The 144,179-nt window shown below is 45.3% G+C and overlaps 3 protein-coding genes, 1 long non-coding RNA gene and 1 other non-coding gene across 26 annotated transcripts in view; 3 read left to right on the plus strand and 2 right to left on the minus strand.

The window, feature by feature from the left end:
* The first annotated feature begins 2,732 nt into the window (after nucleotides 1-2,732).
* Nucleotides 2,733-72,439, plus strand: LOC106575161 (bromodomain adjacent to zinc finger domain protein 2B). Of its 18 annotated transcripts, none has more exons than XM_082963430.1 (36): nucleotides 2,733-2,953; nucleotides 15,887-15,930; nucleotides 42,984-43,163; nucleotides 50,312-50,503; nucleotides 50,724-50,882; nucleotides 51,693-51,892; nucleotides 52,419-52,649; nucleotides 52,749-53,318; nucleotides 54,534-55,278; nucleotides 55,439-55,723; nucleotides 56,833-56,893; nucleotides 56,999-57,107; nucleotides 57,441-57,542; nucleotides 58,054-58,282; nucleotides 58,387-58,479; nucleotides 58,586-58,659; nucleotides 58,789-58,854; nucleotides 59,524-59,589; nucleotides 59,802-59,846; nucleotides 60,132-60,164; nucleotides 61,519-61,584; nucleotides 62,097-62,237; nucleotides 62,760-63,014; nucleotides 63,362-63,585; nucleotides 64,810-64,884; nucleotides 65,004-65,298; nucleotides 65,426-66,412; nucleotides 66,509-66,788; nucleotides 67,138-67,293; nucleotides 68,052-68,212; nucleotides 68,459-68,787; nucleotides 69,346-69,481; nucleotides 69,681-69,827; nucleotides 70,075-70,418; nucleotides 70,628-70,771; nucleotides 70,938-72,439. In XM_082963430.1, exons 3-36 carry the CDS (start codon nucleotides 42,986-42,988, stop codon nucleotides 71,092-71,094), a joined length of 7,335 nt encoding a protein of 2,444 aa, XP_082819556.1. In that variant the 5' UTR covers nucleotides 2,733-2,953; nucleotides 15,887-15,930; nucleotides 42,984-42,985; the 3' UTR covers nucleotides 71,095-72,439. The 18 variants fall into 18 exon arrangements, with proteins under 18 accessions (XP_082819556.1, XP_082819569.1, XP_082819563.1 ...); XM_082963443.1 differs by having other exon boundaries at nucleotides 68,459-68,679; XM_082963437.1 differs by having other exon boundaries at nucleotides 60,132-60,158.
* Nucleotides 72,440-79,182: 6,743 nt separating this feature from the next.
* On the plus strand, nucleotides 79,183-87,297 carry LOC106575159 (WD repeat, SAM and U-box domain-containing protein 1). 3 transcript variants are annotated; one of them, XR_001321699.3, is made up of 9 exons: nucleotides 79,183-79,543; nucleotides 81,373-81,549; nucleotides 81,887-81,980; nucleotides 82,106-82,140; nucleotides 82,264-82,304; nucleotides 82,418-82,495; nucleotides 82,838-82,909; nucleotides 83,722-84,997; nucleotides 85,158-87,297. It is a non-coding gene; the product is annotated as a WD repeat, SAM and U-box domain-containing protein 1 (long non-coding RNA). The 3 variants fall into 3 exon arrangements; XR_006759977.2 differs by having other exon boundaries at nucleotides 79,202-79,543; nucleotides 81,373-81,980; nucleotides 83,722-83,894; nucleotides 84,370-84,997; XR_001321698.3 differs by lacking the exon at nucleotides 79,183-79,543 and having other exon boundaries at nucleotides 79,553-81,549.
* A 129-nt stretch (nucleotides 87,298-87,426) lies between these two features.
* Nucleotides 87,427-141,768, minus strand: LOC106575157 (protein TANC1). 2 transcript variants are annotated; one of them, XM_014151391.3, is made up of 27 exons: nucleotides 141,679-141,768; nucleotides 138,132-138,350; nucleotides 136,954-137,046; nucleotides 133,133-133,266; nucleotides 131,838-132,036; nucleotides 127,684-127,965; nucleotides 110,419-110,532; nucleotides 107,768-108,049; nucleotides 106,468-106,610; nucleotides 104,134-104,365; nucleotides 102,399-102,565; nucleotides 100,407-100,715; nucleotides 99,930-100,130; nucleotides 99,502-99,714; nucleotides 99,203-99,325; nucleotides 98,850-99,086; nucleotides 98,394-98,600; nucleotides 98,184-98,265; nucleotides 94,248-94,381; nucleotides 93,992-94,115; nucleotides 93,144-93,319; nucleotides 92,816-92,948; nucleotides 92,668-92,697; nucleotides 92,490-92,581; nucleotides 92,180-92,326; nucleotides 89,600-89,700; nucleotides 87,427-89,474 (listed from the first exon to the last, which is right to left on the minus strand). In XM_014151391.3, the coding sequence occupies exons 1-27, from the start codon at nucleotides 141,737-141,739 to the stop codon at nucleotides 88,019-88,021; spliced, it is 5,691 nt and encodes a 1,896-aa protein (XP_014006866.3). In that variant the 5' UTR covers nucleotides 141,740-141,768; the 3' UTR covers nucleotides 87,427-88,018. The 2 variants fall into 2 exon arrangements, with proteins under 2 accessions (XP_014006866.3, XP_014006867.3); XM_014151392.3 differs by lacking the exon at nucleotides 92,668-92,697.
* On the plus strand, nucleotides 96,494-96,566 carry trnat-ugu (transfer RNA threonine (anticodon UGU)). Its single transcript has one exon. It is a non-coding gene; the product is annotated as a tRNA-Thr (tRNA).
* Nucleotides 141,769-142,510: 742 nt separating the features above from the next.
* LOC106575158 (plakophilin-4) overlaps nucleotides 142,511-144,179 on the minus strand; it is a 17,720-nt gene continuing 16,051 nt past the window's right edge. For both annotated transcript variants that reach the window (XM_045698870.2, XM_045698869.2), the window contains exon 21: nucleotides 142,511-143,742. In XM_045698870.2, the coding sequence (XP_045554826.2) occupies nucleotides 143,467-143,742 (276 nt within the window). In that variant the 3' untranslated portion in view covers nucleotides 142,511-143,466. The remainder of the gene's footprint in view (nucleotides 143,743-144,179) is intronic.

Genomic DNA, 144,179 nt, shown 5'->3' on the forward strand with positions numbered 1-144,179 from the left:
AGGTGATTTCAATAGTCATTTTCAGAGTTTAGATAATGTTATAGTAATGCTTCCTAGATATCACCTAATTACAACTCCTTTAAATGAATGCTCTTTTCAAACTAACATTGAAAATCATGCACAATATTATTGCTCTCCTGTGATACATAGGCATACATAGATATTGCCTTAAGTGACACAAAGGAAGCACTCTATTCTATTCTCATTTCCTCATTTCATCCTCTGAGTGGTTAGCATCTATATGGTGTGAGGGTGCCCTTACAACAACAAAAACACATGAAAAAAATCACATGGGGGGGGAAAACACATGCGCATTTAATCATTTTCATTGAACCCCCCCTCGACTTCAGAAGTTTTCATTGATATGAATGGCACAAAAGTAACTCAGTCTAGAGGATTGCATCATATAATAACACTATTACTCTATTAAAGGCGCTTAAAGCGGCAATCCTTAATTGAAACATTAACAAAGGGTTCTCCCCGCCACAGTTTCAGTAGAAAGCTGAGTGATGGGGCTGGAGAAATACAACCACTCTCAAATCCGTAGACTATGCTATGGATGCAAGGACAGACCATCGAACTAAGTTGAACTAAGCTGATGAGGCTAAATACGTTACATTGTTCAAGAATCAATGGGTACATATCATTAATTTATAAGTCCAAAAATGGATGTAGCAACTAAGGAATGCCCCTTTAACACAAAGTCGCCATTTAAACGTGACCCATTAACCTGTCCGAAAATGTTTTATTCTGTCCACTGTTCTGCGAATGTCCTGTAAAATCATTCCCTTGTCCCGCATTTGGGCTTTTTAGATGTGGTCATTGTAATTCCACCAGTGAAAACATTGTTACTGCAACATTGCTATTGCAACATCTTTTCACATGTGATGAGAATAACATTATTCAACCCCACATGTGAATTTGCTAAATACTTTCACATGTGGAGTTTTCTTGCATGTGAAACTATTCATTTGATTTTGACTTTCACATGTAGAATTGCAAGCTCACATTTGAAAAGCAATGACATGCAAAAATCGAATTTGCTGTTTTATATGTGAAAAACGTTCACGTGAAAATCTCACTTTCACATGTGGAATTTCAAGTTTAGGTGAAAAACAATCACATGTGGACGTTTTCGCATATGAAACTGCAAATGTGATTTTCACATGTGAATGTTTTCACATGTGAAAATGCAATTCCACATGTGGAAATGCAATTTCACATGTGAAAGTGAGATTTTCACATGGAGTTTTTTTTACGTGTGATCCTGCAAATTAGATCTTTAAACGTGATTGAATTTCACATTTAAACTCGCAATTCCACATGTGGAAGTACATTTTCACGTGAATGTTTTTCACATAGAACTACACAGCAAATTTTCACATGTGCACGTTTTTAACATGTGAAACCGCAAAAAAAAAAATTCTATGCGAATGTCACCTGAAACTGCAATTCACCTGTGAGGTGAAAACATGTCATTCTCCTCAAATGTGAAAAGGTGGTGTTAACATGTGAAGTCTACATTTTATACATGTGAAAATTTGGTTTCACATGTGAAATTTAAGCTCAACATGTGAAAACAGCAAAACAAATTAAGGGTGGGGCCAGGGGCATGTAAACAGAGCAGAGCAGTTGTACCCATTCCATTTTTAACCACTCCTCCCCTTGTTGTTTTCCAGTTCAATGAAATAATCTGGCTGCCTGCACCCCGTCTGACTGATTTAAACCTTGTCTGGGTCACAGGGCCCATGCTCAGCCTGTTGCTTATTATGTGTTCAGAGACAGAGGTATAGAGCGTACAATTAGGCACACAGATGGCTGTTGTGTCTTTGCCATGCAATGGTATTGATCTTCTCCTTAGGAAAAGATCTGTGTATTTCTCCCCTGGATTTTCTGTTTTGCAAGTGCGTTCTGTTTGAAAACCAAAAGGCAACATTTGCACAAGTACCTCCCACTTATTCTAGCTGTAAATCATTGGAAGTGACATAAAGGGGATACTTTGATCACATTCAGGATTATCTTTTGAGGGTTCATCTGTCACTATAAACCTAAACAGATTATGAAAACACACATAACGATTTGGGCAGCAGTACCACTGTTTATCCTGTCCCAAGATTAGGAAAGACACAATGTGAGAGTTAATATTAAATATTAACTACATTTGAGCATCACATGTCACAAATGATGACCAAACACATTTTGAGCATTCATTCTAATTCCACACATGCATGCGTTTTAAAACAGCAATGCACAGTTCAGAAAAATATGTTTTATTATTGCATTTCCATAGACAACATGTTTATGTCCCTGATACTTGGAATCACATTAATGTGACTAGTTGATCTCTAGCCTATGGAACATGCACTGAAAGTAAATATTCTAATTTGAGAAGTTTCAGTCATTCCATACATGATTTGCATTATGCAGGTCATCTATTAATAATATCAATGATGATGAATAATCAATTACAAAACTTTAAAAAAAAATAATTAACAAACAAAACAAGCCAATAAGATTCCTCATCCTTGAATCAATTCAATAGATGCTTTTGTTTGTTCTTGTTTTTTTCCCCCTGTCACATTAGCATATGGTGTAGCCCTAATCATAGTTCAACTGTCTAAACGTAGTGTACTATTGTTTTCCTAATTAAAACAAACATTGATCTCTGTTAATGTCAAATACAAGTTTTCTTTTGTGGCAGCATGTAAGCTGACGTCACATTGGTTCCTTGAAGTGGAGCTGAATAAACCTTGAGAAGAGTCTCCTTCAATCTGCTGTTAGTAACTAACACACACACTCACTCACACCGAGACTCAATTACTGCCCAATTCCTTTCTTTATCATCTGTTACCGGCCTCTTTCAAAACGAAATCGAAAAGAGACTAGAAGGCTACACGAAGTATTACTTGAAACAAAATCCCGTTGGAAATAAGTATTAGTATCGAAACTAAAGGTAAGTGTCCTCTTATTTCAAGGTGGGGGTAAAGAAGACGGTCTGTTATATCATAGAACAAGCGATGTAGCTGGCTTGATTTGTTTCGCGAGGCGAGCTGTAGTTTCTTTGCTTACTGCGTGTGTCCCTCAATCGTCAACTGCAGATTGATAGAAACTTATCAAATAGATACAATGTTATTCTAAGCAATCGGCATGTGCGCCTTTAGTGCATGGTAAAACAATAGGCTACATCAAAGTAGTTTTCTGGATGAAACGGGAGTGTTTTTGTCGTTGCTCAGATCAAGCTAGTTGTGACCTGATAGTCGGGATCGTCTTTGTGTCCTCTCTCGTGCGCTTTAATTGAACTGTTTTATTTTTATTTTTTTTAAATAAAAACGGTTTTATTTTAGTTGAGGAAAACTTTTTTGGAAGATGTTTCTACCCGCTGTTGTACATAAGTTGGCTAGTATTTTTTGTGTGTGCACATTTAAAGGAACGATGTGGGAGTCAATGAAGGTAGGGAGCACAAGCTACCTTTGGTCTATTTAGCTGTCCGTTTACAGACGGGGCAAAATCCGAGCCAGCTAATAGCTCTTCAAGGCGAAAATAAAATAATTAGTAAGCATAAACATAAATACTTCATTTAACTATACAACAGATTGTGTTATGGTTCGCCAGGTAAAATTAGATATCTTATTAGTAAAAATCAGTTTGATGTTTTTTTTTTTTGTCGAGTTTCGGGCTCTTTTTACAACTGGCTGAAGCTATCTTTTGTCGCTTCCTCAAAACAAGAAGCAGCTGCTGCCTGGCCGAGTTGTTGAAATGTATCCCTTTGTGTATATTACAATATCCTCCATTTTTCTTGCCCTTCCAAACAACAAGCTTTTCGCCATCTTGGTTGATTTAAATTCCCCAAGCACCCCACGCGTGAAGGGAACGTGTCCATGTTTTTACACAGAGAAAGTTTAAACTAGAGTCGGGAAAGAAATGTACACGATGACGTCATGTGAAGTTTAAGGAAAATGTAGCCAACGTTAGCCTGTGGTTGGAAAGGCTTGAGTTGTAACAATTTGGTGTTAACGTTTGAAGAAGAGTGGGGTTAAGCTACAATGTTACAGTGACATTATACAGTGTTGCAAAAAAAATAATCGGATACGTGTTTTTGAAATCTCAAAATACACAAACGGTGTGTTTTAATACGGTAGTGACAGGTGGAGATGGCATGCAAACTGCCTTTTTTAACCTCGATTTTTTTTCTCTCTCACTGGACTTGGTTAGGTATTTTCTACATGCACTTTTTCTAGTTTATCAATGACACTTTGATAAAGGTGTTATTTGTCACACCACTTTTATTCAATAACATGAATAGCACACATTATGTGTTTTAAACGTTCAACCGCTGGAATTAGGCAATAGGCTAATCATAATCGATTAGAATAAACATGATATATCATCATACTTTTTGTTATTGCATTTTTTTTTTTATATTGTTGAATGGACTAATAGCCAAGTAGTCTAATACGTTTAGACATTGATCAACAGCTATGGATGTTTATACAAATGACAACTTTTCCCCTTTCCCCTCTTTTCTCGTTTGCTTACTCCCCTTTGCAATGTGGGAGTCGTTGACACTTGTTTACAAATAAAAGGCAAAGATAATGTGCCTTGGCTTATCTACCGGTAATAACACAAAGTTCACCTTAGGTGACTATAGGTCTGGGCCTAATTGTCATGCCATAAGTGGTATGCACTATTGAACAATATGTTGCCTAGTCTTTATCCACCGTCTCGTCATTGTAAAAGCTCATTTCTGAGAAGATGGCAGAGGTGTGACAGAGACAGTAGGTAGTGATGACAGTAGGCTGAATTTGAGTTTTTTTATTACCATGTTATAACATGCCATGGGTTCATTTGTGTGTTTTGTTGATGTTATAGTGGAGGAAAGATTCCAAACGTAGGTTACCCAAAGTAACAAACCATTTAGTTTATCATCAAAGACTCTCCTGTCACACTAGAGATTATACTCTCATCATCAGTTGTTCTGGTGAGCATCCATCCACCACATCCCTGTGGGATAGTCTTTAAAATGGATCTCAGTTGTCGTCTCACAAGCAGTTGTTGTAAAAAAAAACAAAAAAACAACAACAATGATGCTTTGTGATAGGAAATCTAATCATTTCACCTCCCACCCTCTTTGTTTCGATATTTACTGCAAGCTAAAGTGCACAGGAGCAGATGTTTAGCCAAACATCCTTGCTGAGGGAGGCGCAATGCCTTTTTCCTTCTGGGAATGGCTCCTCTCCTCTCCCTGTGCTGATGCATGGACATGACAGCTGCTTGATTTCATGGAGCTGCTAAGAAGCCATTAGTGGTATCAGTGAATTGAAACGGAACAGTCTCTCCCATTTTTCCACCGCTATTACAAACGTCTATTGTTAGCTTCTTTTGTGTGTGTGTGTGTGTGTGTGTGTGTGTGTGTGTGTGTGTGTGTGTGTGTGTGTGTGTGTGTGTGTGTGTGTGTGTGTGTGTGTGTGTGTGTGTGCTGCAGCTGAACACACACACAGCAGAACAGGGCAGAGGAGCACTAATATACTTGTGTTGCTGTGTGTTTCCCCATAATGTGAGTGAGAGAGAACAAATCTGTCAGGGCTTGTTTGTGATGTTGGTTTGAAATGGAAGCAAACTGTGCTACCTCAAGCATACTCAAATCAGGGATGTCTCCATGCCTGGCCAAGAGAAGCAAAACAATGTAACTGTAGTCCCCCACCTCTCTCTCTCTCTCTCTCTCTCTCTCTCTCTCTCTCTCTCTCTCTCTCTCCCCCTCTCTGTCTCTCTCTCTCTCTCTTTCTCTCTTTCTTTCTCTCTCTCTCTCTCTCTCTCTCTCTCTCTCTCTCCCCCCTCTCTGTCTCTCTCTCTTTCTCTCTCTCTCTTTCTCTCTCTCTCTCTCTCTCTCTCTCTCTCTCTCTCTCTCTCTCTCTCTCTCTCTCTCCCCCCTTGCCTTCTTTCTCTCTCTCTCCCCCTTGCCTTCTTTCTCTCTCTCTCCCCCACCTCGCCTCCCCGCTCTCTCTCTTCCCCCCCACAGAATGTTGTTTTCTTTGCCAGGAGATAAAAAGGACTTCCGCTTGACTTGAACATTCAGGAATTAAAGATAGGCATGTTTAAGCCCTATTTGCATGTCTACCCAACGTTGCACCAAATGGTTGCTATTGACTAAGCTGATTAGGAGAAATTAGGTTTAGGAGCCCCTGTGTCTGGGGGTGCTGAAACGGACAAAACTTGGACAGCTTTTCTACAGACAATCCCATATGCACACAAGTCTATTCTGTCTAATCCTGTACTATTGAAATTAGGGCTAATAATGTTAGAGGAACGTGCCTGCTTTGGTGTCCACCATTTTTTTGTCTTTTTGAAAGGAGGTGAGGATGGTTATCCAGTCAACAATCAAACAGTTTGTCGCTATCAACGCTACCACTCTTTGAATTGATCTTAAACGCAATGCCCCCATGGCTCTCTCTGATTGCAGTGTGCACTGAATTTGATTAGCGTGCTATATTCCTATACTGCACCTCCTTGTGCTAGTTTCAATGTTTCCCTTCATTGTTTGTGAGACACTGTAATGAAGCATTTATTACTGTAACCCTAGAAACGAAGGCCTACATTGTTTGTTTCTGGCATTGGTTTCCATGTTTATGTTGTTTTGTATGGCCTACACAGAGATTGATTAGCTTCTGTAAACAGATCTTAGATCTGGGGATAAGGGAACGAACAGTTGGGTACAGTCTGTGAACTGCATTGTATTGGCTGTGAGTTGTTCACACTCATTTGAAGTTTTCATCTCGAAAGAAGAAGTAAGTCTGTTTTGTGTTATGTGAAATGAATCAACCAGAGCCTAATTACCTAAAGCTGGATTGTCACTGAGTCCTCCATCCCTGTGTTTACTTCAAGCTCTCTCACACACGACTTCTCCGAAGTCAAGTACTAACTAGACAGAGGCTTTTATAAAGATGCGTGGTGAAATTGATGGCCCTGTAGCGATGCAGGAATTGGCTTAAAATGCGAAATGTTTAATTAGGCTAACGCTGATTATTATTGTTGGCTATTGAACCTTTGTTACTGTGCATGGTAACTGTCATGTCTGAAAATGTTACTTGCAGCATGTGTAGTCTATACTCATTAGCACAACTGTTGACCGAGGCCTATAAGTTAGCGGCAGCAGTTGTAGGGCAGGTTTGTTAGTGCTCCTATGACCTACTTCACCTTCACTTTGCTATTCTAGTCACGCTGTACATTAAGTTGAGATATAGTATTGACGTAACGTTTTTACATAGCCTAGCCTACGTTATAGCCCACACATCCACTTTACAAACATGGTGGTAGTATGCAAGATGAATGTCGGCAGTATGCAAGAACATACCATGGGCATCTACGGTGGCCTGGTTCAGTTTGTGACATGAACCGAAAGTAACTGTGTCAAGGGGACCATTACTGGTACAAGCAGATGTCAGTTTTACAGCAGTCTGGCTTGTTTAACACGCACAAATAATCCGTGTGTTATTGGTGCTTTCATAGACTCCACAGATAGTAGCATAAATGCCTTTTGTACAACCAGGTCACGCCAAGTTCACTTTGTTTCTGAAATACCGAAGGCCATGTTTGGGAGAAAGGGAGGCGATTAGCTGCTTAGGTCTTTTTGTTTTCCGTCCCCTGGGCTTCTTCCTATTTATCATTCAATGTGAGAATTTCCTTGATGAAACTCAAGGTTATTTTTTCCATGGTCTGTCTGTCAGGATGCTTGTTGTTCCACTGGCAAGGTGAAGAGGTTGATTTCTCCCTCAAGTAACGCCTCATTTTCAAAGTCCTTGAGCTCTGCAGAAAGTCTATAAAGCCTGTCTGTCGATTCATTCTTCCTTCTTTGTACTGTATCATAAATCCAGCCCGTTTTCTCAAAACAGTCACAAAGGGAAAACCAGGATTATTGACTTGATTTGTGAGGGTGTTTGAGGCAGAGACAAAAACCTGTCTTTAATTTCAGCTGTAGGCTATTGCTTACAGTAGCCAAGTATTAGGCCTTACAGTTTCCTGCCTTCTGTCCCGAATGAGCACACTTCAATCTAAGATGCAAACTGATGTAGGAACTGATGTAGGAACTGAGCCAAGTATAGGCTACAGAAGACTATCCTTTTCCCCCAAAACAACATGGTTTCATTCATAGCCTAGTAGTAGCTTAGCTAGGCCTACTGCTTAACGCCAGCCGCTCTGTCTTGTCTGTAGCCATGCTAAACGTGTATGGCATGATACCCTATGACAAAAGAGTCGGATAAACCACAGCTCTGCTTAACACGAGTCCTTCAGAGTGGGTCCAAGGTTGATGCTTTCGAATGACATCATCTGAAGGAGGGTATATCCTAAGCTATGCGTAAGGAGCAATCCACTATTAGTGGTCTTCACCAGCGAGCCGTCCATTTCTTTTTGCCCTACGGGAGATTGTCATATTGCCTGTGTGTGCCGGGGCTGGAATGCTTCAGTGATTGAGTCCCTGCCTACTGTGATAATGGGGACGCTGTTGGAAATACCAATCGTAGTATAGCCTAGCCTAAGCCTGTTTGCTTGGCTTATCACCCTTTTACATTCTCTACTAAAATAGTTTGCAGCCTGCATGCTCTATTCACGTATCTGCAGTATCTCTCACATGCTGGGAATTCTGAAGTGTTGTTGGCATTGCGGATAGAAATATCTTTGGATGTGGGAATGGGAATTGTGTAAGGTTTTGTATTGTTGTGGTGCCGGGAACGGTCAATGTTGTTCATCATACTAGGACAGCTGGTTGCAGGATTGAGGAGCATGGAGTAGCCCCTGGGTGGCTGTTAAAAGGAAACACGCACACACAGGCACACACACACACACTCTGAGGTTGCGCTTCAACAATCAACCTTTTATTTATTGATCGTCCAGCATTTAAAATCTGGTCACTGCTGCCACTAAGGCTTTTCATTTTAGCTGTGCTGGCAGACTGCTGCAACCTAGCCAGAATTTTAAATATTACATTTTAACTGAGCGCCATAAGAACTGACAAGGATGTAGAGGGATGGGGGGAAAAAAAGGAATCTGTTCAGCAATGAAATAGCCTAATTTGTGTTGCTCAGCAGTAACCATACAGTGGAAGGTCTTCTTTGTAAACAGTCCTGCTTGCATTTGGATGAGTAGGGCAGGAGTAAAGAGATCTTAGGCCTAGGCTACAGCCATGCAGCAGACAGATGCATGTGTCAGTTGTATTGTACTAGAGCTGATTCACAGATAATAGGACTAAACTTCAGGGGCGTACTTAGTGATTTGGAGGCCCCAGGCGGGGGCCAGTCTTCACACGTTCATCCAAATTATTCCAGCGTCCGAACAGTGCACTGTGACCCCGCCACCTTTCCTTCGATTCACAAGTGGATGAAACTATTTCACTGGAGAAAGCATCCGAGCGAGTGAAACGGCGCCCCTCTGTCTTACTATATGTAACCCATGTATCAGATGCAGTCTGGCCAAAAAGAGTATGACATGCCATACTCTTTTTGGCCAGACAGCATCAGATACATGGGCTATACGTACATGTCCTCTGCCTTGACGATGATGGCAGTATTATCAGCAGCACCTGTCTTTTTACTAAAGATATACATATTGTATCCCCCTAGAGCCCTCAAACTCAACACTGGACCCCGAAGCCAGTTCCACTGCTTTTTTTCATTGTACCCCTCTAATCAGGGACTGATTTAGCCCTGGGACACCAGGTGTGTGAAATGATTGTCTGGTAGAACAGAAAACCAGCAGGCTCCAGATCTAGTAGGGTAAGAGTTCAATACCCAGGGCGCGGGCCTGGTTTCTTACTACGCTAACATATGGAATTGTTTTAAGATGGTCATACCATTTGATTTGGAATTCTAGGACCCCTGTAGGTATCACAAAATCTATACCAAAATGATTTGATGAAACATTGAATTTGGCCTTACATCTAGTAGTCCATAGAAACACGTTGAATAACAGATTCATACATAACAAAACAGAATCAAAAGGAAGCATGTTTTGAAGTGTCTGTCCTATATACGAGAGATAAAAGGAAGCTCAGGACAGGATTTTGAAAATGTGTTTTTTACTGTGGAATTACCTGTATACCTTTGACGTGGAAATGCCCTATTCACTTCCATTACAAGTCCCGTGACACTTCTGGGGGTCGTAGCGCAAAACAGAGAACACCATCGTGTTCGTGAGAGTCTTTCTATATTAGTGTGTAGCCCAAAACGTTCGAATGCCTCAGATGTTTTCATGAGAATACAGATTTTTGGGATGTTTCATTGTCTGACCAACACCGCTGTAGCTCTGCCACCTTCCACCGCGGATGCGGAAGGCAGACATTGGCGAATGCGGTGGATTGGGACAGAGCCCATGCAAAAAAACAGATATCTCTAGCTTAAAGAGACACAGCGTGAGGGGTGCCTCAAGCGGGGAAATTTGTAAAAATAAAAAAAAAATGTTTATTTTTTATTATACCCAGCTCATGAGGCCCCTTAATGATGATGATGATGATGATGATGTGAAGCCTGAAGCAATTGCCTCTTCTGCCTAATGGCAAGTCCGCCAGTGCTAAACTTTCTATATTGACTTTTACTCATCTAGTAAAATGTAGCCTACAATATAGATTAGGCCTTTGCATGTCATGGTGATTTCAGCTTGACTCAACCTACCTTGTAACAGAGCTGCTGCCTAAACATTCTCCTGATTGGATGAGTCATTACTTTGACCCGAAGCTAACTGGCTGTTTTTAGAACTGGAGGACAGAACAGGAACTTCGCCTCGGGAAGAGGGGGATTCAAGTAATCCACACTAGCGTGACTAGTACAGATGCACCGTGGAGTTATTCCGAGAATGGACGGATTCTATCTGTTCATTTGATGTTCTACAATCTGTTCTCCATCAGGATTCGTCCGTCTTTTCCCATACGCGTGTGCTGTGCAATAACTAAAAGACACTTAGCCTACAAGCAGGAAAAAGCAGGGAACCACATGTAACAAGTCATTCATTAAAGGCCTGTGAGAAGGAAATGGAAAGTTGAAAATGTGCCACCATTTTCTCTCAGACCTCATTCCCTTCCACAGATAGCCTAGACACATGCTGTGGTGATCTCTCCTCTAGCCTCCATTTGGCGGGAGTTGAAACAGAGAAACAGAGAAATCGTCGCTCCTCTCCTCCGTCTGCCCCAGAGTGGCTGTTGTTATTCCTGGCCGCCATGAAAGGCTAGCTGCCTGCCTTGTGGCATTGTCCCTTTCTCTAAACGATGAAACTGAGAGACAGCTGTAACGCGAGACGCCTCTACCCAAGCAGGCGCTCGGAGAGAGGACGGGGAGACGCCTTTATCTCAGGCTGGGGGGCACTGACCTCTACTAGCTCACAGGGCTGCATGGGAGCAGTGTCTGGAGTTAGTATCCACCCTCTACTAACTGAAACTCTTAGACTACATAATAACATCAATGGATTGGGTTGCAGGGTAGTCGGCCTTGTGGGCCTTGGTAGGATTGGTGTTTTGTGGTTGTTGTGTTGTGGTTTGAACTAGTGTGTGCCTGTGTGTGCGGGTATACTTGTGCGGGTGTGCTTGTGTTTGCCTGTGTGTGTGTGTGTGTGTATCTTATGTTTGTTCAAAGATGGAAACATCCACACATCCCCCTGGCCTGCAGGCTAAATCCTCTGTGAGAGCTCCCGCGTGTAATCCAAATATTTAGAGCTAATTTAAGCATGGACCAGAAGCGGAAACAACATCTCTCTGTGTGTGTGTGTGTGTGTGTGTGTGTGTGTGTGTGTGTGTGTGTGTGTGTGTGTGTGTGTGTGTGTGTGTGTGTGTGTAATCTCAACACTGGGGGGAAATGAAAGCACTCAATCACTCACCTGTCAGAGCTCTTCACTCCCTCCAAACATACACGCATGCACACACGCGCGCGCGCACACACACACGCACACATATACATGTATACACACGCACACACACATCTCCCTCAGAGTTTGACAGGATTGGGCTTTTATTGACTCACTGATTGAGACAGGCGATTCATTTAATGGAAACTTTAGCCACCGAAACACAGTAATGCAGGAATCAAGACAGATGGACATCTCTCATCTTTCCCCCTGTGCTTTATAGTAGGTTGAATGTTAGCTTGTAGATGAACTTTGGTGATTATCTTGTATTTTAAACTATCTCTTGTAGTATGGAGTTCCATGTTGAGGCTGAGCTAGACTAATAGGGGGAGTACAGAGAGAGGATTATTGCAGGGTATGAATGGTTGGTCGTTTGTTGGTCGACCCAGAGCCGGCCAGGCGGGAGAGAGAGAGGGCGGTGGGTGGGAAAGGCGTGACAGCTGCGTTGGCGGCTGCTGTGAGTGACCTTCACGCGTCGTCTTGGTAGATTGTCAAGGCTGTTGGGATGACACTGAGCCATGGAGCTCTGCTCTGCTCTGTCGGAGCGGCTGCGTCCTCTCATCCACTCACTCAGACAGACAGTGGTGCGCTCCGGATACAAGTTGCCCATAGGCACTTCTTTCTCTGAATCGTAACTGTAACCAATAAGGAGGGGTGCCAAGCTCACCTCAGATCAGTGTACTACTCTAGAGGCTACTTCATCCTACTTCATCCTACTTCTCATGGTTCATTTGTGTAGCCAAGTATCAATTGTATAGCCTGTATGAATGAAGTCCCACGGTAGTGAACGTTACATCAACGTGTCTTAAAGGCTCAGTGCAGTCAGCGTTTTGATTTCCCTGGGTTTTATATATATTTCTACACGATGCGGTTGGAATAATACTGTGAAATTGTAAAATGTATGATAATGCTATTTAAAAATACATTTCAGCCTGTTTTGGTGGGATGGAGTTTTGGCCTTCCATGGTGACATCACCATATGGTAAATGAGTTAATAGACCAATAAGAAAGAGAGTTCCAAACCTCTCTGAGCTCCCCAGTGGCGCAGTGGTCTAAGACACTGCATCTCAATGCAGGAGGTGTCACTACAGTCCCTGGTTCGGATCCTGGCTTTATCACATCCGGCTGTGATTGGGAGTCCCTAAGGGCGGCGCACAATTGGCCCAGCGTTGCCAGGGTAAGCCGCCATTGTAAATAAGAATTTGTTATTAACTGACTTGCCTAGTTAAATAAAGATAAAAAACATGTATTTTTCTTCAGTTTTCCGCTCCCCACTCAGACCACTCCCAGAGAGTTCTAGCAAAATTCTTGCATGAGAAAATGCTCTTTGCTAAGAACCTATTTTAAATTTATTTTTACCATTTTCATTTAAAACAATCACAGTAAGTTATTTAATTGTTACCCAGAAATGATTTGATGTTGAGATAAAAACGATTGCATTGGACCGTTAAGCTGAGGCCAGAGGCAGGTCCGTCCAATTAGCCGGTGAATGATAGCCCCATAGGCTAAGTGGAGGGAGACGGAGAGAGGCTCCCCTCAGATTCATCATGATGCTACTGTAGGAATTGGCTCCTAGCCACATTGGGAGTAGCAGTAACAGGGCTGAATCATAAATGGCACACACATACAGTACCATCATGCTCACGCTCACCCATACGCTCACACATACGCCCATGCGCTAATGCGTACACACACACACACACACACACACACACACACACACACACACACACACTGTTTGTGTTACATAATGACAGTCCCTCGAGGGTGTGCTCTCTCTTAAATCCCACAAATGGATTGTGTTTATGTTCGTTGCTTTTCAGCCAGTTCTTGTGCTTTACATTGTGTGGGATAACCCACTCCCCAGGAATGGGACTTGCTCCATCAGGTCTAGGAAGAAGGGATTTCATGGAATAGAACACACAGAGAGGCTCTTCTGAATAAGCCGAGAGAGAGGATCTGAATTGCACTTAGGCAAACATTTCTGTGCACAGATTCTTCTCCCTCCCCTCTCCCTCGTCTCTCCACAGAACAGACACTCACGTCTCGCCACAAATTCCATTTTGTCAGCTTTCAGCTCCAGATCATGTAACGATAAAAGATACTGCCCCACAGTTAAACATTGCCAGTAAATCACACGCAAAAGAAAGCTGGGAGAAGCAGTATTTTTAAGCAGAAAGAGAGAAGGGGGGGAGAGAGAGAGAGAGGGGCTCTTTGTGTTCTGTGTACTGACTTTATGCGATGAAGAGATGAATCACTGCTATTTAGGGATCGGTTTCCTGCAACTGATTGTGTGACGACTCAGTGGTGGGTAGATTGTCAAGACTTGCCTGTTTTGTTCCGGAGGTTTCAGAAAAATGTCTGCGGCCAGTTCACAGTCAGTGCCCTCCGCTTTCATCCCTCCCTCCCTCCCTGGCCTGCGACATCACAGATGAGCCGGGAGCAAAAGGAGACAAACACCTTTTTAGCGTGTCTGTCATCGAATGGCACTTTATGAAGGCATTGCTAAGGTTTCTCGTCACTGAAGTTAAGTCTACATTACTAGATTTATCGTGACGGTTCCCTCCGCCAAAGGCACTATTCAATTCCAAGCCTCCTGGGCCACGTCACAGCTGTTGCCCTGGAGGCCTGGAGTTGAAAAGCCTTGTTCTATGTGGACCTGTTGTTTTGTGCCTGCAGGCTTACAGAATGTTTAGGCCTAGTCAGATGCTGCTTGCTATCATTGTATTGCTTATGACTGTGTTTGAGTAGAGCTTACGTAAGGCTCTAAAGTGTTCTAGACCCATTGTCTTAGCAAATAGCTAGCATAGCCGTAGTCAGGTTGGTGTGTATTTCAAATACCAGGGCAGGCGAAAAAGGGGTGAAGTATATAGCTTCAAATCTCACCACTCTCATTACAGCACTCTTTGGCTGGGGGAATCATTTCAGCGTCGCGCCCTCTCCGAGGGAACATCCTTTAATCATGGCTCTAATAGGCCTTTATGAAGACGCACAGATGAATTCCCTCACTCGGCCCGGCGTGGTGTGTTATCACCACAGAGATGTTTAATCAAGGTGACGTGTGTGTGTGTGTGTGTGTGTGTGTGTGTGTGAGATCAGACGACCAGATCAGGCCTGTGGATGACGACGAGGAGTCATTATCGCTAAATCACGTCGTTATTATAGACGGACACCGTCACTCCAGTTAATACCGTTTACTTCCTGTGGAGATTTCAGCCGTAATGGTGCGCGCGTGCATGTGTGTGTGTGTGTGTTTCTGTGCCCGTGTCTGTCTGTGTGCTATAGAGTTTTGCCCAGTGTCAGGGTGAATGTGTGTACCAGAGTGACCATGACACCACTAGCGGTGCTGCAGTGAGAGAGACAGTGCCACGGCCGTGACACACAGGCAAGACGGTCACCATGTCCTTTCATACACACAGGCTGAGAAAGCTCCCTCTCTGCCTCTCCCCTCCTCTGTGCTCCAGGAAGACAGATAGATCTGAGACAGTGTAGCGCTGAGGGGCGTGAGAACACTGGGAAGGGCTGGTTCTCCCTCTTAGCAAGAACTGTCTTGTGTTTTTAGGTAAAATTATCCTCCTCCCTCGCAACAAAAGCCCTAATGTCTGGCTTTCATTCTAACAGGTTGAGCAGGAAAAATGGATGAGTGTGTGTTGTGTGGCGTGTTTGTGTTCGCAGGCCTGTGGTGCCTGCGACAGAGAGAGAGTGTGTGTGTGTGTGTGTTAGATCTGCTCTGCTTATGCTCTGGGCCAGCTCCTAGCTGCGTCTCAAAACGCCATGTCCTTTTGTTTTGTTTGATCTGCCAGTTGACCACAGCAGCGCACAGAGCTTTGATATCGACGTATGTTGGAAACGAATGAGGTATTCACCCATCAGGGCCCAAACTGGTCGTCGTTAGCGTTTAGATTGTATTTTCCATGGAGAACAGATGAAATGAACGGTGTCATACAGAAGAGATATCAACGTATAAATGGATTAACGTGGCTCTTGTCCTCTTTCTCTCTCTCAGGTGTTAGAGCAGTGATGTCACAGAGCTGAAGACATTTCCTGTCAGTGAGTACTGACTCTTTTCGCTGTTACCTTTCTATCATCTCTGAACGACTGTTAACAACATAGCTTTTTGTTGTTGTTGGGCCCTGTCTGACATTCCCTAATACTTATAGTTGTTATGAGAGGAGCTTTTCAATTGTTTTTTTTTTGCTCAACTTGTCATCAACAAAATTTGTTTTGGCGTAGAGGAGAGTTCTTCGATTCCAGGCTTAATTAGATTTCATTCTTTCGAACACAAGAGGATTTTCTCCCCCAATTAAATTTAACAAGGGCTCCTTGAAAAAGCAGTTGTTCTGATTACATTACAAATTCAGAGTTTCATTCAGTGAATCGTGCAATTAATTACATTTCTCTCCATTTTGATCAGAACATTTTTGTGGGCGAGGGAAACATGTGAATTAACCATCATCAGTGTTTGTGATCTGTTGCAGTAACATTATGATCTAAACAGTTATTACAGTATCTGTTGATGTAGTCTAACATTGAATTTAAATTGTTAGGCCTATCAGCTGGAGTCAAACTGAATCATGTTCCTCAACAATAGAGTGGATTAAATTGGTTGGCTGGTTAGCCGTTTCTCACCCTCTCTTCTGTGGCTCATCTGTTTGGCTCTGCTTATCTCTGTTTCCTCTCTCTCTCTCTCTCTCTCTCTCTCTCTCTCTCTCTCTCTCTCTCTCTCTCTATCTATCTATCTATCTATCTATCTATCTATCTATCTATCTATCTATCTATCTATCTATCTATCTATCTATCTATCTATCTATCTATCTATCTATCTATCTATCTATCTATCTATCTATCTATCTATCTATCTATCTATCTATCTATCTATCTATCTATCTATCTATCTATCTATCTATCTATCTATCTATCTATCTATCTATCTATCTATCTATCTATCTATCTATCTATCTATCTATCTATCTATCTATCTATCTATCTATCTCTGTGTGTGTGTGTTACCACTGGCTCTATTCCCTCAAGGTTTCACCAAGCAGACAAAGGTGACGGTTTTATCCCACAGACAATGACTTGCACTTTTCTCCCTTTCTCACTTTATGGCTTTGTGCTGATGAGTGTGTCACCAGATCTAATCTCACACTTTATAAATCAGCTTTATCTCTCATGCAGCTCAGCTGGGTAAGCGTACCGTTGAGAGTTAGCTGTGTTTATGTATTTTGAGGTAGGCCTATTCAGCAGATAAAAATATCAAAGTGGAACGGTTCTCCTAAATGTGCTTTTCAAGGTGATGTTTGCTTGACGTACAATACACCTGATTTGAGAATCCCCTGCACTGCAAATTGTAAGTTACACATTTTGGACCGGTGCTGGACCTTTACCTGTTACGTACCATGTAACCTACTATTGATAGCGGTCTGCTATCAGTCATGATATTGACGGCTCCGTTTGAAATGGATTTCCTGGAAATGTAGGGCTGGAGAACGGGTGAAAGGCAAACCCCTCTGGTGACTGTGCTGATTTGCTCAGTGTTGAACACTGCAGTGAAATGTCCACCTATCAGTCTCTAGTGATCGTACAGTATTTCTGTCTGTTTATTCTACCATTAGTCCATAGAAAACAGGCAGAACTTTGGCAAACATGAACGTCATCCAAACAGCCACAGTACAGAGCAATTATCCAACGTTAGTTCCTTGTAAGAGGAGGGTAGGAAAAGGGAGAGGGGTGCTTAAATACCCAGAGGGAATTACAAATGTTGAATCAAATAGAGGAGAGACAGAGAAGAGAGAGAGAGAGTGTTGTATTGTATTGTTTAGGGAGTTTACAAAAGTCGTAGCGCACAAAGGGATGGCAAAGGTCACAATGTGTGTGTTTGTGTGTTTACAAGCCTGTGAGTGGTGGTCGGTGCCGTTTAAGATGATGGAGGATGCTACATTTTTTTAATGAACATGGCCTTATTTTTATTACAGCATATTGGATGACTCTCATTCATATTCCGTTCACCCAGTTCAATGTAACAGTGATAGGTTTAGGCTACTACATGATACTAAAATGTACCCTATACCCATCATGAGGTTGCTACAACCTAGCCTATGAATGAAAGTTTAGCGTAGGTGCTCAGGTCGAGAGAATTTTGAGTAATCAAGGTGACAGACAGTGACACATTCAACACTGCCTTGCACACTCTTGCCTGCGTCTAGCTGATCTAGAGTGTAGTCATTAGTCCAACAGTTGCAAATGAGAGTTGTAGCGTTAGTAAACCCACTACAATCATGCAGTATAGTGTACAGTCAGCAGCAAGCAGTTTAGCAGTTACATTGGTGGGCCCCGGTGGCAAAACATGAATAAAACCAAAAGCTTACTTTGACTTGGAAGAGTTCCAGTGTTGGATAGCCATAGCCAGCTAGCTGTTTGTGCCTGGTGTTTGAGTAGGCTAAACTAGCTAGCTGTATTCAATGCTAGCTAAGTAAGTGAAAGTGGGATAAAATATACCATGACATATAGCTAGAAATGTATTTATTCAAACCTGTTTAACTATTGTCTTTCTCTCTCTTTGAGTCAACTAGTCACCACATGTTATGCACTGCAGTACTAGCTAGCTGTAGCTTATGCTTTCAGTACTAGATTCATTCTCTGATCCTTTGATTGGGTGGACAACATATCAGTTCATGCTGCCAGAGCTCTGATAGGTTGGAGGACGTCCTCTGTAAGTTGTCATAATTACTATGTAGGTCTATGGAAGTGGGTGAGAACCATGAGCCTCCTAGGTTTTGTATTGAAGTCAATGTACCCAGAGGAGGACGGAAGCTAGCTGTCCTCCAGCTACACCATGGGGCTGCCCTACAGAGGGCTGTTGAGGCTAATGCAAAAAAGTGTGTTTTAGTCAATTATTTGGTGATCTGAATATATTTACTATAGTTTTATCTAAAAAGGATAACTTGTTTAATGTTTCACTATTTTTATTTTTATGAAATTCACTGAGGAGGATGGTCCTCCCCTTCCTCCTCTGAGGAGCCTCCTCTGAAGCCTGTGTATGTGCACACATGTATGCGAGGGTGTGAAAAGGACAGATTTTAAGAATAGATCATTTTTCTTTGTTATGTGTTTGGCATTCTGTCTTTGTTTTGCCACCAGCAGAGGCTAACCCATGATCGTGAGAGAGAGGTCCTGAGAAGTGTGTTTGTGTTTGTTTTTATGTGTGTGTGCGTGCGCGCTGTGTGTGTGTGCGGTGTTTGTGCAGTGTGTGTGTATGCGGTGTGTGCGTGTTTGTGCAGTGTGTTTGTGCGGTGTTTGTGCAGTGTGTGTGTGTGTGTGTGTGTGTGTGTGTGCGTGTGCGTGCATGCGTGTTTGTGCAGTGTGCGTGTTTGTGCAGTGTGTGTGTGTGTGTGTGTGCAGTGTGTGTGTGTGTGTGTGTGTGTGTGCGTGTGCGTGCGTGCGTGTTTGTGCAGTGTGTGCAGTGTGCGTGTGCGTGTTTGTGCAGTGTGTGTGGTGTGTGTGTGTGTGTGTGTGGTGTGTGCAGTGTGTGTGTGTAGTGTGTGTGTGCAGTGTGTTCAGTGTGTGGTGTGTGCAGTGTGTGTGTGTGTGGAGAGAGAGAGAGAGAGAAAGGTGAGAAGTCAGCCTTAATAACTTGCTGATGTTCCAGAACACACTTCCCTCCTTTCCTTCCCTTAGATGTACAGTGTGTTCTCAGTCAGTATAGCCAGTGGCCTGACAGATTACTGGGACTATGGTAGAAGATGGAAGCACTAAATACTAGAGCTCAATAGTACTGGGCTGAAAGGAAGGAGGGAGAGAGAGAGAGAGGAGGGAGAGAGAGAGAGAGAGGTGGGAGAGAGAAGACTGAACATGAGGGATGGGATGAGTTTGGACTGAGTCGCAATGATTTATGCTATGAAAAATGTCCGATGATTTTAGTCAATTTCTGTGGTTGTATTTTGTCTTTTAAGTTAGTTGGGTTTGGTTATACTTGATGCATTATTATACTGTCTACAATAACTAATAAGAGCTCTGGCAGTCATCTTGCCTTCAGCCTGTATGTTTAGTGATTACATCAACAACATGTAAAGCAGCACTATAGACCGTGGCAGCAATTCAGCTGTATTTCTGCTTTCCCAGGAAGACACCCTGTTGTTAGAGCTGCCGTTTCACTCTTTAGGCTGTGTAGTGTGTGTGTGTGTGTGTTGTGTGTAGTGTGTGTAGTGTGTGTGTGTGTGTGTGTGTGTGTGTGTGTGTGTGTGTGTGTGTGTGTGTGTGTGTGTGTGTGTGTGTGTGTGTGTGTGTGTGTGAGTGAGAGAGAGAGAGACTGCATGCAGTCTATTTGTACTTAGGCCAAGGTGCTGCGTCGAGGAGCAGTAATGCCTACACAGCCCCATCTGCTTTATCCAGCTTGAAATGCAATGCCTTTTAATGACAAATACGAATCACAGGGAGGTGTCGAGAGAGGGAGGAGTGAGAGGGAGAGGGGGAAGGAGAGAGAAAAACATCCCGAAGGTCAGGAGCAGCGGGCGGCCGTAGGCGAGAGACACGTGAGGCAGAGATTGTCTTGCGTCAGCCCCACAGTTCTCTGTGTGTGTGTGTGTGTCAGTGTGTTTGTAATGTGTGTGTGTATATGTCTCATCATTTCCATTCCACTCCCACTGTGTACAGCAGGACAGCTAGGCAGCATTTCCCTGCTATAGCAGGATTGTGTGGACCGAGTGTTACTACACTGTACTGTAGGGATCATCAGCTAGATTCAGCCGCAAGCCGGCGGTCGGAACATAATTACAAATCATTGGTAGACTGCAAATTGAATCCCAACCGTATATAATATTTGACTAAAACATAACCATTTCAAACCTTGCTTAAGTTTGTATACGATCACGTGTCTCTTTATTATGCGTGGAAATACTTGGGAACAGATTTCCAAAATTAAAATCACTTGGACCTGATTTTCTGGTGTCTTTTATTTCCAACAATGAAAATCGAAATTAGAATAAAAAAAAATGTTTTTCTCAGAAAGCTTGGGGGGCCAAATAAAACCACCTGCAGGCCAAATTGGGCCCGCGGCCGCCTGTTAGGGAACCCTGCTGTACTGTGTTATCCATGCTTGTGGTCAACAAGCAAGAGACAGTTAAACCAGGGAAATACCAAGGCTGTGCCACTACTTTACTTCCTCTTCTTAAACCATAAGGGCAGAGTTGGCATGTGCATGAGTGTTTCTGTGTGTGTGTGTGTGTGTGTGTGTGTGTGTGTGTGTGTGTGTGTGTGCGTGCGTCGTGTGTGTGTGTGTGTGTGTGTGTGTGTGTGTGTGTGTGTGTGTGTGTGTGTGTGTGTGTGTGTGTGTGTGTGTCGTGTTGATAGAGGGTTAGGGATAGCAGGGCTGCTAACAATGAGCGCATTAGTGAGTTGAATTGAAACCATGTTGTAGGAGAAGCACTCACACTGTGAGGCCTATATATTTTGTTACGAGTCTTTTGTCACAGCAAAGGGGAAAAGGAGTGCATTTACTTCAGCCTGATGGAGAGTGGATCTAAAACAGTTCGACTAGCAGCCTAAAGCATTCTGACACAGCGAGGGGGTTCACAGATCCACTGAAGTGCTACGATTTACAAGAACCGCCAGCTCTGAGTTTTTCTTAGGAGTTTTCATATCTGTTACAGGAGCTTTTAGAAGTGTACTAAGTTAAATACAGTAATTACACCATACACACCCCATCCAAACATACACCCCCCATCCAAAACACACACACACACACACACACACACACACACACACACACACACACACACACACACACACACACACACACACACACACCATACACCCCCTCCCATCTAACACACACTCAACACCATACACCCCCCATCCAACACACACTCAACGCTATACACCCCCATCCAACACACACTCTCACCATACACCCCCCATCCAACACACACTCTCACCATACACCCCCCATCCAACACACACTCACACCATACACCCCCATCCAACACACACTCACACCATACACCCCCCACCCAACACACACACACACACACACACACACACACACACACCACACACACACACACACACACACCATACACCCCCTCCCATCTAACACACACTCAACACCATACACCCCCCATCCAACACACACTCAACGCTATACACCCCCATCCAACACACACTCTCACCATACACCCCCCATCCAACACACACTCACACCATACACCCCCATCCAACACACACTCACACCATACACCCCCCACCCAACACACACTCACACCATACACCCCCATCCAACACACACTCACACCATACACCCCCATCCAACACACACTCTCACCATACACCCCCCATCCAACACACACTCTCACCATACACCCCCATCCAACACACACTCTCACCATACACCCCCATCCAACACACACTCTCACCATACACCCCCCATCCAACACACACTCTCACCATACACCCCCATCCAACACACACTCTCACCATACACCCCCATCCAACACACACTCACACCATACACCCCCATCCAACACACACTCACACCATACACCCCCCACCCAACACACACCCTCACCATACACCCCCATCCAACACACATTGAATATACACATTGAGTATACACCGTTCTGTATACTTCTGGCCCTTCTTTGGACACTGTGTTAACTACCCTCCAGATGAGCTTCAATGCCATACAACTCTCCTTCCGTGGCCTCCAACTGCTCTTAAATACAAGTAAAACTAAATGCATGCTCTTCAACTGATCGCTGCCTGCACCTGCCCGCCCGTCCAGCATCACTACTCTGGACGGTTCTGACTTAGAATATGTGAACAACTACAAATACCTGGGTGTCTGGTTAGACTGTAAACTCTCCTTCCAGACTCACATCAAACATCTCCAATCCAAAGTTAAATCTAGAATTGGCTTCCTATTTCGCAACAATGCATCTTTCACTCATGCTGCCAAACATACCCTCGTAAAACTGACCATCCTACCGATCCTCGACTTCGGCGATGTCATTTACAAAATAGCCTCCAATACCCTACTCAATAAACTGGATGCAGTCTATCACAGTGCCATCCGTTTTGTCACCAAAGCCCCATATACTACCCACCACTGCGACCTGTACGCTCTCGTTGGCTGGCCCTCGCTTCATACTCGTCGCCAAACCCACTGGCTCCAGGTCATCTACAAGTCTCTGCTAGGTAAAGTCCCCCCTTATCTCAGCTCACTGGTCACCATAGCAGCACCCACCTGTAGCACGTGTTCCAGCAGGTATATCTCTCTGGTCACCCCCAAAGCCAATTCCTCCTTCGGCCGCCTCTCCTTTCAGTTCTCTGCTGCCAATGACTGGAACGAACTACAAAAATCTCTAAAACTGGAAACACTTATCTCCCTCACTTGCTTTAAGCACCAGCTGTCAGAGCAGCTCACAGATCACTGCACCTGTACATAGCCCATCTATAATTTAGCCCAAACAACTACCTCTTCCCCTACTGTATTTATTTATTTTGCTCCTTTGCACCCCATTATTTCTATTTCTACTTTGTAGTTTCTTCCACTACAAATCTACCATTCCAGTGTTTTACTTGCTATATTGTATTTACTTCGCCACCATGGCCTTTTTTGCCATTATTTTGCCTTATCTCACCTCATTTGCTCACTTTGTATTTAGACTTATTTTTCTACTATATTATTGACTGTATGTTTGTTTTACTCCATGTGTAACTCTGTGTTGTTGTATGTGTCGAACTGCTTTGCTTTATCTTGGCCAGGTCACAGTTGTAAATGAGAACTTGTTCTCAACTTGCCTACCTGGTTAAATAAAGGTGAAATAAATCAATAAATCAAATTCACACACACTAGTAGCAGTAATAGGTACTGCCACATCCTCTCTATATCTCTCCAACGTTGTGTCTCACTAAATAAGACTTAAGCCCTGGTACTAATTCCCCTTCCCAAACAGCCCCCATCAGTCACGCCCCAGTGAAGGGCAAGTACACAGGACAATGCTGTTCTTTTAAAGGCCCTGGTCCCCAACGCCATGAATCAGGGCTTTCACACCGGGACAGCGACCGGGAGGGAGCTCCAATCTGCTGAGTGACTGGCTGCCGGTCGAGCCACTCAGCCCATCCAGATTGAGATGGACTATTTTGAATGGAGGGCCTAGACAAACAAGGCTAGAAGCTGAAGGCTTTAGGGTTTTGGGATTTTTACTGTCGCACTCGGGTGCAGCGGGGGTCGCTAGGGGTGTGTGTACGTGTGCATTTGTGTGGCGATGGCGAGGTTGGGTTTACCAGGCTGCGAGTGTGTGAGGATGTCAGGCAGGCCCCTCCCTGGAGGATTAACCCAGAAGGGGATCAGCTAGGGGCTAGAGGGGTAAAGAGATGTCCTTCAGAAACACCACTAAATGGATCCTACTGTATACCGTTAACCCCATGCAGGCCTCTGGCAGCACATTACAGGAGAGGTGCTGCTGTCTAATACCACTCTGGTTTATTAGTCTCTGCTGGTTACACATGGCTGAAGGAATGGCCTACCCAGATTCTACCTGCTACCCTTTCTCTCTTTCTTTCTTTCTTTCTCTCTTTCTTTCTTTCTTTCTTTCTTTCTCTCTTTCTCTCTTTCTTTCTTTCTTTCTTTCTTTCTTTCTTTCTTTCTTCTTTCTTTCTTTCTTTCTTTCTTTCTTTCTTTCTTTCTTTCTTTCTTTGAGAGCTTATGCAGGTGTTATTACGTTGTGTAGGGGGGTGTTGATCCTGTTGGGGGGTCCATGCTGAGGGAATTGGAGTTGTATGGAGACCCTGCAGGGGCCAGAAAAGCCCACTTGCGGCGCCAGGAGCCCCGAAGCCAATGTCTCCCAGGGAGAGATCATTACAGTATTTGTGTAGTCACTCTCTTCACTGAGAGAGATCGAGTCACACAGAGAAAGCTGGTGAAACTGTGAGGAGCCTGAGCCTCAGGGAAGTCATTACGGCTCCATCTCAGCTGGGAGAGGGAGAGGAGGCTCCCCCCAGCTGCTCTGGGGCATTGCACATAAATAAGGAAGTAAAGAAAGGAATGGAATCGATAATGAGACTGAATCAGGCTGTTTTGCCTAGTGAGTGAAAGGTTAGGCAGGGCTCGGGGGGGGGGGTGTGTGTGTGTGTGTGTGTGTGTGTGTGTGTGTGTGTGTGTGTGGAGAGGCCCAGAGGTTTGCTGCTCAGATGTCTGGTCTGGTGTGCAGATGGCCAGGCAGGGACCCACTGAATGGGCCTCGCGTTTCATTTGGTAGTTAGAGCCCCAGCTGCCTTTCTCTCTTTCATCCCTGAGAGAGAGAGAGAAGGTGGAATATTTTTCTATTCTATTTTCTCGTCCCTCCATTTTTTTTCGCCTCTCAGGGCGAGCGATGCACGCACGCACACACACACGACAGTCTCTCACTCTCAGCGGCGTGGGGGGATGAAATGTCTCTTAACCAAGCCGCGTGCCCCTGAGCTACGGTAATTGCAGGTGAAATTCAGCTTCCTCTTTAAAATGCCATCTCTCTCTCTCTCCCTCTCTCCCTCCATGCCACTGGGTCTCTCTCAGAAGTGTGTGAATCCCTCAGTCCCTGACGCGTCGCCAACCCCCGAGACACTCCCACAATGCACAGCGGAGAAGGTTGCCCAGTGATATCAGTAGTGCTGAGGGGGAGGGGGGCTGCTGCTGCTTAGGAGAGGAACGACACAGAGACAGTGTGTGTGCGTGCGCGTGCGTGTGTGTGTGCGTGTGTGTGTGTGTGTGTGTGTGCGCGCGCGCGCGTGTGTACACCGTCAGCAGAGCTCGACGTAGAGGTGACACCAAGGTGAACGCGGCGTGTGGAATGCGCTCTCGACTCGGTAGGCAGCAAATGGCTCGGTGGCAGATGGAGTCTTTGTCAGGGAAGAGAAATGGCAGCTCCGGAACGTCAGAGAACCATCCCCCTCCTGACCCCCTCCCTCCTCCCTGCCTTTCCACACACACGCAGGCAGGCACACGCACACACCTCATCATATCTCCCTCTCCCTCAGTGTTTCTCTCTCGGCTGGCGGGCGGTGACCTTCCTCCTCCAGGGTTCCCTCGCTGTTTGATCAATTATCCCTCTCCCATTGTTTACCAGGAGGCAAGAGAGGCCTTAAAATGGCCACTGTCAGGTGGAAGGATAGATTTCCCAGACAGGGAGGGAGAGAGACACCAGCGCTGTGAAGAAGCACGGCTGGAGGCTGGGCAGGAGGAGAGAGGAGGGAGGAGCAGTTAGCCTGTTGTAGCCCTCTATACAGCAGCCATGATTACATGATTACATGACATTAGCTATGAGTGATGCCTACGGTCTGATACTGCTGGGTTTGATGTATGTTTATGAGTAAATGTCAGGTGATTGTTAGTGAGGGGTTAGGAGACTGACAAAATGTCTTGGATTATCTGTTATACTTGTCATCACAATTATATTTTCTGCATTTGTTTATCAAACAATTCCTGGTAAAATCTGTTTCTAGCAGTATCTTTGAGTCGGAAACGAGTATTGACACTACCCAGCAGTCCCTTTACGACGGATGTAAAACCATGAAAAAAACAAAGTTCCATCCACCATTTACCCTCTGACCCTCTGACGCTAACGGACACGTCCAGAATGCCATAACACCTCCGTATTTTCAGCAATCATTATTTTCAGCATCGAAGGAGAAACGGAGAGTGAGGAAAAAGAGGAGGGATTCTGGGAAAGGTCAGGAGGCAAAGAGAAAAAAACGGGGTGAACAAATGATGCACTAAGCGAATGACACGCAGAGGTCCCGGGAGTTTAATATGTATGTGTTGCAGGTTTGATGGCTGCTTTCATTAGGCCCGCTCATTGTTATGCATAGATTGTTCTCCTGCAGCAAAATGAATATTGCATTCACACGGCCTCCCATCACGGCGGCTTCCAGGGAAACATTTTTGGATTGCAAGAAGCTTGGGAAGAATTATTATTATTATTATTATTTTTTAATATAGGATGGAAAAGTCAGTGGTGTCTGATGCAGACTACTAGGTCCTAATTAAAACGATTTATAGCGTTGTCAGTCACTGTTGCTCATTTGTTTGTTTTAAGCGGACAATGCGGGTTGGATACTCAAGTTAATTTAGGCAAGTGGGTGTACTTGTGTGTGAAACAAGAAAAGAGAGAGATGGAAAGATGATTCTTTTTTTTTTTGCATCACTTTTTCTATTCCTCAGACTTGACTATGTTTCAACGGGAATTCCTAGCCTTAGTGGGACATGGGGGAAGGGCTCTGTGAGAAATATTAATAGCTATGGTGGGCGGAAAGGGGATAAAAGGCTCTGTATTTTTCCATATGTTTTGTAAGAAAACAGTCCATATGGATGATGCCCTGGTCCGGAGATTTTCAGTCCCAAACAGACTATTCCTACTCTATCCCACTAGTCTGAGCCATTCTGTCCAGGCAACAGACACACTACACTCTGCCTATGGTGATACGATATAATGATCAAGTATGAATGACTTTCCGAGGTGTTGAAATATAGAACGGTTCAAAATATTAGAAAGAAGAACCCAACTAGACGGAAGACATTTACTGTTGAAACAGTCAATTCAATCTCAGAAGGAAAACGATATTATTATTGATGAATGTATAGATTAGGCTATAGTAACAAATGATGCCCAACGTGTATAGAGTTTAGCCTATAGATTGCATGGTTCGGTAGCTCAACGGAGCTATGAATACACAGTGAGTGAAATGCAGCTCCCACTGTGTTCATCTGAAGGACACAGGAGGAACCAGCGAGGACTGGAGAGGTCTAGAATGACCGTGTGAAGGAGGATTTTAAGAATTGCCACCCTCTGCCCTTGATGCTACAGTTATAAGTACCTGTACCAAGGCTGCAAAAGGCACACACACCCACCCACCACACAGCAGTAAGTGTGGTACAGTACGGAGGCTACACTTTTATTTACAGTGCATCAAGGAAATCATTTGTTTTCTTCTGGAATATCACACTTACTGAGTAATCTGTAGATGCTGTCAGTACTCTTTATTATACTTGTATTATGCTGTGTGTGTGTTTGTCCCAAGGTGTAGAGGAGAGGCTGTCCTAAGAGTGTTAACCACAGCTGCTTTGTCATCCCTTTAGAGAGGGTTTAGAGAGGGTTAATGTATCTCGCTGTGTTGGAGGTGAGATTGTCCTGTGATGGTTGACATCCGTCTCCCCCTGTCTCAGGCCCTGCTGCACACGCGCACACAGCACAGACAGACAGACAGACAGACAGACAGACAGACAGACAGACAGACAGACACTTCAGAGGACTTTCTGGTAACAGGAGCTGTGTGTGTGTGTGTGCAGCAGGGCCTGAGACAGGGGAGACAGATGTGGAGCCCCTCCCTGTCCCAGTGTGGAGTGGCCTGTCTTTCACACCCGCAATAAAAAACACTGTCACCAGTAACCACCACTGCTGCTGTTAGGAGGAGACAGACACTAAACAAGGCCTTTATTGTAATGCCTGAGAGACACTGTACCCACTTCTCAACAACAGTATAGCCTTAAGAAAGGAATGTGTAACTAAATAACCTAGAAGTTATGACAATGAAAATGATGACGTTTATTATGACTCATGATGGTGACAGTGATTATGCTGATTTGAGTGATGGTACGTTATGCTGATTTTAGTGATGGTATATTATGCTGATTTGAGTGATGGTATATTATGCTGATTTGAGTGATGGTACGTTATGCTGATTTTAGTGAATGTATATTATGCTGATTTTAGTGATGGTATATTATGCTGATTTGAGTGATGGTATATTATGCTGATTTGAGTGAATGTATATTATGCTGATTTTAGTGATGGTATATTATGCTGATTTTAGTGATGGTATATTATGCTGATTTTAGTGATGGTATATTATGCTGATTTTAGTGATGGTATATTATGCTGATTTGAGTGAATGGTATATTATGCTGATTTTAGTGATGGTATATTATGCTGATTTGAGTGAATGTATATTATGCTGATTTTAGTGATGGTATATTATGCTGATTTGAGTGATGGTATATTATGCTGATTTTAGTGACGGTATATTATGCTGATTTTAGTGATGGTACATTATGCTGATTTTAGTGATGGTACGTTATGCTGATTTTAGTGATGGTATATTATGCTGATTTGAGTGATGGTATATTATGCTGATTTTTAGTGATGGTATATTTTTCTGATTTTAGTGACGGTATATTATGTTGATTTTAGTGGTGGTATATTATGCTGATTTTAGTCATGGCGTATCATGATTCTTTTGGTGGGTTTCTTACTAGTATAATTATCTTGTTTTCTGGGAAATCAGGGTGCAGATTTCAGCTAGCCACAGAGTGGTTATTTAGATATAGTTAGCTACTGTCTGTCTGTGGCTGTGTGTGTGTCTGGTATTCTGTGGTAGCAGATTTACAGACTTTGTGTGTGTGTGTGTGTGTGTGTGTGTGTGTGTATTTATTAGGATCCCCATTAGCTAGTGCTAAATCAGCAGCTATTCTTCCTGGGATCCACACAAAACATAAAACATGACATAATACAGAACATGAATAGACAAGACCAGCACCAGGACAGACCTACATACAATATAAAATAAGTATACACCTTTCATTCATTAACGCCTTCATAATCAGTCATAGACACTACTGGATGCAAGTGCAACACACGAAAAGAGGTGCGTCGCAAACTGACATGAATATAGCAAACTTGTTTCGCTAAATTCCCCTGTGAAGGTGTGTGTGTTCTGTGAGGGGAAGTGAGTAGGCGGGTGTGTGTGTGTGTGTGTGCGTGCGTGTGTGTAATGTAAACGGCTTCACCAAAACTGCGGTTACTGTGGTCACAAGTGACAATGAGGATGTCTCACAATCAGTCAGTCAGTCACCTCAGCTGTATTCTGTTTCCATCACACATATAGCCCACAAACACTAGTGCATTCAGCCATACCGCACACACCCCCTCCGCCTACACACATAAACACACACACAAATATGTGATTTAAAGTACAGTACAGTGTGTTTGAGTCACTGTGCCTAATAGTGTGTGGATGTGTGTGTGTGTGTTTTATATGCATAAGAACAGTAGGATGCATGTGTTTGTTCTGGATAATATTAGCGTCGTCAAGCCATTCTGTTTATGGAAATCATCTGAGTGTTACTAATATGTCTGAATATAGCTTTAGGGGGGAAATGGCACCGTGTTGTCACATACATCTAAACAAACTGTGAGCATATTCAGTGTGTATCCACTCCAAAACATTAATATATTCAGGACATCTGATCCATCTCCCTCTCTCATTCTCTCTCTCTCTCTCTTTCTCTTTCTCCTTCCCCCCCTTTGATCTGAATAACAATAGTATCCACTCATGAAGACATATGTAAAATAGAACCGTCAAAATGTTCAGCCCTGGTGGCTCAAGAAGCCCTTGTGTACTGAACAGGGCAAAAACCATTAGGCAACACACACACAAACACACACACACACACCCTCTGGCAGGCAGATATGACACAACGGCTCCTGCTGTGATTGTCTGTTAGGCAGCCAGCGGCGCATTTGCGACCCAAGATGGACGCTCCCAGAGTGACGTCTGTTGTTCGCAGGAGGAGAATGGAATTTCAGGATAGCAGAGAGAGAGAGAGAGAGAGACAGAGAGAGAGAGCTCAGATAATGTCGGGCTGCTGTTTCACTCACAGCCTCTTCCTGTTTCTGGGGCACGAGGCGTGAAGGGTGTCTGTTTATCTCCAGACCACCAACCCCTCCCTACAACTCACAGACCAGGAAGTGCACAGCATTGGTTGACAGGAAATCTTAACATGTTATTTTGATGTGTAAATCCTGCTCTCTGCTGTGTCACTGAGTTCATTGTATATTGTGTTTGTTATAGGAAATCAGAATCTGCCATAATAATCAAAGTAGTGTAGCTTACAGCTCAGATACAATAGACTAGGCTACAGTATCTCGCATGTTGTCTCTCCAATTGAAATGCCTGCCTGCCTGCCTAGATCTTTGCTTTGTTATGACTTGTTTGTCTTTGAAGGGATGTCTGGTTCTCCCATAACAATTGTGCAATTGAAAAAAACCTCTCAGCTCAAGAAAAAGGAGATGGTTACACACCATTAGAATGGAGAAAGGACACAAGTTGAGTCAATGTGAATGACAGAGAGAATCTCTCCTTTGTCTGCGTGTGCGTGTGTGTGTGTGTGTGTGCGTGTGGCTGTTGCGACCATCGGCAGTGCTGTTGTCGGATGCAGGTGTTTGCACTTCAGCCAGCCTGCGTAGCTATGGAGCTATTCTTCACTCACAGGTTTGATGTGATTTACTCTGAACATCTGTCTCTGGCAGGTGTGTGGAACCATGAGATCTTGACTCTGATCGCATGATATAGATATTACAGGGGCGGGGGGTGTGTGTGTGTGTGTGTGTGTGTGTGTGTGTGTGTGTGTGTGTGTGTGTGTGTGTGTGTGTTAATGCCTGTGTGAGACGTATAGCTGAGCAGCAGAGAGAACATTCCCCCCCCCCCCCCCCACCAGGGATCAAACATGAATCCCACTGCTCTGTAATCCAAACCTGTATTTTGTCTGGGTGACCAGGCAGACCCTCCAACAATGGTCTCTGGCTTGATTTCCTGTGGGTGAGTGGTATCAACAGATGAGGTGGACTCCGGTGTCCGCCTTGCCAAATGAGGAGTCTACTCCAGAGGCATAAATCCAAGCTACATCTGCTCGGTTGAATCGTGTCTCAGTGGAAACAGAAGAAATATAAGAAAATAGCCTACAGAGCTTGAACTATTTTCAAGCTATTTCTCTCTCTCCCTGTCCACTGCTACTCCTACCAAAGTTCAGATATCTGGTGACAGGGGGCAGCAGGAAACGCTGTGATTGGCTCCTCGCTATGAGGAAGTGCTGGGCTCCCGAGGAGGAGCCAGATGGGTTCCAGTTTCACATCAAACACTGCCATAGCACTGTAGCACCGCTCCTGTTGCTGTGGGGCAACGAGAGAGGGAAAAACAGTCATTGTGCTGATAGCATTTGTGAAACCAGTCTGTTATTGTTGGAGTCACTGCTGCTGTAACTATGAAGTTGAACACAGTCAAGAAGTGGAGGTTTCTGTTCTGGTTCATCAGTGAAAATCATACAGGGAGGGAGCTAATGTGCGAAGTTAGACTGCTACACCATCCATTCAGAACCTCAGCTGGTTAGTTTTAAAGGGTGTTTTACGTTTAGCCTGGGGGGAAGGACAGTGTGCTGGACAGAATTGGATTGAGTGAATTTGAGCCAAACATGTGACAAGAATCTTCAACTCATCACCAGAGACATGAGTTTTCCCTTGCCATGTTACTTGACCCGGGAAAAACTCTGGGTGCCTCCTCATCACGTTTCAACACCCGGTCACCACTGCATAACATGTGGCGACGTGTTCTGCGTCATTGAAATAGAGTACGTTTGTGAATTGAAGAAACAGAAGGAGAAAACGTATGTTGGCTCAGCTAACCGGACATGTTAAGTGTTCAACGCCATTTGCTGCACAAATCATATTACCTGACAATGATGGAAGTAAAGGCATGTGCAACTAGACACGTTCAATTTAGTGCAGCTGACAGCGGAAGCAAGTGACTTGTACAAAAGAGATGCTTGGTCTGTTTCGGCGCTCTTAAAGGTACAGCAATTTCATCCAAATTAGCATGAGTCAATGGAGCCCAAAGTGAAGCTGATTATCTTCAGTTTGAAATTCCAGCCTAATTGGCTAGCATGGGAGTGAAGGCGAAGCTATGCCTGTCTGTCGTTTCTCGCTTGGGTTGTCATTAAAGGTTGTGCGAAACGAGTGTCAAGAGTTTATTTGCCTGGGGTGTTTTATTATTTTATTTTATTTATTAAAACCCCTCGCGAATACAGAATACATCTTTTGACTCTGCTGCGCTTTCAAACTTGTAATGTAATATAATTGTAAATGAGTGTTAGACGTTCAAATGTATTTCCTTGTTTTTTTTTCTTCATCTAAAATATGTCTCTCGGGTCCCCCCCCCCCAATCCTCATCACAAATGCAAATGTCTCACATTAATGAAAGAGGCTTTAGTTGAAGGTTGTGGTGTAGGATGGATGATACACACAGGGATTGGGCCGCACCGTGTCCTCCCACACGCTGTGGAATCGTATTATCACGCCGGCAGTACTTTTTACAGTGGCCTGTCGTGGCTGTAATGTGTGTAACTAAGCCAGGTGACCGTAGCTGTTAGCATAGCATAGCCCGTAGCATTGGCCTCTATGGGAGCTGGGCTAATGTCAACAGTGTGTTAGCGCTGCTGGGTTGAGTGGAGTCACTGACTGTTAATCATTGTTCAACAGAGAGGCTGTCAGGCCACAACAACACGGCACAGGATGAATCACTGCTATAGATCCCCATTTTACGGAGGGACCGTTTTAATGCCGTCGTTTTTAGTCATTAGGCTCTACTTGTTACATATAGGAGCAGCCTTGGGTCTGAAGAAGTAGTCAGCTGTAGCGAAATACTGTTAAGGATTTTTACACCTCGAGGTGTATTTTCACTTTCCCTTGAAGATGAAGACATATTTAAGGCTACTACCTGTTAATCAATAATGTATAACATTAATGATGCTATTAATAAGACATATTGACACAACAATTATGGCATCTTAAATTGTATGTTGTTTCCGGAAAGGTGATAAAATCGTGTGCATGTCTCCAGTTATTTCTAAGTCTAATCCCTACTTCATTTCCAGCTCTAGTTTGGTTTCTATAGAGAGATATTCGAAGACAGGGGTTCATCTAAGAGTGAGAGTGAGAGGAGCGTGTTCTCGGTAATTAAAAGGCAATTTTCTGAAATTGATTAGATTATGCTAATGAAGGTAGATGATATCAGGCAAACGTGTGAGAGAATGCCAGTCCAGCCGCCATTACACGCACACGGGTCCTCCCTGCTTTTCTTTCTGCCGAGTGCTTCATAAAATGTCAGAGCGCTTCTCTCTCTTCTCCCCGAGCAAGACGCTGTGAGATGGCAGCTATCTCACCTGCTGCACTCTGTGTGTGTGTGTGTGTGAACACTGGCCTCTCTCATGTAGCATTGGAGCAGAACGGAGTGGCCTTCTGCCTGCTGCGTTCTCTTCCGCTCTGTCAATAAAGGACCACAGACTCTTTTCCAGCCGTCTTTTCCCCGTGTTGAACAGACAGTAGAGCGTCAATCCAGTTCCCAGCACTAATAATCGAAATGTCACCAAAAGCCTATTGTTCAGCGGCGTCCCTGACAACCGAGCTGCTATAGCTGTCGCAGGATTGTTGTAGTTGTTGCTGTCGATTTCGAGGACTAGCTAGCCTCCTCGGTCTTCCATCGGTTTTATTAGTGGAAGGTGTTCTGAACGGGCCTGGTCGTGAAACGACACACGTGAGCACTAACACCTGCCTGTTGATACAGACAGATGCTGCAGCACACCCCCTGCAACCTCCGTTAGTCTTCTACACATGTAGAAGAGTAGGTATCTGCTCTGCATATGCTGTGTTGCCTATTTGCACAGCTCAGTCAGAGGAAATCAAACAGAGGCTATCTCTTTAACTGAAATCATAATTACACAATTATGCTAACTCTAGAATGCGTCCGGGCGCTGTAAAAACCAGCCAAGCTCCAGCAGGGGGGGAGCTGGGGAGTGTTTGGGGGGAGGGTGGTAGGATATAGGAAACAGGCTTTGAGAGGGAGCCTGGAGGCTTCATTTAGCCACGACAACAGTACATGAGCTCATTACACACACAGAGAGCTCTCAGGCCCAGCCCAACACACTGCAACACGTACACATTCAGACAGCAGCGGGAAACATCAACATTTAATGGGATATCTCTATCCTGCTAGTCCTCGCCTTCCTGTGCTAAAGGAACATTAGGCTGAGCCACCAGGGCCAGGAGTTAAGGGGTTTGCAACTTGGCTGAGGGTTTTTAGTAAACCAGGGCTCCCGGTGAAGCCTACAGCCACTGAATATCAAATATGGCCGTCAGTACACCCACCAAGGGAACATTCAGTCAAATGTATTTGTAAAGCTATTTTTACATCAGCTGATGTCACTAAGTGCTTATACAGAAACGCAGCCTAAAACCCCAACTTTCATTTGAATGTGAAGGGAATTTCCATTTTATAAATTCCAATTGTACGAGCATATCTCTCTGCCGTCAGTTGATGCAGTCAAAGTGGAGTCATATAGAATGAGCTTTGTGACCACACATTTCTGTCTGCACTAAGGAATGCTTGATCATGGCATTGGCCATCTCTTCTTAGTCACTGGTATATCTCCCTCAGCTTAGAAGTGGCTAGACATTCATTATAATCCTGTAATAGTGTATAAATGTACATATCATTGACACATTTTGTCGTTTAAATCTCTAAGCATGAGATGTGTAAAATGTATTGAATTGCACTGAAGTTGGCCCATTTGAATTGCCTAAAAGTGTAGGCCTATTTAATCCCAGGAAAATACTTGATGGGAGACATGGTTGCTTCTGTCATTGCGGTGTGTATTTATAACAGCTAGCTCCGTTGCTGGCTAAACCGGGCTGTGCCGATGCTCGCAGGACACTCCATGATTCTGTCACTTTCGTTTTGTCTTGCGTTTGACATGCATGTCATCTGCATTATGCATATCTGGAGTGTAGCAGTCGATCTCTCCCTCTCTCTCTCCCCGCATCCTTCACTCTCTCTCCCCTTCTTCCCTGTGTTGCTAAGCCTCCTCCTCTTCCATTTCTCCCCTATGCCCACACACATGGCTGTTGTGGCTGATAAAAACGGTACTAGACTGTTTATTGTACCCTGATGGAAAATGTTATGATTGTTCTAATATTGGACTGGACCTGGTAGCGAAAGCTGTGGCCTTTTGGTGAATTGACCCAGCTCTGTGTGAACTGTGTCAATCTAATCCTGTATGAATAAATCTTTTTACTTTGTTTCAAATTGCTTTTTTGGTGAACCATCTCTTAGGGGACCAATTGACACTTGAAATGAACATTACAATGATGCTTACAGTGAATGTGTGTGTGTGTGTGTGTGTTAAAGTAGAATTTGCTGAAGTGGTATGAAGTGTATAATTCTCCACTGATCAAAATGACATGTTATAAATGTCAGGTATGGAGTATTACAGCCGTTTACAGCCCAGCCGTGTGGCTGGATATCTAGTTTGCTATGACATTTTCGTAGTCTTCTTGTCTACCTGAAAGTATCAGATTTGTCTCATTAACGGTCCTTCTCACACCAATTGAATGTCATTTAATAATCATCAGCAATAGATCATCACAGTTGATGGAGCCTGGAGGAAGAAGCAGTGCAGAGGAGATGATTTAAAACTGAACAAGGGTAGGAACCAGGAAGAATATATGTCATGTATAGTAACAGCCAAGTGTTATTATCCCTAACAAGCGTTGGCTTGCCTCGCTCTGCGTCCATGTCTCTATGGTGTTTGTTCATTGTAGCCCCCCACACACACACACACACACACATTCCTTTTCTCTCTCTGCGTAATGGAGTCCTCTAAATATATCCGGTTTGGGGCAGATCTGAATGTGCTGCGACGGGCGGTAATGAGGGCGAGATTGGCTTGTGGAGAGAGAGCAGAGGGTGGAAGAATAGCAAATTCATCAGGACTGAATCACTCACTGAGAGAGCTGCCTGTCTGCCTGCATTAGGCTTTGGTGTGGCTAATGATCTTAAGACCCCACAAGGTTTCCATGGGGACATATTTGATGATGGCTCTATATGCAAATTGAGCAGCATTTCGCCTACTATTGCTTAGGTGGGTAGAGATGTTTGCTACATAGGCCTCGGAACCTACCTACACCTCCTTTCTCTTTCAAAAAGCAACATGAGTGAAAAAGGATTTCTGCTTCCCAAAACTACAGAGGAAACACATTTCCCATCGTATTCCTGGTGTTGTTGACCTGTCGGGAGATATAGTCCTACTGTAGGTTAGCTGAGAAATGCCAGTCTATCTGTGTGGAGTGTAGAATGTAACGTTCTTCCCTTGCAGACTGCTGCATTCCAGGAGGAACCGGACCTGGCCTAGTGGCCTGAAGGGCCTGCTTCTCCTCACTGAGATACATAGCCATTTTTACATGAACATTTCAGTCATTTAGCAGACTCTTTATCCAGAGCGACGTACAGTCAGTGCATTCATCTTAAGATAGCTAGGTGGGACACCCACATATCACAGTCATAGTAAGTACATTTTTCCTCAATAAAGTAGCTATCAGCAAAGACAGAGCTAATAAGGGGGAGGGGAAAAGTTGTGTTAGTTCACAAAAGGCTTTTTTATTTTATTGTATAAATGTTTTGGGAGGGGGGGGGGGGTGCAGAGGGATTATTTAAGACACTCTTTTAAAGGAATAGACTGTTCCAAAATGTAGGCCTCCGTTAGATTCTCTCCAGTCAGTTGAAGTTATACTGAGTTGAGTTTAGTTGTAGGCGAGCAGAGCAAGTTCTAGCTGTGACAGTTCTGTCACAGGCAGACATTTGACATTTAACACAAGTGACAAGCTCAGCTACCCCTCTTCAGTGGTTTCCATCCCAGGCCCAAAATCACATTATTGTCGCTGAAAACCACAACACAGATCGCAGTGTGAGTGTAGAATCAGGCAGCCCGTCTGCGTTCTTATGACTGTGAATCAAGTCCTTCGGTGCAGGAGGACTGAGCGGTTTCCCCTGGCGGTGTGTTATTGTCCTGACAGTCACCACTAGTGGCCTTGCAGTGGAGCTGGGCTGTCCGTGGATTGGCTGCAACAGTACGGGAAGGATACCGCTGCCAAGGCGGTGTAATGGGGTGAGAGATGTTGCCCTTCCCAACATGCCCTGCTCTGCCATCTGTCGCTGGGCGGGTGTGCAGAAAAGGGGCGGGGTTTAAAGAGCAGACTGTGGCCACTTAACAGTCAACACACACAGGGGCATTGTGCGGTGTGCCCATTGGCCCAACTGTGCTAGGCTATGTCACTGTTGTTACCCATCATCATCGTGTCTGTCTGATGCTGTCAGTGCTGTGACTCAGTAGTCTGGTAATAGTCTGAGGTTTAACCCGGGACAAAGGCCATGGCTTCCTGTTGGCATTATGTCACTTCCTGCCTAGTGGTAGTGTTTGTGTGTGTGTAGGCGGGGTAGGGAGGGGATCTGAGTAGAACGATCTGGATTCATCTGTGTCACTTAGTGTTTAGTGCAAACAAGACAGCCATGAGTAAACACACACACACACCGTGAAAAGGTAAACAGTGGGGACTGAAATGTGCAAGGTCGGGTGTAGTGAGGGATATACTGGTAATTTCTCAGTCTGGGTCCATGACCCCTCTCTCTCTCTCTCTATATATATATATATATATATAAAACGCCAGCAAGGAAATGTCTAGATGGAGTTTAAGCCTATTTACAATGACATAACTTCTAGATCCACGATAAATAAAGGAGTTGAAAGAAGGACATAATACGAGCACTCTGGTAAACAGCGGTGAGCATACGTGCTCTGTCCCCAATCTCTCACACTTTACTCTCCTATTTCTGCCGCCCACGTAGTGTAGTGAAGCGGGGGATACTAAACGACCCAAATGGCACCCTATTCCCTATACAGTGCACTGCTTGTGACCAGAGCCCCACTATATAGGGAATAGGGTCCCATTGGTGACACAGTACAGAGTGCTGCAGGTTGCTCTGCTCTTTGTCGCATTAAGGCCTCTAATTGTGTTGAACAAGGCCGCGGGACATGACGGGTGCCGGAGTGCCGGAGACGACACAGGAGCCGCCAGTATCACCAGGCAACCGTCGCACAGCGGAGCCCCAAAGGAGCCCAGGGCCGGCTCCACGCTTCAGGAGGCCGCCTCCAGTTTCACATCGCACACATCCAGCCAATCAGTTTAACCAGTGTGTACAAGACAGGAAGATGCAACTACAGTGGCATCCATATCGTGGCTAATTTTCACCTCATTCACTGTATGGATTTACAAGTGGGTTTTAGGCCCTTTATGATTTAGATGTTCTTTCTGGTGTGATGGGGAAATGACAGAGCCAAGAATAAAGGTGTTTGTTGAATGCGGAGATGTGAGATGAAGAGGCGAAGATAGACACAACACTGAGGGGCTGTAGGCGGAGAGGATAGAAAGAGAGAGACGGAGGATTCGGGCTGAGAGGCAGGCAGGCAGTGTGTGACTTTGAATAGGGTTAAGACATGGGGAATAATGTGTTTTCCCCTCTCTCGCTCCCTCCATTAGGGCGAGAGGAGACATTGTGTCCGCACTCTGACTAGCGCTGATCCATGCTGATGACTGTTGCCGGATTATCTCTGTTAGCATCGGCCATCTGTTACTGTGGGGGGGGGGGGGGGGGGGAAGCAAGCTACCAGCAAGGGCCCAGCTCTGTCCTCCTCGAAGCATGCAGCCATTTGACACACACACACACACACACATAGTGTCAACACACACACACACACACACACACACACACACAGAAGGCCTAGTGTTAGCTTACAGATACACGCACGTGCACCCATTATCATAACTAAAGCAGCTAGCTAGTGCATACTTAAGAAGGTAGAGTATTTGTGGCACATGCAAACACACATACAGGCCTCCACACACACACACACACACACACACACACACACACACACACCTCCCCTCTCACACACAGCAGAGAAGAGGAGGAGGGTCTTCTTCCACAATAGCAGGGACATGTGAAGGCTGCTATCGAGGCCACATCCACTCATAAAAACCCAGCTAGCGAGCTGTTTATATTCCCAGCAGATTTCCTGAAGGGCCATTCTTACCACCATTTGCAGCTTGTTTTGGCAGCTGAATGGTGTGTTGTATATGTGGACGTGACTGTGATTCTGCCGAGGTAACACATCTTATAAATCATTTGGGGGCTATTAGCATAAATCTCTCCTCTCGTACCATCCGCGGCCTGCTGTTTGGTCACAACGCAGCTCGCTGATTGGCTCAACGTTACCTAAGTCAAATTAATTTAGCCGTTCACGGAGATTATACCGCCCGCCTTATACCGCCACTGTGCCGCGCCGTTAATTACCTATAAAATCAAGCTAATTCTGATGCTAAATCCATTTTAATTTATCATAATTAAGTCAGGATTGGATCCTTAAATACCTCGGCGGTCCATTATTGTTGCAATCATTGTTTGCTGCGTCAGGTGGTATCCTCTTACCCGCTCCAATCGTATGATTCTTAATAGATTTAATAGTACTAAGTGATCAGTTTGTTGTTGTGGACGTCGGAATTAGAAGACGAGGGACAGTCGTTTTGTCTCATGTGGTGGAGAAGAAGAATCCCTTGTCAGAGATGCTGTGTAAGATGAGATAAGGAGGAGGGCTGTTTTTTTTTTTACCCCAGAAGGAATCGCTTTTTTAGAGGAAATGAATTCTCTTCACGTCTTTGGGTTTTGACAGGCCGAGGCATAAGTGCAGATATTGAGAAATGACAGGAATGGTTTACACGCCGTCATTCATCCCTGGTGGGGTTTGTTTCTGCGTCTCCTTCAGACAAAATGCCTTCTCTTTCTCTTTCCCCCTCTCTCTGTCTCTCTCGTCTCTGAATTGCCATTTGAAATCACACCGAATGATCCGCTCCGTTGATTACCTGACACAAAATAAGCCCCCGTCTCATTTTGTCGGAGAGATGAGCCGTTGTTTTTGCCGTTTTTATCTGCGTTGTAAAACCTGATCTCCATCCAGCCGCTATTGATTGTCACCTGTTTATCTGAGACAATGGTGACAGCAGTGCAATGGTGAACCTAGTATTACATTTGAGCAGAGAGCAAAATATGTTTTATACTGAATTAGAAAAATATTGATACAGCTTTTCGCAAAACACGGTCATTAAAAACGGAGGTTTATTGCTAAAACATGCGTTTAAAAAAGAATCCACAAACGACCTAATGATTTGGCTAAATGAACCTGTCATGTCCGTGCATGAGGAACGGGTCCCTCCCGCTGACCCTTGACCTCTCTGGTAAGTACACATGATCATGCATGTGTCCCAAATGACACCCTAGTCCCTACATAATCCACTACCTTTGACCAGGGCCCATAGCACTCTGGTCAAAAGTAGTGCACTACATAGGGAATAGGGTGCCGATGGGGGACACAGCCACGGCCCATATTTGCCACAGCAACAACTGAACCGCAATGGCCGCCCTGCAACAGTCCTCCTCCAGCACCACGCGCAGTAGCCAGGCAGCAGCCAGATCCCCGAGGATTGCAGCAGGTTTTCTTGTCATTTGCGTCCCGTCCTCCCCCCTCCCCCCCTCCCGTCAGCCTAGCTCCTGGCTGATACTTGATATTCAGAGGATAGCAGCTTTTGTCTCTGAGATCTAATCAGTGTCCCTGTGCCTGCTGCAGAGGAGGGAGAGAGAGAGGAGGGGGACTAAGGGAGACTGTTTATGTGTAATGACACAATATGAAAGGCAGCCTGTAAAACACAATCTGCAAACTGTGCTTTTCAAGGGGATTTTCCTACCTGGATTAGTGTCAGGTAAAGGGATGGAAACGGGAGGAGAGAGGAGAGAGAGGAGAGAGTCAGGGGCCGTGTGATATGGGAGAGATTTTGTGTGTGTGCGTGGCACATGTGTGCATGTGTGAGAAAGTGTGTGTACGTGCGAGAGAGAGTGTGTGTGTACGCGTGTGTACATGAGAGAGAGAGAGAGAGTGTGTGTGTGTGTGTGTGTGTACGCATGTGTATGTGAGAGAGTGTGTGTGTGTTCTGCCTGCCTGAATGTTTGTGTAAGAGAAGGTGGGTAGGAGGAAATAATGGAGTAGAAATAAGCGACAGTGGAATCATCTAACCCTGCCGTTGTCTCCCGAGGTTTATTTGAACCAGTGTTGTCAGTAATGCCAGTTCTCTATGAGGCTGTTAATGGACGGGAGCACAATAGTTCCACAGCGGAGAGAAGTCTATTGGGTCTTAGAGGAGTCTTTGAAAGCCCTCTGTGTGTTTTGTACAAGGCTGAAAGAAAGTGGAACTGTGAAGGCTTTAGTTTGCCTGTTAACTACATCCACTGTGAGAGGGGGGACTGTTTCACACTGTGAGAGGGGGGACTGTTTCACACTGTGAGAGGGGGGACTGTTTCACACTGTGAGAGGGGGGACTGTTTCACACTGTGAGAGGGGGGACTGTTTCACACTGTGAGAGGGGGGACTGTTTCACACTGTGAGAGGGGGGACTGTTTCACACTGTGAGAGGGGGGACTGTTTCACACTGTGAGAGGGGGGACTGTTTCACACTGTGAGAGGGGGACTGTTTCACACTGTGAGAGGGGGACTGTTTCACACTGTGAGAGGGAGGACTGTTTCACACTGTGAGAGGGGGGACTGTTTCACACTGTGAGAGGGGGGACTGTTTCACACTGTGAGAGGGGGACTGTTTCACACTGTGAGAGGGGGACTGTTTTACACTGTGAGAGGGGGACTGTTTTACACTGTGAGAGGGGGACTGTTTTACACTGTGAGAGGGGGACTGTTTTACACTGTGAGAGGGGGGACTGTTTTACACTGTGAGAGGGGGGACTGTTTTACACTGTGAGAGGGGGGACTGTTTTACACTGTGAGAGGGGGGACTATTTCATACTGTGAGAGGGAGACTGTTTTATGTAAAAAGAGCTGGGAACACTCTTGTAAATCAAATAGATCACGCTATGTGCGAGGGTGCATGTGTGAACTGCGTGTGTGAGAAAGACAGAACGTGAGTTTGTGTGTGTGTGAGCGAGAGAGAGAAAGTCTATGTGTGTGTGTGAGAGAGAGAAAGTCTATGTGTGTGTTTTGTCCGTCCAAAATGTCAGACAGCCTCTTCTCTCCGCTCTCAGCTGAACACTTGTCATTTACTGTCATGTTAAAGTGATAATGGTCACTAATTCCACACCAACCCCCCTCCTTAAGAACTAGTGACATTCCCCCCCCAAAAAGATGCCATCCTCCCGGCCCATGAGCTCTGAATGGGAGGTGGGGTGTGTAGAAATATTGTTCTGGGGAAGTGAGATGTGAAAGGGAGAGTGGCGGGCAGCAGTGTCTGTTTCTCTCTTTCTATTCTCTCTCTCCTCTGCTTTTGTAACGGTGCTGATTGGATTGTGTTTGACAGATATGGAGTCTGGAGAGCGGCTGGCCTCCCCCGCGCCCCCCACCCTGCCCACCGCTCGCACCTCCTCCCCTGCTGCCTCCTCCTCCTCTTCCTCCTCCTCGTCCTCCCCGGCTCCCCACTCCAAGAGCAGTCTGGCCCCCAGCCCTGCAGCCTCACTGGGATTTACCCTCAGCACCTCTGGTAAGACTGCTTCATCAATCCACGCCGTGCATCACACACACACACACACACACACACACACACACACACACACACACACACACACACACACTGTCAACACCCTGTTAAACTGCACATGACTAAATACACAAAATGCACTTTACACTTTCTACAGAGAGACTGGTTTACAGAGACACTGGTTTACAAGGAAATGGTTTACAGAGAGGCCGGTTTACAGAGAGGCCGGTTTACAGAGAGGCCGGTTTACAGAGAGGCCGGTTTACAGAGAGGCCGGTTTACAGAGAGGCCGGTTTACAGAGAGACTGGTTTACATATATGTTAGATTTCTACTTCCCCATTAATAACTACTGTCTGTATATATAGAATAGAACAACCCTCATAACTACTGTCTGTATATATAGAATAGAACAACCCCTCATAACTACTGTCTGTATATATAGAATAGAACAACCCCTCATAACTACTGTCTGTATATATAGAATAGAACAACCCTCATAACTACTGTCTGTATATATAGAATAGAACAACCCTCATAACTACTGTCTGTATATATAGAATAGAACAACCCTCATAACTACTGTCTGTATATATAGAATAGAACAACCCTCATAACTACTGTCTGTATATATAGAATAGAACAACCCTCATAACTACTGTCTGTATATATAGAATAGAACAACCCTCATAACTACTGTCTGTATATATAGAATAGAACAACCCTCCATAACTACTGTCTGTATATATAGAATAGAACAACCCCTCATAACTACTGTCTGTATATATAGAATAGAACAACCCTCATAACTACTGTCTGTATATATAGAATAGAACAACCCCTCATAACTACTGTCTGTATATATAGAATAGAACAACCCTCATAACTACTGTCTGTATATATAGAATAGAACAACCCTCCATAACTACTGTCTGTATATATAGAATATAACAACCCCTCATAACTACTGTCTGTATATATAGAATAGAACAACCCTCATAACTACTGTCTGTATATATAGAATAGAACAACCCCTCATAACTACTGTCTGTATATATAGAATAGAACAACCCTCATAACTACTGTCTGTATATATAGAATAGAACAACCCCTCATAACTACTGTCTGTATATATAGAATAGAACAACCCTCCATAACTACTGTCTGTATATATAGAATAGAACAACCCTCCATAACTACTGTCTGTATATATAGAATAGAACAACCCTCATAACTACTGTCTGTATATATAGAATAGAACAACCCCTCATAACTACTGTCTGTATATATAGAATAGAACAACCCTCATAACTACTGTCTGTATATATAGAATAGAACAACCCTCATAACTACTGTCTGTATATATAGAATAGAACAACCCTCATAACTACTGTCTGTATATATAGAATAGAACAACCCTCCATAACTACTGTCTGTATATATAGAATAGAACAACCCTCCATAACTACTGTCTGTATATATAGAATAGAACAACCCCTCATAACTACTGTCTGTATATATAGAATAGAACAACCCTCCATAACTACTGTCTGTATATATAGAATAGAACAACCCTCCATAACTACTGTCTGTATATATAGAATATAACAACCCCCCATAACTACTGTCTGTATATATAGAATAGAACAACCCCCCATAACTACTGTCTGTATATATAGAATAGAACAACCCCTCATAACTACTGTCTGTATATATAGAATAGAACAACCCTCCATAACTACTGTCTGTATATATAGAATAGAACAACCCTTCATAACTACTGTCTGTATATATAGAATAGAACAACCCTCATAACTACTGTCTGTATATATAGAATAGAACAACCCTCCATAACTACTGTCTGTATATATAGAATAGAACAACCCTCATAACTACTGTCTGTATATATAGAATAGAACAACCCCTCATAACTACTGTCTGTATATATAGAATAGAACAACCCTCATAACTACTGTCTGTATATATAGAATAGAACAACCCCTCATAACTACTGTCTGTATATATAGAATGAGAACAACCCCCTCATAACTACTGTCTGTATATATAGAATAGAACAACCCCTCATAACTACTGTCTGTATATATAGAATAGAACAACCCTCCATAACTACTGTCTGTATATATAGAATAGAACAACCCTCCATAACTACTGTCTGTATATATAGAATAGAACAACCCTCATAACTACTGTCTGTATATATAGAATAGAACAACCCTCATAACTACTGTCAGTATATATAGAATAGAACAACCCTCCATAACTACTGTCAAGCATATTGGCTGTGCACTGTGTAATGAGTGGCGTAGAAACTAAAAAACCCTTAAGATTCACCTTTAACTCAAAGTTCTCCTTTTTTTCAGCACAGGGAAGGATGAGTTTAATGCGTTGCTGACTTCCCCCCAGCATTAATGATGTAGTTATTGTTAGGCCTGTGAAAACACCTTTTCTCCCCGACTCAGCCTTCCTATGACAGCTTGGGTTGCTGCTGAAAAGCTGCTGCATTAATGAAGCCCAAACAATTAGAAAGCCTCTTTTGTTTAATACGGAACACACACACACACACACACACACACACACACAGATATGCTCGCCCATGTCTCCTGACAACCTCTTGCTATGTGGCTGCATCACTGATTTGTGTGTGTTGTGTGTGTCTCAGGCTGTGCCTGCGTGATTTAACATGTCTGTCAGCCACTCAGTGTCTTCGTGCCAGCTCCAAACACCCAGACCCTTTCTCTGCATTCTAATTGTGTTCTCAGAGCCATTATGCAGCATGAGGAACACACACACACACACACACACACACACACACACACACACACACACAGGAGTCGACAGATCACACTGACCAGCAAATAGCATGCAAATTTCACACTGCACTAGTTGTTGTCTTTCTCTTTCATGATAAGAAAAGCGACAAAATAAAGCCCCCAGTATTTCTCTCTCTCTCTTCTCTCCCCTGTGCTGCTCCAATGAAGCAGCCATTAGACCATCTTCTCATGCATTATACATTGCCCGTATCCCTCTGCGCCATAACCTGTTCTCAGATTGTCTAGATAAGTGATTTTGGGCCGAGCGTCAAATGAAATGCTGAGAGGCAGGCTTCTAGCTCTGAAGTTGTGCCGAGTTTGATCAAGCCAAGCAAGAGTTCTTTCATATGAGACGTCTTGTTCCCGCGCGGAGCGGAATCTAACGATGAGGATTCATATTAATTATGAATTATATATACTATACCTATTATATACCCACTGATGTGGGTGGCAGGTAGCCTAGTGGTTAGAGGAGGCAGGTAGCCTAGTGGTTAGAGGAGGCAGGTAGCCTAGTGGTTAGAGGAGGCAGGTAGCCTAGTGGTTAGAGGAGGCAGGTAGCCTAGTGGTTAGAGGAGGCAGGTAGCCTAGTGGTTAGAGGAGGCAGGTAGCCTAGTGGTTAGAGGAGGCAGGTAGCCTAGTGGTTAGAGGAGGCAGGTAGCCTAGTGGTTAGAGGAGGCAGGTAGCCTAGTGGTTAGAGGAGGCAGGTAGCCTAGTGGTTAGAGCGTTGGTCCAGGAAACGAAAGGTTGCTGGATAGAATCCCCGAGCTGACAAGGTAAAAAATCTGTCGTTAAGCCGCTGAACAAGGCGGTTAACCCACTGTTCTTCGGTAGGCCGTCATTGTAAATAAGAATTTGTTCTTAATTGACTTGCCTAGTTAAATAAAGGTTCAATATTTATTTAATTTTTATGTTGAAATGCTTAAATTGAGTGCAGAGCCCCCCACCACCAGCAAATCCCCAATTGTTAGTCTACATTGCAATTACATTGTTTTATGTCTACTGGTTGAATTGTTTTCACATGTAGTTCATTCCACAGCTTTGTTGTGGTTTCACATTGAGATGCATTTCTGTAGTTTTTCATTTCTCATAGCCTGACGTACAGTACTCATTCAACACGCTTTTAAAGCTGTTGGAACATGATGGAGAAGGTCAATTTGCCTTCCTGCCACCTACACTAGTCACAATTAAAGGAATAGCCACTCTGTGCTAATGGAACATGTGCCTGTGACTTCAGATTGGGTAACTAGGAGCCATTTTAACAGTAATAACACTCCTCTATTGTCATATGATAGCCGTTGGAACTATTTGTTGTCGTGGCGGATTCTTGTCACAGAGGTATCAGCAGAGCAGAGAGAGGAATTAATTCAAGGTCTTTTGCCAACCTGCCAATACTACTTGAGAAAAACATTGAAGAAATCTCAGATGAGCAAGAACAGTGGTGGAAGGAGATGGGGGAGGAGAGGGGGGGGCATGCAGTGTGTCATTGATGAGGATATCACTTTGAAAAAGCCCGGGCGCATGTAGAACTCTTTCCTACTGGGATCAGCTCACGGATGCAATTAACTTTAAATCTGTCCATGGAAATTTGATTGACTGCAGCAAACAACAAATTAATCCCCCTTCGGCTAGCATCCTCCGAACATGAAAAAAAAAAGGCCCAGCGCTTTTTGAGAATGCAGTGAGTTTGTCAGAGAGAGTGGAGGAGAGTGAGAGAGAGAGAGAGGATATCAGGTAATCCTGTATTTCTGCTCTGCTGCTCGCTTCTCTCCAAATTTCTGATTAAATTATTCTCCAGCTGGAAGCGCATTAATATTGAAAAGGCATTTGCAGATGTCACTCTGTTGCTCGGGGAAGGTCGGTCGAGGCGAGAGTGACGGGCGGGGTTTTGGCGGGAGGGAGACGCGACGGAAGTGGCAGCTTGCTGCTGGCCTTTCGGGGGTTGTGTTTTGTATTTTCAGTCATTTGTCTCCGTATCCACTAGCTGACTTTGGCAAGGCAAGGCACTCCATATTCAGCATATTGTAATGAAGTAGACAAGGTATTTCTCTCCTCTGTCGTGGTGCAGTACTGCGAAGACTGGGGCCTTGAAGCCAGCTCAAAGGGCATTTTCTCATGTGTCGCCACACCACTCTGCCTCTGGCACGCTGACTGGCAGTCTTTGTTTCCCTCCCCACCTCCCACTGAGCATTTAAACTCCGCTTCCCACATGCAAATAAACCTTTTTATTAGCCTATTGTGATTTCCACGATGTCTTCCTCGGTCTCCTTCGACTTCCATATTACTGGTTTACAATATGGTGATAACATTTAGGCCATTTTAGGAATCTGTCTCTAGGGAAATCACACTTTTACATTTCGTTAGTCCTAAATTGCTGTTGAAAAGATGCTCCCAGCATTAGGTCTACGGTGCCCTTTGTGCACATTTTTATGATTTTGTAGGTGCACAGTCCGGCCTAATGTCGAAGAGTTGGAACATGAATACTTCCCTCTCTTCTGTAAGTGAGATAATGTAATTCAAACTCCGGATTAACCAACCAGACAGTAACATGATGCTGTATGGACATTTTAATTCGATTCCCTTGATCATCTCAGCAATTTACCCTCAACATTGTATTTTCACTTCATGCTCCCATCACTATATTGTTGATTATATGTAGCTGTTTTAGGGCATGCAAAATGAAAGTGCTTTAGCTTAGGCCTAATTATGTTTAGATGTTGTTTTTTCTCAGTCATGACAGCCAGACAGGCAATCTCAAATGTTCTGCTTCTGTTCTGTGCGTCTCAACTCCATCATCTGATTCTGTAGGACTTGGGGGCATCACACTCACACAGCACTCACTGGGCGTGTTGTAGGTTGACATTTTCACAAGCTCAGTGAATAACACTTTATATCTCCTGTCATCACTTTTTATGCATACGTATTACCTGGCTCAAAGAGAGCTAGGCTTCGCCCCGCCGCAGCCTCCCTCCCTCCCTCTACCAGCCTCTCTCTCTTTCTCTCTTTCTCACCCTTCTGTAATGGAAATTGAATTTGCATGAAATATGCTCAGACCAAATTGCATCTGACTGTGCGAGGAGACAATGCGCTCTGGTTGCCCTGCCAGAAATGATTGTACTCAGGTTTAGGGGAAAGCTTGATGACGATCGTGTTGAAGTATTGCTCTTTTTTTTGGGCAGTGTGCTGCTGAAATTTAAATCAGAGAAGGTTTGGAGGAAAGTATTAGGAGCAGACTCTACCACAGGTATACCTTTCAAACACCACACACTGACGTATTGAAGGACCGCGACTCGCTTGTTATTCGCTCTACCACTGATTTAGCCTATTTGAGCTCGTTTAATTTGCATGGTGATAGACATAATGGAGTAGCATGGAAGGATCAGTCCTATACAGTACCTGCAGAAACACTTCAATTACACTCCCAGCGGTCCAAATGTCCCGCTGCTCAGCCCGCATCAGTTTCAAGTTTCTTGGTAAATACAAACTCGAATACTTATGGTAATTTCTCGCGGCGTAGTTTTTTTACTCTACCCTACGAACGTTCTCTTTGTTGCCTAATTAAACGAATCAGCTCCCCGTCAGAAAATATCATATGAATTGTCGACTGATTGCTCTTTTTGTCTTCTTCTCTCTCTCTCTCTCTCTCTCTCTCTCTCTCTCTCTCTCTCTCCCCCCTAATGAAGTACAGCCTAGAGCTCCGTCGATCTAGAACATGCAGGATGCGCGTCTCCCCTCTGAGTAGTGTCTCTGTCTCAGTCACTCCGATCTGAGCCGCTCTGTTCTGTGTTTGAAACGAGCATGTGTAATCCTGTCAAGCTCCAATCCAGGGCAATCTTTGTCCTTTACGCTGCCTAATGTCTTGTTGAATATACATAAAACATCACATTACCCAGCAGAAAACCTGTAGGGGGAGAAGAGAAAACGTCGTTGAACTTGAACACACAGAAGGGATGAATACCTAAGAAGCCAGCGAGTCAGGGTATTTCGAGGGCACGACGAACCCTCGCGTCATCTCTGAATTCAATTCAGTTTATTTATACCCCAAACAGAAGCACACCGCTGATCAAATCAAATGTTATTCGTCACATGGTTGGTGAACAACAGGTGTGGACTAACAGTGATATGCTGACTCACGGGCCCTTCCCAACAATGCAGAGAGAAAGAAAATACAGAAATAATAGAAAAGTGAAACACGTAATTATAACAGTAATAATAGATACACAACGAGTAATGTGACAACTGCTGATGTGACTACTGAAGTGAAAAGGACTTAATAAGTACATTTGATTGATGTATAGTTTTTTGTTGTACTGTTTGTCCATCAGGTCGTTTGTATGGGGCGATGAGCAACCAGCAGCCCTACACGTTGTCAAGCCACCCAGCCTTCGGCCTGTACACCACCAGCTCAGGACGCCCAGAGTTTGGAGGCCTGGGGTCGTTGGGGTCCCTGGGTTCTCTGGGGTCCTTGGGGATGTCTGCTGCCCTGGCCGCACACCCCCAGCTGGGAGCTCTGACAGGTAAGAGGAGGGGCCCGGGTGTGGCGCTTGGACAGATGTAACATGACTGGGTCCAGGAGATTTACTTGACCTGAACAGCAGATGAATGAAACAGCATGACTAATCAGTATTTAAGGGTGTGCTAACTTCTAATACTCTTTAGGTGATTGTAATTGATATACAGTACTGAAGTTTTAACTGACAGGACGTTGTCCTCCTCCTTGTCCTCTCTCTTCATCAGAATGGTGGCGAGCAGCAGAGGCCCACAGTAGGGGGGCAGCAGCCTTCCTCCCCCCGTTCCTGGGCCTCCCCACAATGTTCACTCCCCATATCCAGCAGAACCACAGCCCCCTGCAACCCCCCTCCAGGACCCCCAGCAAAAACGGACAGATCCCCAAAGGTACAGCTACGCCCATCCTTCTTACATTGAACCGTTCCAGATGCTTCATTCTGACCTATACAGATAATAACAACTTAGAACAAAGGTGATAATTGCGACACTTCCCGTGCTCATCAGGGGGAAAATATGTATTGTATTGCATTGTACCTGTATATTGGCACAGAGTGTGAAGGAGCTTCTCACACCTGTTCAAAAGCAGCAAATGATTTTACCGCCAGGAAATAAAAGGTACCCTTAAGAGGGTGAGGTATTTAAAGTGCAACCTTTTTTTTTTTACCCCTCTGGCAATTGCGAGAGATGTGAATGAATTAATCATTCCTGTAAGCAGGTGGTGGAAACTGTTCACAGGGATTAAGTGAGAGGCTCCCTAGTCTCGGCAGTCTCCGGCTCCGTGATGAGATTTCTCCCGTCGAGAACCTTATAATGACTTCCAGTCTCAGTTAATGGCGTATGTGTAGGCTTATTTTCTTCTACTCTCTGTCTTTTTTTCTCCCTCACTCTGTCTTTCTCACACACTCTCTCTCTTGCTCTCTGTCTCTCTCTGTCTCTCTCAATCTACTTTTTTCATTTGATGCTATCTTTTAATTTATCTTTTATTATGTAAACCACTCATGTTGTGCTCACGCCGTGTTCAGCATGCCTAAATGAGATACGCATAAATCTATATTTTCATAAGGTTTTTTATTCTCTTTCCGCATTCAGAAAACCCCCTGATATTTCATTAGCGTTTTTACTCGCGATGTCTCGTTGCTCAGATGAGATTGAGATGTTACGTAACGGTGTGCTGTGCCTCTTTCTGTGCGATTTCAGGGGTGAACGGGGCAGTGAACGGAAGTGGGGTCTCCTCCCCAACCATGCAGGGGTCTTACTCCATGAACGCGTCCCCATCTCTGGGTGCCTCCCAGTCTGTTAAGGGCCCCAAGGCCAGGGGCCCCAGGAGCAGCCCTCAAAGCCAGAGCCACACAGCAGAGCTACAGCAGGAGAAAGTAGCCCGCAAACCTAAAGACAAGGTCAGCTCAATGATGTAGTGGCTCTAGATTACTGATGACAACGTCGCGAAAGTGATGCGCGCACATCGATGTGGCCGGAAGCCGCGTTGTTATGATTCTGAACGCTCAGATAGCTAGCAACAATGACAAGAAGCTGCCATGTCGTAGGTGGCTCGTTTCAGCTCGTTGTATCTTGTTATTGATACCATGTCTTGTTTTGAGGTGTTTTGCCGGATTTCATGTCAATGCTAATATGGCAAAGAAATTCAATAGTGGTCATTATACAATTGTATTTGTGTTTTCAATAAACATTTGGAGATGAAATATAGTTTACATGTTGTCAACAGTCTAAGCCAACAGTTTTGCACACGTCGGTTGTGTTGGTAAAAGCCAACCTGTCTATAGCTATAGTAAAGCCTGAAGTATTTGACTTGGGGTCTATTTTGAAAGTTTTAAGTTTTCCATTTCCAGTTTAGAAACAAAAATCAAGTGGTCGAAATGTACACTGGGTGCTTTATTGATTGACAGCCTCTCTGCCTTAATGCAGAAGCCCAGTAAAAAGCCAGCAGAGGTCGCTGGGGTCAGTGACAGCGAATCAGGCTCTTCCTCGGACAGCTCCAGCAACGGAGCCATCAGCAGCGACCTGGAGGACCTTGGAGGGGAAGAGGACGACGACGATGATGATGACGACGATGATGAAGACGAGGAAGAGGACGGAAAGTGTGAGGCGTGGAACTCTGAGAAGGAGAAGGCGAGGCGGGCGAAGAAAAAAATGAAGGTACAGTGATCGTGAATAGTACTGGTAGTGTGTAGCTACTTATGTCTGTGATGTGCTCTGGGGTGAGCTAACAGCGGGCTTCCTCTCCTCCCTCCCCAGATCGGGACACTAAGCTCGGGCATGAAGGAGGCCCAAGACAAGAGGAACAGCCTGCCCCACAGTCTACCCTCCAACCCCCCCACCCTGGTCCCCTCACAGCACTGCCCCTCTCCTCCTACCCTGTCCCAGAGCTCCCCCCTGTCCCTCCAGACCTCCCGGCCCAGGGAGGAGGGTCTCCAGCAGCACCTCAGTGTCATCCAGTCCACGGGCCTAGCAGCCAGCTCCAAGCCCCTGGCCCTCCTCACCCAACCCCGCAGGGAAACCTCCCCATCACCCCTCTCTGCCTCTCCAATCCCCCTCATCACCTCGCCCAAAGGACGCACCACATCCTCCCCCAAGCCGCCCAAGCTACTGCCTTCCTCGCTGCAGCACCTGCCCCTGTCCCTCTGCACTTCCCTGTCCCGCGCCATACCCCTGTCCTCCTCGCCTCAAACCTTCCCTCTCCTCACGTCGCCCATGGCCAACTCCCAGCAGCCGAAGCCTCTGAAGACAGCTGGCAGTGGGAAGGCCAGTAAGAGGAAGCTGCTGGAGGAATCAATCTCTCAAATCAACGAATTCAGGCTCAAACAGGTTGGTGCAGTGTCCTCTTTGCCCAGCCACTAGCAAGGAATATGGTATCAAGTATGACTTGCCTAGTTAAATAACGGTTAAATCAAATAAATACAAATAAAAAATCCCATTATTCACACAGTAGCTCTTTTTCCCCATGGTCAAATAATACCACAGATTGGTTACTGGCTAGCTTAGCTTTTCACCTCATTTGGATCATCTAAAAGCGGTCGAACATGAAACCGTTTCTCCTTTCACAGTTAGGTTGTCGGTATTCATGGTAACACTGTAGATGAGCTGCAGTAAGAGGGCTGCTTCTAGCCAGAGGGAGTCAGAGAGGGAAGTGGCAGTCCTGTCTGAGTCATTTGATTGGGTCTCCTGCTGTGCTGCTCAGCCTGTAAACCAAAAGGTCAACCAAAAGGTCAATGCTTTTGGCCTCATTACCTCAGCAAAGCAGACGGCACATATAGTTACTGTATGTATTTATTACGGTTTTACGCTCCATTTAATACATTCACAACTAGATAGAACATATACATATGTATCACCTTCTACATTGTGGACCTCTCGTATATAGTCGAAATGGTCATTGAAATAGTAGTTAATTGATGAAGCTAATTCCTATTGCTCCAGCCCGCTAGGAGTGGAAATCTGGTCTTTTCCTCTGTTCTATTTTACCGGTGGAGAGGTTATGTTTTAACCAGAGGCCTCTGCAGTCCCCCAGTGGTTCAGGAACTGCTACTGTATTACATGGTCTGTGAAATGGATTTGTTTCACTTGATATCACATCTAGTTGAATGTACATGTCAAAGTCCTTACCTGTGTTTGCTGAAACACGGTGCAACGCCAAACGTGACTGTCGTTCTATAAAATCTGCCGTTATGCTGTTTAAAGTAAAACACGGATGCATGACGCTAACACTTTTCACAGGCTCATAACTGTAGTCATTTAAGTGAGATATGGGAACTGGAAGCCGCTTCTCAGCGGTTTTACTCTTTACTTAGTACAATGGCTGTGGTTATTGCCTTGTTATATGCAATTGTCTCCAGGCTTCTGTCCTAGGCACAGTGAGACAGTGAGCCAGGCATTGTGCTTCATCACCAGCTTGAATAATCGACGTAGATGCAAATTGACAGCTGGCACAATTATGCTATTTTCTCTTTTCTTTTCCCTTGTTTTATCACCCTCCCTCCTTCCCACCCTCCCTCCTTCCCTCCCGCCCTCCCTCCGTTCCAGTCTTTACTCTCGCAAGGCCAGACGTTCCCGGCGGCGCAGCCCAAGAAGCAGCAGGGTCACAAAACCTCTCGGAAGGCTGCTGGGGTGACGTCATCCTCCTTGCCGCCCCCCAAGCTGTCCTCCTCGGAGAGTCCGGGTGGCGGTGGCAGAAGCACCAAGTTGCCCCCTGCTCCCCTCCCCCCTCCCCCCCAGAACAACCACTCCAACCTCTTCCTGTCCAGCGCTCTCCTGGGCCTGGCTGCCCACCCCAACGGAGTCATCCAAAGCACCACCGCTCAGGACGCGCCGCTGGCCCTTATCACCAAGCCCCGCAAGGATTCCAACAAGGACCTCTCTGGGGCAGGGCTGTCCCTCTCGCTGCCCGTCAACCTCAGCACCGGCGGAAGGGCCCACTTGGCCTCCTCTCAGGGCCCCCCGGCGCGGCCCGCTACCTCACCCTCACCGGCCGCGGCACGGGGCCCCAGGAAGATCAAGGCCCCCAAGGCCCCTAAGCTCCAGGCCCCTAACCTCCAGGTTCAGGCCCATGCTCTGGCCCCCATGGCAGCCTGGAAGGGCCTCTCTCAGAGTCACCTGGTGCAGTCTCTGGTGGACCTGTTCAGAGGGGCCGAGGCCGGCCTCCCAGGTCTCCCCGGTCTCCCTAGCAGCAAGGACTCGGATGACTCTGTTGAGGATGACGACGACGATGATGATGATGATCTGGATGATTTGGAGGATGATGAGGAGGACTCGGATGACAGCTTGTCAGGTTAGATACCTACCGTTCTGACCGTCCTAATGGAAGGCACATGCAATATTTGTAGTGTACAGTATTTTTGGGGCTACGGTGATGTGCAATAGTGAACACTATTCAACCATTGCTGAGTCTCCCAGTGATAACCCATCTCTTTCTGGTACCCTCCTCTCAGATTCTGACAGTAACTCGGACAGCGACACGGACGTCTCGGGTGGCAAACTGAAGGACCCGAAGCTGAAGCTGCCATCTTCAGGCTCCGCCTCCAAGCGGGAGAAGACCCCACTCAAGCTAACCAAAGGCCACGCCTCCTTACTGAGCAACTCAACCAACCACACAGCCACCAGCTGCTCCCCACTCAACCTGCAGGTCATCAAGACGCCCAACATCGTCACCAGCTCCAGTGCCTTGGCCTATCACAGCTCTCCTTCCTCCTCCTACTCCCTGGCCATGCCCCCAGGTAACCGCAGGCAACACACCTTAAACGCCTGGTACATTGTCAAAGCCGCTCAAGTTTTAAATTGCCCCATAGCTGCAAATCTAGCATCAGATTACCCTAACCCCTATCCTAACCTTAACCATTAGGGGGATGACAAAGTATCTGACCCTGTAGCAGTTGTTATGGCCAACTTCTTTACCTACTCTCACAAAGCTACTCATACAGCTCAAACACAAAACCAGTCTGCAAAACCACCTAGCTGTACCTTTAACTGTTGAGGACACGTAACCACACTGGAATAGCTGAGCTCACACATGGCATTATATGCTATCATCTTCAGATGGCTGTGGGGGGAAAACAGGGAGAGGAAAAGGGGGGTCTATTTTTAGTTAGCCGGGTGGTTGGCTGGCTTAACAGGCCTGGGTTCCTGTAGGTGCATGTCCTTGGGCTTAACAGGCCTGGGTTCCTGTAGGTGCATCGCCTTGGGCTTAACAGGCCTGACAACTTGTTTGGCACTTCTGCCGTGCCCAAGCCTTTCTTTCTTTCCCCTCTCCTCTCCTCCCTCTCTCTCTCAGCACTGGGAGATTACCCAGTTTAGGAAGGGAAAGAACACACACAGAGATACCGATCTTCCTAAGAACGTTTCAATTCAACATGCTTCGCTGCCCATCAAATTCACATAGGAATGTCAGTGATTTTGCAGGACATATTTTGAGTAATTTCCTTAAGTTGCTTTCAGAGCACGGAGTTTCTCAATACTCTACCTGGTTGAATAAAGGGAACGCATAAACAATAAGGCACACCTCATGGCAACAGGTGTTGGGTTGGAGACACAGTGGACACACTCGGGGCAGCGCTCCAGTCAATAGGAGAAGGCACACCTTTGATCTGAAAGGCCTGCATAGTGGAGTGAGCCCCAGCAGCCCCGTTTGTCTCACACAACCAAACACTGCTCATATTCAGTACTGTGTTGCTGTGGCTATGGGTGGGTGTTTAGGGCTATGGAGAGAATGCTGTGACTGTGTATTGTTCAGTCTGACTAATGGGCCCCTCTCTCTCTCTCTCTCTCTCTCTCTCTCTCTCTCTCTCTCTCTCTCTCTCTCTCTCTCTCTCTCTCTCTCGCTCTCCAGGCGCAGGGAAAAGAAAGAGGGTGATGGATGAGCAGGAGTTGAGGATACCTCTGGAGTTGGGGTAGGTCGAGTGGAGACTTGAATTGATAAGCTCTCTCTAGCAATGGCAAAGCCTCGGGCATTCGGTCACTCACCCACAGTTTCCTTCCGTCCACGTGTTTTCCAGCTGGCAGAGAGAAACGCGGATCAAGAGCGTGTCTGGGAAGATGCAAGGCGACGTGGCGTATTACGCGCCATGCGGGAAGAAGTTGAAGCAGTACCCAGATGTGATGAAGGTAACAGTAACGCTACCCCTTAGACGAGTCTTACGCTAGCAACTAGCCTCACCCTCACGCTAGTGCTCACTTAGCATCCACGCCAACCTGTAACCTTAACATGAGAAGAGCTGAAATCCTTTTAGTTCATTTCCCCAATCCCTTCCGTTAGAGCGTTCTGATTCTCACTGTGCGTTTGCTCAATTTCCCCCTCATTCCTTTAATGCTATGTAGTAGAATCATCCGTTTTTAGCTTCCTCCTCTGTAGCTAGATCGCTTTCAATGTCACACTTTTACATACTTTCACATTGGATATCCCTGTCTCACCAAACGTCATTATTTTCTCTTCTGTAGTATCTATCCAGAAATGGAATAAGTGGCATCACACGCGATAATTTTAGCTTCAGTGCAAAGATAATGGTTGGTGACTTCTATGAAGCCAGAGAAGGACCCCAGGTGATGTCTTTTCATCTATCTATTGCCCGTCTCATTTTTTAATTTCCTCTTTTCATGTACAGTAGAAAGTGTATAGTGACTTAAGCAGTTCAGGGACATTGATAGAAATCAGCTATAGACTCCAGTAGTCCTACCCCCTAGCCCCCTTTGTCTAGGGAGTCATGTAATAATCAGTTGACATGACTTCTACAGGTGACCAGTCATATACTGTACAGTAGGATAGTTTAACTAGCTGAATGCTGAATGGAATGGGTTGTAGTGGTGTTCTTATCACAGGTAGAAATTGGACCATTATCCGGTTCTTAGCTCTGTAGTCCAGTAATAACACCATGCTTTGCATATTTTGATCTTTAATCTGCCCTCTTTTCTGTCATGAGTGATCGATCTAAAGAGTAAACCCTAGAGTAACAGTAGAGTAATAAAAGCAGCTGAAGTATGTTGAAGCCGTTTATTACCCACACTACACTAACAGCCCTTCTACCCTGTTGTTTCGCCCCCGTCCTACCCCCAGGGTCTGCAGTGGAGCCTGCTGAAGGACGAGGACGTCATCCCTCATATCCTGGCCATGGAGGGCCGGCGGGGACGGCCCCCCAACTCAGAGCGCCAGCGCGGGGCCGAGGGGGGAAAGGGCTCCCGGAGGAGGAAGGGCCGGCCGCCCAACGTGGGAGAGGGTCTGGGGTTGGGGGCAGAGGTGCCTAGCCCCAGCGAGGCCAAACTCTTACGCAAACTGGAGGCCCAAGGTGAGGAGACAAAAAAATAAACAGATCTCCATTTTGAAGTCTATGAATGCTACCCACCAAACATGTTTGGTCCCACAGTAACGTTCCATCACCTCTCTCTGCAGAGATAGCCAGGCAGGCGGCCCAGATGAAGATGATGAGGAAGCTGGAGAAGCAGGCCATGGCCAGGGCAGCCAAAGAGGCCAGGAAGCAACAAGGTACACTACACTACATCTGAGTGCATACACCATTCCTCACTGTCCTCTTGTAGAGATGTACAGTACCACTGCTGCAAATCATTTCTTAACACCTAAGTCCCTAAAGTCTCTCTTTCAGCCATCATGGCGGCCGAGGAAAGGAGGAAGCAGAAGGAGCAAATGAAGATCATCAAGCAGCAGGTAGGGCATTCTTCATGTGGCACCACTTCCTGTCAAACCGTCTCCCGTCTTGACTATGGAGGGTATCCTTGTTTCACCACCGTTTGGTTTGCATAGTGTATTGATCCACCTACCTCTGTGTTTCTCCAGGAGAAGATCAAGCGGATTCAGCAGATCAGGTTGGAGAAGGAGATGAGGGCACAGCAGATCCTGGAGGTACTACAATCAACTGACCCAATACCGAACATATCCTCTGAATTAACAGAACATCACTCCTCAAATGCATCCCAGAGCCTCAGTCTACCCTGTCCATAGTATTTTAATCTTACCCAAGCCTATTACTGAATAATACCGCAGTGTTGGAAGGAGTAATGTCTCAGGCATAATTCCACATGGAACTAATGCTAAATTGGTCTTGGTTGACAGCTGTTGAATATTAAAATCTCTGTCTCTGCTAGCTGTCTCAGAGTCAGACCATATTTAAATTAGACAGAAATCATTTTTTTTTCTATTTTATCAGACAACAGCAACAGTTTAGCATAAGTGGGTAGGAAAAAAAAATATCTTTCCCTTGAACACACAATTACACTGTAGGAGCACAAGTATTTTAGCAGGACTAAATCGAATTTGAGTTGACATGGTTGGTAAGCCACTCTTAACAGGATTTTTTAGCTGTTTGCAATTACATATTTAAATGATACATGATTCACTCTCTGTGTTCTACACATTTGACTGGCACGTGAGGCATGCGTTTCATTTTCTGTTACAGGGAAAATATCATGTTTTGAGTGCTCGGTGCGAAACTGCGGAGTGGCATGTGTCCGTCAGTCTGTCTGTTCAGATGTCTGGCAGTGAAATGACGTTTGACCTGATTTGCATTCGCAGGCTAAACGGAGAAAGAAAGAAGAGGTTGCGAATGCCAAAATTATGGAGGCAGAGAAACGAATAAAGGTGAGAGTTTGGGTTACACACAGCATCTCAATGTAAACCAAAATGTCCAAGCTTTTTTCCAGATGAGATGTGTCTGACAATGAGATTAGGCATGAGCTGTAGCTCCTCTGTAAAATGGTCTGAAATCCCATCAGCCCTAGTGATTTTCATGATGGTGACTGTATGAATGTGTATTGATTTTCTCCCCTCATCTTTTCTGTCTTCCCCTGAAGGAGAAAGAAATGCGAAGGCAGCATGCAGTCATTTTGAAGCACCAGGTACGCGGAGCATTTTAGCAGCACGCCTATTCTCTTCTGACATTGAAATGATACTAAATACACTTCAGCTAGATCAGTGTTTACAGGGTGTGTGTGTGTTCGTGTGTGTGTGTGTTTCAAGGTTGTGTGTAACTAGGTATTTTATTAAACCCTTTACTGTTTCTCTTTGGTCAGTTTCCATTCTATTGGGTTATTTCTGAACTTTGGGTATTTTTCTGCTAAACAATCTGTTTTTTTTTTGCTGTCATTTCTGTTCCATAATACTTTGCTAACTCTCTCTGCCAGGAGTTGGAGAGGCATAGACTAGATATGGTATGGGTATGTTTATTTTTGTACATCTAACACCGCATCGTGTTTCCTGGTTGTGATATGGTTGTCATAGCAATGCATTAAGTGTAGCATTGGCTGCAGTCATACTACATTATTCTGCATGGCTTTTCAGCAAAACAAACAAACACACAAACACAACAGTGTGTCGCCTCCATCTGCTCTGAGACACCTGACCTCGCTCCGCCTGCGGTGGTTCGGTAGCTCCCCCCGCACTCCCCAGAATGCATTGCAAAAGGCGGCCATGCCCTGCCATGCTCACTCTTACTGTCTGAAAGTACGCTCCTCTCGATGAGTCATCCATCACATCCATCGTCTAGCTGTTGTTTTTGAGTGGCTGTGAGTGCTTGAGTTTTCCAGTGCCAGACATTGAGCTTGTGTCCGTCTCCGTCCACAAAGAGCTGCCCTTTAACCTGTTACGTCCCATTGAGTCTCTGAGGCTGCGTCTGAAATGGCATAGTGCACTACCTCATAGTGCACTACTTTGGTCAAAGGTAGTGCACTACATAGGGAAGAGGGTGCCATTTGGAATGCAAGCATGAGTCGTTCTGCTGCTCTGTTCTGTATCTGTACCTGCCTGTCTTCTGACTGGCTTGCTGTCTATTACTGTACCTGCCTGTCTTCTCCAGCAGCTTGACTGGCTGGCTGGCTGGCTATTGCTTGTTGAGCGTGTCTGTTGCACATGATTAGAGCCAGGAGTTTTTCCTAACAATATAAACTTGAGCAGGAGAAACTCCTGGCCCTACATGCTGTATGCAGCTGACTCCAGAGGATTTGTTTCATTGACTTCTGTTTATCACATCACTGAGTTCCCCACCCCTTTCAGACAGACAGTCACTGTCCTCGCTTCGCCTTGATCAAATCCTATTTGTTTACAATAAAACATTTTGAGACAATCTATCCTCAACCAGGGAAGTCTCCTTGTAAGACCTTCACTCGATATCCCCCATAGGTTTAGGCTATTTTCAATCTGGAACGGCTATCAGCTAAACAGATGGATGATACACAGAGCAATGTTTGTTTTCATCCCACTGGCTTGTGGCTATGATGACTCAGTCATTTTGCTTTGTGTTCCGTCAGCTTTTTACCTAGAGGCATCATAGCTTGACCCTAACCTCTCTTTTTGACCCCGTCATCACCATCTACCGCATTCTCCCTCTGATGCTTTCTGGTTGTCGTCATTCGTACCGTTGTCTTCTTAACCTCAGCTTGTGAAAACCTCGCCACGATGGAGGCGAATGGGGGTTTTCCTCCTTCTGTCCACCTCTCTGACTTCACCTGTGGAGGTTACACCTTCTCCGGTGTGTAACGTGTGTGTGTGTGTGTGTTTTCTCTGCTCTGCTAGGAGAGGGAGAGGAGACGGCAACATGGGATGCTCATGAAGGCGGTGGAGGCTCGCAAGAAAGCAGAGGTACGTGACACACACGCACAACACATAACACACACGCACACGCACACGCACGCACAACACATAACATGCACGCACAACACATAACATACGCACAACACATAACACACACACACACACGCACAACACATAACACACACACACACACACACCACGCACAACACATAACATACACACACACACACACACACATGCACAACACATAACACACACACACACACACACACACACACACACACACACACACACACAACACATAACATACACGCCAGAAGGTCCCACTCCTCCTGAACCCATCCAATCCCTCTCTCCTCCCTCTACTTTTCATTTCTTCAATGCACTAACTGAGTCTAAAGAATGGCCCTCGAGCGCTTTTTCTTTGAGAGCGCAGGCAGGGGCGCCGGGCTGAATTCTAAAACTACTCAGCAGACTCGGCTTGACATTCTTGTCTGTTTTACCTCCACTGGCGTGAGCCCATTAACTCTCCCCTCCTCTCTCCTTCTCTGGGGCCTCAGGAGCGCGAGCGCTTGCGGCAGGAAAAGAGGGATGAGAAACGCCTCAACAAGGAGCGGAAATTGGAGCTGAGGAGGCTGGAACTGGAGATTGCCAGGGAGCTGAAGAAGCCAAATGAAGACATGTGTCTGGCCGATCATAAGGTAATAAATGACCCATCTTGCCCATGATTCAGTCCTGTGTGATGTCTGAAGGGTGACATCATTTAAGGGACCTAGCTTTCCAAATTGTAGGTGGCCGTTTAATGTTGTTACATCTCTCTTACATTATATATATTTGAACTGACAAGTTAATATTATCTAGGTTTGGGTTATGGGTGGTTATGGGCATTGTATCATCACAATGGTATGTATGTGCAGTATATTTGTTATGTATCATATGTGAAACCTGAGTACTGGACACGGTTTGTGCTGTACACTGCCATCAAGTGGCTAAAGAGAGTAATGCATAAGGAGGGACGAGATAATAGCCCACCACATGTTTACTAATGAAAACCTAAACAAAAAGTTGCCATTCAGAGCCATGTGATTCAGTCATTGGCATTGCAATATGTTAGTCACACTACTCCCCATATACTGCCGTCCACATAGGGCACAGTAGGAGTCCCAGGGTGTCATGTGAGACGAATCCTAAACATCCCTCCCTCTCCTTACCTTTCACTCCAGCCTCTTCCAGAGTTTTCCAGAATCCCTGGCCTGATCTTGCCGGGGGGTGCGGTGTCTGACTGCCTGATGCTGATGCAGTTCCTACGCGGCTTTGGGAAGGTGCTGGGCTTCGATGTGGGGGTGGACGTACCCACCCTGGGCATGCTGCAGGAGGGCCTGCTCAACGTGGGAGACAGCATGGGACACGTCCAGGACCTGCTGGTCAGACTCCTCTCCCTGGCCGTGTGTGACCCTGGACTGCCCCCTGGACACAAGGTGAGATACTGTACATGTACAGGAATGTACCAATCATGTTCTCACATAGGTGGAATAAAAACCTACACGCATTGGTCCGGTTTCCCAGACACAGGTAAAGCCTAGTCTTAGACTAAGAACTAAGAAGCACTTTCTATGGAGAATCTCCACTGAACATGCATTTTAGTCTAGGACTTAATCTGTGTCTGGGAAACCAGTCCATTGTCTATGAGTCAACACTCCCCTGGAAAGTGGAACAACTCTATCACGACCCAACCCTCCTGACACCCCCTTCCAGACCAAGACCATGCTGTCTTTCACTCTATCTTCCATGACTCACCCCTCCTGTCTCTCTCCTCTCCCCCCAGACCAAGACCATGCTGGGGGACCATCTGACCAACGTGGGCATCAACCGGGACAATGTGTCGGAGGTGCTGCAGATGTACATGGGGGCCCATTGCGGGCAGACTGACCTGGCTGAGCTGGCCCTCAGCCTGAAGACCAAGGCCTTCCAGGCCCACACCCCCACCCAGAAGGCCTCCATACTAGGCTTCCTGGCCAATGAGCTGGCCTGCAGCAAGAGTGTCGTCAGGTAGGAGTAAAGAACAGGAGACGCCAAACATTTAAATAGATAATGCTGCAGCGGAGAGTGTCGTCAGAAGGAGGGAAGAAAGAACAATTGAAATGAAACCATTAAAGGTCAGGTTCTATCTGCAGCAAAAGCGTTGACAGGTAGGAGGAGAGGTGCTGACCTGCCAGCGCTGTACATCACACAGGCCTCATACCAGTGGAGCCACAAGGGAATAGATTATTGGACGTTAAAGGAGATCAAATGGTTTTACTGGTTTTACTGATAGGATATGCAGACAACATTTCACAAGCATGAGAGAACATCCTTGTAGATCAGGCATCGTCGTCCCTTCCTGTCTTATTAGGTGGAGCCAGTGTGACAGGTTTAGTGTACAGGAGGCGTCCATACTGGTGTGAGCCTACTGCCTTTTAGCTCCTTACAAATAATGACGTTCAGTTGACTTCACTCAGCTGCTAATGCCCTCGTGTTTTATTAATGCTGTGTAAGACTCTGGATAGATCAGCTAATCTGGAGTGGGATTCAATTTTGATAGAGAGAGAAGCCAATACATAAATTATTCACTAGAATGGAGGGATACTAGCGCTGCAGGCTATTCACTCTACGGAGAGAGAGAGAGAGAGAAAATTGTACTGTTTGTGTTAACTAGAGGTAACTGCCAAAATAAAGGAAACCCCAGCATAAAGTGTCTTAATAGGGCGTTGGGCCACCACGAACCAGAACCGCTTCAATGCACCTTGGCATAGATTCTACAAGTGTCTAGAACTCTATTGGAGGGATCTGAGACCATTCTTCCACCAGAAATTCCATCATTTGGTGTTTTGTTGATGGTGGTGGAAAACACTGTCTCAGGCGCTGCTTCAGAATCTCCCATAAGTGTTCAATTGAGTTGAGATCTGATGATTGAGACGACCATGGCATATGGTTTACATCGTTTTCATGCTCATCAAACCATTCAGTGACCATTTGTGCCCTGTGGATGGGGACATTGTCATCCTATGGGGACATAGCCATAGTAGCCAAAATAATGGCATGCCCAGCATTTTTATACATCATTTTAAACCTGATAGGATGTTAATTGCTGAATTAACTCAGGAACTACACCTATGTGGAAGCACCTGCTTTCAATATACTTTGTATCCCTCATTTACTCACTGTTTCCATAGTTACCTGTACGTGTGAACTGACATATCCTGAATCTTACTGTTTCTACACCTGTTTCTACAGTGAGATCGACAAGAACCTTGATCACATGACCAACATGAGGAAGGACAAGTGGCTGATCGAGGGCAAACTCAAAAAGTAAGTGGTGTGTGTGTGTGTGTGTGTGTGTGTGTGTGTGTGTGTGTGTGTGTGTGTGTGTGTGTGTGTGTGTGTGTGTGTGCATCTGAAAGCTCACCTGTGTGTTTCTCTCTCTCCAGGTTGAGGACCATCCATGCCAAACGGACCGGGAAGAGAGATGCCAGCATGGGAGGGGAGGAGACCCAGCCCCTGGGTACGCCTTCCTCTAGCCTCAAACGCAAGAGAAAGGCCGGGGCAGAAAGCGACGACGACGATGATGAAGACGAAGACAGCGACGACCTGGCCGATGAAGAGGACGAGGAAGAGGAGGAGGAGATGAAGAAGGGGAAGAAAGTGGAAACGTGTGACGAGGACGATGGGGACCAATCAACTAGTGTGGAGGAGCTGGAGAAACAGATAGAGAAGCTAGCCAAGGTAAGTCCTTCCTTCCGGAGATCTGAGAGTTCCATCTCTATGGAAGAACAATACTAAATAGTGAGATATTATTGATTCATTGATTTAGTTATAACTCAGGTCATGGCGGTCTTGCTTGGTTTCACAGCAACAGCACCAGGTGAGGAGGAAGCTGTTTGAGGCGTCCCACTCCCTGCGCTCCATGATGTACGGCCAGGACCGGTACCGCCGGCGCTACTGGGTTCTGCCCCACTGTGGAGGGGTCTTCATCGAGGCCATGGAGAGCGGAGAAGCTGCGGGGGAGCTGGAGAAAGAGAGGGAGAGGAGGAGGACGGCAGCAGGGGAGGTGCACATCAAGGAGGAGCCGCAGGAGGAGGAGGTGCAGAAGGAGAAACCTGGGGGCCTCGGCGGGGAGCAGAGGAGCGTCTACACCCCCGTGGGGTCAGAGGAAGGGAAGGAGGAGAAGAAAGGTTCTCACAGTCTTTTCCTCTTGCAGTCGGCCTCTCTCTCCAAACTGACCACGCTCCTCCACGTCGCTAAGGACGTTGCCAAGGAAACCCGCGAAGCCGAGGCAGACCCCCGTCCCAAATACAACGGCAGCCCCACGCCACCGTCTGTTACCACGACAACAATAACAACACCACCATCCTATCCCGCCCACAACGCCTCCCTGCCCGCCTTACCTACAAGCCCCTGTGCGTCGACGGCGCCCAACCTGCCGTGCGAGGAGGCCAAACCCGGCTACCCCACCTCCAACTCGTCTCCCTCCTCGTTCTCCTCCCTCCTGAGCCCCCCACCCCAGCTTTTCAGCCCTATGAAGACCTCCACCCTAACCCCTACCCCTGCACAGCTCCAGTACCTCCCCAGTGACCAGCTCCTCAGGGTCCTGACAGAGAGGAGCGGTCACTGGTTCACCCTGCTCCCCCGCTCCCCCTGTGACGACACCTCCCTCACCACCTCTCCCTCCCCAGGGCCCGGCCCTCTCCAGTCCTCCCCGCTGCCCTCCTCCAGCCTCACACGGGCCAGGTCTCCCCCGGCCTCCCCCGCCCTGCCTCTCACCCCCTCGGCAGCGTCGGCCTCAGCCAGCCCCCACCACCCAGCTGGCTTCATCAACTACCCTCTGTCAACCCTGCAGGTCAGTAGGCTGCCAGGACAGACCCCTTGTCCTAATGATTTATACTGGTAGTAGAAGCTGATAATGGAAAATCCTGTATGTATCTCCCCCCTCTAGGGTAAGGCTGGCGGGTCGTTGCTGGGTCTCTCAGCGTTCTGCGGTGGCTGGCCCAGTGGAATGATGAGCCCCAGCCAGCTGCCCTTCTGCAGCAGCCCCCTGCCAGGCCAATCAGGCCTCAGCTCCGTGGAGGGCAGTGCCAACGCGGCGCCCAGCGTCTCCAGCAAGAGCGAGTCGCCTGTTCCTCCCGGCGAGAAGCTCTCGTCCACGGTGCCCTCTCCCGCCATGATGGAGGTGCCCAAGCACTCGGACCACCCCGCACCACGGCCCATCCCCGAGGGTGAGCGGGGTGTGTGTGTGTGTGTGTGTGTGCGAGCGCGTGTGTGGGATGAGTCATCTATTTATTCAGTTAACCTTTATTAATTCACTGAGTCATAAGAATGAATAATTGATTTTGTTCTACTGGGTGGAAGAAAGGAATCTCTTGAGGAGAGAGAACAGTACTGGAGTGTGTTCTGTATCAGAATACTGTACATCTATTTCAAGGGTACATTATATTGTCTTAAGTTATTTTTCTGAATAATGTATATGTTTATTTATATATATAGTGTGTGTGTGTGTGTGTGTGTGTGTGTGTGTGTGTGTGTGTGTGTGTGTGTGTGTGTGTGTGTGTGTGTGTGTGCGCTCAGAGATGCTGTCAGGCTGGTGGCGGGTGTCAGACATTGAGGAGCTGCGCTCTCTGGTGGAGTCCCTCCACAGCCGGGGAGTCAGAGAGAAGGTCCTGCACCGACAGGTGCACAAATACATGGAGCTCATCCCACAGGTCTGCACCAAGCACAGAGACGGTGAGTACTAATTCAGACACAAACGCAGGCGGTAGGTCACGCAGCTGGGTGGCTGGTAGGTCCCTCAATTACCCAATCTTAAGCAATCTGCATAGCCTTTACAGAGTAGATTTAGTCAACAGATCCCGATGAATAAAGTAGCTTTGATTTTGTGTCAGTGAAACTGAGCAGCACTCCGACTGGCAGGCCCAGACTTTCACAAAGACTTCTGATTGAGCACTGTGTTATGACAGCCCTGAGTAGTTCTACCCCTACTGAGCACACTCCAAGCACCTGCGCTTCACAATGACTTGACATTTGGTACATGACGCATGACTGACTGCTCAATATGAGTCTGACATCAAAGCCAGATTTGTTAACGTTCGTGTGGTTTCTGATTGAACAGCTCTTTGTGTCTGGATATTGAATTCTTAATCTCTGAGTGTGTGTGTGTGTGTGTGTGTGTGTGTGTGTGTGTGTGTGTGTGTGTGTGGTAAGAGTGTGTGTGTGTGTGTGTGTGTGTGTGTGTGTGTGTGTGTGTGTGTGTGTGTGTGTGTGTGGTAAGAGTGTGTGTGTGGTAAGAGTGTGTGTGTGTGTGTGTGTGTGTGTGTGTGTGTGTGTGTGTGTGTGTGTGTGTGTGGTTTTGTTGTTGTGTTGGGGAGGGAGTAGCGAGCGACAGAAGCAAGGCTGTGTTGGGTCTGATGTGTGAATAATATGTATGTGTTGTCTATGGAGTGTATGACTGGTCTCTAATGCCGTCCTGCCTCCCCAATCTGCAGCGGCCATGATAGAGCTGTGTGAGCTGGAGGAGAGCCAGGTGAGTGTGGAGTCAGTGCGGGGGTGGTGTGTGGAGGAGCAGGCCATGGAGATGGACATCGCTGTGCTGCAGCAGGTGGAGGAGCTGGAGAGGAAGGTCACCACCGCCAGCCTGCAGGTCAAGGTAAACAACAATAACGACGACGTCAACAAATGGGCAGCTTCCTTTTATTACAGCTCTCATCCTTATCCATTGGAGAAAATATAGGACTCTTTTCGAAAGTAATGAATAGTAGCGGGGTCCACTCACTAACATTTTGAAGTCTAAATGTTAACTAAGATCTACTGATAGTAGCCAGGGAATAGGTTGTTATTTAAGACCGTAGGAGTTTTAAACTAAAGACTGCATTACCCAACATTCTCTGCACAGGGCTGGATGTACCCCGAGCCCCAATCAGAGAGGGAGGATCTGGTCTACCACGAGCACAAGCCCCTCCCCAAACACCGACCGGCGGCGGGCGGCGCTGCCGACAAAGACCAACCGGAGGACAAGGCGGACCACAAGGCGGGCGGCGTGGTGCGTCACGCGGACAACCCTCTGGACATAGCGGTGACGCGGCTGGCGGACCTGGAGAGGAACATCGAGAGAAGGTACCTGAGGAGCCCCTTAGGTACCACCATTCAGATCAGGCTGGATAATGTGGGGGCTGTCGGTACCGTCACTGTCCCCGCTCCCTCCAGTAGTGCTGACAGGGAAGGGTAGGTCATCCACTCAGCATTCAACCAAACACTTCTGTGTGCTTTTTTTTGTTTCATTTTTCAAAAAGACATCTACCTATGCTGTCGTTTTTTTGGGTTTAGCCTCCTTAATAGTGTATTTTATGGTTGTCTTCTGGTTTGGGGTTGACTCACAGTGTGGTGAATGTTTTTTCCTGTTGACTTTTTCTGGCCGTCTGCATGGTGTTATGCGTCAGTAATCATCCACCTCGTCCCCCCTACCATTCTTTTGCGTCCTCTCCCGGCATCTGCATGGGCGTCACTCCTCCCTGGCGGTGTGTGTATCTGTACCCATATATCCCTGCTGCCTGCCTGCCTGCCTGCCCCCCTCACTCACTCTCTCTCATACCTGTGTCTGTCTGCACAGCTGCAGTTTCAGCTAGCTGTGGTGACAGTGGCTGTGTGTCTGTGTATGGGCAGGTGTTTGTGTTGGAAAGCGAATGATTGAGCGCGTGTACCTGCCTGCATGCGTCCGAGTCCGACTTTCCGTTTCCTGTTTGTATGCGTCCATCCCTCTGACATCTGCGTTGCCTTCCACAGGGGCGAGGAGGAGGTGGCCCATGGGATGAAGGTGTGGAGGAAGGCCCTGGGCGACGTCCGCAGTGCCGCCCAGCTGGCCATGTGTCTCCAGCAGCTCCAGAAGTCCATCGCCTGGGAGAGGTCCATCATGAAAGTGGTGAGTAAAACCTCAACGACTGTAGCTGGCTGGCACGGAATTTCAATACGCTAGGGAAGTCTGTGTGTCATTGGAGAGCATTTGAATCCCAAGGCCATTTCATGTCCCTTCTGGAGTGGATTCCAATGTAAATCTGGGTAAATATTGATTGGAAATCCATCTCTTGGGTTTGAGGTGACACTGTGTTGCCTGCTTTCAGTACTGTCAGATCTGCAGGAAGGGTGACAACGAGGACCTGCTTCTGCTGTGTGATGGCTGTGACAAAGGCTGCCACACGTACTGTCACAAACCCAAGATCACCACCATCCCCGAGGGGGACTGGTACTGCCCCGCCTGCATATCCAAGGTGACCCAAACTGTCCTGGCCACTGTTCAACATTTACATATCCTACCTTACTGTAGAAGTATGTCAGCCATGCGTATCAGTCATGTACCTCTACATTATTTCAAAGTACATCATGTACCTGTCATTTTCATATCATATATTATTTCAAAGTAGGTAATTCAACAACACTGTGTACAAAATATGCTAAGTGCCATTGCTTTGTAAGTACATCTGCATTAATCTTTGTCCTCCTCCCCTCTCCCCTCAGGCGAGCGGCCCATCTCCCAAGAACAAGAAGCTGCCGAGCAAACCGGTGGCGGGTGGAAGCGGGAAGAAACCCACCGCTGCTGAGGCCAAGCGGAACGGGAAGCAGGCCGGCAACAGTAACGGCAACGTGGAGGTGTCAGAGGACGACTCGGCGAGCGCCAACAGCACCCCGAAGAAAGGAGGAGGAGCGAAAGAGCCCCCCAGCAGGAAGAGGAAAGGAGAGGAGAGCCCCGCCCCGTCCCAGGCCCCGCCCACACCCCAGTCACCCAGTAAGGAGAGCCCTGTGCTGTGTGTGAAGAGAGCCAAGACAGCCAGAGACAACAACAGAGACCTGGGTTTGTGCAGGTACTGTACTACTGTACTACACCATAAACCTTGGAGTCATTTTCTAAGCACAAGTATCAGCACTTTAAATCAGTGAGTTGCTGATGGAAATGTAGATGCAGGTTGTAAATGTATTTGCCTGGGGCATTGCGTTCAGCATCTTTAAATAATCAAAGGTCCAATGTACTGTTAACATTCCCTTTGTGACGTGTGTGTGTTCTCTTCTACAGGGTGCTCCTGGCTGAGTTGGAGCGCCACCAGGATGCCTGGCCCTTCCTCAACCCCGTCAACACCAAGGGGATCCCTGGCTACAGGAAGGTCATCAAGAAGCCCATGGACTTCGCCACCATCAGAGAGAAGCTCATCAGCAGCCAGTGAGTTCACTATTAATATGACACTATTACTATCCACTCCCAAGTAGTCGTACTATGACTAACCCAGAGTTTTTTTTCTGATCTAGTCACGTAACCAGGAAAAGATAACATAACAATCGAGTGTTTTACTCATTTACTCGAAATGATCTGTTCCTCTTCCTTTCAGGTATCAGAATCTGGAGACTTTCATCATTGACGTCAACCTGGTTTTTGATAACTGTGAAAAGTTTAATGAAGACAATTCAGACATTGGGCGAGCGGGACACAACATGAGGAAGTTCTTTGATAAGAGATGGACAGAGCTTCTCAAGCAAATAAACTAATATATCAGTTTGGGTGTTGTTTTACCAATCATCGTCACTGTCTCAAACCAGACCTCCAGTAAAGTTCTATTTGACATTTCATAGCAGAGGCACCACGCTTTGGGAACGACAAGATGATGATGCTAGTCCGTCTGTACTTTGGGACGAACCCGGGGCGGTTAAAGTGAAATGTCAACAGACAGACTTGTAAGGCTGGTGTTGCTACAGTACAACAGGGATCCAAACACCCAAAGAGTCCCACACAATGTTAACCGGGTGTCTTAGTGCAATACCATTTCCTGTTCAAGATCATTGCACTGAATCCTCATCCTGCTCAACCACCCAAGATGCATCTGCGGTAGAATACTTTCCACTACTTGTAAATAGACTTTTTATTTTTATTTAATCGTATTATAGTGAATGTATTTAATTTTTTAATAATTATTTATGAATCAATAAATAAATAAAATAAAAAAGGTCCACATCATTTTCTATGAAAAGGAAGAATCAGCTCAACTGCTTTGAATCGAAAGGAATGTCTGTCTTTGTGTTTGACTTTTTATTTGATTTTTTTTCCCAAATATGAAACAAAGCCAAGAAAAAAAATTACTGTTTACACTGTTCTATGCTTTTGGGCACCAGAGGACTGTAATCATTACGTTAAAACTGTACAACTGCATTTAATTACAAAAATTGCAGAAAAACAGTCAGACAATGGTGATACATGTGTATATACTGTTTATTAATGTCAATATTCAAGTCTTGTTTGGAACGAATTGTTAAAAATATCAGATATTGTTTATGCCTTAGAATGATTGTAGCATTCTATTCTATTTTAGTGAAAGTGATACAAAAAAAAACATTATAAATATTGTTTGTACAATATATACATATCCTCTGCAAACACTGTGGTATCCTTAATCTTGGTAGTGCCTACCCTTCCAACAGGGGCGTAGGGGATAGAATTTTTTGGGTTTTTCCATTTTTATGATGACATTATTTTTTATATAATTTCAATCCAACATGGCCTCCAAAGTCTTGACAGTGACACAGTAATCATTCCTCTCCATACAGAAAGAGAAAAACAAACGTTTAAGTATTTTTTGGTCTTTTTTTTCCATGAATCATTTCCCCATATCTGCCTTGCCACAGTACAGAGGACGTAAGGCCATTTGTAACCACTGTGTTTGAATCTTGCTGTGTGTCGTGGCCTAATGGAGGCAGCTAGAGTTTTTTGTACCCAAGTCAGAGTACTTGAAGTTACTTTATTTAAGATATTGTGGAAAAAAAGTATCATTCTTTTTGTAGGAGCTTTATTTTTCACTAGTGTGTGGCACGGACCTATTAAAGGATGTTTTTCAACCTAGTTTCACTCTGGGTGTGTTATTTTCCCTGTTCTACCTACCCTGTGTCATGAGTCATGACATTTTAATTTGGATGATGTGAGTGGGGAGGAGAATACCTTTTTAGTTTTGCAATGCTTTTGGGTAGCACATGAATGTAGTACCCATTCAATTTAGGGCCTATTTTGGCCCCGCTAATCACCTACTTCTACTAGTCCTTTTGTTCACACAAATATAAAATAATTTGATACATCTAGCCTATGAGTATATGTTAATGACCGATAGGGTTTAGATTAGAATCTAGACTTTGGAGATAGAGTCATTTTAGATCTGTCAATTACTGAAAGGGTAGCCTACAAGGAGAACTTGCAGTTTGCTGTCATTGTGAATGGGTTTAATGCTGTCTGGAGAATGATTGATGGGTGGTCCTCCAGATTTTTTTTGTTTTTATTGATAACGGATTTCCTGCATTTCAAAGGCCCAATGCAGTCGTTTTATCTCAATATCAAATCATTCCTGGGGAACAATTAAGTACTTTACTGTAATAGCTTTCCATGAAAATTGTCAAAAAGAAACTAAAATTGTTTTTAAGCAATCAATGGTAGTGACAGGGGCATGTGACCATCAAACCAAATATGGAGTTGATTGGAGTTGATTTCAGGTTATTTGGGTCACAGGGATCCCTTCCATTGATTTTTAGCTAGTGATGGCTAAAGTTAGCTAAGTTTGTAGTGGCTGTTTAAAGACAACCGAACCATGGATTACAATTTCTCCTGGCCCATAGACTACTTACAGGGTGAGGAACCATGTAACTACAAGTTAAAAACTCATGAACTACTCCTTTATGTAAGTAAACCTTGGACAAGTAAGCCTTTGCATGAGGCAACTTGATGTACAGGTACACCCCCTGGACAGGATGCTATTCTGTTGCAGGGCCTTACCCCCAGTCCATCTCCTTAATGCTGAGTGCCAAGTAGAGAGGCATCAGGTCTTTGTTTCGACTTGACCAGGGATCGAACCTCCAACCTTCCAATCTCACTAACAAAAATGACAAATTGAATAAAATCGATCTATTCATTTGTATAACTAACATTTGTTTATGGCCAAAAGGACATTCTTTGATAGACAATAACTTTCGTATTTTCATGAGTGTTTGAGTTTAGGTCACTGGAACCTTAATCGGGGAGGACAGGCTCGTGGTAATGGATGCAGCGGAATAAGTTAAATGGTATCAAATACACTGCTCAAAAAAATAAAGGGAACACTTAAACAACACAATGTAACTCCAAGTCAATCACACTTCTGTGAAATCAAACTGTCCACTTAGGAAGCAACACTGATTGACAATAAATTTCACATGCTGTTGTGCAAATGGAATAGACAACAGGTGGAAATTATAGGCAATTAGCAAGACACCCCCAATAAAGGAGTGGTTCTGCAGGGGGTGACCACAGACCACTTCTCAGTTCCTATGCTTCCTGGCTGATGTTTTGGTCACTTTTGAATGCTGGCGGTGCTTTCACTCTAGTGGTAGCATGAGACGGAGTCTACAACCCACACAAGTGGCTGAGGTAGTGCAGCTCATCCAGGATGGCACATCAATGCGAGCTGTGGCAAGAAGGTTTGCTGTGTCTGTCAGCGTAGTGTCCAGAGCATGGAGGCGCTACCAGGAGACAGGCCAGTACATCAGGAGACGTGGAGGAGGCCGTAGGAGGGCAACAACCCAGCAGCAGGACCGCTACCTCCGCCTTTGTGCAAGGAGGAGCAGGAGAAGCACTGCCAGAGCCCTGCAAAATGACCTCCAGCAGGCCACAAATGTGCATGTGTCTGCTCAAACGGTCAGAAACAGACTCCATGAGGGTGGTATGAGGGCCCGACGTCCACAGGTGGGGGTTGTGCTTACAGCCCAACATCGTGCAGGACGTTTGGCATTTGCCAAAGAACACCAAGATTGGCAAATTCGCCACTGGCGCCCTGTGCTCTTCACAGATGAAAGCAGGTTCACACTGAGCACGTGACAGACGTGCCAGAGTCTGGAGACGCCGTGGAGAACGTTCTGCTGCCTGCAACATCCTCCAGCATGACCGGTTTGGCGGTGGGTCAGTCATGGTGTGGGGTGGCATTTCTTTGGGGGGCCGCACAGCCCTCCATGTGCTCGCCAGAGGTAGCCTGACTGCCATTAGGTACCAAGATGAGATCCTCAGACCCCTTGTGAGACCATATGCTGGTGCGGTTGGCCCTGGGTTCCTCCTAATGCAAGACAATGCTAGACCTCATGTGGCTGGAGTGTGTCAGCAGTTCCTGCAAGAGGAAGGCATTGATGCTATGGACCGGCCCGCCCGTTCCCCAGACCTGAATCCAATTGAGCACATCTGGGACATCATGTCTCGCTCCATCCACCAACGCCACATTGCACCACAGACTGTCCAGGAGTTGGCAGATGCTTTAGTCCAGGTCTGGGAGGAGATCCCTCAGGAGACCATCCGCCACCTCATCAGGAGCATGCCCAGGCGTTGTAGGGAGGTCATACAGGCACGTGGAGGCCACACACACTACTGAGCCTCATTTTGACTTGTTTTAAGGACATTACATCAAAGTTGGATCAGCCTGTAGTGTGGTTTTCCACTTTAATTTTGAGTGTGACTCCAAATCCAGACCTCCATGGGTTGATAAATTGGATTTCCATGGATTATTTTTGTGTGATTTTGTTGTCAGCACATTCAACTATGTAAAAAAAAAAAGTATTTAATAAGATTATTTCTTTCATTCAGATCTAGGATGTGTTGTTTAAGTGTTCCCTTTATTTTTTTGAGCAGTATACATCAAGCACATGGTTTCCATGTGCTTGATGCCATTCCGTTTGCTCCGTCCTCCCCTCAGTAGCCTCCAGTGGTTTAGGTCCATAACTGGCCTCTATCGGTTTAAACTGCTTTCAAGGCAAGGCAACATAGTTTCTTTCTGTTTCTCAAACTGTTTTGTGCCAGGGACATGGCCTTCTTTCTCCGGGGAGTGCTTGGGTAAAACATGATTAACAACCACCTCTAATTCAAAATACCTATATTTGTATGTTTTTTCTCTATAACTAGGCCTACGAGGCCTATGTTAACACATATAATTGTTTTAAGTTAACAATAACATGGACCATGAAGCTATTCAATTCTCTATTGGACACCTGGGGGCTCCCAACACTTAGGGCTCCCGAGTGTCGCAGGGGTCTAAGGCACTGCATCTCAGTGCAAGAGGTGTCTACAGTCCCTGGTTCAAATCCAGGCTGTATCACATCTGGCTGCGATTGGGGGTCCCGTAGAGCGGCACACCACTGGCCCAGGGTAGGCCATCATTCCTAAGAAGCTGTTCTTAACTGACTTACCTGGTTAAATATAATTTTTTTGAAATATCAGAAACTTATGTGTAGAAATTATTTGATGAAACTTTTGAATGATGCCTTACTGCATTACCTCAATAAGTGCACTTAATAATACACAAAGAAATGTCATATCAGGTAGCCCAAATTTAATATGAAGGATTAATACAAGTGTCACGGCTTTCTACGAGAGGTGGGTGTAGGAGTCAGGCGCAGGAGAGGAGTAAATTCAATCAAAAGTGTTTAATAAAGTCCATCCAAAACATACAGGCTCAGGACCATAATACAGTCCAAAAAACACCACTAGAACAAAGTCTAGGGAAAACACCTGAATGACAAAATGAACAAAAATCACGTCACCCAACATACAAACAGGGAAAGCGAAATAAACCCGCACGAAACAAAGCGGGTAGGGAGAAAATAAATACCCAAACGAAACAACCTAAACAAGGCACAGGTGCACAATCAAAACAGACAAGACCAAACGAAAAAGAAAAAAGGATCGGTGGCAGCTAGTAGACCGGCGACGACGACCGCCGAGCACCACCTGAACAGGGAGAGGAACCACCTTCGGTGGAAGTCGTGACAACAAGAGAATATGTTCTCAGTCAATTTACCTGGTAAAATAAGGGTAAATAAATAAATGTTTGGTTTGTAGTGACTAAAATGCATCAAAGGTATTGGGATCACCTGGTAGGCAAATTATTGTGGGTTTAGAAAAGAGATTGCGTTCAAATATTTTGTCACAGTTATTTCTAACGTGTCCTGTGCGAAACGTGTCATCATGGAGGGAAACGGAATACACACAAGTGTTCCTGAGAGTCTGATCTTTCAGTAAAGGGATCATAATAGCTCCAATCGTTCAAAAGTTAGATGCAAATTTATAGGAAGGAAACAGAAACAGCTCTTTTTATCACAGACATTAATTGCAGGTATCAGAGGTTACTGACGTAACCGCGGCTCTATGAACGAAGAGGCACATTCATTATTTTTTTTGGGGGGGGGGGGACGACGACAAAATAGCCCTCTGGAATATTATATTCACTTATATGCCGACGATGCCTATGTTTTACCTAAATATCCACATTTATCATCGATAAAGAGGTTTGTTTGGAACCTCTCTGTACTGGCTCTGTGGCCTACTGGGGGCTCAAGGCTTCACATACACGGTTCTCACTAGAGACCACAGCCATAAAGTCATAATTATGGCTAAACCTGCCTATCTCTACAATTTCGCTTCTTAAAATCTGATTTTAAACCTAACCACAACCTTAACCACACTGCTAACCTTATGCCTAACTATAACCTTAAATTAAGACCAAAAAGCAAATTTTAGTTTTTCATGAATATTGACTTTGTGGCTGTAGTAACTAGTGACAATCCATACGCATATACACACCATAGACATTAAAACCAGATATCAATTCAAAATCTAATTCCATTTGTAACATGCTTTGTAAACAACAGGTGTAGGCTAACAGTGAAATGCTGACTTATCGGCCCTTCCCAACAATGCAGAGAGAAAAAATGAGAAATACTAGAAAAATAATAGGCCAACACGAGGAATAAATACACAATGAGTAACAATAACATGGCTATATACACAGGGTTCCAGTACCGAGTCCATGTGCAGAGGTACGAGGTAATTGAGGTAGATATGTACATATAGGTAGGGATAAATTGACTAGGCCACAGGATAGATAATAAAACAGTAACAGCAGCATATGTGATGAGTCAATGCAGATATTTTTATTTAACCAGTCAAGGACAAATTCTAATTTACAATGACAGCCTACACCAGCCAAACCCAGACAACACTGGGCAAATTGTGCACCAACCTATAGGACTCCCAATCACAGCCAGTTGTGATACAGCCTGGATTTGAACCAGGGTGTTAGTAGTGACACCTCAAGCACTGAGATGCAGTGCCTTAGACCACTGCACCACTCAGGAGCCTTGGGTAGTTGTTGGTTAACTATTTAACTAACGATTTAGCAGTCTTATGGCTTGGGGGTAGAAGCTGTTCAGGGTCTTGTTGGTTCCTGACTTGCCGTGCTGTAACACAGGGATGGGGATGGGGGCCATAAAAAATCTGAACTCATCATGAGGGGCCAAGCAAAACATGTTAGCATCCCACCTCTTGACAGTGGAGAGAAAGATTTAAAGTTAATTTTGTGCAATTCTACACAATTTGCCTTGGGGCGTAGAGAAAATATTTCAATTGTGTAACTAATTACATGCAATTCTACTAATTTTGCCTTGGGGAGGAGAGGAACATGAGCTGTTTTAAAGCAAATTTCCTGCAATTCTACACATTTTGCCATAAGGTGGAGAGAAATGGTGCTGTTTTTAATATGAGATCTGAGAGAGACTGACCAACAAAATTAATGGTGGTATGGCTTGTGGGGCCCTGACCATGATTACTAAGTTCAGATAGCTGGCCGTTAGACTAACTTACCAATCTAAAAAATGTTAGCTGACATGGGCTAATTGAGTGACTATCAGTGACTGACATAGCAAGAGAAAAACTGCTGATGCAAAGCCACATTTCGAAATTGCACCTTGTGTATTCTACAATTCTAATTTGCAACAGTAAATTGTGACTCCGACTGAGGGCAAGCAGTTGCCCATCCCTGGTTTACTGCCATGTTCACGTGCTAGTCGGAACTAGGAAACTCTGACATTTCCAACTTGTTAACTGGTTGTAGTTATACACGTGCCCGCTCAACCAATTAGCAAGTTGGAAATTTCAGAGTTACAACTAGCACGTGAATGCGGCATATGACTTGGGTGACTGGAGTCTTTGACAATTTTTAGGGCCTTCCTCTGACACCGTCAATAGAGAGAAATAGTAATGGTATCTTTTTGTAGGCACTAACTCAGACATTGGTTCATTGGATAAAGCCTATGAGAAAATGAATGGAGCTTTAGTATGGTTTTTGGATAAACTATCTTATATGTTTTGTTCTATGAGATCCTTTTAAGCATTTATGTCATCAAAAAAATCAAAGCACATAAATGGCTTCATAATTCATAAAGTTCACGTTAACTGACTGATATTATCTCATAGAACAAAATGTATGAGATCCCCCCAAAGCCTGTGTTAACCTCAGAACATATTTTCGACGTTTATCCCAAAAACCTATTCCTTCCCATGAATTTTCCCCCATATGAATGGCTGAACGAACTCATTTCCGGCTTTTATTACTACAGGTTGGCAAGCTCCATGGCTCACATTTCGAGAAGGACATAGCAGCATCCCAAAATTGCGACGGGAGTCATGGGCGAGTGGGTGTGTCGAAATGAAAGTAGTGGGCGTGTGGAAAGTAGTGGGTGTGTCGAAAGCGTTCTGCTTTACGTTAGACGTTTTTGATTGAACTGTTTTTTTTATTTAGTTTTTTTGAGTGGCAGCAAATCTGCACAATTAGCTGATTCCCGGTCCATTCACCCACTCCTTTCGACACACCTACTCGCCATATGGTGCGTTCAAGACAAATAAGAACTCGGATAAAAACGAGGTCAAATCATGACGTCAATGATCTTAAGGTTGGTTAGTCGAAGCTCTCGAAAGAGGCCCGAGTTCCCAACTTGGAATTCCGAGTTGGATGACCGTTCAAAACACCTTTTCCAAGTCAGAGCTCGTTTTTTCACGAGTTCCGAGTTGTCTTGAATGCACTGAAGTATGGGGGAAGGCCATCATGGTCAGCTGACCATATGACAGCGTGCATGACCAGGAAGTAAACATTGAACATGACACGCAGAGGTAAGAAAATAAACACACATCCCACTTTAGTTAGAATATAAAATAATACTGGCTTTGTATTTACATGCATTTGTTATAATACAAACTAAACAACAGGAGCATAGAGTGACGCTGTTGCGCGAACATCTAGAATAGCTAAAGGGTTAGTTAACTAGCTAGCTAGCCAGCAGATCCGACACCTTATACTTGCACTACAGGGTTTGACAGGCCGTTTGCATGAAGGTGCGCTATGCTTAAATCACTCCGCCATTTCTGGTTGCTAAAATGTCGAACAGTTCGCCAAATTCCAATGTATGGGACATAAAAAGCAAGTATAGTGTAGATAATCATTGTACCATCTACACTGCTGGGAAATATATTTTCAATAAACAAAAAATATTGTATTTTCAGCTGTTTAACGCTGGTGTACAATACCGAAAGTAAAAGATGCAAAAACGAAACTTAAGAACAGGAAGCACAGAAATAGTGCACAGAGAACAGCTCTACTGCTTATTAGACTTGCTTTCAATGAGAATGATAGATCTATAACTCACATTACTATGTGTATTTGGTTGGCTCGCCCAAAAAGTTACATATTGCAACTTTAAATTAAGACACAGTGGATATGGCTCGGAAAACATATCTAATTCCAAGGATAAGTTGTACTTCGAATACTCCAAAATGTTACACAGAAAAGATTGAAAAACTGCCCTTTTTATAAAAAACTACTGATTTCAACACCCAAAGACTAATTGTGGGCTAGTCTTTGGGTGCTGAAACTAGTTTCACTAGGTACGCAGCGTCATTTGTGGAGTTTTATTGGCCACATGTTAACTAGCAGTAGCCACAGCAGCCATTATGGAATGGCACATTGCGCTGAACAACAAAGGAGCTGATTGGCTGACACTGCCATTCCAAAATGGCTGATGTGGCAACTGCTATTTAGCATGAGGACAAAAAGTGCAGTTTTCTGGAAAAACTAGCAGTCGTTCAATCTTGTCGGTGTAACAGTTGGGATAATGGGACAATTGATTCAAAGCTTCAAATCAAGTTCTTTTTCATCCTTGAATTGAGGTCAGCCAAAAAAACTATGTCGATTCAAACAGTTTTTGACCAGTGGGTAGTAAGTAGCCTATTTACTAAAATGCGTGCGATTGCAACTTCTCTGCTGTGGCAACTTCAGATGGTTTCCAGGTGTGGCAAGCTGTTTGGATAACAACGAGTTTAGCTAGCTGTCTTGTAATCATTGTAATGTCACATAGTTAATAGTTATACTCTATTGTCAAAGGGATTCATCAAGACCAACTCAAATGGTGTCCCTGTTGTGTACCTTGCAAGACCATCGCAACGATGTCAACTGGTGCGCGTTCTCCCCCACACTGCTGGCCACCTGTTCAGCTGACAAAACCTTACGAATTTACAACACCCAAGACTTTTCCCGAAGTCCCATAATCCCCACTCTCTGGCCACGGCTATGGCGTCCACTGTTGTTGCTTCAGCGCCTGTGGTCAGCATTTAGCCTCGTGTTCAACTGTTGTGTGGTCAACGGACACAGGTGAGATAGAGGCAGTGCTGGAGCATCCGGGTAGGAACCCCGTCAGGGTTTGCGCCTTCTCGCCCGACTCTTCACACCTGGTTTTGGAGGCGTCTGATGGTACTTTAGGGCTTTGGGATTTCCCTACGAAAACTTTCCACGGGTGAACTTGATTGATATCGTTTATCTCCATGCTATCGAAGCATAAATAGGCCTGTGTGTGTTGCCTATATCAACTGAGGCTTTGTTGGCCTCTGCAGACTGATGTTATGCGTTGTCTCTTACATAGTGTTCTTAAATGATTATTTGTCAACAGTGAATGACACCACTATGGTGGCCTGCTCCTTCACCCCCTGTGGCCAGATGTTTGTCACTGGATCTACGTATGGGGACCTCAGGCTGTGGGACCTGGACATGAACCAGCTCCACGCGGAGAAGAACACTCACGAATTGGGGGTTGGCTGCTACTGCTTTGGCCCCAAGATCCTCAGTGGTGATGATGATGATGATGATATTTTCCTCCCGCTATCTTTGAGTTTGGCCTGTTCCCAGATCTGTTTGTACAAACATGAAAACGATCGTAGGAGTTGTCTATACAGCACAACATTTTGATCTGGGACCAGGCTATCTTGGAGTCTCCATATATGGGAATTTGTTGAGACTGTCTCCAGGTCCAACACAGGCAGTATGTTGACCACACGCTACGGTTATGCAAATGCCCTGTTTAACGTCGAACTGTGTGCATGTGTTGGTAATCAAATGATGTGGTGGATGTGTGTTCACAATGAATGATCTGAAGGTGTAGTCCATCCGTCCCCTCTGGCCTGTAGGCTGTAAGATGCAGCTGCCGCACACCCTGACCGGCCGGTCTGCCCCGGTGCTCTCCTGTGATTTCTCTGCAGACGGACAGCTGCTTGTGTCTGGGTAAGTCAGCCCGTGGGTGATCTCAGGCAAAGCGCTCTCACAGTTAGTGATAAAGTTGTACATTTACTCCAACTGGCCACAAGGGGGAGAAGTGTTGCTTTTTACCATTGCCTTTTCTGTTGCAGCTCAGTGGACTAAACAGTCACAGGTGTATGATGCTGTAAGACACTCGAGCTCTTTTCATTACCATAGAAGTCATTTCAGTTTAACTCCCCATGTTAATGTCCCACATAGAAATCCATAAACACCTCCCATCTGAACTTGAATGTTGTTGCTTTTTCAGAGCCAGGGGGCTTTGCTCTGCACATTGAACCAACATGAGAGGTAATCTTCCTTCATACCCTTTGGGACATAGTCACATCTCAATGGCCTTATTCGAGTAGCCTACTTTTTAAAATGTACCTTTCCGTCCTCCCTCCCATGATCCTTTGCTGTAGGTACATGACGGCGTGTGCCTTCTCTCCCAGCACACCCCTGATCGCCACGGTTTCTATGGACAAGACTGTCAATATATGGTGAGTAGAGGACACACGCAGTGGCCATGGTGGGTAACACACACACACACACACACACACACACACACACACACACACACACACACACACACACACACACACACACACACAAAGATGGACAGAAGTCTAAGATAGGAGGTGTATTGACAAGCTGCCAGTGTTATTGGCATTAAGAATGGCATTAGCATTCTGAGTCACGGTGTGGGGTTCCTACGTACTGTTTCACTATTTTCTCATGTAAACAAAGATCCTGTTGACTTAATGATGATGACAGCCTGGTGATTATGTGCTGTTTTTGCATAAGCTCTTCTTTATTGACTATGGCTTAATTATGTTTTTTAGTCTGCCAATCACCATCCCTCTCTCTGCATGGTTCATGGGAAGGAAAACAAAAAGAAGGGTAATCTTTACCTGGTGAGTTTTACATTTTCTTCCTTATCTGCACCACTCATGTCCCATCTGCTCATTGAAAGCAGTGAGGGATGGAGGATCTCTGTGAAACCTAGGAGTCCCACTGCTATCAAAGAGGGCTTTATTGAGAGTAATACTTCTAACCAGGTGATGATGCCTTCTGCTAATATAACTTTCATAGCCTGTTGTTTCCAGGTGACTCTTTCCTTGAAGCACTGCCTGGCGAGAACTGAGTTGCTTTTACCTTTTCATGTGTATTCGCTGTATTAGTGTACACAGTGTACAAAACATTAAGAACACCTTCCTAATATTGAGTTGCATCCCCCTGTTTGCCCTCAGAACAGCCTCAGTTCGTCAGGGATTCATCAGTCTATGTTATGGAAAGAGCAGGTGTTCATAATGTTTTGTACACCCAGTAGTTATATAGGCTCACAATGCTTTCTTCCTCTCCTCCTCCCCTCCTCTCACCTGACACTTTTCCAAGAACCTATACACAGCTCTTTCTAAAGAGGCTTGTCAATAAAATGCTTGCAATTCAATGACTGTAATTGTAAATACGTTAATGTTCATCGTTTAGGTTGACAATGGTATTTAAAAAAAAAAATTATGTGGCGTCTTACTGTGCTCTTTGTAATGTACTACATTTTTCACATCTTGTTATCCAGTTGAAACTGCAACGTTCTCATGCGGAGGTGGGGAAAGTGACTAAAAAGCACTATAGAAACTTCTGATGGATTACACATTAATAACTATAGTAACAACATGTCATTGAGAGATACTAATGTGCGGTCACTTCCTGTTTTCCGACCTATCAGGCAGAAAGTTTCCGGGTCACTCCAGACTTCTGGTCAGTGATTGGTCAGAGGAGGGCGTGGCTGTGTGAGGAAGGGCTGGAGACGCTGGCGGGAAAACTTCAAGGCAAACATCATAGATGGAGCGGAGCTCGTCAGTCTGACCAAGGAGACACTGGCCTCAGAACTCAACATAGGTGGGGACGGCACATCACACCATCGACTAGACACATTATCATAATAACATGCATTATCATATTATACACATTACCCACTTGTCAGTCTGGTGTCTGAGATCAACATTTTGTACAGTAGCTGGAAACAGAGCGTCATCACATACTCAGGCTGGAATATTTTTTAAGTAGGGGGAGGGACGAATGAAAAACAAGGTGGACATTGAGGAATGAATGTTAATGAGATTTACTCAGGATTACATACATTTGAACTGTACAGCATTCGATTAGGCCATGTGTATTCTGCACCGCGGGTGTAATCTGCTTTAAGATTTCTGCCCCATTACATAACACAATTACTCATCCCAAAATACATATCATGTAACATAGAAAATGGTATCCACCTAATACCATTTCTGTCTGAAACAATTCCAAAATCCATCTGAAAATGTCACTTACAGATTTTGGTTGATCCGTATATCTTCTCTTTTAAATACAGATCTTTCACCCTGGTGAGGAAAGCCAGTTTTCCCAACTTTTTCTCTGTGGTAGGTGTGGGTCTGTTGTTGGTCTCTCACGCCAATGGCAACCATGGTAACCAAACAGCCGTGTTCTCTAAAAGAGATGAATCTCTTAGTAGACATGGGTGTCTCTCTCTACTGTCTCTGAGTGAGGGATGGCGCCATGCCAGGCTGTTATCTTCCTGATGGAGAGAGATTATCCTTTTTCCTCTCAGGGATGGAGGGCTCTTTTTGGTTTTTTTTGTGTGTCTAACACCACACACACACACACACACACACACACACACACACACACACACACACACAGACTGACCTCACTTTACTGTAGTCTCCATGGTGACCAGGAACTGGGTCATGTACGCAGTGTGTTCAAGCCAGGATATCACGTCCACAAATGATGCAAGCTCCTTTGGCCAATGTACCATTTTCCCATATCTCTGCCTGGTTGTTTCCTGTTGGTGTACTGTGGAGTCTGTGGGGCTGCACAGTATGGTCCTGAGGAAGGTGGGGGAGCTGAAGGCAGGGTGTGTGTGTGTACCGGTGTTCCTGATGAGTTCTTCTGTCCAATCACCAGAGAGCTGATGAAGGACCCTGTTATTGCTGCAGGTGGGACACGCCCCCACGGCAATCTGTCTTTCTGGGTTGTGTCTTTTTAGATATCTATTTATCTATAGCTATGCTACAACATTTTTTGCAATACAGTGGCGTGCTTTTAAAGGATGCAAAACACGTTATCCATCTTGTCTACTTTTTTTCTTCTGAACAGATGGGTACTGCTATGAGACCGAACCCTGAAGATGGCTATTGGACGCTGGAGGACCAGCCAGTGAGAAAGAGGGTTGCAAGGGCGTCTCTACATCCCTTTCAATCCGAAGATGGCCTATCCCTCAGTTAACTTCTGACCAAAAGTAGGCTCATAGTACATAAAGCTATAAATGATGTTTTCAGGTTGACCATACTGAGCTTCGATTCAATCCCTTACTGTGTCTGCACTTACACATATCTGTTGGGATGAAACTACTTTATAATGTAAATATTTATAGCTGATGAGACATTCTAATATATATATTCTCAAACTCATGCATGTTGACCATGTTTAACTCTGCTATTTACTCTGCTGCTTTAGCTCCAAAACCATTTCACTGATGATAGTGCAGTGCTTTCGGAAAGTATTCAGACACCTTGACTTTTTCCACATTTTGTTATGTTACAGCCTTATTCTAAAATGGATTGAATGTTGTTTTTTTCCCTCCTCAATCTACACACAATACCCCATAATGACAAAGCAAAAACAGGTTAGACATTTTTGCAAATGTATAAGAAAATAAAAACCTATCACATTTACACAAGTATTCAGACCTTTTACTTTTGTTGAAGTACCTTTGGCAGCAATTACAGCCTCAGGTCTTCTTGGGTATGAAACTACAAGCTTTGCACACCTGTATTTGTGGAGTTTCTGCCATTCTTCTCTGCAGATCCTCTTTGCCCCAGTCTGAGGTCCTGAGCGCTCTGGAACAGGTTTTCATCAATAATCTCTCTGTACTTTGCTACGTTCAACTCTACCTCGATCCTGACTGGTCTCCCAGTCCCTGCCGCTGAAAAACATCCCTACAGCAGGATGCTGCCACCACCATACGTCACAGTAGGGATGGTGCCAGGTTTCCTCTAGATGTGACACTTGACATTTAAGCCAAAGAGTTCAGTCTTGGTTTCATCAGACCAGAGAATCTTGTTTCTCATGGTCTGAGTCTTTAGATGCCTTTTGGCAAACTCCAAGTGGGCTGTCGTGTGCCTTTTACTGAGGAGTGGCTTCCGTCTAGCCACTCTACCATAAAGTCCTGATTGGTGGAATGCTGCAGAGATGGTTGTCCTTCTGGAAGATTCTCCGGATCTCTACAGAGGAACTCTGGAGCTCTGTCAGAGTGACCATTGAGTTCTTGGTCACCTCCCTGACCAAGGCCCTTCTTTCGATTGCTTCGTTTGGCCTTGAGGTCGGCTCTAGGAAGAGTCTTGGTGGTTCCAAACTTCTTCCATTTAAGAATGATGGAGGCCACTATGTTCTTGGGGACCTTCAATGCTGCAGAAATGTTTTGGTACCCTTCTCCAGATCTGTGCCTTCGACCTCATGCCTTGGTTTTTGCTCTGAAATGCACTGTCAACTGTGGGACCTTATATAGACAGGTGTGTTTGCCTTTCCAAATCATGTCCAATCAATTTACCAAAGGTGGACTTCAAGTTGTAGAAACATCTCAAGGATAATCAATGGAAACAGGATGCACCTGATCTCAATTTCTAGTCACATAACAAAGGGTATGAATACTTGTGTAAATGAAGTGTTTCAGCTTATTTGTAATGAATTTGCAAACATTTCCCCCCCAAAATTGTCGCTTTGTCATTATGGGTATTGTGTGTAGATTTTTTACATTTAAAAAAAAAAATCCTCAATCAATTTTAGAATAAGGCTGTAATGTAACAAAATGTGGAAAAAGTCAAGGGGTCTGAATACTTTCCAAATGCACTGTAGGCATTTTTGAAGGGATGCTGGTGTCAACAACAGACGTGTTCAATCTATGGCTGAAGTTCTACAACGGGGATAGCAGATATCGGTACACACACCATTTTACACCGGGGTGTTTGAAATGAGAGGAAGAGAGATGTCATTTCGAAAGGGAAGACCGTTGTCATTGTAGTTTTCCAAAGAGATTTTATTTCCCCGTGATTATGGTAGTGGTGCTTGAGCATAGTCTGTATAATGTGTCGCATAGCTCACAAATCAAAGATGGCAACAATGTACATGTATAATATCTGTATCGTCTCACCAATAATACCCTTACAAGCTATTCTGTACCTTACTGTAAACTGTTAATGTTGTGCACACAAACAAAATAAATCCAACTTTTCCAATATTTCTCTAGCTGTGCAAAAATAACTATATAAAATATATTGTTCTTACAACTGACCAAGCCCTCGGCACAGTAAATAAATGAACATAGACCGCAACAACAAGCAGTTACAACAATGTCCGTAGGATTATATGTACACTTAATTAAATAGGATTATTTATAAAATGTACAAAGGTATAGAACCCTCCATGCATTGTGAAACACTTTGCATCGAGGGCTCTGTTACACTGACAAAGGCTATCACCACTTATATAATCTATAAATAGAACACGTACAAATCTAATGTATAAACATCCCTATTCGATATGCGTGCCGATCATTAGCCAATCGTTTAATCAAATGGCTTCTCGTCCATTAGCATCGAAACCCTTTTAGCGTTGTTCTTTACAAACTACATCATAGTTACGTTGTTATAATGGCACATAGTAGGATGCTATGCTACTGTTCAGCTAGTGGGCTGGTACTATATGGTGTTTCCCAGGTCTGATTATGTGCACGGTGTTGTTGGCTTACTGGAGTTGCTCTAGACATGCTTACGCAAAAGCACAAAAGCCTCAAATGCTGCTTAAGTCTAAACGCAGTGCATCACACACACTGTCACTTTACAAGAGTCAGATTAAGAAAGAAACTTTGAAACCCTTCTCTTGCCACGGTTTCTCTGGAATACAGAGAAGGTTATTATGGTGTCTGCACCTGCATTTGTGCTTGAATGAACATGGTCAGTTCAGACGTTGGATTCTATAAAGGAGCGTTTAGGTTTGATGGGTAGGATGGCTGGGTTATCTCTGGTGAGCCCTGCCTGCCGGTGGTTCCCGTCTGGGAACTGGGAGGAGTGATGTAGGCCTGAAGCTGGACCTGATCTTGGCTCCCTGTGGTGGAACCTGTCTCCAAACTCCCTGGCCAGGGCCTTGGCCTGAGCCTGTTGGGCCAGGTGCTGGGCCTGAGCCTGGGCCCCGTTGAGCACCTGGAGGGGAGCCTGGCTCTGCAGTGGCTCAGCGTAAGAGGACCTCCGCTTGAACTCATTATTCAACCCCTGGATGTTGTCCTTAGGGGCCATGCTATGTCTCTGATTCTCTAGACCTTCAGGGGAGAGTGGCTGGGAGTGAGGCTGACCTTGCCAGCCCAGTCCAGGTGGGGGCTGCCCCTGGACACGCACTGCCTTGTCCTTCACCCCCATGAATGGCCGAGGTTTGAGCTCTGGTTTAGCCGGTTTGGGGCGAGGCACGTCGGGCCCCTGAGGAGCCTGGGTCCTGCTGCTGTCTGACAGGGTCCCGCTGGAGGCTAGGCTACTGCTAGAGCTGGAGGCCTTCATACTGCCCGTCTGACCACCGGAACGCAGACCGGGGCCAGCCGACCCCCCAGAACCCTCCCTCCTTACCTCCTTACCAACCCCAGGGGTGAGGAACCCAGCCTGCCCGTCCAGCATGGTGCCGGGGTGGGCTGAGAGCCTGTCTGTTCCCCTAGCCAGGCTGGAGGAGTGGCCCTGGAAGGGCTGGACAGATGAGGAGGAGAGGTGGTGGTGGTTGGCAGGGGTGAGCCCCGTGTGGTGGTCTGTGGAAGAGGAGGGCAGAGGGCTGATGTCGATGCCCAGGCCAGGGCTGGGTCTCAGGGAGGTGGAGATGTGTCTGCCTGGCAGGGGGCTAGAGGGGCCACACAGAGACATAGGCCTGCCCCCTGGTCTGCCCCCTACCTGCAGGGAGTTACAGTGCTGCTGCTTGGTCTTCATGCTTTGGTTCTGTCTAGGACCCTGCTTGTCCAGAGACAGGTTGGTCTGTGTGGACCCGTCCAGAGGGGAACCAGGCCTGGGGTCCAGGGGAGCTAAGCCCACTGCGCCTGGTACTGGTGGGAGAGCCCTGTTGGGTCCATAGGGGTTCTTGGGCCTGTTGGGTCCATAGGGGTTCTGTGAGGGCTCTTCCTCTCCCCCTATCTCTTCATAATCATCATCTAGTTCATCCTGGCTCTGTGTATCACAACTCCTCTCTGTGTCCTGGCTCCTCTCTGTGAGGTCGTCAGGAGTCTGGCTGTGTGCTGCTTGTTGGCCCTGTGGTGTGTTGGGGGACTGCTGCTGCTGTTGTTGTTGACACTCGTCCTCCACACGCGTCAGCAGACGGTGGATCTCCCGGTTGGTGGGGCAGAGCCGAGACGCCTCGTGGAGGTCAGCTAGTGCCGCTGCATACTGCCTGGATGGACGCATGAGGCCAACATAGTGAGAGGTGAGTGTGTCTTGTCCTTAGATAAAACTGTACTCGTCATTCTAGTCCCCCACCTTGTTATCAGTATTAACTGAGAAGCGTTCTGTACTAACCTGCTGCTCCTCTTGGCTCGTGCTCTGGTGTAGAACGCCTCATAAGACTTGGGTTTCAGTTCCAGGGCTTTGGTGGCAAACTCCTCCGCTATACCAAAATCCTGTCGGGGAAAAGAGGACAGAAACTCAACAGTTAATTATGAATGTTTACTGTTAAATTCAGTCCACCCTGAATTTCTCAAGGAGAAAACCAACGCCTTGAGGTCATTAGCCAGGGTAATGTGTTTGTGAGCGTTAATGAGTGCAGTGTGAATCCAGCGGTAGTCCACACTTTGCAATTACTGTAAGTGACTGGAATGAGGAATTCAGCGTTGTTTAACTGGAGAATTATTCATCTGTGTGCAGCTCAGAGTAGAGCAGCTTTCTCTCCCAGTGTCTTAATGGATTCTCCAGACGGGTGCTCGTAGCTTCTCTCCAAACCGCAAAAAAAAAAAAAAAACTCCAATCAGATGTCGGAAATGAAAACTACTGACTCTTAAAGGTACAAATGCAGCCGTTTTTATCTCAATATGAAATCATTTCTGGGTAACAACTAAGTACCTTACTCTCATTGTTTTCGTAAACATTTTCAAAAATAAACTAAAACAGCTTCTTAGCAAAGAAACATTTCTCAAGCAATAGTTTTGCTAGGACTGTCTGGGAGTGGTCTGAGTGTGGAGGGGAAAACTAGCTGTTATTGACAGAGAGCTTTGGAACTCTTATTGGTTCATTAACTAATTTAACACCTGGTGATGTCTTTTCAAACAGCTCTTACAATAAAAGGGCATTATCATCATTTTCACAATTTCACAGTATTATTGCAACCTCAGTGTGGAAATATACACTACTTAGAAATGTCCTTGTTGTCCATGAAAACATACATGAAATGAGTTGCAAAATGAATAGGAAATATAGTCAAGACGTTGACAAGGTTATAAATAATAATTTTTAATTTGAAATAATAATTGTGTCCTTCAAACTTTTGCATTCGTCAAAGAATCCTCCATTTGCAGCAATTCCAGCCTTGCAGTCCTTAGGCATTCTAGTTGTCCATTTGTTGAGGTAATCTGAAGAGATTTCACCCCATGCTTCCTGAAGCACCTCCCACAAGTTGGATTGGCTTGATGGGCACTTCTTCCGTACCATATGGTCAAGCTGCTCCCACAACAGCTCAATAGGGTTGTATACAGCGTTGTACGAGATCTTCAGTTTCTTTGCCAATTTCTTGCATGGAATAGCCTTCATTTCTCAGAACAAGAATAGACTGACGAGTTTCAGAAGAAAGGTCTTTGTTTCTGGCCATTTTGAGCCTGTAATCGAACCCACAAATGCTGATGCTCCAGATACTCAACAAGTCTAAAGAAGGCCAGTTTTATTGCTTCTTTAATCAGACAAACAGTTTTCAGCTGTGCTAACATCATTGCAAAAGTGTTTTCTAATGATCGATTAGCCTTTTAAAATGATAAACTTGGATTAGCTAACACAACGTGCCATTGGAACATAGGAGTGATGTTGCTGATAATGGGCCTCTGTACGCCTATGTAGATATTGCATTAAAAAATCAGCCGTTTCCAGCTACAATAGTAATTGTCAACATTAACAATGTCTACACTGTATTTCTGATCAATTTGATGTTATTTTAATGGACAAAAAATGTGCTTTTCTTTCAAAAACAAGGAAATTACTAAGTGACCCCAAACTTTTGAACAGTAGTGTATATAAAATACAGAGAAATCATGTTTTTGACTGAGCTGGGCCTTTAATGGTCATTTCATAAGCACCTCTAGTGGCCCCAGTGTTTGTGTGTGTGTGTATGCATGCCTGCGTACACAGTGTATCCATCCATCTCTTTGTATGCCTAGAGAGCTTGCGGTTGGCTTGTTTTTAAACGAGTTTCCCTGCTCCCCTCATTCCTCTCAGGTGAATATTTAATGAAGCAAACCACAGTGTGATTCCGTCCTTCAGATGGAGGTTGGCATTACACCACAGCCTTGAATTCCACAGCTCTGAATAACTGTTCAATGTTTAATAACAGTTTTTATGGCCTCTATACTCCCACTCCCCTCCTGTTCTGTTCACCTGCAGCATGATGAAATATGGATGATGTGTGCCCAGCCAGCTTTCTCTTCCCCCTGACCCAATATCCACCAGCAACAACGGAGGGAGGATCCCTTCTTTCCGTGTGGGTTTGTGTGCGCACGTGTTTGTGCACGCGCGTCCACCCTGCGTGTGTGTGTGTGAGTGAGCGATTCCTCCAGTATATGGGAGAGGATGACCGTATCACATTATAGCATCTTTCCATTATTCATTTGCCGGAGGATGCCATTTTACCACCACCACTCTAGTATAACAGTCTTATTATATTGTCTGGTAAAACAAGGGTGTTTTAGATCACATCCTCCATGCTGCTGAGATGAAGATCTATCCATTATACCTACTGCTATACTATTAACATGAAATGACATTTCATTCAATATTAAATCCTATAAAATAGCTAATGGAGTAGTGTGTAGCTATATCAGACGACGTAATACCTTCAGTTTTATTAAATGTTCAGTTATATTAGCAACTGATAGAGTAGTGTGTGTGTGTGTGTCTCACATTAGTTTTCCTGCGGCAGCGTGACATGTTGAGGTACAAGGAGACACGGAGCTCTTTCAGGCCCTTCAGGTCGTCTCCGAAGCCGTCTCGGGGGAACTTCCTCAGAGCGTATTGATACCTCTGGGCTGCCTCCTTCATCCTCCCCTTCTGGAGAGAGGAGAGATGGAGAGGGAGAGAAAATACAGACATTGATTTGGAGAAGAGGGCTAGCAGGTTTTCTAATTGGACACACTTTCATGACACACACACACACACACACACACACACACACAGCGCGAGAGATCAGGTTTTCCTTTTGTTGTTAACCCACCTTATACAGCAGGTTGCCCTCCTCCATGAGTTTCTGTAGGAGGATGAGGAGGACGTCTGGTTTGGATGTGGCCATCGCCCACGTAGCATGACCTGGTCAAGAGGTAAGAGAACACAGGTTAAACACTCACACACACACACACACACACAACGCTCTAAAAGGTATCTAAAGAAAGTACCTGATCGATCATAAGGGGATGTTCTGTAGCCTTTTAGCAGGTAGAAAGGAGTGAAGAGAAAGAGGGGTGAAATACATGATGTTGATCGCAACTTCCTCAAGACCCTGCAGGGCTTTAACACCTACAGATCAGGTCAACTCTAACTCACCCAGCTTGGCCCCTTTCTTCAGTAGGGTGACCACTACAGCAGCGTTCCTACAGCCCACAGCCCTCTCCAGAGGCCTCACCCCACTGTGGTCCACATGCTCCACCACCGCACCCTTCTCCACCAGGTACTGAACCTGTGGTTGTAGAGGACACCACAAAACAAACAGCATTTTTAAAAGGATTCAAACAAGGCCAAAGGTGCTGGAGGGAATTGTGAAAATTCAGTACTGTTTTAAAAAATCTACAATCTAGGCCAGTTGCAGCAAAATCTGAATTATGTCTGTGGATCTATTTGTTTCTCCAGTTTGCAGTATTAGAAGGAACCCCACCATCTCTGCATCACCGTTGAACGCTGCCAGGTGGAGAGGGGTACGTCCGTTCCTGTCAGGGTGGTCTATCTCTGCCCCCTTCTCCACCAGGCGCTCCACCACGCCCTTCTGACCCTTCAGACACGCCCAGCTCAGAGCTGTCTGGCCCTCCTTGTCCACGGAGGCTAAAGACGCGCCTGGAACCAGATCAGAAATAACACGCTCACGCCACTGCAACTCAGTCTGACATATACTCAGTTTATTAGGTACACCCATCTAGTACTGGGTCGGACCACATTCCCCACACCATTACACCACCACCACCAGCCTGTACCGTTGACACCAGGCAGGATGGGACCATGGGCTCCTGCTGGTTATACCATATCCTGACTCTTCCATCAGCATGACGCAACAGGAACCAGGATTCGTTGGACCAGGCAAGGTTTTTCCACTCCTCAATTGGCCAGTGTTGGTGATCGTGTGCCCACTGGAGCCTCTTCTTGTTTTTAGCTGATAGGAGTGGAACCCAGTTTGGTCGTCTGCTGCTATAGCCCATCCGTGACAAGGACCGACGAGTTCTGCGTTCCGAGGTGCCATTCTGCTAGTCACTAGTTTTGCCCATTTTAATGTTCAAACGAACAGTAACTGAATGCCTCGATGCCTGTCTGCCTGCTTTATACAGCAAGCCACGGCCAGGTGACTCACTGTCTATAGGAGCGAACCATTTTCGTGAACGGGGTGGTGTACCTAATAAACTGTATATCTCAGAGCTACAAAATGAAAAAATTATCTAAAATAACACTCTATCCCCCTTAGTGCACTGAGAATTGATATGTACCATGATGTGACCCTGACCCTGGACCTCTCACCCTTTGTCAGCAGGAAGTCAGCAGTGCTGAGGTGGCCCTCGCTGGCTGCCACCATCAGCAGACTGCGGCCCTGCTTATCGATGGTGTTAATGTCCACACCGTGCTGCAGCAACAGCTCTGCTACCTGAGAGAGGGGGGGGGGGAAGAGAGACAGAGAGAGACAGAGAGAGAGAGCATGAGTGAAAGGACAGCCATCAGTGCTGTAAAGCAGGAAAATTAGAAGTGTAACAGAAAGACTCATCAGAATGATTCTCACCTGGGGGTGTCCATGCCTGATGCAGCTGAAGAGTGGGACCACCCCTCTCCGGTTGGGCTGCTCCGCCCCTGCACCCATCTCCAGCAGGAAAACACACGTCTCTGTCCTGCCCCGGCCTGCAGCCGCACTCAGAGCTGAGAGAGAGAGAGACCCCCAGAACAGTGGTCAACTACCTACTTCACCACTGTGCGCTGAATGAAAGTAATCGTTGTTTTTGTGTTATTGATTGTTTTGAGACAGTTAATAATGAGAGTATAATATTGGCACCACACATGCAATGTGAGCTACAGTACACTGTGAACAGAAAATGTCACATCCCTGAGTAGGACTTTCAAATACTATTTTTAGACTGGCCACACTTCAGTGGGCTCATATCTCCCTATGCTCTCTAGAGAGGCAGGCTCTTAGCTGAGGCTGTCAAAAGTCTTACAGCTGGCCTGGCAGAGAGAGAGACAGATTTGATGGGTATTGGCCACAGCTTGCCCAACCAGCCATCTAGTCCTGGGTATGGAGCATCCAGACAGTATATACCTCCCAAAAGGTACCCTATTCCCTAATTAGTCCACTACTTTTGACCAACGCCCATAGTGCTCTAGGCCAAAAGTAGTGCACTATATAGGGAATAGGGTGCCGTTTGGGACACAAGCAGACAGTGCAGACCAGGGAAGCTGAGATCAGACAGGTACTAATGCGGTCACATGAAGGCCAAGAAGATCATCAAGGACCTCAGCCACCTGAGCCAAGGCCTGTTCACCCCGCTACCATCTAGAAGGCAGAGAAAGCACAGGTGCATCAAAGCTGGGACTGAGAGACTGATAAACAGCTTCTATCTCCGGGCCATCAGACTGTTAAACAGTCACCACTACCCTGCCCTGAACCTTAGACTGTTACTAGCCGGCTAGCACCCATTACTCTACCCTGAACCTTAGAGACTGTTACTAGCCGGCTAGCACCCATTACTCTACCCTGAACCTTAGAGACTGTTACTAGCCGGCTAGTACCCATTACTCTACCCTGAACCTTAGAGACTGTTACTAGCCGGCTAGCACCCATTACTCTACCCTGAACCTTAGAGACTGTTACTAGCCGGCTAGCACCCATTACTCTACCCTGAACCTTAGAGACTGCTGCCCTATGTACATGGAGTTATTGAACACTGGTCACTTTAATAATGTTTAAATACTGTTTTACCCTTTTTATATGTATATACTGTATTCTAGTCATGGCTCATTCTGTAGAACTGCTGCTGTACACACCTTTTCTATTCATATACTGGCCATACAGTCTCTACACACCATCATGTACATATATATTTATATTCTGGACTCTAACATTGCTCGTCCTGATATATCTTAATTCCTTTATTTGGATTTGTTGGATTTGTGTATATTGTTTTGTATTGTAGGTATTACTGCACTGTTGGAGCTAGAAACACGAGCATTTCACTGTGTGTTTAATATGTGTTCGATATGTGTACGCGACCAATGCCATTTTATTTTTTTTGATACAGCCTCCTGTTTCACCTTGGCTGGGATGATGAAATACTCACAGGAGAGGTGACATCACCCAGCTGGCTCTGGAAGCCAGTGGGGAGGGAATGACGACATGAATGACATCTGTGGGAGCATGTAGGGTACGCCCTCCCCATCTGTCCCACCGATGGTTCCACATGAGCACATACACAATTACAAATCACCTCACTCATTTCATTTCCTTTATCTCATTTCCCTTCACGCCAGAGCAAAAAGTTGAGATAACAAAATACTTTCATAATAAAAAAATATATTGTGGCTATGATTGATACATTTAGGAATATTTTGTCTTGTGACTCAACACTTCTCAATCTAAGATAAGGCAGACGTGCACCACTGACTCATAAATCAATACGCAATTGCGGATTCATGCCTGAACAGCTGTGCTTCTGTTGTCAATGTCAAATATGTGAGGAGAGTTTGGAGAGACGTGGAGGAGTCTGTCAGTCAGAGTCAGTTGCTTTTACCAGACAAAGAGTATGTGGCTTTCAGGTTAAATCCCTGACGTGAGGCCTCGTGCCGACAGCCGAGCTCAGCCGGGTTTGGCCAGACTGCTCCAACCAACAGCTGTGCGGTAGAGTCAGTGATGTCACATTAGGTGTGGCCAGAGCCATAAATGTAGAAATATGTCTATGGGTGTGGTCCTCTGTCTGTTTTTGAGTAAGCTGGGTGTGATATGTAAATATCCTGTTGCAGTAAGGTGTGAATAGGTAAGGCTCCATAGCTCAGTGGTTAGAGCACTGGTCTTGTAAACCAGGGGTCGCGAGTTCAATTCTCGCTGGGGCCTTGGTTGTGGAATCAAATGTTTTGATCCAAAAGGGAGGTTCTCATATTGAAAATACAATTTTTTGAATAAGGGCCAATGAGTTGAATGGCTCCTAGTTCACCAACAAGATTAAAAACATGATCCGTTGATGCTGTCCAGTTCTATCAACTACTTCCCACAGCTATAAATACTACTTCTGACAACTCTCACGTATGTCACTGACCTTGTGTGGACGACAGACACACAGCTGCTACAGCTACGATAGTTATTTATCCGTTCCATGTTATTTCATTCACGTACAGTAAACCTTTGGCGTCTCACCCACAGAGGAGGTAGACACGGACAGGCAGACAGACAGACACAGACAGACAGACAGACAGTAGCCTGCCCTCCAGGGAGAAAAACGTAATTATTCTCCACTAATGAGAAGCCACCAGGCACGGGAACACATTTGCATAGAGAGAGGACAATTTCACAGGCAGAAGTATTCAAGGACTTCTTTCACCGAATAGATTAGAAAGAGCTGAAGTGAAATCATTCCGTATATAGTAGAGTATCAAGATTCTCTACCATGGGAGGATTTGTCGATGTAAAACCAATAATTATGAAAATGAATCAATGCTAAACTGAATGGTAAAAAAACTAATGAAGGCCATTAAATTGGTACTATTGTTTATTTTATCGCCCAGTCAGGTCTCTGTAATCAACATAAATACATGATTTCCTTCAATTTACCTCTAAATAGCCTATTTAGTATTCTATATTTGCATTAGCGAGGTTGTTTTCATTCAGGTTTGGCTTACAAATGTTGGTACCAGCAGCCAGCAATTGTATGTATGCTTCCAATTGGCAGTGGTTGAGCGCTGTCTATCCCCCAGCCTATGTATTTACTGAGAGCACAGAAACACCTATGATTGTATTAGAGTTTAACGGGTATAAGAATCAAGACAAGTTTGCTTAACTTCCTTTTTTTGAGATGGAGGTAATACCATCTGATATCTACACCAGCTTCACTGTAAGACTATTATAATCTAATATTACCAGATCTTTCTTTTTTAACATGTTACTCATTTCACAGACGCTCTTATCCAGAGCAACTTACAGGAGCAATTAAGGTTAGGTGCCTTGCTCAAGAGCACATCGACAGCTTTTGCACCTAGTCAGCTCGGGGATTCAAACCAGCGACCTTTCGGGTTATTGACCCAACGTTCTTAACCGCTAGTCTACCTGGAATACATGACCCAGTTCAAACTATTACTTAAATCTTCAGCTTCCGACCGGATCAGAAGAGTCCATCGGTGTAACCTGCCGTCTTAATAGGTCCTGTTGGTTAAAAGTAGCTCAGTTCAAGCCTCTCTTCCCCAGTGAGCTCACCTACATCTCTGAGTCCTGAACAAGCACACGGGCTCCAATATCCCTTCGCTTGCAACCTACGCGACAGTAAACAGTACATGTACAGTGGGCAAGTGGAGACCACCTGAGAAGCTCACTAGGAAGTGAATAACAACAAATGATCTCCGTTTGGTAAAACGAATGCCCAACCACCTTTCCAGAGGCAGCGAAAACAAGCAACCGAAAACAGAGGATGAGGAAAGAAAAGAAACATTAATATACAGACAAAGGTAAAGTGCACTGTACCCGTCTCTCCCCAGAGCGTGTCGGGAGCGTCTATCTGCACAGCCAAATCTTCATCTTTCAGCTCCAGTAAGCTCTTTGCAACCTGACAATGAGACAATATTATACACAATAATTATACACCATAACTATTATAAGCAATACACAAAGGTTGAATCTGAAGAGAGTGCACGGTGTGTGTGTGTTCGTCAGTGTGTGTACGCAGTAGCCTACGTGAGTTTGTCCCATGCTGCAGGCGGCCGTCAGGGCCTGTTGTAAGGCCTGGCCCTTCACACTGCTCTTCACACCGTGCTGCTGTTGGCCCTCAGGGGCCTCTGTGGGGCCCCAGTCCTGGTTCAGCAGGTAGTGGATGATGTCTGGGTGGCCCCTCAGCCCAGCATGGACCAGGGCACACTGACCACTCTTATCAACATGGCCCACCTAGAGGGAGAAACACAGATCAATCAATCAATGAATCCAGTGTATTTACACAGCCCTTTTAACATCAACAGTTGTCACAACCGTATTTACAGTTTCATAGCCTAAACCCCAAAGAGCAAACAGAAGCAGATAATTATGATACATGACTAAGTTATAAGTTATGAAACGGTAAAGCTGGGAAACAACAACAGCAGATTGAATTGTCAACAGGGTGAGATAACAGCATGAGACCAACAACTGACCACTGACCTTGGCTCCCTTCTTACAGAGCAGGCTGACCAGTCCTGTGTGTCCTGCTGCGGCAGCCAGACAGAGGGGGGTCATGCCGCTGTCCGAGGGGCCGTCTACGGGAGCCCCCAGCTCCAGCAGCAGGGACACCATTTCAAGGTGACCCAGGTGGGCGTGCACACCCAGCACAGGGGAACGGCCAAGCACCTCTGAACGCCCACTCACACTCGCCCCGCCCAGCATCAGCAGACGACTCACCTGCAGGCAAGATTTATTTTAAAGGTGTGCGTATGTGTACGTGCGTGCGAGTCTCTCACCTTGACGTTGGGTGTGCGTGTGTGCGCGTGCCTGTGCTGTGTGCGCGGCGGTCTCACCTTGACGTTGGGTGTGTAGAGATTTCTGAGGGAGGCCAGGGCTGCAGAGAGGCTGTCAGTGCTACAGCTCACCCACAGTGCCTGCAGAACACTGGAGGACACACCTGTCCTCTTACTCTGACCCTGAGAGAGAGGGAGGCAGAGACAGGGAGAGAGAGACACTGGTTCAATACTACCACCATCGACCCCCCCCCAGTGCATGACAGGAAGAGGAGAGAGGCTACTGCACTGTAATATGTGAACTCAGATAGTCTTTGGATTAACGTCCCATTAGTCCATTCAGACACACTAGCTGGTACCTTGAAGATGTGTGCCTTCAGGATATGATGTCCCAGCTCCATGGTCTGCTGCCGGTTCAGCTTGCTCTCCTGTCTGGAGAACATGAAGGCCAACAGAGCATGGCCACTCCTGGGGTCACAGAGGAAGTCGGTGCTCTCTCCGTCTGCCCTCCACACTAGCCACTCTCTAAAGGAGGGGTGGAAGAGCATGCGGGTGCCGTCCCTGCGTCTCACCTAGAGGGACATGACACAAGATCAGACAGAGGTTGTTGTCATAAATCCACAAGTGGCTGAGATAGTTACTATCACTGGGAGCCAAATGCAACTCCCACAGAGTGAACGTAACTCAATGCAATGATTGTATACTACTTCCTGGCCTACTTCCTGATCTAGCTAACAACGTACGGTATGGCCGTGTCTCAATAGTCTTTCACAGGTTCTCTCCTCACCAGGACGCAGGCCAGGGTCTCCAGGCGTTGTTGGAAGTCCTCCCAGGACATCTCTCCTCTCACACCCCCAGCGTTCAGCGCCCGGAACAGCTGCTCGTCCGTCAGCGGGTGTAACGAGGCCAGCACCACGTTGAGTACGGGCAGCACCCGCTCGAAGGTTTGGTCCCCTTCGAACCCCGCACGGCACTGCAGCAGGTACACCTGATGATAAAGAGGACCACAATGGAAATACGTTTGTTGACTTGATTGTGTATTGAATCCCGTGTGTTGTACTTCCTTAGCTGGAGCAACTCTATGGGCTGGTGTCCCAGGCACAGATTAAGTGTAGTGCTGGACTAAAAAAACGATTTCAGTGGAGATTCTCCATTGACCATGCTTTTCAGTCCAGGACTAGGCTTAATCTGTCTGGGAAACCAGCCCTACATGTATTTTATATTTGTCAAAGATTCGTCAAATAAAATGTATTCATTCATTCACCTCAGCCAGAGAGACGGGCACTACCATGTAGTTGCCTCCCTTGAGAACCAGGTGCTCCCTCTGGAACAGGTCCAGGGTCAGTTTTAGGTAGAGGAAGGAGCCCTGGCTGCGAGAGGCCAGGTGGGTGTTGAACTTGCTGAGGAGGAGGGGGTCGGGGACGGTGCCGTTGGGCGTGGTGACGTTGGCGGCAATCTCGGGGCTGACGATGACCCGGTGTTGGATGTAGTCGCTAAGGTCCCCGCCGATCTCGCTGCTCTCTGGGAAGTCGTCCAGTGAGAGTCTGGAGAAGGGTAGGAGGGTGGTGATCTCCTGGGGAGACAGGAGACAGCGATTATATTGTAGAATTGTATATGTTGTGGATTTATGTCTGACCAAAATGGGCCTCCTGGAAGCGTATATATATCATACACTGCATTCTCAGTCAAAGTGTACTGTAGCTCGGCTATATCTCAGAGTTGAACTTAGCCCACACGCCTTGCAACCGTGAGCCCAGGAGCACACCGCAACTTCCCACCCAAGAGTCTGCAGTACAAAATCACTACCATACAACACAGTACAATTCTATCCTCCAGCTCCTGCATCACAGCAGAGAGAACCCTTTCTTCTAGTTGTGACAGGTATCATGAAAGAGGGAAAAACACTGAATAATACAAGTGAGGATGAGAACAGTGTTGGCTCACTATGGTGGTACTGTATGTGCCAGGACAACAGATTAGTCAGGGAGAGGATGGCATCCATCACATCTCTTCAAGCTGCTGCTTCTTCTGACTCAGAAACATGAAATACAGTAGCCGTGTAACACTGTATGCGTGCACTTCTTTTGTAGGATCTTCATTTGACCAGTATTGAGGCAGCAAAATAATCCTGGATTTGAACATTTAGTCCATAATGTTGCTTGATTGGTGGTTAGGCAAACGTGTGCCGGCCAAAGTTAGGCTACATGAAAAGTGCAATGCTATTATTAGAACCGTGTTTAACTGCGGGTTTTCAGTGAATTTATGTAAATCACAAGTCTTATCTGCATTTCCTGTGGTGCATGAAAATTCTCAGCACTAAAGGAGTGATCAAATTACGATCCTACAGCTGTATATAGGGAATAGGGTGCCACGAAACCACTGACTCACATTCTGCCAGCTTTCTCACCGATTCACATCATCTCTTCAGATGACAGATGCCATCAGAAATGGTGACGTTTGAGGCAAGAGAAGAAAATTACAGCCATGAACGAATAAATCAAATGCAATACCTAAGTTAATATGAGATTATTATTGCTGTTTCATTTCCTTGCTGTGCATGCACGATTTCATTAAAGTGCGGTGATCCAAAGATTTCACAGTGCCCTGGTTGCATAGCAACCTCGATGGGACCATGCCTAAAACAGGATATTGGCAACTTCCTGTGAAAGGACCAATTGGGAGAGGAGAGAGGATAGAGAGCAGGCAAGGGGATCAACGTCTAACATCCCTTGCCAACACACTCACGCACACACGCACACACACTGTAGTGGCCTGTCGTGTCCTCAGCACTCCTGTTACATAACGTCAGGCAGGCTCCCAGGAGCATTACAGCCCGGAGTGGTAATCCAGGAGGATTATGGGAAAGCTGCGTTAGGCAGCCGGAGGGATCAGTGGCCAGCCAACATGCAGGAGGAAACCACCGCCAATGGGCCCTGGCGGTGTAAACTGACCAGCTAGACTGAGATACTGTACCTCTGGGTCAGACCAGCAAAGCCATACTGTATGAGACACACAGGTGAAGGCCAGCGAACTATGGGCAAACCCAGATTTACTAAGCTTCTTTTAGCTAAAGTGTAGCAGGAGAAAGTGAGACCTGTATCAGAGACTCGAACCATAGCTCCTACGGTGCACAGACAAGAGTCTAACAGACTGTACTGTACCAACAACAGCCTGGGTCCCTGGGTAGAGGCAATGCATCACTCACATACACTGGCTAGGATGGTTTATCTGTGCTTCGTGACTGTCCTCTCCTCACCAGTAGGCAGGTCCTGACAGTGACCAACAGTTTGAGCCAGGAGGGGAACTTGGAGATGATCTTGGTGATGAAGGAGGCGACGGTGTCTCCGTAGTCCGGCTTGTGGAACTCTGCCTCGTTCAGACCATCAACCAGGAGGATGAAGTCTTCTTCCGGGATCTTCCTTTCTACACAGGGAAACAGAGGGGTGGTGGAGAGGGAGAAAGGGGGAAGTGGGGAGAGGAGAGAGCGAGAGTTGGAGTAAGAGCGAGTGAGAGGAAAAGAGAGAAAGTGAGAGAGAGAACAAGTACATAAGATATTGGCAATAATTGAAGCAGGTTTAGGACGCAAATGCAATGCACATAACTGCTGCGTTCCAAATGTATTTTGAAATACTGTACATGTTGCAGCAACTGTTTGAAGTGATATGGTTGAATTCCACAATGTTGTATTGTCACAATGCCACCCTTACTGTCAGAAAAGAAAGACAGGAAGTTGTGGTACTCAATGGAATACCAGCCGAAAAGACACAGTGCAGTTTATCAGGCAGGAGGTAAGAGATCGACGTGTGCAGGCTCTGGAATATCTAACCCGGGGTCAGTCCAAAATTATACCCTAGTAATGATACCCTAGTCCCTAAGTAGGGACTAGACTTTTGACCAGAGCCCTGCTTCCATTCCCTTACCCCATGTTATACTTCATGAGTAATGTCACAGAGGGACTGCACCTCAGATGGTGGGTGAAAACACCAGTCACCCCTCCTCAGTCTCCTGTATGGGCCCTCATCATCGCAACCATTACTTTTAATAAGACAGGAGCGGCATATCTATCCTGTTCCAGTCTACCTGAGCCGTCGATGCAGCCTGATACAGCCCTTCCTGACTGTGTAGAACTTATATCACTCTATACACTCTGCCACAGCCATCTACTAATCCACATCATAAAGATGGAGGATGTGTTGACTCCTCTAGAACGAGCCTCGGTGGAGGCTACTGAACTAACAACCTATTGATCAGGCTGACTGGCTACTATATCATGAGATAGACTGAGACACACTGGCTACCATAGGTGGTCTATTACGTTGATATGGCCTGCCCTCTTGTTTTTCCTGTACAGCAAGAATAATACATTGGATTAAAGCACTGAGGCTGTGTTTACACAGGCAGCCCAATTCTGATCTTTTGTCCAATTATTGGCAAAAGAGCTGATCTGATTGGGCCAAAGACTAATTAGTGGAAAAATATCAGAATTGGGCAGCCTGTGTATAAGCAGCCTTATAATGCTGATCACTGCTAAAATACTGATCTACGGCTGCATTTTTTTTACTAATTCGTCTTTTGACCAATCAGATGAGCTATTTTGCCCAAAATTGAGCAAAAGATCAAAATTGGGCTGCCTGTGTAAATGCAGCCTGAGGGATATTGATTGATATGGATACTCCTACAGTGACAAAGGTTGTTGTTTGAAGTGATGTTGTTTTTGAAGTTAGAATTGTGTCACGGTCTGTAGCGTATTTAACCAGTGACCTTATTATCCCTAAACGATCTAGCGGCCCACCAGAGAGTCCTAATCAACTGTTTCAGGGGGCGCATGACAATCTAGCAAACTGTAGGAGGAAGGGTTGGAGGTGAGGTGTAGCTGGTGAGTAGCAGCTGCAGGTGTTACACTTACAAAAGTGGATGAAGGGGATGGGGGGGGGGGGGGGTTTGAAGCATGGGTGAGAACATGGAGACTGCAGGAGTAAGTTAGTAACTACCCTTGCGCAGGTTGACGAGGGGCTCCAGGACTCCCCTGCGGAAGGCAGCGATGGGGTCCTGGACACAGGAGCGCAGACTGAGCATGCTCTGTATATGAGGTTCCTTTAGCAGCAGCTCCCTGTAGCCGCTGAGCTGTGGCGCTCTGGACAGCAGGGCGGCGACACTGTGCACAAACTCTGGGACCAGGCAGGTGTAGGTGTTGTCAGCCTGGCAGAAGTGGTAGGACACCACCTGGAAAGAGCGTGAGAGAAAGAGAGGCTCCCTAATTGAGCACTTCAATAATGCTTTTTCAATGTTTTGACTGCCATGAGTGTCTTGAAACTTTCCAGAGAAGTGAGTCCTCAACCAACTTTGAATATCTCCATCTCACAAATCAGCATTTGATTTTCTCCATGAGGCTAAAGTGTCTGCGATGAGTTGCTAATTAACAGATTGGCTAATCAAGCAGCCATGACGGATCCACTTAATGGAACAGGGGAAAAACAGGGCATGGATGTCAAGAGTAAACACACGAGTCTTTGGGACTCGATGGTCTTATTCATTATTCACCACATCAGTAATTACATGAACATACAGTTAACAGAACCATCTTGTTAATTTTGTTGAGGATGGAGAAGTATCCATACACCCAGGGGTCATCTTTAATTCAGGAACTCATCAAAAGGGGCAAACAGATGGATGGCAAACACAGTCAGAAACCTTCTCCAGTTGCCTTGGAACCCAATTTGTCAAACTAAACCCTCCCTCTTAGTATTACTAGGTGAAGCTGCAAGACTCTTCATCTCTGAGACCAATTATAGAGGAATTAGGAGGTGGTCTATTGGCAGTGATTCAAGAAACTAGACTATCTGTGCAAAGCATCGTTCTGAGATACTGAGCATGAATGTTTTCACATCCCAGATCTCTGTCACGATTGTCGTAGGAAGGAGACCAAAGCACAGCGTGGGTATCGTTCCACATCTTTTATTTTAATGTGAAACTTTGCAAAACAAACAAACTACAACCAAACCGTGCCAAAAGATGTGCAACATGCACTAACTCAAAATAATCTCCCACAAACACAGGTGGGGAAAACAACTACTTAAATATGATCCCCAATTAGAGACAACGATGACCAGCTGCCTCTATTTGGGAAACATACAAAAAACCCAACATAGAAAAAAGAAACTAGAACACAAAGTAGAAAAATTAAACTAGATTAAAAAAAACAGTCACGCCCTGACCTACTCTACCATAGAAAATAAGAGCACTCTATGGTCAGGACGTGACAATCTCAGAACTGTTTTGAAGTGAATTCTTCTTTCATAACCCATTAAGGTCCTGACCTTGAAAGTTCCTAAAGTGCAGAGTATCAAAATACTAAGAACTTCAAAAATCATTTTTTTGGGGGGCGTGCAATCGTATATAGAACCTTATGTTCTATCTGGCACAGAATGTTACAATTATTTACATTTCAATAGAAAAGTACAGACATTTAATGATGAAATAAAGAAAATACCCTTCCTTCTTTCCAATCACATCATCAAATATATTAATTAAAATGACAAATAGACTATATCCTCTGGATGAGTAAACGGACATATTTTTTGGGTCTCTGACACCCAAAGTCCGTAAACTACTTGCTAGTTATCAATAAAATTCGGTAAGTTTAATACTGTAGAACAAGACAAACATACCAATGCCACGCCTAAGGACCTTAAATTTATTGCATGTATTTATTCGTTTTTACCATAAAGAGCTTACGTTATTGCCATTCTTATTCTATATTTTTTAAATATAATTTACAAAGAGGACCAGAACCTATGATATGAATAATCAAGGACTTGGGACTATAAGATTCTATCAGAAAAATGCATAGTTTTGAGATAATGAGTATTTTTGAAGTTACTCTCAGAACTGTTTTGTGACATCTTCCTCTTTCACGTCCATTAAATGACTAAAATTTCAATGAAAATTACTCAATAAGTATATCACCTTACACGCAATTATTTTTGTTGATTGACAATCCAGCATTGTGTGATTGGATTGAAGATAGATCCTGATAGCACCAAGTTAAAAGGTGTTTTCAGATTATTATCATTTGTTCGTCATCGTAAAATAACAACAACAACAAAACGGACATATCTGACATGTAAAGGACCACCTGAAGAGCAACTCTATGTGAATAACACATTTTTTGACCCAAATGGACCTTATAGTCCCAAGATTCTTCTCCACCAGAGGTGTCTGTGTTTCTGTGTGTGTGTGTGGCCTGTGTGTGCCATTCAGGTGTGTGTGTGTGTGCGTTCAAAGGTGCGCGCATGAAGTGTGCATGTGTGTGTAGCGTATCGTACCTTGCTGGCCAGGCGTTTCACAGCCTCGTCTCGGTGTGCCTCTGGTGTCCCGGGGCAGGTTGTTTCACTGGGCTGGGGGTCTGTGGTGGGGGTGCTGGGCAGGGGCGGCTGTTTGGAGGCTCCGTCTGTCCCCCTATCCCCAACTGCAAGAGGGACACAGCGAGGTGTAACCGGTGTGAAACGGCTAGCTAGTTAGCGGGATGCAGGCTAATAGCGTTCCAATCGGTGACGCCACTCGCTCTGAGATAGTTGTTTCTCTTGCTCTGCAAGGGTTGCGGCTTTTGTGGAGCGATGGGTGATGGTGCTTCGAGGGTGACGGTTGTCGATGTGTGCAGAGGGTCCCTGGTTCAAGCCCAGGTAGGGGCGAGGAGAGGGACGGAAGCTATACTGTTACAAAGGCACACACGTGGACTGTCACTACTTTTTCACGAGAAGTTGGAGGAGAATAATAATCATTCAATGAAATATCTTTTGGAAAACCAGCACTCATGGCTAGATTTTTTAAAAATGTTTTCTTGTGCTGTGAATACGAGAGAGCATGTTAAAGGCATCATTGTGGGCTGGTTTCTATAATGGACCCAAAACATATCTCCAGTAAACAATGTTAATTAAATAAGGCCCTGAGTCACAATGGCAAATCACTTCAGTCTCTGTCAGGCATTTATCATCATGTACTATAATTAGATCACTGTCTATAATGCATTTCCCTGAGTAGGCACATCAAAGCAGATTCCTACTCTAAACCTAAATGATGTCATTACTTGATGTCATTACTGACGTGGGGTATGGTGTACTGTATCCATTTGCTGGATGGGGGCTGAGAAAATGATATGCGGTGTGCATTCACGGCCATTGATGGTGGGAGAAAAGTGTGGTACTGTACCTAGCTACTGACGTAGCAACGCGTGCGTTTGTGTAACATCAATCACCACGCAATCAGTCATAGCTTTCAGGGACAGAGCTTTGAAAGGTTTTAGTCCTGTGACTTTGTGTGGCTCATCCGCTAGGACCAAAATATCTGATGGACCCGGCTACTTGAGAGTGATGGCTCTGTAAACATATGACTGATCTCAAGGTAGACCGGTTGGCTTGCCTAGTTAGAAAATTGATAAACTTAGAATGAAAAATGTGAATGTTTAAAATCACCCTTCGCTGAATGAGTAACCATCCATTCGTCCTTCCCTTCTGGGGCACAGGGAACTGGCAGCTTCCTCATAAAAGAGCTGTTGCATCTCAAGAGGTTCATTCTGTTTATCATTTCAAACAAAGTACCTCCAGAGAAGGGAAGTTTGTCTCTTACTTTTGGGGGAGGTGCAGGGGCTCTGGGTGGGGACCTGTTGCATGTGACCTCCATGACAGCTGAGAGCCACCAGCCGCGAGACAATGGCCGTCTTGCCGAAGCCCACATCGCCCACGATAACGGCCCCACGGCCCTCGCAGGTGTCACTCTTCTTTAGGACCTCCTCTAGCCGATGGAACAGCCAATCACGGCCTTGGAACGGTGCATCCATGGCGACGGTGGGAACCTCGAACAACAACGGCTTCAGCATGATGTCGCCTGATTTGAAGGGAGCGAAGCGCGCTGGACGAAGAGAAAAGAGAGAACACAGGGGTTACAAACATGACTTCCTGTTCATTTGAAAGAGTATTGGGGTATACAACAATAATATAGTTGTGTATGGTGTTGTAACACAATAATTGCATGCATGAAGGCAGGATCTCAGTCGGGGTGTCAGCTTACTGTTGAGCGTGTTATGATATGGGGTGAAGGTTAACGTTAGGACATAGACAAACACACAATCCAGGATCCACCTCCACACTTCATCCCCCAGGTGGCAGTAACCGGGTATAGATGCTGAGTTTAGCCTTGATAAGCACATAAATTACTGCCAATTAAGATGATCGTCAGTCAGAGTGCCAGTTTGGAGAGCCGTGAGGCTGCTGTCTGGTTTGATGGCCATGAGGCCTTTCGTTTGGGTTTGAATCTTTAGTTTAGGCATGCCTGTTTGTCGTTTTCCTTTTTGTATATATTTGTTCCTGTCACCATCTGAACATAATAATCCACTTCGGCTCGTCGACCCAAAGGAGTCAACGCAGAGCTGGCCATGGACCTAAGGTACACATTCATTCATTCAGGTTACAGACCATGCAACTAGACATAGGACCCCTAGACTTAGCGAGTGCTAACAGGCTAGTTAATTGGTTTCGTAACAAGCGTTAGAATAGTACTATACACAAGATGCAATTTTGAAATGTGGTTGTGCATCAGAAGTTTTCCTCTTGTTAGCCCATGTCAGCAAAACATTTTTAGATTAGTAAGGAAGTCTACCCAGCTATCTAAACTTGTAGTAATCATGGCTGAATTACCGACTGGGTACGAAGGGCATGTGCCCAGGGTCCCTGACCTCCATGGTCCCCCATTGATTTTGTACTATACAAAAGTATGTGGACACCCCATCAAATTAGTGGATTCGCGTTAATTCAGCCACAACCGCTGCTGACAGATGTATGAAATCGAGCACACTGCCATGCAATCTCCATAGACAAACATTGGCAGTAGAATGGCCATACTGACGACTAGTCAGTTCATCAAATTTCTGCCCTGCTAGAGCTGCCCCGGTCAACTGAAATTGCTGTTATTGTGAAGTGGAAACGTCTAGGAGCAACAACGACTCAGCCACGAAGTGGTAGGCCACACAAGCTCACAGAACGGGACCGTCGACTGCTGAAGCACGTATCGCGTAAAATCGTCTGTCCTCGATTGCAACACTCACTACCGAGTTCCAAACTACCTCTGGAAGCAACGTCAGCACAATAACTGTTCCTCGGGAGCTTCATGAAATGGGTTTCCATGGCCGAGAAGTCGCACACAAGCCTAAGATCAAGTGTCGGCTGGAGTGGTGTAAAGCTCGCTGCTATTGGACACTTGAGCAGTGGAAACACGTTCTCTGCAGTGATGCTTCATGCTTCACCATCTGGCAATCTGATGGACGAATCTGGGTTTAGCAGATGTCAGGAGAACACTACCTGCCCGAATGCATAGTGCCAACTGTAAAATTTGGTGGAGGAGGAATAATGGTCTGGGGCTGTTTTTCATGGTTCGGGCTAGGCCCCTTAGTTCCATTGAACGCAAAAATCTCAACGCTACAGCATACAATGACATTTTAGACGATTCTGTGCAGTTTGGCGAAGGCCCTTTCCTGTTTTTCTATAGGTCTATACAGAAATGGTTTGTCGAGATTGGTGTGGAAGAAGTTGCCTGGCCTGTACAGAGCCCTGACCTCAACCTCATCGAACACCTTTGAATTGGAACGTTGACTGCAAGCCAGGCCTAATCCCCCAACATCAGTGCCCGACCTCACTAATGCTCATGGCAGGAATGGAAGCAAGTCCCTGGAGCAATGTTCCAACATCTAGTGGAAAGCCTTCCCAGAAGAGTGGAGGCTGTTATAACAGCAAAGGGAGGACCAACTCCATATTAATGCACATGATTTTGGAATGAGATGTTGGACAAGCAGGTGTCCACATACTTTTTTCATGCAGTGCATCATATTAACACGGCATAAGTCATGGCAAAATGTGTAGAATTTTGGGAAATTAGCTGTAAAACTGTACTTTTTTCTCTCTGCCCCATTGCAAAACAAGTAGAATTGAATTATATTAATTTTAAAATTGCACACCTTTCCCTCCACCCCATGGTAAAATATGTAGAATTGCAGAAAATGTACTTAAAACATTTTCTCTCCTCAGTCAAGAGGGGGGCCACTAAAAGGTTTTGCCCGTGAGGTGGGGAGGGGGACCAACCAAATATTGCCTAGGGCCCCCAAAAGCCTAGTGCCGGCCCTGCGCACGCACACATGCCTGCATAAACACCTGCATGCACGTATATACACACACACAAACACCATCAACCCACCGCACACACACACAGAAACACAAACAGTACCATACCTTTGGCATCCCTTCCCCCTGTGCTGTTCCAGGGCTGTTTGATGGAGCTTCGCTGGGGAGCACTCCGTTGATCATCCAGGTAGCTCAGATCCTCCAGCTTCGTGGAACTAGTGGCTGCAGGGGAAGACATGAGAGACAGAATGAAAGAGAAGAGAAGTAGAGAAGTAGAAAAATAAAGAATGAGGGAAAGCAGGAAATAGCTTTTTACAGAGTTGCTTCATTCGTCTTTGCCTTCAAGGTAGAAAATCTTAAACATTTGGGAATAAAATGAATAAAACCCTTCATCGCCAAAAAGTATAACTATGGAGCTCTGTCCCCATTTCAAAATATTGTTGTACGGGCACTTACGGCATCCCGATTATTTTCAAACATGTTTAATATATTGGGCCTCATATCGGCCATTATCGCCAAATGTGAGCAATACGAAGAGCAGACGCAAGGCTTGTCCCACCGTCAGCCAATCAGCTATAAAGGTTCTCTTCAACTAACTCACAAGTTCATCACAACAATGGCACCAAAGGTATAACCTACCCCCCCAATTCATGCCCTAGTTTTAACTTAACACCCCAAGCCCTTCACTGACACAGAGATATTTAAGGAGAGAATGATGACTGAAGGAATTGGCCTATAATTTGGTCTGTCAAACAGGTTGGCCAACCTCCTATTTCTTAAATAGGAAGAAATTGGTTTCAACACAAAGCCCTCATTTTAAATGAAGACTGTTTAAATGAATGAGGTTTTCTCAAATCAGCCTATTTTCAGCACCCATGTTGAAAGTATTACATTGCCGCTTCAACGTAATGTAAGTTATGTAATTTACTCAAATCAGGCTTATTGCGAGGTCAATAACTCTGAAAAATAGCTTAATTATGGGCAACACAGTTTTCTCTCTCATTAAAATCAATTCTAGAATTAGAAAGCTATCAAAGCTCTCCTTCGGTCCTCCTCATCTTCCCTCATCATCAGTAGCCCTCCCGCACAGATGCTGCGCTCTTTGTACGTGCATTGTTATGCTTCCTCGGTTGCCATGTTGATTTCCTCACTAGGCCTACACATACACAAAGCTGCCCAGCAAATATAGACAGATTTTTATACTGCCGTGGAGGTGCTGCCAGGTGTATGTACTCTACCGATTACTAGGTCACTGCGATTTGGCCCGACCGAATCGTTAAATGCGAGAGGTTCCAACTAAGCCCCATATGGGTGAGCATAAAATACAAGGACATTTTCAAAGCCGCAAAGAGAACCTTGATAACCTCATATCTAGCCGGGGGAATTCTGGTGGAGACCTCCTCCCAGGTAGTACCAGCAATGGCAATACTGGCTGCAGTAACCCGTGGGGGTCAGGGGTCGCATGTGGACATTCAGGGAGTAATACTGTTGTCCTGGCCGCACAGCATCAATCTTAGCGGTCTGACTGCATAGAAGTGCCGTGGGAAGAAGGGTCTCCTCTGGGGAACAGCGTGCGTGTGTTGAGGGGGGTTTCCGGGCTCCATCAGCCAGGACTTGACACAAAACTGTGTTGAGGGTCCGTCGGAGACTCGTGTGCATGAGCTTGAAGTTGTGTGTGTGGTGTGTGTGTGTTTTGTAGGTGAATGTACGAGTGGAAGGGGAGAGGTGTAGAGATGTGTTTCTGTGTGTGTCTGTGTGTGAGAGAGTGTGTTTTGTAGGTGAATGTACGAGTGGAAGGGGAGAGGTGTAGAGATGTGTTTGTGTGTGAGAGAGTGTGTTTTGTAGGTGAATGTACGAGTGGAAGGGGAGAGGTGTAGAGATGTGTTTGTGTGTGTGTCTGTGAGAGAGTGTGTTTTGTAGGTGAATGTACGAGTGGAAGGGGAGAGGTGTAGAGATGTGTGTGTGTGTCTGTGAGAGAGTGTGTTTTGTAGGTGAATGTACGAGTGGAAGGGGAGAGGTGTAGAGATGTGTGTGTGTGTGTGTGTGTCTGTGAGAGAGTGTGTTTTGTAGGTGAATGTACGAGTGGAAGGGGAGAGGTGTAGAGATGTGTTTGTGTGTGAGAGAGTGTGTTTTGTAGGTGAATGTACGAGTGGAAGGGGAGAGGTGTAGAGATGTGTTTGTGTGTGAGAGAGTGTGTTTTGTAGGTGAATGTACGTGTGGAAGGGGAGAGGTGTAGAGATGTGTTTGTGTGTGAGAGAGTGTGTTTTGTAGGTGAATGTACGTGTGGAAGGGGAGAGGTGTAGAGATGTGTTTGTGTGTGAGAGAGTGTGTTTTGTAGGTGAATGTACGTGTGGAAGGGGAGAGGTGTAGAGATGTGTTTGTGTGTGTGTCTGTGAGAGAGTGTGTTTTGTAGGTGAATGTACGCGTGGAAGGGGAGAGGTGTAGAGATGTGTTTGTGTGTGTGTGTCTGTGAGAGAGTGTGTTTTGTAGGTGAATGTACGAGTGGAAGGGGAGGGGGGGGGGGTGTATGCATCCCACAATCGAGGCTATAGGGTGTTGATAATAAGGATGGGATGGAATCTCAAGCTATAACATCAAATAATATCTGCTTCCTCTAAATGTACATGTTCTACTGCCGGTTGCTTTGTCAGAGGTAGCTATCCTTTTGGAGGAAGTGCCTACATTACTATGCATACTGTCCATCTAACGTGAAAGAAATGAAGGTATTCAGAAAAAATAAATACAAACACAAAAGTTATACAGTACAACTGAGGCAGGGTTAGAACTGCTTAGTGCTGCTAAGCTGGTTGTGGCACTTCGTGCTCTTTTCAAGAGATGGGTTCCAACTTCTTATGGGTCCTAGGATCCATGTGTACAGGGATTACATCCCTACCTGAGATGGGGGAAGATTTTTTCGGGAGGGAACTTGGAGCTACAGTATGTATGTACCGTCTGTCATGGTACAAATGTGGATAATCGACAGGTATTGATTCTGGTGGTACTGGTAAGCATGGATAAGTGTCATGCCCTGACCATAGAGAGCCCTTGGTTCTCTATGGTGTTGTAGGTCAGGGTGTGACTAGGGGGTGTTCTAGTCTTTTCATTTCTATGTTGGTGCTCTTGGTATGGTTCCCAATTAGAGGCAGCTGATGTCCGTTGTCTCTAATTGGGGATCATACTTAAGTTCTCCATTGTTCCCGCCTGGGTTGTGGGATATTGTTTGTGTTAGTGTGTTTAGCACTACGGCTTTCACGTTTGTTTTATGTTTGTTTATTGTTTTGGTAGTTTCAATATATAATAAAGCATGTGGAACTCAACTCACGCTGCGCCTTGGTCGCTCCTTTAAAAAGTGGTAAGGATAGTGGTGTCTCAACATGTAACCTATCATGGTAATTTATTAATTGAATTGCAGCTAGCTATAATTCTAATGGTTTGGCTGATACTAGGAAAAGAAGAGCAGTTTTCACATGTATTTATTTATGTCACCTTTATTTAACCAGGTAGGCTAGTTGAGAACAAGTTCTCATTTGCAACTGCGATCTGGCCAAGATAAAGCATAGCAATTCGACACATACAACAACACAGAGTTACACATGGAATAAACAAAACATATAGTAGAACAAAAGAAAACAAAAAGTCTATATACAGTGAGTGCAAATCAGGTAAATTAAGGCAATAAATAGGCCATGGTGGCGAAGTAATTACAATATAACAATTAAACACTGGAATGGTAGATGTGCAGAAGATGAATGTGTAAGTAGAGATACTGGGGTGCAAAGGAGCTAAATAAATAAATACAGTATGGTGATGAGGTAGGTAGATAGATGGGCTGTTTACAGATGGGTTATGTACAGGTGCAGTGATCTGTGAGCTGCTCTGACAGCTGGTGCTTAAAGCTAGTGAGGGAGATATGAGTCTCCAGCTTCAGAGATTTTTGCAGTTCGTTCCAGTCATTGGCAGCAGAGAACTGGAAGGAAAGACGACCAAAGGAGGAATTGGCTTTGGGGGTGACCAGAGAAATATACCTGCTGGAGCGCGTGCTACGAGTGGGTGCTGCTATGGTGACCAGTGAGCTGAGATAAGGTGGGGCTTTACCTAGCAGAGACTTGTAGATAACCTGTAGCCAGTAGGTTTGGCGACGAGTATGAAGCGAGGGCCAGCCAACGAGAGCATACAGGTCGCAATGGTGGGTAGTGTATGGGGCTTTGGTGACAAAACGGATGGCACTGTGATAGACTGCATTCAGTTTGTTGAGTAGAGTGTTGAAGGCTATTTCATAGATGACATCACCGAAGTCGAGGATCGGTAGGATGGTCAGTTTTACGAGGGTATGTTTGGCAGCATGAGTGAAGGATGCTTTGTTGCGATGTAGGAAGCCGATTCTAGATTTAATTTTGGATTGGAGATGCTTAATGTGAGTCTGGAAGGAGAGTTTACAGTCTAACCAGACACCCAGGTATTTGTAGTTGTCCATGTATTCTAAGTCAGAGCCGTCCAGAGTAGTGATGCTGGACGGGCGAGCAGGTGCGGGCAGTGATCGATTGAATAGCATGCATTTAGTTTTACTTGCATTTAAGAGCAGTTGGAGGCCACTGAAGGAGAGTTGTATGGCATTGAAGCTCATCTGGAGGTTAGTTAACACAGTGTCTAAAGAGGGGCCAGAAGTATACAGAATGGTGTCGTCTGCGTAGAGGTGGATCAGAGAATCACCAGCAGCAAGAACGACATCATTGATGTATACAGAGAAGAGAGTCGGCCCTAGAATTGAACATAGAGACTGCTAGAGGTCCAGACAACAGGCCCTCTGATTTGACACACTGAACTCTATCAGAAAAGTAGTTGGTAAACCAGGCGAGGCAATCATTTGAGAAACCAAGGCTGCCGAGTCTGCCAATAAGAATGTGGTGATTGACAGAGTCGAAAGCCTTGGCCAGGTCGATGAATACGGCTGCAGAGTAATGTCTCTTATCGATGGTGGTTATGATGACGTTTAGGACCTTGAGCGTGGCTGAGGTGCACCCATGACCAGCTCTGAAACCAGATTGCATAGCGGAGAAGGTACGGTGGGATTGGAAATGGTCGGTAATCTGTTTGTTAACTTGGCTTTCGAAGACCTTAGAAAGACAGAGTAGGGTAGAACTGGCTAAAAGTGAAGGATTACCATATTTATTGTTTACAGGAAACTCGTTCAATATCTTCTGACGACGTGGCCTGGGAAAAACGTGTAGGATGGTCAAATCTTTTTCTGTCATGGGCTAAGCAATTCAAAAGGTGTTCTAATCCTACTGAAAAACAATGTAGATCCCGAGGTGCAATCCGTTAAAATGGATCCTCAAGGAAGATGGATTGCTTTAAATGTACTACTTGATGATAAACAGATGTGGCTCATAAATATATATGGACCAAATAATGACGATCCAAACTTCTTTGAGAAAATGTATAATAATCTCTATAGTCTCCAAGATACAAATAACTATATTTTAATGATAGGGGACAACAATACAGTTTTATGTACATCCACACCGTAAAGCCCTCTGACGCTCAAAGTGATCACGAATATTATGGACACGTTGGAATTGACTGATATATGGAGGCTAATAAAAAATGTGGACCTTGTAAAAAATACTTGGAGGCTTAATCAAGCCGGATTGATTATTTTTATTTTCTATGGAGCCAAAAGTAAACAAAGTATTGATTGAGGATGGAATGCGATCAGACCATCAACTTATGTCCCTCCAGATAACTATGAGAGACTTTCCAGGATGATGGGGATATTGGAAATTGAACCAGGGTTTATTGGAAGACAGTACATTCTTAACAAAAACAAAGGAACTATATAACAGATTTCTTCAGGCACAATACAGATTCAGCGGACCCACTTATCGTATGGGATGCCTTTAAATTTGTCTTTAAAGGCCACTCAATTCAGTTTTCATCCCCAAAACTAAAATGGTTTGGGTCAACGGAGAAACTACTGACATCAGAAATAGAAAAGCTAGCATTACACATCAATGATGTACTACTGAACCACTGAATAATGTAGATGCAAAACAGACAGAAACTTATTTAGGAAAGATCGGGTTTTAATTATCCAAAAAACTGAGCAAATAGCACTTTGTGACATCGGCTGATGTAAAAAGGGCTTTATAAATAAAATGTGTTTGATTGATTGATGGAGAACGGCGACAAATGCACCTAGTTTTCCTTAAACCGTCAATATAGAAACGCAACCAAACATAATCTACAGAAAATATACTGCTCAAAAAAATAAAGGGAACACTTAAACAACACATCCTAGATCTGAATGAAAGAAATAATCTTATTATATAATTTTTTCTTTACATAGTTGAATGTGCTGACAACAAAATCACACAAAAATAATCAATGGAAATCCAATTTATCAACCCATGGAGGTCTGGATTTGGAGTCACACTCAAAATTAAAGTGGAAAACCACACTACAGGCTGATCCAACTTTGATGTAATGTCCTTAAAACAAGTCAAAATGAGGCTCAGTAGTGTGTGTGGCCTCCACATGCCTGTATGACCTCCCTACAACGCCTGGGCATGCTCCTGATGAGGTGGCGGATGGTCTCCTGAGGGATCTCCTCCCAGAGCTGGACTAAAGCATCCGCCAACTCCTGGACAGTCTGTGGTGCAACGTGGCGTTGGTGGATGGAGCGAGACATGATGTCCCAGATGTGCTCAATTGGATTCAGGTCTGGGGAACAGGCGGGCCAGTCCATAGCATCAATGCCTTCCTCTTGCAGGAACTGCTGACACACTCCAGCCACATGAGGTCTAGCATTGTCTTGCATTAGGAGGAACCCAGGCCAACCGCACCAGCATATGGTCTCACAAGGGATCTGAGGATCTCATCTCGGTACCTAATGGCAGTCAGGCTACCTCTGGCGAGCACATGGAGGGCTGTGCGGCCCCCCAAAGAAATGCCACCCCACACCATGACTGACCCACCGCCAAACCGGTCATGCTGGAGGATGTTACAGGCAGCAGAACGTTCTCCACGGCGTCTCCAGACTCTGTCACGTCTGTCACGTGCTCAGTGTGAACCTGCTTTCATCTGTGAAGAGCACAGGGCGCCAGTGGCGAATTTGCCAATCTTGGTGTTCTCTGGCAAATGCCAAACGTCCTGCACGGTGTTGGGCTGTAAGCACAACCCCCACCTGTGGACGTCGGGCCCTCATACCACCCTCATGGAGTCTGTTTCTGACCGTTTGAGCAGACACATGCACATTTGTGGCCTGCTGGATGTCATTTTGCAGGGCTCTGGCAGTGCTTCTCCTGCTCCTCCTTGCACAAAGGCGGAGGTAGCGGTCCTGCTGCTGGGTTGTTGCCCTCCTACGGCCTCCTCCACGTCTCCTGATGTACTGGCCTGTCTCCTGGTAGCGCCTCCATGCTCTGGACACTACGCTGACAGACACAGCAAACCTTCTTGCCACAGCTCGCAGTGATGTGCCATCCTGGATGAGCTGCACTACCTGAGCCACTTGTGTGGGTTGTAGACTCCGTCTCATGCTACCACTAGAGTGAAAGCACCGCCAGCATTCAAAAGTGACCAAAACATCAGCCAGGAAGCATAGGAACTGAGAAGTGGTCTGTGGTGTCCACCTGCAGAACCACTCCTTTATTGGGGGTGTCTTGCTAATTGCCTATAATTTCCACCTGTTGTCTATTCCATTTGCACAACAGCATGTGAAATTTATTGTCAATCAGTGTTGCTTCCTAAGTGGACAGTTTGATTTCACAGAAGTGTGATTGACTTGGAGTTACATTGTGTTGTTTAAGTGTTCCCTTTATTTTTGTGAGCAGTGTAGTTACAAACAATGGAGAAATCCTTATCTCACCAAAGGAGATTTTTAATGAAGTAAAATTATTATTATTTTACCCCGTTTTTCTCCCCAATTTTCAATCTTGTCTCATCGCTGCAACTCCCCAACAGGCTCAGGAGAGGCGAAAGTGGAGTCATGCGTCCTCTGAAACATGACCCGCCTAACCGCGATCCTTAACACCCGCCAGCTTACCCCAGAAGCCAGCCGCACCAATGTGTCAGAGGAAACACTGTTCAACTGGCGACCAGGGTCAGCCCGCAGACACCCGGCCCGCCACAAGGAGTCACTAGAGCACAATGAGCCAAGTAAAGCCCCACTGGCCAAACCCTCCCCTAACCAGTGCGCCATCCTATGGGACTCACGACCACGGCCGGTTGTGGCACAGCCCGGGAAATGAACCCGGGCCTGTAGTAACACCTCTAGCACTGCATGCGATGCAGTGCCTTAGACCTCTGCGCCACTCGGGAGGCCTACGTAAAATATTTTAAACACAGGTTCTCTTGTCAAGTTCTTACAATCTCAATTCACAATGAGTTTTGTGAAATCCTTCTCCCAAAAAATCATGTTCAACTGGCTGCGACAAAAACAAAAACTTGTGATGACCTAATTACACAGGACCAACTACGGTTGGCAAATGATTCCCTTCAGACGGGGAAAACCCCTGGTCTCGCTGGCATTCCAATAGAGATATCTACTGAGAGATCCACTACTACCATCTTTTAATTACTCGTATATACTGTAAATGACAAACTGTCAGACACACAAAAAGGGGGACTGATCTCTCTCCTACTGAAGCAGGAGTCAGGGGGCAGTACAAAGACCCAGTATCTCCCAAAAATTGGAGGCCCTTCAATGTAGCGACGCAAAAATATTGGCAAAATGTATTGCTCATAGAATTAAAAAGGTCCTACCGGACATTCAGACGGGATTCTTAAAAGGAAGATATATAGGAGACAACATTAGACTATGAGAATACATGGAAACCTGGTATAATCTTTATAGCAGATTTTAAGACAGAATTCGATACAGCAGATCTAGAATCAGTTTATAAGTGCCTAGATTTCTTTCAACTTTTGAGAATCTCTCATAAGATGGGTAAAAGTAATGTACAACAACCCTTTATGTAAAATATACAGTGCTTTCGGAAAGTATTCAGACCCCTTGACTTGTTCCACATTTTGTTACGTTACAGCCTAATTCTGGAGAATAAAAGCAGAGAATTTCATTTTTTTTTGTCCTTAATGGCAAACCAAAGTAAGTTAAACAGGCATATTTGTATAACAAACATGAGTTTGAAGGGTTACAACTATTAGATATTAAGACATTAAACCTCTCACTTAAAGCCTCCATTATACCAAAATGATATCTGAATCCAAACTGGTTTTCCAGCAGGCTACTAAGAGAAGCACATTCAATGTTCAAAAGGGGTCTCTTTGGCGTTATGTAGATTAAAACCAACCTTTACTGGTGGATTGACAATGGAACCCTGTTTAAAGTATCATCCTTTTGAAATGAAGCCATACAGAGATGGTTACAATTCCAATTTCCTCCCCCAGAAGAGGCTGAACAAATATTACAGCAAATAGTATGGCTAAACTACAATGTACAGATGAAGGAAATACCTATTTTACTGTAACAAAAAATATAAGAAATTATACGAAATTACATTGAAAATAAGGACAGTAAAATGTTGTTACACAAGCAATTAACAAAGGCGTATGGGGACGTGTGCTCAATAAAAACATTTAACCAACTCATCACAGCTCTGCCACAAAAATGTAAGGGGCAATTACTGTCTGCCGCCAGTCAAAAACCATGCATGGCTTAAAATGACTAGTGTACATCGTAAAATATATCAGTTTCACTTAAAGTCGAGAGGTTTGACAACTATTCTGCATAAAATTCAAGATAATTGAGATGAGATTTTTGATGTCCCAATACCATGGCATCGGGTTTATGAACTGTTATACAAAACATTTTGACGCATCGATCCGTTCTTTTCAATTTAAACTATTATATAATATTCTCGCCACAAAAAGAATGCTCAATATATGGGGTGAGGGTTGTTGAGTCAAAATGTCTGTGTTCAGATGGATGTAGAAACAGTACTGTTAGGAGATCCCCAAAAAACCAAGATTCATCAATGGAAAATATTATTATGCTTTTAGTTAAAGTATTTACTTTTAGGCCAATCTCGGTAGAAATTGTACAAATAGAGAGGTTCGAGACCCTCTTAAGACGTCAAAGTAAAATAGAAGAATGTATTTCAAAAGGAAATAGTAAAATGGTAATATACTGGGAAAGATGGGTTAGTCTGTCGACATCTGAGGGTTGGAATTAAGATTAGAGGGATTGGTTGACTTGACGATGCACTAGTCCAGTACAAATGGTAGGAGGCTGTACAGTGCCTTCGGAAAGTATTCAGACCCCTTCACTTTTCCACATTTTGTTATGTTGCTGCCTTGTTCGAAATTGGATTAAATAGTTTTTTCCCCTCATCAATGTACACACAATACCCCATAATGACAAAGCAAAAAACGATTTTTCGAAATGTTTGCATATTTCTAAAAAATACAAAACTGAAATATCACATTTACATAAGCATTCAGACCCTTTACTTAGTACTTTGTTGAAGCACCTTGGGCAGTGATTACAACCTCGAGTCTTCTTGGGTATGATGCTATAAGCTTGGCAAACCTGTATTTGGGGAGTTTCTCCTATTCTTCTCTGCAGATCCTCTCAAACTCAGTCAGGTTGGATGGGGAGCTTCACTGCACAGCTATTTTCAGGTCTCTCCAGAGATGTTAGTCGGTTCAAGTCCAGGCTCTGGCTGGGACACTCAAGGACATTCAGAGACTTGTCCCAAAGTCACTCCTGTGTTATCTTGGCTGTGTGCTTAGAGTCGTTGTCCTGTTGGAAGGTGAACCTTCGCCCCCAGTCTGAGCGCTCTGGAGCAGGTTTCATCAAGAATCTCTCTGTACTTTACTCCATTCATCTCTACCTCAATTCTGACTAGTCTCCCAGTCCCTGCCACTGAAAAACATCCCCACAGCATGATGCTGCCACCACCATGCGTCACCGTAGGGATGGTGCCAGGTTTCCTCCAGACGTGACTCTTGGCAGTTAGGCCAAAGAGTTCAATCTTGGTTTCATCAAACCAGATAATCTTGTTTCTCATGTGAGAGTCTTTAGGTGCCTTTTGGCAAACTGTCATGCGCCTTTTTCTGAGAAGTGGCTTCCGTCTGGCCACTCTACCATAAAGGCCTGACTGGTGGAGTGCTGCAATGATGGTGGTCCTTGTGGAAGGTTATCCAATCCCACTGAGGAACTCTGGAGCTCTGTCAGAGTGACCATTGAGTTCTTGGTCACCTCCGTGACCAAGACCCATCTCCCCTGATTGCTCAGTTTGGCCTGGCGGCCAGCTCTAGGAAGTCTTGGTGGTTCCAAACTTCTTCCATTTAAGAATGATGGAGGACACTGTGTTCTTGGAAACCTTCAATGCTGCCAAAATGTTTTGGTACCCTTCCCCAGATCTGTGCCTTAACACATTCTGTCTCGGAGCTCTACGGACAATTCCGTCAACCTCATGGCTTGGTTTTTGCTCTGACATGCACTGTCAACTGTGGGACCTTATATAGACAGGTGTGTACCTTTGATGAGGAACATTTTTGTGGAAAAGGCAAGGGGTCTGAATACTTTCCGAATGCACTGTATATATATATTTAATTTGTATGTTTTCCACCAGGTCCTCCAACCAGGGGAGGGGGTGGTAGGAACAAAACAAAAAAAGCGGAACAGAAATAATGTATTGGCCAGCAGCATACCACCATGCATCCCACTGCTGGCTTACCTCTGAAGCTAAGCAGGGTTGGTCCTGGTCAGTCCCTGGATGGAAGACCAGATGCTACTGAAAGTGGTGTTGGAGGCACTCATTATTCTGGTCTAAAATAAAAAATATCCCAATGCCCCAGAGCAGTGATTGGGGACATTGCCCTGTGTATGGAGCCGTCTTTCGGATGGGACGTTAAACGGGTGTCCTGACTCTCTGTGGTCACTAAAGATCCCATGGTACTTATCATAAGAGTAGGGGTGTTAACCCCGGTAGCCTGTAGTGTATTTCAGCCTTATGGGAGAGCAATTCAAGACTCTTGTCCTTGAGTAAAACGGGAAACAAATCGGTCATAGTTCTTCCCTTATGCTGCCCATGTTTTGTGACGTCAAATATTCTGGAGAAAGACGCTCAAGGATAAAACACAAAGACACACACAGAGAGCCAGCTGCAGCCCACACACACACACACACACACACACACACCATGCATGCACACTCGAAAGCATCATATAGTAAATCCTCTCACTCTCGGTTTCCATTTTACTTCTCCTTCGTCCCCTGTCCCCCCCACTCTCTTTCTGGCTCTCTTTCTCTGTCTCTCTCATTTGCTCACTCTTCAGCAACTCATAAAAATGGGTGTTGACCACCAGATCAGTACATGTTGTATGGTGGTGATGATCTAAGTGAATCCTCATCCAGCCTGGGATATTAACAGCTCACTACAGGTCAGGAACATAGTCAGGTCCAGAGACCAGCTCCAATTACACCTGTTCTGTAGCAGAATGTTGTGTTTGTAAGGACAAGTCCGTTACACCAACATGAGACATACACACTGGTCCATGTATGCTCTGTATGACCTGATGTCTTCCATCCTAATTCACTAGTTCTCTCTGCTCCGCTCCACCAGGTGTAGTTCTCTCTGCTCCGCTCCACTAGGCCTAGTTCTCTCTGCTCTGCTCCACCAGGCCTAGTTCTCTCTGCTCTGCTCCACCAGGCCTAGTTCTCTCTGCTCCGCTCCACCAGGCCTAGTTCTCTCTGCTCTGCTCCGCTCCACCAGGCCTAGTTCTCTCTGCTCCGCTCCACCAGGCGTAGTTCTCTCTGCTCCGCTCCACTAGGCCTAGTTCTCTCTGCTCTTCTCCACCAGGCCTAGTTCTCTCTGCTCTGCTCCACCAGGCCGAGTTCTCTCTGCTCCGCTCCACCAGGCCTAGTTCTCTCTGCTCTGCTCCGCTCCACCAGGCCTAGTTCTCTCTGCTCCGCTCCACCAGACCTAGTTCTCTCTGCTCTGCTCCGTTCCACCAGGCCTAGTTCTCTCTGCTCCGCTCCACCAGGCCAAGTTCTCTCTGCTCTGCTCCACCAGGCCTAGTTCTCTATGCTCTGCTCCGCTCCACCAGGCCTAGTTCTCTCTGCTCCGCTCCACCAGGCCTAGTTCTCTCTGCTCTGCTCCACCAGGCCTAGTTCTCTCTGCTCTGCTCCACCAGGCCTAGTTCTCTCTGCTCCGCTCCACCAGGCCTAGTTCTCTCTGCTCTGCTCCGCTCCACCAGGCCTAGTTCTCTCTGCTCCGCTCCACCAGGCCTAGTTCTCTCTGCTCTGCTCCGCTCCACCAGGCCTAGTTCTCTCTGCTCCGCTCCACCAGACCTAGTTCTCTCTGCTCTGCTCCGCTCCACCAGGCCTAGTTCTCTCTGCTCCGCTCCACCAGGCCAAGTTCTCTCTGCTCTGCTCCACCAGGCCTAGTTCTCTATGCTCTGCTCCGCTCCACCAGGCCTAGTTCTCTCTGCTCCGCTCCACCAGGCCTAGTTCTCTCTGCTCTGCTCCACCAGGCCTAGTTCTCTCTGCTCTGCTCCACCAGGCCTAGTTCTCTCTGCTCCGCTCCACCAGGCCTAGTTCTCTCTGCTCTGCTCCGCTCCACCAGGCCTAGTTCTCTCTGCTCCGCTCCACCAGGCGTAGTTCTCTCTGCTCCGCTCCACTAGGCCTAGTTCTCTCTGCTCCGCTCCACCAGGCCTAGTTCTCTCTGCTCCGCTCCACCAGGCCTAGTTCTCTCTGCTCTGCTCCGCTCCACCAGGCCTAGTTCTCTCTGCTCTGCTCCGCTCCACCAGGCCTAGTTCTCTCTGCTCCGCTCCACCAGGCCTAGTTCTCTCTGCTCCTCTCCACCAGGCCTAGTTCTCTCTGCTCCTCTCCACCAGGCCTAGTTCTCTCTGCTCCGCTCCACCAGGCCTAGTTCTCTCTGCTCCGCTCCACCAGGCCTAGTTCTCTCTGCTCCGCTCCACCAGGCCTAGTTCTCTCTACTCCGCTCCACCAGGCCTAGTTCTCTCTGCTCTGCTCCACCAGGCCTAGTTCTCTCTGCTCCGCTCCACCAGGCCTAGTTCTCTCTGCTCCGCTCCACCAGACCTAGTTCTCTCTGCTCTGCTCCACCAGGCCTAGTTCTCTCTGCTCCGCCCCACCAGGCCTAGTTCTCTCTGCTCTGCTCCACCAGGCCTAGTCCTCTCTGCTCTGCTCCGCTCCACCAGGCCTAGTTCTCTCTGCTCTGCTCCACCAGACCTAGTTCTCTCTGCTCTGCTCCACCAGACCTAGTTCTCTCTGCTCTGCTCCACCAGACCTAGTTCTCTCTGCTCTGCTCCACCAGACCTAGTTCTCTCTGCTCTGCTCCACCAGGCCTAGTCCTCTCTGCTCTGCTCCGCTCCACCAGGCCTAGTTCTCTCTGCTCTGCTCCACCAGACCTAGTTCTCTCTGCTCTGCTCCACCAGACCTAGTTCTCTCTGCTCTGCTCCACCAGACCTAGTTCTCTCTGCTCCACCAGACCTAGTTCTCTCTGCTCTGCTCCACCAGACCTAGTTCTCTCTGCTCCACCAGACCTAGTTCTCTCTGCTCTGCTCCATCAGGCCTAGTTCTCTCTGCTCTGCTCCACCAGACCTAGTTCTCTCTGCTCTGCTCTGCTCCATCAGGCCTAGTTCTCTCTGCTCTGCTCCACCAGACCTAGTTCTCTCTGCTCTGCTCCACCAGACCTAGTTCTCTCTGCTCTGCTCCACCAGACCTAGTCCTCTCTGCTCTGCTCCACCAGACCTAGTCCTCTCTGCTCTGAGTGAGTGAGAGGAGATCCAATAGAAGTGGCTTATGAATTCTGGCAAAGAAGCAGCTAACTAGATTACAGTCATTTCCTACAGGAAACAATCTGCTTGTCGGGGTCTGGATGTGATATAACAGTACAGTAATATCTGGATAGGAAGGTTGTAGATAGATATATACAGATGTTTTGTGTGTGTGTGTGTGTATGTGTGTGTGTGTGTGCGCGCGCACATGCGTGGGTGTGTGGGCATATGGGTGTGTGCATGTTGTTTTAGTGAATCTGCAGTAACTGTTGTATAGTAGCTTGGACCAGAGCTAGATGGGGCTTGAGGCTTCTAGGTTCAAGTTTAATCACTCTATTTGTAGTAAAGCTGTGATTGAAGCATCTCTAAGTTATTTTGTAGTGCCTTTTGTTCCGTGTGGCAAGGCAAGGAACTATAGTTGTCATGATCGAGCTATACTACTAACTCAGTGGCCGTTCACTCGCTCTCTCTCTCTTTCTCTCTCTCTCTCTCCTTTCTCTGTCTCTTTCCTTCTCTCTCTCGCTCGCTCTCCTTTCTCCCTGTCACTTTCCTTCTCTCTCTCCTTTCTCCCTGTCACTTTCCTTCTCTCTCTCTCTCCTTTCTCTCTCTCTTTCCTTCTGTCTCTCTCTCTCCTTTCTCTCTGTCTCTTTCCTTCTGTCTCTCTCTCCTTTCTCCCTGTCACTTTCCTTCTCTCTCTCCTTTCTCTCTGTCTCTTTCCTTCTGTCTCTCTCTCTCCTTTCTCTCGGTCTCTTTCCTTCTCTCTCTCTTTCTCTCTCTCTTTCTCTCTGTCTCTTTCCTTCTCTCTCTCTCCTTTCTCTCTGTATCTTTCCTTCTCTCTCTCTCCTTTCTCTCTGTCTCTTTCCTCTCTCTCTCCTTTCTCTCTGTCTCTTTCCTTCTCTCTCTCTTTCTCTCTGTCTCTTTCCTTCTCTCTCTCTCCTTTCTCTCTGTCTCTTTCCTCTCTCTCTCCTTTCTCTCTGTATCTTTCCTCTCTCTCTCCTTTCTCTCTGTATCTTTCCTTGTCTCTCTCTCTGTCTCTGTCTCTTTCCTTCTCTTTCTCTTTCCTTTCTCTGTCTCTTTCCTTCTTTCTCTCTCTCTCTCTCTCTCTCTCTCATTAATTTCAGATTGATCTCTACACCTTATACAGCACATAAATCCATAGTGCGCGGCCTAGCCTCCTGTACTAGCGTATAATCTGACATTACATGAGACGTTTAATCTCCTCAGAGTGGAACCACAAGGGGAACGTCACGTTGCTCTGCTCTGTGACACGTACTGCCCAGCTCACAGGACAGGAGCGGAAGTGGACCAGGAAACTTCACCTCACCCACTGGAACACCATGTTACAACCCCAACATCACCCCCATCGTCCCCAGTCTAGTGGTGAGTCACACCTGGATTTTGGAGAAAGGAGTTGGAGGCTGGACCAGGCTATTGTTCAGCGTTAGAACCATTGAGCTCAGAGATACACTTCACATCACACCTCCCAACACCATCATGTCCATTATACTGCTGAGACAACCTACATCTTATTCAATCCAGGGCCAGGTTATTGTTAAACAATGTACACATTTTCTTTCCCACAATCTTCCACCTCAAATACATGTTGTTAGGTATGATGATAATCTCGGAGCACTATGATGAAAGCTACAGCGGCAGTTGAATGGCAAGAGCTCTCTGGGGGTGGGGGTGGGTCTACCCTCTTTCAATGCCACCACAGGAATACCGGCATTCTATTCACACACGGCACCACTTAACTCTCAAGCTGTACTGAAATCAGCAGGCATACGTGGGAATAACACTTCCTGTATGCTCGGGCCACCACAGCACAATAACAGACAGAAATCCATGTAGAGCGTGGACTTTGAAAGAAACCAAACATGTCCTGTGTTACTCCCATCTCTCTTTCCCCACATCACAACCTGAAAGTGAGGTCTATTTAAACAAATAATACCATGCATGCTCATTTCTAGCAATTAAAGTTCTTCACGAGCAGCATCCCTAACAACAGAAGAGTCTGTCAGTCATTTCAGTGGATCCACTCCCCTGAGAGGCCGTCTCATCCCCCCCCCTCGCTCTCCAAATGGAGTGACATCTAACGAAGGAAAAGTTGTCTCTTGCTCTCTCAAACACAGAGGAGAAACAGATGTAGGATAACAACGTAAACCCTCCTGGAATACTGTAGCCGGTAGCGTTCACCGTCTCCATCCTCCAGAGATGTAATACCGTATCCGTCCTCGTCTAATGATAGAAACTAGACAGAAAGCAGCTCTGTCTAACGGCTCTTCCACGTCACAGAAACCACATGGTCAGAAACAGCTACAGCTGTTGTAGCTACACAAATGAACGGAGGAAAGAGAACTTCACCACAAAAACGATTGGTTCTAGACACCTGGTCAAGGTAGAGCTGTTTGATTGTCTTTCATGGCTTCCTTTACTCATCTCCTTTCCCTCATCACCACTAAAAGGTAAAAGGACTGGACTCTCCAACGTACTGCTTTCTTCTATCATGCACTACCAGGCCAGTAATCATAGAGGAAAGGACACAAGGAAAGGAGACTAGTTGAGACTATTGAGACACCACCAGTCAAGAGGTATGAGATGGCCACTCACCTGCCACAGAGTTAGGGCGTGGCATCACAAGGGAAGAAGTGCTGTGCGTGTGGCGTTGTGGGAGGGGCCGCTTGGCTGGGGGCGGAGTTGTGGCTTCCCCTAGGATGGTGACTTCACACCTGGGCGGGGCCTCGCTGGGCCCTGGCAGGTCGTCCTTGGCGACGGGAGGGCAGTAGTCACCTCTGTGTCCGCCATGCCCAGCGCCCCTCCGGCTGCCATCTTTGCTCAGATCCAGAGTGGAGCCGCCGCGATCCTCATTCTCAGAAGAACTGGTGATGGTAGCTGAGGCACAGAGGGAGTAGACAGGGGTAAACTGTTGACTAAAGGCCTTTGGGATGAGATCAAGTTAGGAATAGTTGTCATTTAGACCAGTTCACTGTACTTTTCCAGTCTGGTACGTTATTGTCAGTGACACTGTATTGAGTTAAAGAGTAAGAGGCTGATCATCAATCACATCAACAGTGGCGAAGCATCAGTCACACATCGACATCAACACAATCAAACGCTTGTACTATGCACCCCTTGCCCTTTTGTATTTACCTATAAATACAAGCTCTATTTAGGGAGAAAGATGTCCTATTTTAGATAGTCCAGACCCATACGCAGCAAAGACAGCAACGTCCCAGTTTTGTCAAAAGGGACCTGAAAGCCCCTCGACTAAAGTGGCACAGGCAAAAAGAGAGAGAGTTGGGAGATAGAAAGACTTGACTGAGAACTCAAATCAAGGTGAAACAAGTATCATCTATCTCTATTTCTTCAGTCAGTCCTGAGGCCCTTATCTTAATCAGGATTATTGACAATGAGAGTAATGCGATACAGTTGAAGTCAGAAGTTTACATACACTTAGGTTGGAGTCATTAAAACTCATTTTTCAACCACTCCACACATTTCTTGTGAACAAACTATAGTTTTGGCAAGTCGGTTAGGACATCTACTTTGTGCATGACACAAGTCATTTTTCCAACAATTGTTTACAGACAGATTATTTCCCTTATAATTTACTGTATCACAATTCCAGTGGGTCAGAAGTTTACATACACTAAGTTGACTGCGCCTTTAAACAGCTTGGAAAATTCCCGAAAATTATGTTTTGGCTTTAGAAGCTTCTGATAGGCTAATTGACATCATTTGAGTCAATTGGAGGTGTACCTGTGGATGTATTTCAAGGCCTACCTTCAAACTCAGTGCCTCTTTGCTTGACATGGGAAAATCATTGGAAAATCAAAAGAAATCAGCCAAGACCTCAAAAACCTCCTCAAGTCTGGTTCATCTTTGGGAGCAATTTCCAAACGGCTGAAGGTGCCACGTTCATCTGTACAAACAATAGTACGCAAGTATAAACACCATGGGACCACGCAGTCGTCATACCGCTCAGGAAGGAGATGCGTTCTGTCTCCTAGAGATGAACGTACTTTGATGCGAAAAGTGCAAATCAATCCCAGAACAACAGCGAAGGACCTTGTGAAGATGCTGGAGGAAACAGGTACAAAAGTATCTATATCCATAGTAAAACGAGTCCTATATCGACATAACCTGAAAAGCTGCTCAGCAAGGAAGAAGCCACTGCTCCAAAACCGCCATAAAAAAGCCAGACTACGGTTTGGAACTGCACATGGGGACAAAGATCGTACTTTTTGGAGAAATGTCCTCTGGTCTGATGAAACAAAAATAGAACTGTTTTGCCATAATGACCATCATTATGTTTGGAGGAAAAAGGGGGAGGCTTGCAAGCCGAAGAACACCATCCCAACCGTGAAGCACGGGGATGGCAGCATCGGGTTGTGAGGGTGCTTTGCTGCAGGAGGGACCGGTGCACTTCACAAATAGATGGGATCATAGGGAAAATTTTGTGGATATATTGAAGCAACATCTCAAAACATCAGTCAGGAAGTTAAAGCTTGGTCGCAAATGGGTCTTCCAAATGGACAATGACCCCAAGCATACTTCCAAAGTTGTGACAAAATGGCTTAAGGACAACAAAGTCAAGGTATTGGAGTGGCCATCACAAAGCCCTGACCTCAATCCTATAGAAAATTTGTGGGAAGAACTGAAAAAGCGTGTGCGAGCAAGGAGGCCTACAAACCTGACTCAGTTACACCAGCTCTGTCAGGAAGAATGGGCCAACATTCACCCAACTTATTGTGGGAAGCTTGTGGAAGGCTACCTGAAACATTTGACCCAAGTTAAACAATTTAAAGGCAATGCTACCAAATACTAATTGAGTGTATGTAAACTTCTGACCCACTGGGAATGTGATGAAAGAAAAAAAAGCTGAAATAAATTATTCTCTCTACTATTATTCTGACATTTCACATTCTTAAAATACAGTGGTGATCCTAACTGACCTAAGACAGGGAATTTTTATTAGGATTAAATGTCAGGAATTGTGAAAAACTGTTTAAATGTATTTGGCTAACATGTATGTAAACTTCCGACTTCAACTGTATATTATTGAGATATATAGATGACATTTTTTCTTCTTCTTCTATATACACTACCTGTCAAAAGTTTTAGAACACCTACTCATTCAAGGGTTTTTCTTTATTTGTACTATTTTCTACATTGTAGAATAATAGTGAAGACATTAACACTTTGAAATAACACATATGGAATCATGTAGTAACCAAAAACGTGTTAAATAAATTAAAACATATTTTGAAATAGGCACCCTTTGCCTTGATGACAGCTTTGCACACTTGGCATTCTCTCAACCAGCTTCATGAGGTAGTCACCTGGAAAGCATTTCAATTAACATGTGTGGCTTCTTAAAAGTTAATTTGTGGAATTTCTTTCCTTCTTAATGTGTTGTGACAAGGTAGGGGTGGTATACAGAAGATAGCCCTATTTGGTAAAAGACCAAGTCCATATTTTGGCAAGAACAGCTCAAATAAGCAAAGAGAAATGACAGTCCATCATTACTTTAAGACATGAAGGTCAGTTAATACGGAATAGTTTGCACTTGAATAGTTTCTTCAAGTGCAGTCGCAAAAACCATCAAGCGCTATGATGAAACTGGCTCTCATGAGGACTGCCACAGGAAAGGAAGACCCAGAGTTACCTCTGCTGCAGAGGATAAGTTCATTAGAGTTACCAGCTTCAGAAATTGCAGCCCAAATAAATGCTTCACAGAGTTCAAGCAACAGACACATCTCAACATCAACTGTTCAGACGACACTGTGTGAATCAGGCCTTCATGGTCGAATTGCTGCAAAGAAACCACCACTAAAGGACACCAATAATAAGAAGAGACTTGCTTGGGCCAAGAAACATGAGCAATGGACATTAGACCTTTGGAAATGTGTCCTTTGGTCTGGAGTGCAAATTGGAGATTTTGGGTTCCAACCGCGGTGTCTTTGTGAGACGTGGTGTGGGCATGTGTGGTTCCCACTGTGAAGCATGGAGGAGGAGGTGTAATTGTGCGGGGGTGCTTTGCTGGTGACACTGTCAGTGATTTATTTTGAATTCAAAGCACACTTAACCAGCATGGTAACCACAGCATTCTGCAGTGATACACCATCTCATCTGGTTTTTAGTTTAGTGGGACTATAATTTGTTTTTCAACAGGACAATGATCCAACACACCTCTAGGCAGTGTATGGGCTATTTTACCAAGAAGGAGAGTGATGGAGAGCTGCATCAGATGACCTGGCCTCAACAATCCCCCGACCTCAACCAAATTGAGATGGTTTGGGATGAGTCGGACTGCAGAGAGAAGGAAAAGCAGCCAACAAGTGCTCAGCATATGTGGGAACTCCTTCAAGACCATTGGAAAAGCATTCCAGGTGAAGCTGGTTGAGAGAATGCCAAGAGTGTGCAAAGCTGTCATCAAGGCAAAGGGTGCCTATTTGAAGAATATCAAATATAACATATATTTTGATTTGTTTAACACTTTTTTGGTTACTACATGATTCCATATGTGTTATTTCATAGTTTTGATGTCTTCACTATTATTCTACAATGTAGAAAATAGTAAAAATAAAGAAAAACCCTTGAATGAGTAGGTGCTATAAAACGTTTGACCAATAGTGTAGATCTCACAATCATGTGCACACATCCATTATTTATCAGGAGGTGAGAAGAAAATACAATCCAGAGAAAATATCTGAATTTAAATTGATCCAATTATGGTGATGATGGTCGATATAAGTACTCACCTATGATTCCGCTATCCTGGCTCTCAAGCGTGGAGTTGGGACTCCGGCAGGGACTGGGGCTGAGGAGGGTCCCACCTGGGCTGGGATTGGGGAGACAGGGGGGTGGCCCACCGGTACTGCTACTACCCATGGTGGAGCAGGGGCTGTCTGAGCATGGAGACGTAGTGCTGCAGGTCAATGTGGAGCATGGGCTCACCGCCTGGCCAGAGACATTACATTACAGACAGAGAGAGAGAGATAGACAGAGAGGGATGAGAGAGAGAGAGAGAATAGGCAGAGAGGGATGAGAGAGAGAGAAAGGTGAGAGAGAAAGAGGAGAGAGGGGATAGAAAGAGGGGGCAGAGAGAAGAGAGAGAGAAAGAGGTGTTTTATTTAAAGCTCTGTCTATGGACAAGTATTATCAGAGGTATAGACCCTGTTGGCCCCCTTTCCAGCTGTCCCCAGGTTAATGCATGGTATATAGGTCATTGTATATAAGTGTGTGTGTGTGTGTGTGTGTGTGTGTGTGTGTGTGTGTGTGTGTGTGTGTGTGTGTGTGTGTCGCGCGCGCGCAGGCCTGTGTGAGTCAATATCCCCCTCTCCTCCCAATGTCCCCAAACCCCAATATCTGCGTCCTTCTTCATGTCTCCAACAACACCCTAACTCTACATTTCCTAGATCCTATATGTCTCAACTCACCCCAGCACCCAGCGTTTCTGCAACGTTAGAGAACGTTCAGCTCAGTGCTATTCCCACTTTACCACCCCATCATTTATCTGAACCAGGACACGGTACACTGCTCACAGCCGACACATTGTCTCCATAAAACTGGCTCCATCTGGAGCTCAGGTGGAGGAAGGAGGTTAGGAAAGTGGGGCAATGCTCAAACGGTGATAGAATGATACAGTCCAGTATATAAACCTCCTGCAGGCTCAACAGCATGTGGCGAGCCAATGCAACAAGATTAAAAGCAAGATATTCAACTGACACCACCTTACGTACACATTCCATAAACAAAATGACATTACAGTATATGCTTTCAAATATTAAGTCAAGAGTGCCTCGGATTTTCTTTTCCACTGGTCATTTACCTTGTAGTTTCTAAATTTGCAGCTTAACCAAAACAAACTCTCAGTCTTGGTTATCATACAAAACATTGCCTTTAAATCTAATTAAAGAAACGATACAAAAACTCCTCACTTCATCTGCAAAGAATACACACGAGCCTCCTTTTCATATTTCTGACATCTGACTTGCTCAGTCACTCTCCCTCCTTCCTTCTACCCATCCTTCCCACCATCTCTCATTTCACATACCTTCTTTTCCCTCCAGTCCTCCATGGGGGTGCTAGGCGAGGCTGGGGTCCCTTCTCCCAGTAAGAAGCCCAGCCTGGTCATCAGTTCCTGGGTTGAGAAGGAGGAGGAGCTGGGCTGGAGCTCCGCATGCAGCTCTGGAGGACAGATGGAAAGAGATGACAGACGAGCGGATCACTGTGAACAGCACGACATGGCCACACCAAACACACACGTTCCGTAGCTCAGCCCAGTTCAGTTCAGCTCAGTCCAGCTCAGTTCCACCTTCCTGCCTTTCCTCCTACCTGGCTCCGTCGATTGGATGGAGGATTATGTATACTATGCCGATGGAGGATAGGTTAATGTATGCATCCACAGGTCAGCAGTAGCAGCAGCAGCGCCGGTCGGCCTCATTACCAATGAAGAGGCTGTGGCTTTCTCAGTCCCTGGCTGCACGACTGAAGCAGCTCTCTGTGTGTGTGTGTGTGTGTGTGTCCATATGTGTGTGTGTGTGTGTGTGTGTGTGTGTGTGTGTGTGTGCCTGCTCAGCGCTCCCGGTCGGTTAGGAGACAGGCGTAGAATCTCAATGAGCTCAGCTCAGCCCTGGCCTCCAGCAGAGGGTAGGCGCCTTTGCACCGTCGTCTTTGGCACTGGCTGCCCCGCCCGGACAGATTGGGCTGAGATGAGCAATAGGGTGCGTCGATACATCACTGAGACGGGCGTGATGCCTTTCACCTCTAGGTTATCTACACCACTGTACCGACGCAGAGGACGATGAGGAGAGGGTGTTCAACACGGCACCTCTACATCCTGTTTACATACGATAGTGAGTTGGAAAATATGATTATGTCTAGGAAACGGAGCTCCTATTGAGAGAGATGAGGAAGAAGGGAAGGGATGTGGGAGGGCCGAGACACAATTTGTTAGTCGTTAGTTACTCTCAACCCTTCTGGGGTTAGACACCTTCTCATCCATCTCTCCCCTCAATCCCTCTTGGGAAAAAAGGTTCCAAAGGTGAACCCTTTTTGGTTCCAGGTAGAACCCTTTTTGGTTTCAGTTAGAACTATTTTGGGTTCCATGTAGAACTCTCTGCGGAAAGGGTTTTTACATGGAACCCAAAAGGGTTCTACCTGGAACCAAAAAGGGTTCTTCAAAGGGTTCTCTTATGGGGACAGCCGAAGAACCGTTTTAGGTTCTAGAGTGTACCGTTGTTTCTAAGAGTGTATCCCTCCTTCCCTCTCCCCCTCTCTCAAGCGCTCAGGATCGCCCCATTCTTTCCTTCTCACTGTCGATATCCTCTCCCCGCCTCCACATAATCCATTGTTCTCTCCAATGAACCGTAGAAGTGATGCAATACACAGTAAGCAAATAAGAGTAAACAGTCACTACCACCTCACTATTGTCTTTCCTCTCTTCTCTCCCCTAAAGTCACAACTTCCCCCATCTCTCAGACAAGGGGTGGTGATGAAACGAGCTGACTGGTTAGACGAAAGGCAGGCACCAGCACCTTTCCTACACAGCAGAGATCACATGCAGAGCTGTTAATCACAGACAGTGAGAGAGACAGAAGGACAAACAGACGCTTGGTGGATCACGGGGCTGGACTGTCTGACTGGGGCTCCTGTACGTTCAGATAACCAGAGAAGAGTTCAACGCAGAGTCTGATTCAAGGGTGTACATTACAAATGGGAAAGGAAAAGAGACCGTCAATGCCAGGGTAGTTGGGTGCCATCTTGGATAGAACTCAAAACAGGGTATCACCTGAACTAAATGAATCCTGTAATGTCACCCTCCATTATCCAGCTTAATGGAAGTGAAGTAGTAAACCAGCCAGAGGCACAGCAACTGTCACATTAGCAGCTTCCTTCTAAATGATCACTATGATACACGTTCTCTTTCGGTGAAAAACATGGATCTGAAGTGTTTTGGTCCACACTGGGTTGCGCAATAGACTGGGAGCTGGAGCACCCTTGGTTCTTCCTGGCAGAATGTTGTTCAATCAAATCTTAGCACACTTCAACCCACTGGGCACAGACGTCAGTTCAACGTTTTTGACTTATATTTGGCTGAGTTGTCAACTAACGTGAATTCAATGTGAAATCAACAAACAAAGTCACCATGACATCAGATTAAGGTTAAAAGTTGGGTGAAAAAAAGACAAACTTCCCTTAAGGTGATGACTTTTTGGAAATCCAATCGGTTTTCCACGTTGATTCGACGTCATCACATTACATTTTTAGGTTGAAATGACGTGGAAACCAGTGGAGGCTGCTGAGGGGAGGACGGCTCATAATAATGTCTGGAACGGAGTAAACGGAATGGCATCACACATGTGGTTTCCATCTGGTTGATACCATTCCGCTGACTCCATTCCAGCCATTACTAGGAGCCTTCCTCCTCTCAGCAGCCTCCGTTGGTGGGAACAACATTGATTCAGTGGTAAGGCACTTTGGTTAAGCAGAGATCCACCAAAACTGAGAACAAGATCTGTCTCTGCACCCTCCGCCTCAAGGAAACACACCTTCAAATTCTGGGAGAAATTCATTCCTCATCATTCTTATCTGACAGGAGTATTCTTGGTTTTTGTGCAAAAGAGAATAATGACGTGGCCTGTCAAAGTCATTACCAAACCCTACACTGAATACACTCAAATGTATTTTACAGCTATTCATTTCTAATCATTCATTTGTTTAAGTCTGCTGTGGTGGTTTTGAAAGGCAAACCTAATCATCTTATATGATATTAAAATTATACCTCTGCACCATTCGGGGTTCATTAAAATTCATAACGAGAAAAGCACATGGAAAAGCAAATATGGAGAATGTCACATTGAAAAGTATTGCAAATTACCACAAACATTAGAAGGAAATGGTTAGTAAATGTATATTATAATGATCTATATATTTACTTTACATTCAGAATGGTTATTGGAGATACACTATGGGTCTGTGTGGGCAGTGAAAAATGGTGGTTACTGTTTTAAAAAAAAGCTGCCCTCAAATCACACAATTGTGGCTAAAACTAAACAAGACAAACCGAGAGGGAGAGAGAAAAAGTGAGAGGGAGGGTGTGAGAGTGAGACACAGAGAGAGAGAGAGAGAATGAGCAAGAGAGAGAGAGAGAGAGAGAGAGAGAGAGAGAGAGAGAGAGAGAGAGAACGAGATAGAGTGAGGATGTACTCTCCATCCATTGCCTAAGCGCCCAACAGATTCCCCACCTGAGGTCAGGAAGCTATAATCCGTGGATCTAAGCATTCAGCTCTCCATGTTACTATTACGAACAACACCTCGCAACTTAAACAACCAGCCAACATTGAAAGCTTCATCAATCTAACTCTGACCTCTGCGTGACAAATCCCAGGAAGGTCTAGTCAGGGGGTTCGGAATGATTGAAACGCACAGTAAACACACCAGCACGCTGTCGCCGTTGGTTATGAGAAGCAGAGGGAGAAGAGTGGTGCTTGGCAACAAGAGGACATGAGGATGCTGGAGACAGGCTGCTCCGCCTCAGGACTAGCCCCCAGCCTCTCCACATAGACAGCTGTGCAGGGTAGGGCTGGCATTTACACTGTTACCCTCAGCACAACTTAGGTTTGGCAGGTCAATTAAACACATGCGCATGCACGCATGCATCCACCCGCACAAATACGCCTGTACATGTGCATTGGAAAAATATTACAGCAGGCACCAAATCAGAGAACTCAAAACTATGGAAGATTTGTTCTCTCTATCCTCTGTACCTCTCTTCCTCCTTTTCCAAATGTACTGTACTGTATATCATTCTCTCTCCCCTCCCTCGTCTCATCTCTCATCCACGACTCTCTGTGCAGACACGCTCGCACTCACCTCTCTGGGAAGTCTTGCTATTGTTCAGAGCGAAAGCGAACGCGTCTCCAGGAAAAGAAGGACTCTCCACATACTCCAGCTTCCTGTACAGACCTTCAGTCAGAGCAGCAGAGAGAGTGAGATGGGGGTAATGAGAAAGGGAGGAGAAAGTGAGAGAGAGAGAGCGAGAGAGAAATTCAACTCTTCCAGATGGGATTTGCAGTGGGGAATTTGAATTTCTCCCACCAGTTGGGAGGAGCCAACATGAAGTCAGATACATGCAGTACAGTATAAACTAATCCCTGTGATGATAACAGCTCAAATCGCCAACATGAGTGTGTGTGTGTGTGTTTGTGTGTGTGTGTGTGTGTGTGTGTGTCTGTGTGAGGCAAAGGTCCACACTATTACAGTAAACTCAGAGCTTCAGCTTGATGCACACTGCACTGCCCCCTAGTGTTACTCAGCTAGAACGCTGAAGACATCCAAGCATAATCTTCCAAAAAAGGTAAACAGTTCCTTTCCAAAGCTACGCTGGGTCAGTGAGTAAGAGGTAGAAACCCAGTTACTACATAGCCCTGGCCTACCACTGAGAAATCACGCATGGAAGAAATACTCAAAAAGCTAATGACAAAGTTACTTTAGTTTATTTGCTTTCTAAACTTCCCCAGCCTTCAGTCCTTGGAGATACAGTGAGTTGTTGTTATTGATGTATTGTATCCTGGACAGCATGTACATTTGACAATGATATTTGAGCATAATCTCCTATATTTCCCAGGGGAAATATAGTGCTAGCTGTGTGAATAGCCCTTAATCAATCATTAGGCATGTACTGGCTGTGCTATAAACCCACTGGGCTTAAAAACCAGGCAGAACAATCATAACCTAATCTCCACAAAGAGCACACAAGAGCCTGTCAGAACCGTGGGAGATACTGAACAGAACATGTGATCAATATGCTATGAGTGAGACTCGTTGCTAGGCTAGCAACGAACATAGCAACGAGAACAAGATGACCTGCAAAAAAAGAGAATGATGAAAGTATATTCGTTTTTACAGATGATCTATAGATGTGCCCTTCCCTCTGTGTGTGTGCGCGCGTGTGTGTGTGCGCGTGTGTGTGTGTATGTGTGTGTGTGTGTGTGTGTGTGTGTGTGTGTTCATTAGAAGAACAAAAGCCTGGTGGATGGCTGTTACAGTACCTGGGGACTTGATGCCCATATCTGAGGGCATTATGTAGGACTGGCGATGGACCAGTGGCGAGGAAGGCAGGGAGATGGACTCCCCCTTAGCCAGCTTCCCCCTCGGCCTGCCCCTAGAGGGGTTGGGGGGGTGGGCACGGCTAGGCTCCTGGTAGTGGGTCACCCAAGCACCAGCACCCCTTCGTTGGATACTGTGGCTGTGGTAATCAGTGACTACGGCTAGCAAGAGGAGAGGGAGATATAGTGGGAAAGGTGAGAGAGATTAAAAGGGGTTGGAAAAGAGAAGAGAGAGAGAGAGCGAGAGAGAGAGAGAACAAATTAAACTGTAATCAATAATAGGGCCTATCTAAAGGTGTATCTGGAAATGTATAGGGATAATCCACCCCAAACCACTAATTCCTATGATTAACAGTGTTAAACAACACTAATATGTGAAAACAATATTTTTGTGAACAAATGTTTCATTTTGTCGTTATAACAAGGTTGTAAGCAACATGTGAAAATCTTAGTGGAAATCTGTTGCAGCTCAAGTCGACTACAAAACCCACAATGCAACGCTCACTGGGCTGGCTATTTAGCTAGCTAAGTAGCAAACGTATCTACATACAATAATGCCAAAGTCAATATCAGCATGTGAAGTAGCTAGCTATCAGTAAAATCACCTAAACAAACTGAACTAGCAATTTAGGAGTCTATCTCACTGAGTTTAACCTGCAGTTCATCTCTGACTAGAGTGAGTGCAGAGCATGTTGCTATGGCAACACTGGCCCCTTCCCACCTTTCCCACAGACAGGGCGCATTGTGGGATGCTACTTGAAAGAGAAACTGAGTTGAATCATTTGTTACACTGTTTAGATTGAGCACAAAAAAAGCGTTATGAAATAGTGATAGTGTGTTATCCCCTATCTCCAATGACGCGGACCATGTAGCTACGACTCGTTCCGACACCACTTCCTGATTTCACAGATGGACCACTTCCAAGTTAAATCATGGGTAAAAAAACCCAACAACATTTACCTACTGATAGAACATAGGCTTTCAACAAATGTACATGAGTTTTATCATTTTTATTTCTGGGGGTGGGTTATCCCTTTAAACAGGATCGTCAAATACATGTTTTGGAGCATGAATAAGTGGACGACGACCCCTTACATTAGAGACCGGATCGATTCTTCAAGTCTAGTAGTGGCCCTTTGAAGAGCGGACGGTCTACTGGCAGCTCAGGTCGTTGAGGAAAGTGTGTTCCGCTTTTGTCTCCTCTCAATGCTGAATGTAATCACTGCACAGGTGCAATGATGTGCGTGTGCATTGCAGTTACTGGCTACGCCTGATGCATAGAGTGTAATAATAACACAGCACTAACGGGGCTGGAGTATTATGTAATGCTACAACAAAATGACATTAAATCAGTCCATTGAAATGTAGCATGGTTTATACAGTAACCTCATTCCGGTGGATGACAAGAAGAGAGACAGATGGCCATCTACATTACATAAAATAATGTATTTGAATGACAATCTGCAAGGATACACACAGCCTTAAAAAGCAGAACTTACAGGTTATGGACAAAACCAACATTACTAGGCAGGGAGTTGCTATAACTTGATTATAATTAGTTATAAACTCAGGGCCCCTAATCGTGCTGCAAAGTTTCCATTCTCCTTCTCTGATGCCTCTGAGCGAGCCTCCAGGCCCCACACACAGCCTTATGGGAAACATATGCTGCTCATCATGTAGTCAGGGAACAACTTTCTCTCTCAAGTCTTTTAACCCAATCACAGTCAGCTTCACACAATGTAAGGCCATAGGCTTAGACCAGGGGTCGCCAATTACATTCAGCCGTGGGCCAATTTGTCTTTGAGCGGATGGTCGGATGGCAGGAACATAGTTATAAATAATTTGTACACTACAAACTGACTGCAATAATCCCAAACAGATATAGTATTAGACAACAAAATAATCATTTCAAACCTTGATTATATTGGGATACGATCACATATGTCTCTACTTATGCATGGGAGTACTTGGGAACAGATTTCCTACATTAAAATCACTTGATTGATTTCCTGGTGATTTTACAGACTTTTATGTCCAACAATGAAAATGATTTAAAATGTACATGCCATTATTAGCATGGTAGTCCACCTTTTGTACTAAATCTAAGAACCTAGAGGCATTAATGGTAGATTTAATGGTAGATGGTAGATGAGACTGACACACTTCTCTGAGTTCTGTAGCTCGTCAACATTAGATGCATTAAATATTTAATGTGCAATATGCTGACTTTGTACCCATATATCTACAGTGCCTTCTGATTTCCCCCAGACTTCTCTAGGGGGGAACACTCATGTTACGAGATACTGACAACACCCTTGTTGTTACCTCACAGAATGGAGCTTGCTAGTAGCTACATAACTACTGGAAAGAGGCACGACCCCACAGCGGAAGCACACGAGGCCTAGCATCAATCTGAATAATAGATTATAGCCTACCAAAATAAAGAGGGTTGACAAAAATGATTTAGAACTGGTAAGAAAAAGCTATACCCCCCTTTCCCTCAGAACAGCCTCAGTTCGTCAGGGCATGGACTCTGCAAGGGGTTGAAAGCATTCCGCAGGGATGCTGGCCCATTTTGACTACTATGCTTCCCACAGTCGTGTCAAGTTGGCTGGATGTTCTTTGGGTGGTGGACCATTCTTGATACACATGGGCAACTATTGAGCGTGAAAAACCCAGCTGCGTTGCAGTTCTTGACACAAACCGTTGCGCCTGACATCTACTAGCATACCCCGTTCAAAGGCACTTAAATATTTTGTCTTGCCCCTTTGAATGGCACACATACACAATCCATGTCTCAATTGTCTCAAGGTTTAGAAATACTTATTTAAGCTGTCTCCTCCCTTTCATCTAAACTAATTTAAGTGGATTTAACAAGTGACATCAATAAGGGATCATAGCTTTTACCTGGATTCACCTGGTCAGTCTTTGTCATGGAAAAAGCAGGTGTTCTTACTATTTTGTATAGTCAGTGTACATCCCTCATGACCCAAAAGGTTATTTACCATTTCAGTATCTTCTTTTTGTGGGTCAGTGCTGTTTGTTTAACCCACTCCAACTTCTCGTGACACACTTTAGGTCTGAGAGGATTTTACAGCAGTGGGACGCAGCATTCACTCCATAATTAGGCTAATTGAAATGGCTCTATACTCAAACACCCGGGGACAGAAAATTCAGAGCAGCCAAGTAGCTACAGTCTTCAATTAGGGCGAGTGCTACTAATGTCGAGGATTGGTCTCACTTCGCTAGAAACGATCTCTGCTCTGAGACTGATACAACAGAGATAGTACCCAGATTCCAGAAACATCCCCACGGCTCCCAGACAAAAAAACAGAAATCCATCAGTTACCTATTGGTAAAAATTTCAACCCAGCCTTTTATCAACAAAATCACATGACACTATTATAGTCAGTGAAAATGTGTCTAGTTACCTGGCTCAAACTGTAATGGGTGCAGTGTTGTAGATGGTGTTGTTTGTTCTCTTTCCTACCTGGATCCCGCCTGCTCCTCTTCTCTTCTTTCCTATTCCTCCCAAATACTGCTTTGAACATGTTCAACTGATCACAGGGAGTTCTGTGAAAAATAGTCAATACAAATATATAATTCCCTCTGCAAAAAGTGCTATTGCAGTAACATGGCCATATACTCCTAAATGAGGCAACACTAGTCATGGGAAGATATGGATTACAATGAGCCCTAAAGTACCCTCATCGGGCACAGTGGTCTGGAATGAAACCTGACAAAAAGGGAAATGTGGAGAATGGTAAAAAAAATGAATGGAAGCAGCTCAATGTGAAATGGATTCCAGATTAGCAAAGGTGAATAGCAGAAAATTAGACTTGAAAGCGAATGCGAGGCACATGCTGAAATCCGTTATTTAATCTATTACTTACGAATGAATTCATACACGACACAGTAAAAAACGTTTTTTTTCTTGCAATAACTTTGACGCGGCACATGAACGATTACGTAAACTGTAACGTTAAACAATGTAACGGTTTGTCATGCCCCGACACTTCACGCATCTAGAAGTTGGCTCACAAAACAGCCGACAACCTCACACGTAACAGTACAAGCAAAATATACCTGTTAAAAAAAGAAGAGTCAAGTTTAGTTCGTCGACGTTTCTTCAAAACAACGCATTTCCCTCCATAGCTATGGGAATGTTGATTGCATGAGCGGAGCTGTGTGGTCCGTCCTGGAAGTTGGTGGAGCTGATGAAAAGACGCTCTATCGTGCGCTTTCTGGGAGCGCGCCCCCTCCGAGTGAAGAACGTTTGGATGACAAAATGAAAATAAATTAAAAATCACCAACACCTGCAATTCCATTCCACAGCTGATTTATTTCACCAAGCCTCATTTTCACAACTTCTGAATCTTTTTTAGTGTTATGATGCGCTCTTTTTTAAAATCTTCATACGCTTCCATATGTCACGTGGCACATGATCGTCAGTGTTGGACAACATACATCAGGGCGTTTTGGGGGAAAGTCACACACTTAAATAAATAAATCATAAAAATGTCACTAGACACCATATCATACATACACAGTCTACACATTGAATACAGTAACATTCTGTAACAACACAGTGTAACGTTTATATTTCTCTGTACAAATACTATTTGACATTTCACAGATATGACTTCATGATATATATTTGGCCAACATACAAATTATTTATTTGACTCAAAATCCAAATTCACATTATTTTCCATTTGGCTGTAGTCGATTCACCAAGCTAGTTTGGAGATATTTGCAGCCTTTACTATATCCATAACTGTCTTAGTTTATCAATAACAGCTAACATATATTGAACATCATGTTAATTTCTATTTTGAGTAAACTATCCCTTTTATGTTTATTTTTAGGCAACACTTCTTCAGCACTCTCTCCATTCTCCACATTTCCAACCAAGCGGATGCCTGGCTCGTATCCAACCAACCTCATCATAAAGCCAACAAACCTTTCTTCTTTGGCTGACATCACACCACTCCAGAAAACAACAGGCTCTTTCCCACTGGAACCACACACACAAGAACACACACACATACAGACACACTCATGTTCTTTCTGTCTCTCACACACACACACACACACACACACACACACACACACACACACACACACCACACACACACACACACACACACACACACACACACACACACACCACACACACACACACACACACACACACACACACACACACACACACACACACACACACGTAGCTTAAACGGATGAGTCAGTCCATGGTTTTTACATGGTTTCTCCATCCCTACACCCAGGAGTCAGGGGATCCAGTGTACTGGTTAGCCTTCTGAGAAGGCCTCCTCGTGGTGGAGTAGAAGTCCACGTAGTTAGTGGTGTTGGTATTGTATTGCAGTCTGTTAGATTGGGAGGTGTTGTATCGCTCTGTGGAGGTCAGGTTCTCTGGCTCATCCTGGTAAGGCCCAGGCTCCTCCTCCCCGTAACCTTGCGGTGATGACAGATACATTCTGTAGTTGTTGTAAGTATTCCTATCCGGCTCGTCGGAGTAGAACACATCTTCCTGCTGGTAAAACAAAAGACAAACTCATTCCCTTCAACACAACAGACATGAGTCCTACATGAGAGTGGAGGGACTATTACACACAAGCAGCGATGTAGTGGTAAAATAATAGCTGGGTAATCTCTGATCTCAGTCCATAGTCCTATACTTTCAATGCATTTTTCCAGAAAAGGTGGGTAAACCCTCTTCCAAAATCAAAAAATGTACTATCCACTACACCACCGAACACAATGAAAGACCAAACTTTTGAGATACATTTAATCCCTTGAACACAAGAAAGGCTCTGTGGGGACTCAGTGGGCACCACTACACCCAATAAAGGACAATAAGGTTGTGTAATCTTATTTTAGGTAACAAAGAGAATTTAAAAGCCCAGTGCAGTCAGAATTGAGATTTTCCTGCGCTTTATATATATTTCCACACTATGAGTTTGGAATAAT

This window comes from Salmo salar, chromosome 17 (genome assembly GCF_965601325.2).
Source record: "Salmo salar chromosome 17, fSalSal1, whole genome shotgun sequence".
Lineage (NCBI taxonomy): Eukaryota > Metazoa > Chordata > Actinopteri > Salmoniformes > Salmonidae > Salmo > Salmo salar.

What these genes read in the sequence shown, in the direction of transcription:
- LOC106575161 (XM_082963430.1), top strand. Translation starts at nt 42,986, where the DNA reads ATGGAGTCTGGAGAGCGGCTGGCCTCCCCCGCGCCCCCCACCCTGCCC. An exon ending in AGAGGCCAGGAAGCAACAAG is followed by an intron (nt 58,480 to 58,585) that starts GTACACTACACT and finishes AAGTCCCTAAAG; the next exon opens with TCTCTCTTTCAGCCATCATG. An exon ending in AGAGACCTGGGTTTGTGCAG is followed by an intron (nt 70,419 to 70,627) that starts GTACTGTACTAC and finishes TCTCTTCTACAG; the next exon opens with GGTGCTCCTGGCTGAGTTGG.
- LOC106575157 (XM_014151391.3), bottom strand. Translation starts at nt 141,739, where the DNA reads ATGTTCAAAGCAGTATTTGGGAGGAATAGGAAAGAAGAGAAGAGGAGC. An exon ending in AGGACTGGAGGGAAAAGAAG is followed by an intron (nt 132,037 to 133,132) that starts GTATGTGAAATG and finishes GTCTCTGGCCAG; the next exon opens with GCGGTGAGCCCATGCTCCAC. An exon ending in TCAGGCATGGACACCCCCAG is followed by an intron (nt 94,116 to 94,247) that starts GTGAGAATCATT and finishes CCCCTCTCTCAG; the next exon opens with GTAGCAGAGCTGTTGCTGCA.